At 51.8% G+C, this 141,159-nt stretch overlaps 4 protein-coding genes across 8 annotated transcripts; 2 read left to right on the top strand and 2 right to left on the bottom strand.

Annotated features, from left to right (window-relative positions):
• The first annotated feature begins 3,887 nt into the window (after positions 1 to 3,887).
• Positions 3,888 to 6,637, top strand: PRR29 (proline rich 29). The gene is made up of 3 exons (XM_029058729.2): positions 3,888 to 3,971; positions 5,647 to 5,750; positions 6,337 to 6,637. Exons 1-3 carry the CDS (start codon positions 3,917 to 3,919, stop codon positions 6,619 to 6,621), a joined length of 444 nt encoding a protein of 147 aa, XP_028914562.2. The 5' UTR covers positions 3,888 to 3,916; the 3' UTR covers positions 6,622 to 6,637.
• A 21,954-nt stretch (positions 6,638 to 28,591) lies between these two features.
• EPHB6 (EPH receptor B6) lies at positions 28,592 to 49,119 on the top strand. Of its 3 annotated transcripts, none has more exons than XM_039911266.1 (17): positions 28,592 to 28,679; positions 37,067 to 37,273; positions 38,432 to 38,496; positions 38,854 to 39,637; positions 40,889 to 41,044; positions 41,204 to 41,533; positions 42,656 to 42,780; positions 43,056 to 43,218; positions 45,338 to 45,452; positions 46,010 to 46,065; positions 46,296 to 46,415; positions 46,599 to 46,846; positions 47,017 to 47,235; positions 47,364 to 47,513; positions 47,952 to 48,145; positions 48,381 to 48,536; positions 48,769 to 49,119. In XM_039911266.1, exons 2-17 carry the CDS (start codon positions 37,159 to 37,161, stop codon positions 48,875 to 48,877), a joined length of 3,105 nt encoding a protein of 1,034 aa, XP_039767200.1. In that variant the 5' UTR covers positions 28,592 to 28,679; positions 37,067 to 37,158; the 3' UTR covers positions 48,878 to 49,119. The 3 variants fall into 3 exon arrangements, with proteins under 3 accessions (XP_039767200.1, XP_028913379.1, XP_039767201.1); XM_029057546.1 differs by lacking the exon at positions 28,592 to 28,679 and adding an exon at positions 29,499 to 29,555; XM_039911267.1 differs by lacking the exons at positions 28,592 to 28,679; positions 45,338 to 45,452; positions 46,010 to 46,065 and adding an exon at positions 29,499 to 29,555.
• Positions 49,120 to 49,246: 127 nt separating this feature from the next.
• On the bottom strand, positions 49,247 to 83,150 carry LOC100088427 (transient receptor potential cation channel subfamily V member 6). Of its 3 annotated transcripts, XM_029057548.2 has the most exons (15): positions 82,673 to 83,148; positions 70,050 to 70,147; positions 66,558 to 66,680; positions 65,813 to 65,950; positions 65,247 to 65,345; positions 64,877 to 65,052; positions 64,050 to 64,196; positions 63,597 to 63,809; positions 54,020 to 54,106; positions 53,807 to 53,883; positions 53,418 to 53,583; positions 51,950 to 52,016; positions 51,169 to 51,437; positions 50,818 to 50,924; positions 49,247 to 50,562 (listed from the first exon to the last, which is right to left on the bottom strand). In XM_029057548.2, exons 1-15 carry the CDS (start codon positions 82,801 to 82,803, stop codon positions 50,244 to 50,246), a joined length of 2,217 nt encoding a protein of 738 aa, XP_028913381.1. In that variant the 5' UTR covers positions 82,804 to 83,148; the 3' UTR covers positions 49,247 to 50,243. The 3 variants fall into 3 exon arrangements, with proteins under 3 accessions (XP_028913381.1, XP_028913383.1, XP_028913384.1); XM_029057551.1 differs by lacking the exon at positions 50,818 to 50,924 and having other exon boundaries at positions 50,460 to 50,562; positions 82,673 to 83,150; XM_029057550.2 differs by lacking the exons at positions 53,418 to 53,583; positions 53,807 to 53,883.
• Positions 83,151 to 112,518: 29,368 nt separating this feature from the next.
• On the bottom strand, positions 112,519 to 140,891 carry TRPV5 (transient receptor potential cation channel subfamily V member 5). Its single transcript, XM_029057913.1, has 15 exons — positions 140,764 to 140,891; positions 135,784 to 135,881; positions 134,432 to 134,554; positions 130,246 to 130,383; positions 129,087 to 129,185; positions 128,716 to 128,891; positions 128,168 to 128,314; positions 126,716 to 126,928; positions 125,243 to 125,329; positions 125,010 to 125,086; positions 124,611 to 124,776; positions 124,319 to 124,385; positions 121,392 to 121,660; positions 117,087 to 117,193; positions 112,519 to 112,881 (listed from the first exon to the last, which is right to left on the bottom strand). Exons 1-15 carry the CDS (start codon positions 140,889 to 140,891, stop codon positions 112,578 to 112,580), a joined length of 2,199 nt encoding a protein of 732 aa, XP_028913746.1. The 3' UTR covers positions 112,519 to 112,577.
• Positions 140,892 to 141,159: the final 268 nt, after the last annotated feature.

The following is a 141,159-nucleotide window of genomic DNA, read 5'->3' as shown; positions in this document are numbered from 1 at the left end:
GCACTAAGTACTGGGTTCTGAGGGGTTCTAGACGGGAGAGAGTAAGGTCTCCATGTAGGGTCTCCAAGTCTCATGCTTCTCCAGGAGACAAGCAGCATGATGATGATGATGATGGTATTTGTTAAGCGCTTACTATGTGCTGAGCACTGTTCTAAATGCTGGGGTAGATACAGGGTAATCAGGTTGTCCCATGTAGGGCTCACACTTTTTTAATCCCCATTTTACAGATGAGGTAACTGAGTCACAGAGAAGTCAAGTGACTTGCCCATAGTCACACAGCAGACAAGTGGAGGAGGGGGGATTAGAACCCACATCCTCTGACTCCCAAGCGCAGGCTCATTCCACTGCACCACGCTACTTCTCTAGTCAGCATGGCCTAGTGGCAGGAACATGGGCTTGGGAGTCAGAGGTATTTGTTAAACAATTGGAAGAGCGGTTTTAGAACCCAGGTCCTCTGACTCTCAGGCCTGTTCTCTTTCCACTAAGCCACACATTCATCTCTTTCTTCAATCCACATATTCTCTTCTAATCCCCGCTCTACCACTTGTCTGCTGTGTGACCTTGGGCAACTCACTTAACTTCTCTGGGCCTCAGTTCCCTTATCTGCAAAATGGGGATTAAGACTGTGAGCCCCAAGTGGGACAACCTGCTTACCATGCATCTACCCCTGAGCTTAGAACAGTACTCGGCAAATAGTAAGCGCTTAACAAATACCGTAATAATTATTATTATTATGTGAGAGGTGGGAGAGAGTTGAGGGGCGACCCCTTCCCAGGAGCTTCCCCCGGAGAACAGTGCCGCGCCCCCATCCCTCAATGTCTTAGGGACGGTGGGCGCATCAGGGCGCCAGCCCCAAGTAGGGTCTCTGCCCCATATCTCGAGGGGGAAAGTCCCTGTATGAAGGTAAGGGGGGAAGGGGCCAAACGGCCTTCGGTGGGAGGGAGAGATTCGGAGCTACTGTGAAGAGGGGTCGGGGAGTCTAGGCACTGGGCCGCTCTGCCCCAGACCAGGGAGAGTCAGGGGCGAAGAGGAAAGAGAGGGCGGCAGGGAGACGGTGGAGAACAGGACTTCCCACCTGCTTACTAATCATCTTGGACACAGTCCCTGTCCCCTATGGGGCTCACAGTCGAAGTTGGAGGGAAGATTTAAACCCTATTTCACCGATGAAGGAATTAAGGCACAAGAAGCAAAGAGATTTGCCCAAGTCATACAACAGACAAGTGACAGAGTCGGGATTAGAACACAGGTCCTCTGACTCTCAGTCCCATGCTCCTTCCACCAGGCCACGTTGCTTCTATGAGACCATTTTGCTCAAATTCATTTTGCTAGTGTGGACAGAAGCCGAAGGATGTTATCATGCTTGTTTATAAATAAAACAATAAATCCAATAGGCCCTTATGTTTGTTGTGGGCAGGGAATGTCACGGTTTATTGTTGTACTCTAATTCCCCAACCGCTTAGTATAGTGCTTTGCACATAGAAAGCACTATTGAATGAATGAATAAATTGTGTTAGCCACGATGTCCGGACAACAGGGGCGGGGCCTGGGGCGGGGCGGAGCAGTGAAAGGCGGAAGGAGCCGGATGGGGGCGAAGGAGTGGGATGGGGCTGAGGGTGGTGGAATTGGGGGGGCCAGACGAAGGGGACATAACCTTGACACAGTCCTGAACTCACCTATTATTTAAAAAATGGTATCTGTTAAGCGCTTACTATGTGTCTAATACAGTTCTAAACCCTGGGGCGGGTATAAGTTAATTAAATCGGATACTGTCCCTGTACCGCATGGGTTTCAAAGTCTAAGTAGGAATTTAATCCCCATTTTACAGTTGAAGAAACTAAGGTACAGAGAAGCAAAGTGACTTGGCCAAGGTCACACAACAAGCAATTGGAAGAGCGGTATTAGAATCCAGGTCCTCTGACTCTCAGTCCCATTCTCTTTCCACTAGGCCACACATTCATCTCTCTCGTTCAGTCCACATATTCGGTGTCACCAAATCCTGTCGCTTCAACCTTCACAGCATTGCTAAAATCTGCTCTCTCCTTTCCATCCAAACTGCCACTATGCTGATCTGGGCACTCATCCTATCCTGCCTTGATTCCTACATCAGGCCTCTTGCTGACCTCCCTGCCTCCTGTCTATCCCTAATCCAGTCCATATTTCACCCTGCTGCCTGGAACATTTTTCTACAAAAATGTTCCTCCAGTAGTTCTCCATCCACCTCCACATCAAACAGAAACTCCTTACCTTTGGTTTTAAAGCACTCAATCAGCTCTTTCCCCTTCTTTTATCTCACTGATCTCCTACTGCAGCCCAGCGCACACACTGGTCTCCTCTAGTGCCAGTTTAGTGTGCTCCAATCTCACCCGTCACACTGCCAACCCCTTTCCCATGTCATCCCCTGGTCTGGAAGTCCCTTTTCCTCCATATATTCCAGACCACCACTCTCTCAACCTTCAAATTCTAATTAAGGTCACATCTCCTCCTAGAGGTCTTTCCCCCACTGAGCCCTCTTTTCCCTGGCTTCCTCTCCTTTCTGTGTATCATCTATGGACTTGGATCTGTATCCTTTAAGCACTTGATATTCACTCCTCCCTCAGCCCTGGAGCACTTATATCTGTATCTGTAATTTATCTTAAAGTCTGTCTCCCCCTCTAATAATAATAATTATTATTATTATGGTATTTGTTAAGTGCTTATTATGTGTCAGGTACTGTACTGAGGGCTGGGGTGGATACAAGCAAACCTGGTTGAGCACAGTCCCTGTCCCCTGTGGGGCTCACGGTTTCAATCCCCATTTTACAGATGAGGGAACTGAGACCCACTTCACTGCTGTGAAGTGTCTTGTGCAGGGTCACAGAGCAGGCAAGTGGCAGAGCCAGGATTAGAACCCTGGCTAGGTTAGAGATTAGGAGAAGCAGTGTGGCTCAGTGGAAAGAGCACGGGCTTTGGAGTCAGAGGTCATGAGTTCGAATCCCAGCTCTGCCACTTGTCAGCTGTGTGACTGTGGGCAAGTCACTTCACTTCTCTGTGCCTCAGTTCCCTCATCTGTAAAATGGGGATGAAGAGTGAGCCCCACGTGGGACAACCTGATTCCCCTGTGTCTACCCCAGCGCTTAGAACAGTGCACGGCACATAGTAAGCGCTTAACAAATACCAACATTATTATTATTATTAACCCATGACCTCCTGAGAAGCAGCGTGGCGCAGTGGAAAGAGCACGGGCTTTGGAGTCAGGGCTCATGAGTTCGAATCCCAGCTCTGCCACTTGTCAGCTGTGTGACTGTGGGCAAGTCACTTAACTTCTCTGTGCCTCAGTTCCCTCATCTGTAAAATGGGGATTAAGACTGAGCCCCATGTGGGACAACCTGATTCTCCTGTGTTTACCCCAGCGCTTAGAACAGTGCTCTGCACATAGTAAGCACTTAACAAATACCAACATTATTATTATTATGATGATTCCCAGGCCCATTCTCTTTCCACTATGCCATTCATTCATTCAATCACATTTATTAAGTGCTTACTGTTTGCAGAGCACTGTACTAAACTCTTGGGAAAGTACAACAATAAAGAGTGACAATTTCTGCCCACAGTAAGCTCAGAGTTTGTGTGGGGGAGGGGGGAGACAGACATCAATACAAATAAACAGACATCAATACAAGTAAATAAAATTACAGATATGAACATAAGTTCTGTGGGACTGGGAGTGGTAGGAAGGGAGAAGAGCAAAGGGAGCAAGTCAGGGTGATGCAGAAGGGAGTGGGAGGTAAGGAAAAGTGGGGCTTAATCTGCCATTGATTGATTGATTGATTGAGTGGGCGGAGGGGCGGTCTGGGGCCTGGCAGAGAGTTGATGGATGGAGTTATTAACCCCTCCTTCTCTCTAGCCCTACTCCCTTCTCTCACTCTCCAGGGACGCCATGCAGACTCTGCCCACAGCTGGAACTGACACTGGGTCGCGACCCCTCAAGGAAGGTGAGCCAGGGGAGGAGGGGCAATAGCCCTGGATACCCCACAGCTGTCCCTCCCTGCCTCTCTGGCATCAAGCTCTCCATCCCCTGTGGAGTCTGAGCCCCTCAGGTTACCCCCCATGGGTTAATAATAATGATACTTGTGGCATTTGTTAAGTGCTTACTGTGTGCCAAGCACTGAACTAAGTGCTGGGATGGATATAAGCAAATTGGGTTGGACACAGTTTCTGTCCCACATGGGGCTCAGAGTCTCATTCCCATTTTACAGGTGAGGTAACAGAGGCACATAGAAGTGAAGTGACTTGCCCATGATCCTACAGCAGAAAAAAGAGCTGGGAATATGATAATCATAAGAAGCAGAAGAAGAAAAAATGTGGTATTTGTTGAGAGTTTATGCGCTGCGCATTGTGCTAAACTCTGAGGTGGGTACAAGATAATCAGGGAGAGTCCATGTATTCATTCATTCATTCAATAGTATTTATTGAGCGCTTACTATGTGCAGAACACTGTACTAAGTGCTTGGAATGTACAATTCGGCAAAAGATAGAGACAATCCCTGCCCAATGACGGGCTTACAGTCTAATCGGGTGAGACAGATGGACAAAAACAAGACAACGTAATCACGATAAATAGAATCAAGGGGATGTACACCTCATGAACAAAATAAATAGGGTAATAAAAATATATACAAATAAGCACAGTGCTGAGGGGAGGGGAAGGAAGATGGGGAGGAGCAGAGGGAAAGGGGGCTTAGCTGAGGGGAGGTGAAGGGGGGAAGGGGGACGGAGCAGAGGGCGGAGGGGGAGCAGAGGGAGCAGAGGGAAAAGGGGAAGCGTGTATCTACCCTAGCGCTTAGAACAGTGGTTGACACACAGTAAGCATATAAAAAAGCATGTGTGTGGGTAGTGGGGTTCTGACCCCTTTTCTATCTCCCGAGAGAAAGGGAGTCAGGAGGAAGGAGGGAAGAGTAGGCTGAGAGAATGGAAAGAGACAAAGTGCAGCAGCAGCAAGTGGACAAGTGGTGAAGCTGGGATTAGAATCCACAACCACCGCAGCCCCAGCCTGTTGCCCTCCCCACCGTGGGGTCTGAGCCCTTCAGGTCACCCCCTACCATGGGCTCTGACCACTCTAGCCTGCCGCCCCCTCCACTGTAAGGTCAGAGTCCCTCAGGCCACCCCCAAAGCTCTTTGCCCTCCTAAGGCAGGACGGCTCCTGGAGGAGGGCATGAGGAGAGACAAAAGAATGGGGAGGAAGAGAGAGGAATGTTAGGATTAGGAGCAGCTTGACGTAATGGAAAGATCATAGGCCTGTGAGTCAGAGGGTCTTGAGTTCTAATCCCGGCTCTACCACTTGTCTGCTGTGTGACCTTGGGTAAATCACTTCACTTCTCTGTGCCTCAATTCCCTTATTTGTAAAATGGGGATTGAGATTGGAAGGCCCATGGGAGACAGAGACTGTGTCCAACCTGATTTGCTTGTATCCACCCCAGTGCTTAGGATAGTGCCTGGCACACAGTAAGCGCTTAACAAATATCACAATCATTATTCTAATTAGGAAGGGAAGAGGAAGACTGAAAAGAGTGGGGAAGGAAAGAAAGAGAGGGGCGGTGGGGAGATGCGACTATGGTGGGGGGACCTGAGAGTGGCGCCTTCAGGTGTTCTTTTCCCCCCCTCTGCCAGGTCTCCTGGAGCTGATGGCGATGCTCAACATGCAGGCGAACCAGGTGTTCACAAGCCACCTGGCGGCATGGGCCCTGAGCCCCCCAAACCTCTACCCCTTCCAGGTGGGAACTCCCTGAACCCCCACCCTAGGTCCTTCCATGCCCAGCCCCCACCCCACAGATGTGCATATCCCCTTCACCTCCCCACCAGCCCTGAGGGAGAAGCAACATGGTGTGGTGGAGAGAGCCAGGCCTGGGAATCAGAAGATCATGGGTTCTAATCCCAGTTCTGCCATTTGTCTGCTTGTGGCCTTGGGCAAGTCACTTAACTTCCCCATGTCTCAGTTACCTCATCTGTAAAATGGGCATTAAGATTGTGAGCTTCGTGTGGACATGGACTCTCTCCAATATGATTTGTTTGTATCCTGTCCAGTGCTAAAAAGAGTGCCTGGCACATAGTAAGTGCTTAACTAGTGCCATAATAATAATAATAATAATAATAATAGCAATACCTCATGTGTAAAATGAGGATTGAAACTGTGAGCCCCACATGGGACAGGGACTGTGTCCAACCCGAGTTGCTTGTAACCACCACTGCACTTAGTACAGTGCCTGGCACATAGAAAGTGCTTAACAATGCAATAATTATTAGCAGGGACCCCCACCAGCAGCCATGGCCTGGAACCCACCTCCTTTCTTCTCACCCCAGGTCAGCTCGCTGGTCCTGCTCGAGAGGACTCCGGAAGAGGAGGAGGAAGAGGAGGAGGGGGAGGAGGAGGAGCAGGAGGAGGAATGGGAGGAGGAGGAAGAAGACTATGCAGAAAGGGGGGCTCTGGTATTCCACCACCTGTACCTGGCTTGTCCCTGGCTGGCCCCCGTCTCCTTGCACCTCTGGATGGGCCCCCTGCGGCCTGGGCCACCAGAAACCCCCACCATCCGACATCTCCCCCCAGACTCCCCTCTCCCCTCCCCAACCAGGAGCCCTAACTTGTGAGTGCGGGGTGACTGCTCTGTCTGGGAGGGGGCTGAGGGAAAGGGAAGGCCACCCTGTTGTGGGAGGGGACAGAGGTCAAGACCACCCTGTCTGGGTTGGAGAGGAGGGGGTGGAGGGGAAGTTCAGTTCTGTCTGTCATTCATTCACTCATTCATTCAATCATATTTATTGAGCACTTACTGTGTGCAAAGCACTATACTAAACGCTTGGGAGAGTACAATACAACAACAAACTAGACACAATCCTTGCCCAAGATGAGCTCAATGTCCAAGACTATTCTGTTCCATATCAGGGTGGGGGGCGTTGATCCTATCCTGCGGAATGACTCGGCCCCTCCCCAACTGCATCCCCTCCTCCTCTCCCTGTGCCTCCTGCCAGAAAAGCGGCCATCCTCCCCTTCCCGTGCCCCCCGCCCAGGAAAGCGGTGCCCCCGCCGCCGCCCCCCAGTGCTACTGGGACTGTGGGAGCAGAGGTGCCGCCCGACCCAGGTAGGTGCCCGGCCTCCTGCCCCCTCCCTCTCTTCCCTCACCAGCTACCACCTGGACCCCGGCAGGAATAATAATGATGGTACTTGTTAAGTGCTTACTATGTGCCAAGCACTGTTCTAAGCGCTGGGGTTGATACAAGGTACTCAGGTTGAACACAGTCCCCATCCCACCTGGGGCTCACATTCTTCATCCCCATTTTACAGATGAAGTAACTGAGGCACAGACAATAATAATGATGGTATTTGTTAAGCGCTTACTATGTGCCAAGCACTGTTCGAAGCACTGGAGTGAAGTGATTTGCCCAAGGTCACACAGCAGACATGTGGCAGAGCTGGGATTAGAACCCATGACCTTCTGACTTCCAGGCCATGCTCTAGCCATTAAGCCATGTTGCATCTCAGCAGGAAGGCCGGGGTCCTCTGACCACACTGTGGGGGCAGGGCGTGCTGGGGGAGCTATGGGGGTGGGCGCTCACCATTGCCCCTCTCTACCCCAGAGTACTACACTGCAGCTGAGGCGCAACTGTGAGGAACTCCGAAGAGGTGGCGGCGGGACCGTGGAGGAGATTCGCTCTGGGGCCTACTGGCCACCCCAAACCTTCACAAAGAGTGGGAACGGGGAAAAGAACGGGGTTGGGACAAGAGCCAGCATGAAATAGTTAATACATCATTAGATAGAGAAATAAAATCATACACATATGTTCAACAAGGCCAAGGAGAAGAATAAAGTATATAAAGTAAGTTGGCACTTGTAGGGTGTCATGAATTTCTCTGGAAGGGGTTCCTGTGAGACTCTCAGCTTGAGGATAGAAAACATGTGTCTTGCTACTGCTGATCTTTCCCATATTCATTCATTCATTCAATTGTATTTATTGAGCGCTTACTATGTGCAGAGCACTGTACTAAGTGCTTGGAATGTACAATTTGGCAACAGAGACAGTCCCTGCCCAACAATGGGCTCACAGACAACAAAACAAAACAAGTAGTCTGGCATCACTATCATCAAGATAAGTAGAATCATAGATATATACACATCATTAACAAAGTAGAGAAATAAATAATATATGCAAATATGCACACAAATACGCACAAGTGCTATGGGGAGGGGAAGGGGGAAGAGCAGAAAGAGGGAGAAGGGGGAATGGGGACAGGAGGAGGAGCAAATTCAGTGGTATTTATTGAGCACTTACTGTGTGCACAGTAGGGTACTAAGCACTTGGGAGAGCACCATACAACAGAGTTCACAGACATGTTACCTGACCATGTAGATTGAGGACAGAGAACATGTGTCTTACTACTGCTGATTGCTCCCATATCATTCAATGGTATTTAGTGAGTACTTACTGTGTGCATAGCAGTGTACTAACCACTTGGGTGAGCACAATACAATACAGTTGACAGACATGTTACCTGCCCATGTAGATTGGAAACACTCTCGTCTCTCCATCACCAGCAGCAGCAGCCCAGTTCCATGCCCGCATCCGCCTGGATCTTTGTGGAGTGGAACTTATCTAGGGAGAGGGTACAAGGAAGAAAAACAGGGTGGCCTAGTGGATAAAGCATCAGCCTACGAGCCAGTGGAATCCCGGCTCCACTTCTTGCCCGCTATGTGATCTGGGCAAGTCACTTAACTTCTCTGTGTCTTTCTGCTCCTTTGTAAAATCATCACCTCGATCATGTCTATTTTGCTGCTGACCTCTGGCTTAGGTCCTGTCTCTGGCCTGGAAAGCCCTACCTCCTCATATCCTACAGACAATGAATCTCCTCCACTTCAAAGCCTTATTGAAGGGACATCTCCTCTAAGAAGCCTTCCCTGACGAAGGCCTTCTTTCCTCTTCTCCCACGCCCTTCTGCGTCATCCTGACTTGCTCCCTTTATTCATCCCCCCTCCCAACCCCACAGCATTTATGTACATATCTGTAATCTATTTATTTTTAATAATGTCTGTCTTCCCTTCTAGTCTGTAAGATTGTTGTGAGCAGGGAATGTCTATTTATTGTTATATTGTACTCTCCTAAGAGCTTAGTACAGTGTCCTGCACACAGTACGTGCTCAAAAGATACGATTGAATGCCTGGCATTCATCAACGGTATTTAATAATGATTAATAATTATGGTATTTGTTAAGCGCTTACTATGTGCCAAGCACTGCTCTAAGCGCTAGGGTAGATGGAAGGTAATCAGGTTGTCCCATGTGGGGGTCACAGTCTTAATCCCCATTTTACAGGTGAGGGAACTGAGGCACAGAGAAGTTAAGTGGCTTGCCCAAGGTCACACAGCAGACAAGTGCCGGAGCTAAGATTAGAACCCAAGTCCTCTCACTCCCAAGTCGTGCTCTTTCCACTAAGTCACTCTGAGCGCTTACTCTGTGCAGAACACCGGACTAAGCGCTTGGGAGAGTACAGTACAACAGAGTTGGTAAATGCATTCCCCACCCAGAACAAGTTTACAGTCTAGAGGGGGAGATTGACACTAAGGTAAATCATTTATAATATATAATTTAAAAATAGATACAATAGGGATTCAGTGCCTGTTCTCCCTCCTACTTAGACTGTGAGCCCCGTGTGAAACAAGGACTGTGCCTGACCAGATTACCTTGTATAATAATAATAATGATGATATTTAAGTGCTTACTTTGTGCCAGGCACTGTACTAAATGCTGGGGTGGATACAAGCAAATCGAGGTGGACACAGTCCCTGTCCCATGGAGGGGCTCACAGTCTCAGTCTCCATTTTACTGATGAGGTAACTGAGGCACTGAGAAGTAAAGTGACTTGCCCACAGTCACACAACAGACAAGAGAGCTGGGAATATGATAATGATAACAATAAGAAGAAGAAAAAATGTGGTATTTGCTGAGAGTTTTTGTGCCAAGCATTGAAGAAGGTGCAAGATAATCAGAGTCCCTGTATCTACCCTAGCGCTTAGAACATTGGTTGACACATAGTAAGTGCGTAACAAGTACCATTAGAAACAAGCGTGAGTGGGGGTTCTGACCCCTTTTCTAGCCCCCCGAGAGAAGGGGAGTCAGGAGGAGGAGTGAGGTGAGAGAATGGAAAGAGGCAAAGCGCAGCAGGAGCATCAGCAGGAGCTGGAGCAGCAACAGAAGGTCCCGGCCACCAGGAGCCTGGGACATTTCTGTCTCAACTGTGCACGCCGCAAGTGCTCAGTAAAATAGAGAAGCAACGTGGCTCAGTGGAAAGAGCACGGGCTGGGGAGTCAAAGGTCATGGGTTCAAATCCCGACTCCGCCGCTTCTCAGCTGTGTGACTTTGGGTGAGTCACAGCTTCTCTGTGCCTCAGTTACAATTTACAACGGGCATTAAGACTGTGAGCCCCACGTGGTACAACCTTATCACCTTGTATCCTCCCCAGCGCTCAGAACAGTACTTTGCACATAGTAAGCGCTTAACAAATGCTATTATTATTATTATTATTATTATTATTATTACCACCAATTGATGCTTCAAGTTAAACACAGGGGATAGTCGGCGCATGCGCAGCTAATTTGTGCTCTCCGGGATGCAACAACAGCAGCCGCCAGAAGAGGGAGCCCCTGAATGGCTTTTTTGAATGTGTGGTATTTGTTATTAATAATAATATTATAATAAATATGGTATTTGTTGAGCGCTTACTTTGTGCCAAGCACTGTTCTAAGCGCTGGGGTAGATACAAGATAATCAGGTTGTCCCATGTGGGACTCACAGCCTGGGCTTCGGAGTCAGAGGTCATGAGTTCGACTCCCGACTCTGCCACTTGTCAGCTGTGTGACTGTGGGCAAGTCACTTAACTTCTCTGTGCCTCAGTTCCCTCATCTGTGAAATGAGGATTAACTGTGAGCCTCACGTGGGACAGCCTGATTACCCTGTATCTACCCCAGCGCTTAGAACAGTGCTCTGCACATAGTAAGCGCTTAACAAATACCAACATTATTATCATTATTATTATTATTATTAATTCCCATTTTACAGATGAGGGAACTGAGGCAAAGTGAAGTGGTTTGCCCAAGGTCACACAGAAGACAAGTGGCGGAGCCTCTGACTCCCAAGCCCGTGCTCTTTCCACTGAGCCACGTTTCAAGCTCGTGCTCTTTCCACTGGGCCACACTGCTTAAGTGTGGAACAGCGTGGCTTAGTGGAAAAAGCATAGGCTTGGGAGTCAGAGGTCATGGGTTCGAATCCCAGCTCTGCCACTTCTCAGCTGTGTGACTTTGGGCAAATCACTTAATTTCTCTGTGCCTCAGTTACCTCATCTGTAAAATGGGGATTAAGACTGTGAGCCTCATGTGGAAGAACCTGATCACCCTGCATCTACCCCAGCGCTTAGAACAGTACTCTGCACATAGTAAGCACTTAACAAATATTAACATTATAATAATAATAATAATAATAAGGATTGTGGTATTTGTTAAGCACTTACTATGTGCCAGGCACTGTACTAAGCCCTGGGGTGCATACAAGACAATAGGGTTGGTCACAGTCCCTATCCCACATATAGGGCGGACAGTCTTAATCCCCATTTTGCAGTTGAGGAAACAGAGGCACAAAGAAATTACGTGACTTGTCCAAGGCCACAGAGTAGACAAGTGGGATTAGAACTCAGATTGTCTGATTCCAAGGTCTAGGCTTCTGGGCTCTTTCCACTAGGCCACACGAGTTTACAGTCTACAGGGGAAGACAGACATTAATATAAATTAATAAATGATGGATGGGTACATAAGTGCTGTAGGGCTGAGGGAAGGGTGAATAAAGGATGCATAGCCAAGTGAAAGGGTGATGCAGAAAGGAGTGAAAGAAGAGGAAATGAGGGCCTAGGCAGGGAAGGCCTCTTGGAGGAGTCCCCCAGGGGTTGCTCTTGTCTGAGACTTAGGCAGGGCATTTTCCTCCCTACTGGTTCACCATGCTCTTAATTAGAGAAGCAGCGTGGCTCAGTGGAAAGTGGAAAGTGCACAGGCTTGGGAGTCAGAGGTGATGGGTTCTAATCCCGGTTCCGCCATATATCTGCGGTGTGACCTTGGACAAGTCACTTCACTTCTCTGGGCCTCAGTTACCTCATCTGTAAAAATGGGGATTAAAAAATGTGAGCCCCATGTGGGACAATCTGATTACCCTGTATCTACCCCAGAACTTAGAACAGTGCTCAGCACATAGTAAATGCTTAACAAATACTGTAATTATTATTATTATTATTATCCCACCCCATAAGCACTTAGTTCCTCACCCCACAGCACATTTGTCCATATCCTTACACTCAGTTGCTTCTCTTACCTATATTTTAATATCATTACACTGTAGGCTCCTTGAGGATCATACCTACCAAATAATAATCATAATAATTGTGGTAATTGTTAAGCACTTACTATGTGCCAAGCACTGTACTAAGCACTGGGATAGATACAAAATCATCATGTCCCACATGGGACTCACAGTCTAAGTAGGAGGGAGGACAAGTATTGAATCCCAGTTTTGCAGAAAAGAGAACTGAAGCACAGAGATGTTAAGTGGCTTGCCCAAGGTAGACAAGTGGCAGAGCCAGGATTAGATGTGATTAATTAATCTAATTAATTAGAAATCAGGTTCCCTAACTCCCACCTGGCCTTGCTGCTTCCAAACTGTACTCTTCCCAGGATTTAGTACAGTGTTCTGCACAAAGAAAGCACTCAAATAACATTGATTGGTTGATTTTAATAATATTTTTTAAGCTCTTACTATGTGCCAGGCACTGTACCAAGTGCTGGGGTAGATTCAAGTTAAGCAGGTTGGACACAGTCCCTGTCCCACATGGGGCTCACGGTCCTAACCCCCATTTTACGGATGAGAGAACTGAGGCCTAGAGAATAATAATAATAATAATGATTATTATTATGGTATTTGTTAAGTACTTACTAAGTGGCAGGCACTGTTCCAAGCGCTGGGGTAGATACAAGATAATCAGCTTGGACACAATCCCTGTCCCACATAGGGCTCAGTCTTAATCCCCATTTTACAAATGAGGGAACTAAGACAGGAAGAAGTGAAATGACTTGCCCAAATTCACACAGCAGACAAATGGCAGAGCTGGGACTAGAACCCCTGACCTTCTGACTCCCAGACTCGTGATCTATCCACTAGGTCATACTACTTCTCCCGGAGAAGTGAAGTAACTTGCCCAAGGTCACACAGCAGACATGTGGCAGAGTCAGGATTAGAATCCAAGTCCTTCTATCCGCTAGGCCAGGCTGCTTCTCTTGATTGAGACACGGTTGTCCCCAGGGGCTGCTGGTTCAGGAGTTCATGCATTCATTCATTCAGTGGTATTTACTGAGCACTTACTGTGTGCTGGGCACTGTACTAAGTGCTTGGAAAGTACAATTCAGCAACATTCTCCCGGATCATCAGATGGTTGGTTCAGGTGCCCAGGAGAGAAGCTGACCTGTCCCCATGACCTCAGAAGCTCTGTTCTTCTCACCCCAGCACCCCATTACTCTTCCTACACAAGTAAATAGAGAACCAAATCAAGCAGGCCAGCACATCCTCAGTACTTCTGTCAAATAGAGTGCATTGGCAACGTGATATCAGGCTCCAGACCACACTAAAAGCCTCCAGAGTTGGAGCATTTGATTTGTTTTAAGGGTATTTGTTAAGCACTTAGTATGTGCCAGGCACCATCCTAAGCACTGGGAGTAGACACAAGCTAATCAGATTGGACCCAATCCCTTTCCCACAAGGCGTTCACAGTGTCAATCCCCATTTTACAGAGGAGGTAACTGAGACCTAGAGAAGTTAAGTGACTTGCCCAAGGTCACGCAGCAGACAGGTGTCATACCCGGGATTAGAACTGAGGTCTTTGTGATTCCCAGGCCTGTGCTCTGTTGTCCAACCTTCTCTCCGGCTGGAAGATCGGGACTCCACAGAGACGCCACATCTGGCTGCTTAGAGAAGCAGCGTGGCTCAGTGGAAAGAGCACGGGTTTTGGAGTCAGGGGTCATGGGCTCTAATCCCGGCACAGCCACCTGTCAGCTGTGTGATTTAAGACTAGTCACTTAACTTCTCAGTGCCTCAGTTACCTCATCAGTAAAATGGGGATTAAAACTGTGAGCCTCATGTCGGACAGCCTGATTACTCTGTATCTACCCCAGCGCTTAGAACAGTGCTCGGCACATAGTAAGCACTTAACAAATACCAACATTATTATTATTATTATTATTATCCGGCTCCTCCACCAGTTCAACTGGCGTCAATGAGGGGCCAGACTCAGTGTCAAGTGGCGAGATAAGATCATGGACAATGGAGTCCTGGAATGTCATTAGTCTCCTAGCATCAAAGCTATGATCTCCTTAACACAGCTCCACTGGGTGGGACGTGGGAGGAGAATGAGCCACAGCAGGAAACCCAAACAAATGCCGTGTGGAGAGCTGAGATTGGGCAAGCTTGGCATTACCCGTGTTCTTCTTCCACCCACATATTCAATCAGTCACCAGATCCTGCCATTTCTACCTTTGCAACGTTTCTAGAATCTGCTCCCTTCCTCTTCATCCAAACCACTTCCACGGTGGTCCAAGCACAGGTCATAACTCACCTCGACTACTGGCATCAGCCTCCTGGTTGACTTCCCTGCCCTTAGCCTCTCCTCTCTCCAATCCATATTTCGCTCTGCTGCCAAGATCATTTTTCTAAAAAGTAATTTTGTCCATTCCTCAAAAACCTGCAATGGTTATCCATCCATTGCCACATCAAGGAAAAACTTCTGATTATTAGCTGTAGTACCCCCAACCAGCTTTCTCCCTGTTACCTATGCTCACTCCTCATTCATTCATTCATTCATTCATTCATTCATTCATTCATTCATTCATTCAATCGTATTTATTGTGTGCTTACTGTATGCAGAACATTGTATTAAACGCTTGGAAATTACAATTTAGCAATACAGACAATCCCTGCCCACAAAGGGCTAACAGTACAGAAGGGGGGAGAGCAAAACAAGTAAACAACCATTAATAGCATCAATATAAACAGAATTATAAATATGTACATATATACAGAAGTGCTGTGGGGTGAGGAGAGGGAGTAGAGCAAAGGGAGCGAGTTGGAGACATGGGGAGGGGAGGGAAAGCTGAGGAAAAGGGGGGCTTAGTCTGGGAAGACCTCTTGGCGGAGGTGAGATTTGAAGGGGGCAGGTGTGATTGTTTAGCAGATTTGAGAAGCGAGGGCCTTCCAGGCCAGAAGTAGGACATGGTCCAGGGGTCGACGGTGGGACGGGCAAGAACAAGGCACAGTGTGAAGGTTAGTGGCACCAGAGGAACGGAGTGTACTGGCTGGGTTGTAGAAGGAAATGAAGGGAGGAAAGTAGGAGGGAGAGTACAGTTCACAGAATTAGTGAACACATTCCTTGTCCATAATGATCTTACAGTCTAGAGTTGGAGACAGACATTAATCTAAATAAATGAATGATGGATATGTTAATAAGCACCATAAGCACTTGCATACATATCTTTAAATTATGCATTGTAAATTACTTAGTTATTCATATTAATGCCTGTCTCCCCATCTAGAATATGTCTGCTATATGATTATATTGTACTCTCCCAAGTGTTTAGTACAGTGCCCTGCACATAGTATTTGATAAATACCATTGATTGTTTGATTGATCTAGGGCAGAGGTAATGTCTATTTATTGTACTCTCTGCAGACCTTAATACAGTGTCCCTGCACATAGTAAGTGCTCAATAAATGCCATCGGTTGATTGGAAACCCAACGTAAAGAGGATAGAGAAAACAATTTAAGGAAGACATGGTAACCCAAATCTGAGACATTGCTGCATGCCGTCTGAAAACTGGAAGTTCCTGGCTGAGCGCAGATCAGCAGGTTTCACCACCATCTATAAAGGAGTGGCTCAAAAGCTTTGTAAAGAACAAGAGACAAGGGGGCAAAAGAGAAAGCAGCATGCATCAGGTGTTGCATATATTAAGCATGACAACACAAGTGATGATCTTTGTGTGCACACAGGAGTGGCCAGGACTATGGCTCTCTCGTTGGCCTATTCAGTCACACACACACACACATTCACCCCACGGTCAGTAGTGTCTTGTTTGAATGTGAAGGACGACTATATATACATTGCTCTTATTGTAGCTATCCTGGTCCTTCTCTCTTACATGCCTTTCATGTTTTTATGCTTCCACCCTTCTGTATGTGTCCAGCACTGCCCGACCTCCCCCTTATCCTTAGATTGGGACACCCCTTGGAGCCACAGTGTCTAAAGCCCATCAGGATATTTTTTCCCAGGCTTACAGCAGTGCTCTGTCAATAATGCCAACACTGCCAAGAGACAATCTTCCCTGCCTCAAAGATTTATTAATAATAATAATAGTAAGAAAAACTGTGGTATCTGTTAAATGCTTACTATGTAGCAGGCACTGTACTAAGCACTGGGGTGGATAGTAGCAAATCGGGTTGGACATAGTCCCTGTCCCAGGTAGGAATCACACCCATTTTACAGATGAGGGAACTGAGGCCCAGAGAAGTGAAGTGACTTGCCCAAGGTCGCACAACGGACAGGTAGAGGAGCTTGGATTAGAACCCATGACCGTCTCGCTCCCAGACTCATGCTCTATTCACTAGGCCATGCCACTTCTCCTCCAAGAGGTCTTCCCTAAGCCCCCATTTCCTCTTCTCCCACTCCCTTCTGCATCGCCTTGACTTGTTCCCTTTTTTCATCCCCACTCCCAGCCCCACAGTATTTATGTACATATTTGTCATTTATTTATTTATATTAATTTCTGTCTCCCCCCCACCAGACTGTAAGCTCATTGTGGGCGGGGAATGTGCCTGTTTATTGTTATACTGTACAATCCCTAGCTCTTAGTACAGTGCTCTGCATTCAGTAAACCTTCGATAAATACAATTGAATGAATGAATGAAAACTGGCACTCGATGAGCACTACTGAATGGCTGGATTGTGTCAGACCCTCAGTCAGTACAGGGTTCAGTGAGGTGGGGTGAAGGTGGCACTGGTTCCTGCCAGTCAAATACCTAATTAGAGAAGCAGCATGGCATAGTGGATAGAGCTCAGGCCTGGTAGTCAGGAGGACCTGGCCCCACTATTTGTCTGCTGTGTGACCTTGGACACGTCACTTCACTTCTCTGTCCCTCAGTTATCTCATCTGTAAAATAGTGATGAAGACTGTGAGTACCACGTGGGACATGGACAAAGTCCAGCCTGATTAACTTGTATCTACCTCAACACTTAGTAATAATAATGATGATGGAATTTGTTAAGCACTTACTATAGTAGCTAGCACAGAGTAAGTGCTTAACAAATATTATTTAAAAAATCAGTGGTATTTACTGAGCACTTCATGTCTGCAGAGCACGGTTCTCCTCTCCGTCTGGACAGGTACTACAGAGAAAGTAGTCACGATCCCTGCCCTGAAGGATCTTGCAATCTAGCAGGGAAGACAGGCATTGAAATAAATTACAGGTTGGGGAATTGCATACAGAAGTGCTGTGGGGGACAAGGAGGGGTAAGTACCTAAGTGCTTACTAGGTATATGGACTTAAGTGCATAGATGATGCAGTAGGGAGGGAAAATAGGGTGGAGAAATGAGGTTAGTCAGGGAAAGCTACTCTCTCCACCTTCAAAGCCCTACTAAAATCACATCTCCTCCAATAGGCCTTTCCTGACTAAGCCCTCATTTCCCCTACTCCCGCTCCCTTCTGTGCTACCCTTGCAGTTGGATCTGTACTCCTTTAACATAATAATAATGTTGGTATTTGTTAAGCGCTTACTATGTGCTGAGCACTGCTCTAAGTGCTGGGGTAGATACAGGGTAATCAGATTGTCCCACATGAGGCTCACAGTTAATCCCCATTTTACAGATGAGGTAACTGAGGCACAGAGAAGTGAAGTGACGTGACTTGCCCACAGTCACACAGCTAAGTGGCAGAGCCAGGATTCGAACTCATGACCTCTGACTCCCAAGCCCGGGCTCTTTCCACTGAGCCACACTGTGACATTTACCCCAGCCCCAGCCCCACAGCAGTTACATATATACTCTTGCACTCTCCCATTTCCTGTCACTTATTTTAATGTCTGTCTCCCCATTAGATTGTGAAATCCTTGTGGGCAGGAATTGTGTCTACCAACTCCATTGTACTTTCTCCTGAGCTTAGTACAATGCTCTGCACACAGTAAGCGCTCAGAAAATGCCACTGATTGAGTGACAGTACAGTTTTGAAAGCTGGGGAGTGTAGCAGCCTGTGGGGCATGAAGCGGGAGTGATTTCCAAGCAGGAGGGAGGGCACGAGCACAGGGTTGGGGTCCGAGAGATGAGAATGAGGCACAGTGAATAGGTCGGTGTTAGAGGAGCAAAATCTTTGGGCTCAGGGGTATTGGAAGAAGGGCGAGGATGGTAAGAGGGAGAAAAGCTGATTTAGTACTTGAAATTAATCAAGTAAAGAAACAGTGTGGCCTAATAGATAGGGCATGGGACTGGGATTTAAAAGGACCTGGGTTCTAATCCCAGTTCCGTCACTTCTCTGTTCAATCAATCATAATCATTGAGCACTTACTGTGAGCAGAGCACAGTGTTAAGAGTTTGGGAGGGTACGATACAACAATATAACAGACACATTCCCTGCCCACAACAAGCTTGCAGTCTAGAGGAGGAAACAGACATTAATAAATTACAGATATGCATATGTGCTGGGGGGCTGGGAGGGGGATGAATAAGGGGAGCAAGTCAGGGTGACGCAGAAGGGAGTGGAAGAAAAGGAAAAGAGGGCTTGGTCATGGAAGACTCTTAGAGGAGATGTGCCTTCAATAAGGCTTTGAAGCAGGGGAGAGTAATTGTCTGTCGGATATGAAGAGGGAGGGCATTCCAGGCCATAGGCAGGACGTGGGCGAGAGGTTGGTGGTAAGATAAACGAGATCAAGGTATGGGCAAATCACTTATCTATGCCTCAGTTCCCTCATCTGTAAAATGGGGATTTAAGACTGTGAGTCCCATGTGGGACATGGACTGCATCCAAATGAATTAGCTTGCATCTAGCCCAGTGCTTAACAAATACCATTTTAAAAAATCAGTGGTGTTTACTGAGCACTTACTGTGAGCAGAGCACTGTCCTAAGTGCTTGGGAGAGTACAATGGAGTTGATAGACACTGTCCCTACCCACAATGAGTTTACGGTTTAGAAATAGATGTAAAACTCTTGGGCAAGAGGTTCAGCTTGATGCAGAGAAAGATGGGCAGTCCTTGAAGGTTTCTGAAGAATGAGGAGAAATGCAGAATAATTTTTAGAAAAATGGTCCATGCATCAGAGTGAAGTATGTTCTGGAAAAGGGACAGACAGGAGGCAGAGAGGTCAAGCAGGAGGCTGACGCAGTAATTTAGGCAGGATTTGACATCCTGCCAAAATGGGCCAGAATGGTAGCAGCTTGGATGGGAAGCAAGGGGCAAATTCTTCAGTTGTTGCAAAGGTAGAACTAACAGCATGTGGTGACAAACTGAGTATCTGGTTTGAATCAGAGTGATGATGTCAAGGTTACGGGATTGTGAGCCAGGGAAGATGGTGGTGTTGTCTGCAATGATGCGAAAGTTGGTAGTGTGGGTGGGAAATAATAATAATAATTATAACAATAATAATAAAGATGATGGTATTTGTTATGTGCTTACTATGTGCCAAGCACTGTTCTAATTCATTCATTCGATCATATTTATTAAGCGCTTATTGTGTGCACAGCACTGCACTAGGTGCTTGGAGAGTACAATTCGGCCACAGATAGAGACAATCCCTACCCAAAACGGGCTCAAGGTCTAGAAAGGGGAGACTGACAACAAAATAAAACAAGCAGACAGGCATCAATACCATCAAAATAGATAAATAGAATTATGGATATATACACATCATTAATAAAATAGAGTAATAAATATGTACAAATATACACAAGTGCTATGGGGAGGGGAGGGGAAGGGGGTAAAGCAGCGGGAGGGAATAGGGTCAGTGGGGAGGGGAAGAGGAGCAGAGGAAAAAGGGGGGCTGAGTCTGGGAAGGCCTCCTGGAGGAGGTGAGCTCTCAGTAGGGATTTGAAGAGGGGAAGAGAATTAGTTTGGCAGATGTGAAAAGGGAGGGCATTCCAGGACAGCGGTAGGATGTGGGCCAGGGGTCGACGGCGGGACAGGCGATAATGAGGCCCAGTGAGGTTAGTGGCAGAGGAGCAGAGTGTGCGGGCTGAGATGGAGGAGGAGAGAAGGGAGGTGAGATAGGTGGGGGCAAGGGGATGGACTGCTTTGAAGCCAATAGTGAGGAGTTTTTGCTTCATGCAAAGTTTGATAGGCAACCACTGGAGATCTTTGAAGAGGGGAGTGACATGCCCAGAGTGTTTCTGTAGAAAGATAATCCAGGCAGCAGAGTGAAGTATAGACTGAAGAGGGGAGAGACAGGAGGATGGGAGATGAGAAAGGAGGCTGATGCAGTAATCCGATTGGGATATGATGAGAGAAGTGCTGGGATAGATAAAAGTTTATCAGGTTGTCCCACTTGGGGCTCACAGTCTTGATCCCCATTTTACAGATGAGGTAACTGAGGCACACAGAAGTTAAGTGACATGCCCAAAATCACACGGCTAAGTGGCGGAGTCAGAATTAGCACTCACGACCGCTGACTCCCAAGCCCGAACAGTGTGGTCTAGTGGATAGAGCACAGGCCTGGGAGTCAGAAAGACCTGAGTTGACAGCTGTGTTACACTGGGCAAGTGATCTCATTTCTCTGGGCCTCAGTTACCTCATCCGTAAAATGGGGATTAAGACTGTGCACCCCATGTGGGGCATGGACTGTGCCCAACCTGATTAACTTATATCTTCCCAACATTTAGTAAAGGACCTGGCATACAGTGAGCATTTAACAGACACCCTAAAAAAAGATGAGGAATTCAGTTTTGGACATGTTGCATTTGAGATGTCGATAGGACATCCAAGTAGAGATGTCCTAAAAGCAGGAAGAAATGTGAGATTGCAAAGGAAAGAGTTTGGGGCTGGAGAGGTGGATTTGGGAATCATCTGCATAGAGATGGTAGTTGAAACCATGGGAGTGAATGAGTTCTCTACGGGCATGGGGTTCGATGCAGAATAGAAGGGGAACCAGAACTGAGCCTTGAGGGGTTCCCACAGTTAGGGGGTGGGAGGCAGAGGAGGGGCCGACAAAAGAGACTGAGATTGAGCGGCCACTGAGACAGGAGGAGAATCAGGAGAGGAGAGTGTCAGAAAAAACAGAGTTAGATAGTACTGCCAGGAGTAGTAGTGTTGTGCACACTGTAAGCACTTAATAAATACCACTGATTGATTGACTGAGAAGAGGCTGGTCCATGGAGGCAAAGCCTGCTGAGAAGCCTATGCGGATTAGGTTTGAGAAATAATAATAATTATCATTATTATTCAATCATTCATTCATTGTCAGTCATATTTATTAACAATAATAATAATGGTGGTATTTGTTAAGTGCTTACTATATGCAAAGCACTGTTCTAAGCACTGGGGGGATACAAGGTGGTCAGGTTGTCCCACGGGGGACTCACAGTTTTAATCCCCGTTTTACAGATGAGGTAACTGAGGCACAGAGAAGTTAAGTGACTTGCCCAAAGTCACACAGCTGGCAAGTGGCAAAGCCTGGTTTAGAACCCATGACCTCTTACTCCCAAGCCCGGGCTCTTTTCCACTGAGCCATGCTGCTTCTTAAGCACTTACTGTGTGCAGAGCACTGTACTAACCACTTGGGAAAGTACAACACAACAAAAAAGAGAGACAATCCAGCCCACAGTGAGCTTGCAGTCTAGAAGGGGGGAGACAGACATCAATACAAATAAACAGACATCAATAAAAAGAAATAAAATTATAGATATATAGATAAGTGCTGTGGGGCTGTGGGGGGTGGGGGAGAGCAAAGGGAGCAAGTCAGGGCAATGCAGAAGGGAGCGGGAGATGAGGAAAAGTGGGGCTTAGTCTGGGAAGGCCTCTTGGAGGAGATAGGCCCTCAGAAAGGCTTTGAAGCAGGGGAGAGTAATTGTCTCGAGGATTTGAGGAGGGAGGACATTCCATGCCAGAGGTAGGACTTAGGCCAGGGGTGGGAAGTGGGACAGGCTAGATGGAGGTACAGTGAGAAGGTTAGCACCAGAGGAGCCAAGTACACAGGTTGGATTGTAGTAGGAGAGAAGGGAGGTGGGGTTACTAATAATAATAACAATAACGGTAATGGTAATTTTGGTATTTGTGCCAAGTACTGTACTAAGTGCTGGAGTAGATACAAGATATTCAGATTGGATATCCACAATTTATTCATTTATATTAATGGCCGTCTCCCTCTCTAGACTATAAGCTCGCCATTGGCAGGGAACGTGTCCTTTATATTGTTGTGTTGCGTTGTACTCTCCCAAGTGCTCAGTACTGTGCTCTGCACACAGTAAGTACCTAATAAATATGGTTGATTGAACTGATTCCTGTCCCACACGGGGCTCAGAGTCTAAATAGGACAGAGCTGAGGAAACTGAGGCACAGAGAAATGACTTACCCAAAGGCACACAGCAGATAAGTGGTGGAGCTGGGACACTGTGGGTGCCAGAGGCCTTCCTGGCCCCCATAGCCCCCAACTCTGAGAAAGCCCAGGAGATGGTTCAGTCCTGAGTCCCTCCTGGCTGAAGGGGAAGGGCAGGGAGGTTGAGGGGGTCTGCGATCCCCTTGACCTCCACCAGACCCCAGAGCCCAAGGCCCACTATAGCAGCTGCAGGGCTTTCAGACCCAGCCCATCCCCCAGTCCATCCCGGCCCAGCCCAGCCCAGCCCAACCCCTGCGGCTGGCAGACACGGAGCAGTGGAGGCTGGCTTCCAGGTCTGGGTGCAGACTGGGTTGGGACTGGGGCTGGGCCTGGGAAAGGCCCGGAGCTCTGGGCAGGGAGGATCCAGTCAGAAAATTTCCAGTTTGGCAAGTGGCTGTTCTTCGTGGCAGCTGTGGGAAGAGCAAGGGACAAGGAACTGAAAAACCCTCCAAGCAATGGAGGTTAGAGGATGAGCTATCCAGACATGGGAGATGGCTGGTGGAGGGGAGAAGGGAAGGAGGATTGAGAAGGAACCCACAGTGGGGGTGGGGGGGAGAGACCCTTGGGCAGGGCTATTTTAGGGACTTGAGCACCTGTTTGTGGAGGCGGGGGGAGTGGGTAGCTTTCCAAAAGCTAAAGCTGATAATTTGTTCCCTCACTCTCTCCTCTGCAGGGCTTTGGGGAAGCCAACCAAATCTCCCTCTGCAAACTCGATATCCTGGTCCCTGGTGGGGAGGGAGTGTGCACACGTTCTCGGGAGAATACCGATTTTGAGGCTTGTGTTTGATTGGCTAAATGACCCTAGAAGTTTCCCTGAAACTGGAACCAACTTCTGAACCACAAGAAATTACCGTGCGGGTTTCAGCAAGGCCCACAGCTTTTTTTTAATGGTATTTGTTTAGCGCTTACTATGTTTTTTTTAATGGGATTTGTTAAGCGCTTACTATGTGCCAGGCACTCTTCTAAGCACTGTGGTAGATACAAGGTAATCAGGTTGGACACAATCCGCATCCCACCTGAAGCTCACAGTCTTCATCCCCATTTTACAGATAAAGTAAAATGTTAAGTGATTTGCCCAAGGTCACACAGCAAACAAGTAGCGGAATCAGAAGTAGAGCCCAGGTCCTTCTGAATCCCAAGCCCATTCTCTACCCCATAGGCCACACTACTATTCTTAATTCTGGGGTACATATAAGTTAACTAGATCAGACATAGTTCCTGTCCTGCATGAGGCTCATAATAATAATAATGATGGCATGTGTTAAGCACTTACTATGTGCAAAGCACTGTTCTAAGTGCTGGGGAGGATACAAGGGGGTCAGGTTGTCCCACGTGAGGCTCACAATCTTAATGCCCATTTTACAGATGAGGTAACTGAGGCACAGAGAAGTTAAGTGACTTGCCCAAAGTCACAGAGCTGCCAAGTGGCTGAGTGGGGATTTGAACCCATGACCTCTGACTCCTCAGCCCATGCTCTTTCCACTGAGCCACGCTGCTTCTCGAGACTATGAGACTATGCTTAGGCTCATTGTCTAAGTAGGAGGGAGAACAGGTTTCCTCAATTTGCAGTTGAGAAAACTGAGGCATAGAGACGGGGAGAGACATACCCAAGGTATTTCAGGAAGCATTTGGAAGAAGCTGGAATTAGAACCCCGGTCCTTCTGATTCTCAGGCCTGTGCTCTGTCCACTAAGCCATGCTGCATCCCTGTAGCCCCGCCCCACAACGTCACTGTAGAAGCAGCGTGGCTCAGTGGAAAGAGCCTGGGCTTGGGAGTCAGAGGTCATGGGTTCGAATCCCAGCTCAACCGCTTGTGAGCTCTGTGACTTTGGGCAAGTCACTTAACTTCTCTGTGCCTCAGTTACCTCATCTGTAAAATGGGGATTAACTGTGAGCCTCACATGGGACAACCTGATTACTCTCTATCTACCCCAGCGCTTAGAACAGGGCTCTGCACATAGTAAGCACTTAACAAATACCAACATTATTATTTTTATTGTAGAGGGAAGGGTGGGTCCCCAATCTTGCAAAGCCTCTGACTGGCCTGGAATGGCTCCGTCCTGCTCCTCCTCTTTGGCAGCCTCTGGATCCGAAGACGGGCAGTGGGTGGCCTTGAGGGCCCCTTCCATTGGGTCAGCTACCAGCCAGGCCTGACCCCTTGGTAGAGCATGCCCGGAGTGTGGCGGTGGGCGGGGGCTGGAGAGGGCACGAGGCAAGGAGGAGGACGTGTGGCCTAGTGGAAAGAGCCCAGAACTGGGAGTCAGAAGGCCCTGGGTTCTCATCCCAGCTCTGCCAATTGCTTGCTGTATGACCTTGGGCATGTCACTCCCCTTCTCTATGCCTCAGTTTCCTCAACTGTAAATCGGGGATACCTGTTCTCCCTCCTACTTAGACTGTGAGCCCCATGCGGGACAGGGACTATGTCTGACCTAATTAACTCGTATCTATGCCAGCCCTTAGAACAGTGTTGGATACATACTATATGCTTAAAAACATACCATAAAAAATTGAGGGCCTTGCTGAAACCCACACGGTAATTTCTTGTCATTCAGAAGTTGGATCTAGTTTCAGGCTCTGCCATTTGACTGCTGTGACTTTGGGAAAGTCACCTCACTTCTCTGGGCTTCAGTTTTCTCTCCTACTTAGACTGTGAGCCCCATGCGGGACAGACTTGATTAACTTGTATCTACCCCAATGCTTACAACAGTGCCCATTGTTGGGCAGGGATTGTTTCCATCTGTTGCCGAATTGCACACAGTAAGCACTCAAAAAATACGATTGAATGAATGAAATCTATTTAAAAAAAAAGAACAGGACATGACAAGGAGAGTTGGAAGCCTGACACAAACAGGAGCTCACAGTCTGTGGTCTTGATAGCACCCCGTGGTCTGGGGAAAAGAAGTGAGGGGGGACTATCACCATGGCTCTTAAACCAGCCCCAAATTACCAGTTCCTTCCTGCTCCCTCTCCCACCAACCTTCCTCTCCCCCTACTCCAGGCCCTGGGATGATGGTCATGTCTGTAATTTTATTTATCCCTTTGCTCTTCCTCCCACCCAGTCCCAGAGCACTTATGCACATATCTGTAATTTTGTTTATTTGTATTGATGTCTGCCCCCCCATCCCCCCCCACCCCACTAATAATAATAATAGTAATGTTGGTATTTGTTAAGCGCTTACTATATGCCGAGCACTGTTCTAAGTGCTGGGGTAGACATAGGGGAATCAGGTTGTCCCACGTGGGGCTCACAGTCTTAATCCCCATTTTACAGATGAGGGAACTGAGGCCCAGAGAAGTTAAGTGACTCGCCCACAGTCACACAGCCGACAAGTGGCAGAGCTGGGATTTGAACTCATGAGCCCTGACTCCAAAGCCCGTGCTCTTTCCACTGAGCCACGCTGCTTCACTAGACTGTAAGCTCATCATGGGTAGGGAATGTCACCATTTATTGTTGCATTGTACTCTCCCAAAAGCTTTGTTCAGTGCTCTGCACACAGTAAGCGCTTAATAAATACAATTGAATGGAGGGGAAGCAGCATGGCATATTAATTCAGTCCATTCATTCAAATTTATTGAGCACTTACTGTGTGTAGAGTATTGTATTATGCGCTTGGAAAGTACAATTTGGCAACAGAGACAATCCCTACCCAACAATGGGCTCACAGTCTAGAAGCGGGGAGGCAGACAACAAAACAAAACAAGTAGACAGGCGTCGATAGCATCAATAAAGCACAGTGGCTACAGCCCAGGCCTGAGAGTCAGAAGGTCATGGGTCCTAATCCCAGCTCCCCATCTTGTCTATTGTGTGACCCTGGGCCAGTCATTTCACTTCTCTAGGCCTCAATTCCCTCATCTGTCAAATGGGGATTAAGACTGTGAGTCCCACCTGGGACAAGGACTGTGTCCAACCTGATTACCTTGTATCTATCCTAGTGCTTAGAACAGTGCTTGGCACGTAGTAAGCACTTAATAAATGCCTTTATTATAATTATTGTATCCAGCCCAATGCTTAGTAGAGTGTGTGGCACATAGTAAGCACTTAACAAATACCATAATTATTATTGTTATTGAATGAATGAGTGGTTGAGGGGGGAAGGGGCAGAGTGGCCTCCCAAGGCCCCCACCCTCCGCTATGAGCTCCACTAGTGGCCTGGCTACACAGTGGAATCATCCACAGGCTGGGTAGAATCCAGTTCTGCAATGAAAACACCCCGGGGGTGGCAGGAGGCGAAGAGGAGCCAGGAGAGGAGCAAGGAGAGGAGCGGGAAGGGGTGGGTGGGTAGGGTGGGGTGGGGTGTGTGTATGTATGTGTGTGGGGGGGTTGGTGTGTTTGTGTGTGCACACACATGCATGCGTGGGTGGGCCTGGGCGCATGCACATGTGCAAGAACGTGAGGGTAGGACGGGGTTTGTTTGGAAGGGTGTCGTTATGGGGGTGTGACCAAGCACGTGTACATCATGGCTTCTGGGGCAATTAATAAAAATTAAAAGCCTGGACTGGGTGGGCTCGGGGGCAGGGGAAACAGCTAGGGGGGTAATAACAATGATGGTATTTGTAAGTGCTTACCTTTGTGCCAGACACTATACTAAGCGCTGGAGTGGATACAAGCAAATCGAGATGGACATAGTCTTTGTCCCATAGGGGGCTCACAGTCTTTAATCCCCATTTTACAGATGAGGGAACTGAGGCACAGAGAAGTGAAAAGCCTTCTTCACAATCACATAGACAAGTGGCAGAGCAGGGAATATGATAATAATAATAAGGTGGAACACCAATATTAATAATATAAATAAGAAGAAAAATGAGGTATTTGTTAAGAGCCTATGTGTCGAGCATTGCGCTAAACTCTGAGTTGGGTGCGAGAAGCAGTGTGGCTTAGTGGAAAGAGCCCGGGCTTGGGAGTCAGAGGACGTGTGTTTTCTAATCCCGGCTCTGCCATTTGTCTGCTTTGTGACCTTGGGCAAGCCACTTAGCTTCTCTGTGCCTCAGTTACCTCAGTTAAAATGGGGATTAAAAGTGTGAGCCCCACGTGGGACAACCTGATTACCCTGTATCTACCCCAGTGTTTAGAGCAGTGCTTGGCCCATAGTAAGCGCTTAACAAATGCCATCATTATTTAAGACAATCAGGAAGAGTCCCTATGCCCCAAGTTCCACTCCCACCCCGCCTTGGGGGCCACCTGAGCCCCCGCGGAGAGGAAAGGATCTGGGAGGCTGCTCGGGCCTGGAACCGAGAAACAGAGTGGCTCAGTGGAAAGATCCCGGGCTTGCGAGTCAGAGGTCATGGGTTCTAATCCCAGCTCTGCCATTTGTCAGCTGTGTGACTTGGGCAAGTCAGTTAACTTCTCTGTGCCCCAGTTCCCTCATCTGTAAAATGGGGATGAAGACTGTGAGCCCTATGTGGGGCGACCTGATCACCTTGTATCCCCCCAGGGCTTAGAACAGTGCTTTGCACATAGTAAGCGCTTAACAAATGCGATTATTATTATTCTCTGTGCCCCAGTTCCCTCATCTGTAAAATGGGGATGAAGACTGTGAGCCCCACGTGGGACAACCTGATTGCCTTGTATGCCCCCCCAGCGCTTAGAACAGTGCTTGGCACATTGTAAGCGCTTAAATACCATTATCATTATTTCCTCCTGTCTCATCAGCCCCCAGTTCAGAGCCCAACCCGGCGGGCAGGTCGCCCCCTCCTCCGCTCCTCCTCGTCTCCCCAGCGGCGTCTGGGGGAGGGGCGCCGGCCCCGCAGCCTCGCAGCTGTTCAGAAATGATCGCGGAGAAATTCAAGGCTTAGGAGAAATTACCCTCGCGCTTTCCTCTTCGCCACCTCCCTCCCTTCGTCCCTCCCCCATCCCCTGCTCCTTCCGCCCTTGCCCTCCCCGCGCCGCGCTTCGTGACTCGGTTTCCCCCCCCTCCCCACCCCCGTGCCCGCCCCTGGGCCTGGCTTAGCGCAAGAAGGACCGTCACTGCGCCCAACGCCGGAGGGCCCTGCGGGACACAGGCGGGCCATGGTGGGCAACGGTGGGCAACGGTGGGCAGGGGGAGAGGCGGGAATGGTAGGGAATGGTGGGGAACGGTGGGAAGGGGAATGGTGGGGAATGGAAGGGAATGGTGGGGAGGGGAATGGGGAGGAATGGTGGGGAACGGTGGGAAGGGGAATGGTGAGGAATAGAAGGGAATGGTGGGGAGAGGAATGGGGAGAAATGGTGGGGAACGGTGGGAAGGGGGATGGTGGGGAACAATGAGGAGGGGGAGCGGCAAGGAACGGTGGGGCAAGGGAATGGTGGGGAATGATGAGGAATGGTGGAGAACGATGGGGAGGAGGAGCGGCAGGTAATGGTGGGCCAGAGGAATGGTGGGCAACGGTGGGGAGGGAAATGGTGAGGAATGGTGGAGAACGGTAGGGAGGGGGAATGGTGGGACGGGCCAGGCTGGAGAGCAGAAGAGACGGGGGAGGTGGGGAGGAGGGGCTACAAAGGGGGGGGGGGGAAAGGTGGAGGAGGGGCTAAGGAGGGAAAAACGGGGAGAGGGGAGGAGGAGGAGGAGCCGGGGAAGGAAGGGGAAAAGTGGGGGTCGGGGGGCGGGTCTCGGTGCCACAGCCCCGGACTCGACAGGACCGGCGGCCGCGCCACCTGCGACACAGCTCGGCGGGGGCGAGAGGGGGGGGGGGGGGACACCCCACACTCTCTCACACCCCCCACCCCGGGAGAGACCCCAGCCCCCCGCTCCCCCCACCACGATCGCCCCCTCCCCGGATTCTCATCCAAAGCCCCGCCGCCGGACCCCCAGGAGGAGGACGGGGTTGGGGCGGGGGGGGGGGGGGGAAGACCGCCGGATTTGGGGAGGGGGCTCTGGAGCGAGAGACGCCGGGCCCCGGAGACCCTCAGGTACCGGGCCGGGGGAGGAGGGGGGGCGGGAGAGAAGGACTGGGGGGGGGAGGTCCTCGGAGAGGAAGAGGTTAAGGCTCCTTGGGCGGGGATGGGGGCTTCTCCGGGGTCCTACAGGCCTTTCCAGGGCTTTTCGATTCCATTCTCAATTCCATCGTATTTATTGAGCGTTTACCGTGTGCAGAGCACTGTGCTAAGTGCTTGAGAAAGTCCAATACAACAATAAGAGGGACAAGCAGCTTGGGAAGTAGCGTGGCCTAGTGGAGCCATCTCGGACCTGAGAGTCAGAAGGACCTGGGTTCTGATCCCCGCTCCGCCACTGGTCTGCTGTGCGACTTTGGGCACGGCGCTTTACTTCTCTGGGCTTCCGTTTCCTCATCTGTACAGTGGGAATTGAGTGCGAGCCCGCCATGGGACAGACACTGTGTCCACCTCGATTTGCTTCTATCCACTCCAGCGCTTAGTCCAGTGTCTGGCACATAGTAAGCGCTTAACAAATGCCATAGTTATTATTGTTATTAATAATCCCTGCCCGCAACGAGCTCGGGGAGGCTGGGGTGCAGGCAGGGCAGACGGGTTTGGTGGGAGGCGTTACCACCCACCCTTCTCTCCGAAGATTGCCCCCAGTGTCTCCGCAGCGGGACCCCCGGCCACTCCGGCTCCCCTCCCTCCCCCAACACCAGAATCCTCCCCGGGGGAAAGCAGTCGGATGCCCCTCTCCCCTCACGCTCCGAATGCCTGGGGGCTGAGGGCTGGGGAGGCTGGACCGGGGGCTGGGGCAAAGGGGCTGGGCCTGGGCTAGGGACTGGGAGCTGGGCTGGGCCTGGGCTGGGGACTGGGGGCTGGGCCTGGGCTGGGGACTGGAGTCTGGGCCTGGGCCGGGGTCTGGGGGCTGGGCACTGGGGTCTGGGCCTGGGTCGGGGGCTGGGGGCTGGGCCTGGATTGGGGGCTTGGCCTGTACTGGGGTCTAGGATCTGGGCTTGGGCCGGGGTCTGGGGGCTGGCCCTGGGCTGGAGACTGGGGTCTGGGCCTGGACTGGGGGCTGGGGTCTGGGCCGGGGTCTGAGGGCTGGAGCCTAGGGGCTGGGGGCGGAGTCTGAGATGGTTCGGGGTCTCGCCCGCCCCCCGCCCCTGCCTCCGGTCCGCGCCTTCAGCCCCACCCGCCTCCGGATGGCGGGGAGCCCTCACCGTGCCCCCTTTCTCCCTCTGCTCCCTCTCCGCGCTTTTTCCGCGTTCTCTCCGCGCCCTCACTTCTCCTCCCTCTCCGCGTCCTCCCCCGGGAAGCTGAGAGCCGGACCAGCCCGGCCAGCATGGCACAGTGGAAAGAGTGCGGGCCTGGAAGGCATAAGGTTATGGGTTTTAATCCCGCCTCTGCCACTTGTCTGCTGTGTGACTTTGGGCAAGCCACTTCACTTCTCTGTGCCAGTTACCTCATCTGTAACATGGGAATAAGGTCTGTGAGCCCCACGTGGGACAACCCTATTACCTTGTATCTACCTCAGCGCCTAGAACAGTGTTTGGCACATAGTAAGCATTTAACAAGTACCATCATTATTATTATTATTTTTACTGTTCCCAGGGCCTCCCCGGTGCCAGCAGCGGGAACTGCTCCCTCATCTGCCCAGAGAGGAGAGCCCTGATGACTGGACAGCTCCCAGAGCCCCAACCCAGGCCCCAGGGCCTAACCTGGCCCCAAGGGGGTGGGCGGGGCCCTTCCTCCCTCCCCATGGCAGAGGGACTGGACCCGTCATAGGGAGGGGATAGAGAGGACCTTACCGGTCCAGCTCGGGTCCAGCTCAGGCCGGGGGATCAGGTTCCCATCCCGGGCCGAGCCCGGCAGAGCAGGTGGGGTGGGAGGTCGGGGTCGGACCAGCAGGACCTGGGATCCTGGGCCTTCCACATGCCCATGGCCTCCCCTCCCGCGCCGAGGAGGTGCGGGTGAAGGGAGAATGGACATCCATCCATCTGGCTCCAGGATACTTTGTTCTGCCCATTTTCAGTGGGGACACTGAGGCATAGTGAGAGGAAGGGGGAGGCATAGAGGCCAAGGTACTCCCTGGTCTCCTTGCTCTGGAATTTTTTTTTAATGGTATTTGTTAAGCATTTACTGTGTGCCAGGCACTGTACTAAGCGCTTGGGTAGATACACGCTGATTACTTGTGGCCCAGTTCACGTCCCACATAGGGCTCAATCTTAATCCCCATTTTTCAGATGAGGTAACTGAGGCTCATAGAAATGAAGTGACTTGCCCGAAGTCACAGAGCAAACAAGTGGTGGAGCTGGAATTAGATCCAGGCCCTTCGGTTTCCCAGGCCTGTGCTCTTTCCACTAAGCCAGGCTGCTTTTTAATTGAGCACTCAATCCCTAGGCTCCTTTCCCTCCGCTTCCCACAGATTCTGCCTGGCCCTGGCCCCGGCCCTGGCCCTTTCAGACTGGGTCCACCCCTCTGGGCCTGAGGCCAGACCCCAGAGAGAGGGGCGGGTGGGGGCGGGTGGGGGCGAGCCCTGGAGGAGACGGGGGCTTCGTGCCAGGCTATGTCTCTTCCCTCTTCTTCTTACCAGAGATCCACTGGGATAGATCCTGGCCTGAACCACCACACCCTCAGAGGTACAGATTTAACCAAGCCATGCATGCACACAATCTCAAACACTCACACACACCTGGTTGCATCTGTCACACACACACGCAAGAACCCACAGACATTCAGACACGTAGTCCTGGTCCTACACACTCACATTGGTTCATGCATTCATTCAGTCATATTTATTGTGTGCAGAGCACTGTACTGAGTGCTTGGGAAGTACAATTCAGGAACAGAGAGACAATCCCTGTCCACAATGGGCTCACCATTGAGAAGCAGGGAGACAGACATCAAAACAAGTAAACAGGCATCAGATTCCTACTGCCACTCACAGATATGCACACATTTTGCACACACTTCAAACCCAGGCTTCTTGAGGACAGGGTTATGTTGTTTCTGCTAACTTTATTGTACCCTTCCAAGGGTTTAGTGCAGTGTTCTGCACAGAGTCAGTGCTCAATAAATGCTATGGATTGAGTGCCCGTTCATGCTCTAAAACACACAGACACACATGCAGAGCTACTGATTATGTGTTAGTTCTGCTCCTTGGAGATACCCAGCCTGTGTAGAAACCCATTGTTCTTCCATCCTGTCCCTAATCAATCAATCCATCATATTTTTTGAGCACTTACTGTAAACCGAGCCCTATGCTAAACACTTGGGAGAGTGTAATATATCAGAGTTATACTGTTATATAACAGAGCCGGGCTGTCCCCAGGCACAAGCCAATAGTCTGGCCATACCTCTCATCTCTCTCATTTCTGCTTCCTCATTACACTGTTTCCCCGGCTTGGAACTCCTTCCCTCCCCATATTAGACGGATCCCAACTCTCCCGTCTTTTACAGCCCTCCTCATGTCCCATCTCTTTCAGCAACCTACCCTGATTAATTATTATTATTATTATTATGTTTGTTAAGTGCTTACTATGTCATCCACTGTTCCAAGAACTGGGGATATATACAAGTTAATCAGATCGGACACAGTCTTCGCTCCCATAGAGCTCACAATCTAAGTAGGAAAGAGGGCATGTATTTAATCCCTATTTTACAGATGACACTGAGGCATGGAGAAGTTGAGTGACTTGGCAGAGTTCACCCAGTGGGCAAATGGCAGAACTGAGATTAGAATCCAGGCCCTCTGACTCCCAGGCCCATGCTCTTTCCACTAGACCACACTGCTCATCCTCCAGCACCCTGAGCAATATCTTATCAGCCAACTTTAGCATTTATAATAATAATAATTATGGTGTTTGTTAAGCACTTACTATGTGCCAAGCACTGTTCTAAGCACTGGGGTAGATACAAGGTAATCAGGTTGTCCCACGTGGGGCTCGCAGTCTTAATCCCCATTTTACAGATGAGGGAACTGAGGCACAGAGAAGTGACGTGGCTCACCCAAGGTCACACAGCAGAAAAGTGGCAGAACTGGGATTAGAACCCATGACCTCTGACTCCCAAGACCGTGATCTTTCCACTAAACCACGCTGCTTCCCTTAATTTATTCTCATCTCAGCACTCAAGTGCACATTTACTCAGTTATTTAAAATAAATATCTGTACCAGTAGCTGTACACATTAACTGTAAATGTTTTTATGTTTGTCTCCCTCATTAGAGTATAAGCTCCCTATGCATGGTCCTGTCACTTCATTATTCTCTCCTTCCCAAGCACCTAATACAGTGCATTGCCTCAAGTGGGTGCTCAATAAATACTACTAGGGCCAATATGAACCTCCTCCCTAGCCCGCCCCTTTCCCTGGGAGTCTTCTAGGGAAGCAGCATAGCCTAGAAGCAGCATGGTCTGGGAGCCAGAGGACCTGGGTTCTGTTCCCAGCTGTACCACTCACCCGCTCTGTGACCCTGGGCAAGTCACTTAACCTCTCTGTGGCTCAGCTTCCTCATCTGTAAAATGGGGTATAAATACCTTTTCTCCCTCCCCTTTAGGCTGTGACCCTCAGGTGGAGACAGGGACTCTGTCCAATCTGATTATCTTATATCTGCCCCAGCACTCAGGGCTCTAGACTGTACGCTTATTGTGGACATGGAATGTATCTACCAACTCTGTTATATTGTACTCTCCCAGGCACTTAGTACAGTGCTCTGCACACTGTAAACACTCAGTAAATTCCTTTGATTAATTGACTATAGTGTGAGACATATAGACAGTGGTAACAAATACTAGGGGAAGCAGCATGGATCAGTGGAAAGAGCGGGACTTGGGAGTCAGAGGTCATGGGTTTGAATCCTGGCTCTGCCACTTGTCAGCTGTGTGACTGTGGGCAAGTCACAATTTCTCTATGCCTCAATTACCTCATCTGAAAATGGGGATTAAGACTGTGAGCTCCATGTGGAACAATCTGATTACCCTGTATCTACCCCAGCGCTTAGAACAGTGCTCTGCACATAGTAAGCACGTAACAAATACCACCATTATTATATTATTCGATATGTATTATTATAATATATTATTGTCATTATCATCATCATCATTATTGCCTTTGAGATTGAGTGCTTGGAGGAGAGAGATTGAGGTCACATGTGTGCAGTTACTGCCAGCTGTGCAGGAGCAGGATGAGGTGCCAGGTACTTGCCCAGGCCTGGGGTTCTCAGAGAAGGAGAGACGTTCTGGGCACCCACCCCCTCCCCAACTCTCTTTCCTTCTGGAGCCCCTGCCCTTCCGACTCCCATTCAGGCACCAGCCCCCCACTGCTTCCGTGTTTCTGCAATTGGGATGGATCTGTAGGCCTGCAGGGACGGGGTAAGAGGAGAAACAGCGTGGCTTAGTGGAAAGAGCACAGGCTTGTGAGTCAGAGGACGTGGGTTCTAATCCCTGCTCTGTTGCTTGTCTGCTGTGTGACTTTGGGCAAGCCACTTCACTTCTCTGTGCCTCAGTTCCCTCATCTGTAAAATGGGGATTAGGACTGTGAGCCCCATGTAGGATAACCTGATTACCTTGTATCTACCCCAGCGCTTAGAACAATGCTTGGCACATAGTGCTTAGTACAGTGCTCTGCACATAGTAAGCGCTCAATAAATACTATTGAATGAATGAATGAACATAGCGCTTACAAACACCATAATAATTATTATTATGGAAGGAAGGGAGGAAGGAGATGAAGGGGTCCCCTTCCAGGAGCAGAGAAGGTGTTGTAGGGACAGCTGACCTCTGAGGAGCAGCGTGAGGGTTATGGTGGGGACGATAGACGTGTGTGGGGTGTGGGGGTGTGGAGATGGGGGGACTTCTGTGCCCATCAAGGAATTGGAGGCCGGCTTTGTGGCCCTGCCGAATGAGGGTTACGCGGGGGATGTTGGGGCTTCATTCATTCAATCGCATTTACTGAGCACTTACCGTGTGCAGAGCATTGTATTAAGCTCTTGGGAAAGCACAATACGGCAATAAAGAGAGACAGCCCCTGCCCACAACGAACTCATAGTCTGGGGGGGGGGGGGAGACAGACATCAGTACAAGTAAACAGGCATCAATATAAATAAATAGAATTACAGATATATACATATAGGCATTAGCGGTGTGGGGGCGGGAGAACAAAGGGAGCGAGTCAGGGGGACGTGGAAGGGAGGGGGAGTTGAGGAGAAGTGGGGCTTAGTCTGGGAAGGCCTCTTGGAGGAGGTGCGCCTTCAGTAGGGCTTTGAAGGCGGGGGAGAGTGGTTGTCTGTTTGACATGAGGAGGGAAGGCGTCCCAGGCCAGAGGCAGGACGTGGGCCAGGGGAGAGGGAAAAGCTTACCCTGGGGATGGCGGGGCGGGGGGGGGGGGGGAGGGGGGCACGGGCAGGATCTCGGGGGAGCGGCAACCACTGACCACTCCCCGCCCCCGTCTCTGCTCCTGCTCCCACCGCCGTCTTTCCCGGCAGCCTGGGCCGGGAGGCTTCCCCAGCTCCGGGACCCCTCCCCGGACTGACCCCCGGCCCATCCGGCCCTCGGCCCCCCCCCCCCACCCACACCCGAGGTTTATGCTGCCCCTGCCTCCGAGCACTCCACCCAGCGCCCCCTCCACCGAATCCTCCCTCCAGCCCCTCCTCCCCGCCCCACCGTCCCCTCCCCCTGAAACCTCCACCCCGTCCCCCTAGGGCTCCCTCCCCCTGAATCCTCCCCCCAGCGTTTTCTCTTAATAATGGTGATGTATGTTAAGCGCTTACTATGTGCAAAGCACTGTTCTAAGCGCTGGGGGGGCAATACAAGGTGATCAGGTTGTCCCGCTTGGGGCTCACATTCTTAATCCCCATTTTACAGATAAGGGAACTGATGCCCAGAGAAGTGAAGTGACTTGCCCAAAGTCATGAAGCTGACAAGTAGTGGAGCGGGCATTAGAACCCATGACCTCTGACTCCCAAGCCCGGGCTCTTTCCACTGAACTATGCTGCTTCTCTTCTCCACGGGCTTGGGAGTCAGAGGTCATGGGTTCTAATTCCCGCTCCCTCACGTATCAGCTGTGTGACCTTGGGCAAGTCACTTCACTTCTCTGTGCCTCAGTTCCATCATTTGTAAAATGGGGATTAAGACTGTGACAGCCTGATTACCTTGTGTCTACCCCAGCGCTTAGAACAGTATTTGGCACATAGTAAGCGCTGAACAAATACCATCATTATTAGTAGTAGTAGTAGTGAACACAGTCCCTGTCCACAAAGAGTTCACAGTGTACAGATGGGGGTGTACGGGAGATGAGGTATCCAAGAGCGTGGAATATCCAAGGAAGGGGCGGGGGGGGGGGGAGGGGGCGGGTGTGTGTGTGTGTGTGTGTGTGTGTGTTCGGGTTCCTGGGAGATGGGGTCTTCGAGGAGAGTAGTCCAGAGGGGTGGAGATTCCCAGGGGGAGGGAATTGGGCGAGGGGAGAGGGGGAGGAATCTGGGGAATCCAGTATATAGTGAGGAATAATTGCAGACAGGCCTTTCCCTTTTCTCTTTGTGTGTCCCGCCAGGAGCTGACCTGGGAGTCCGGAAAGAGCATCAGCCCCCACCCTGCCCCACCTTCCACCTACTGGGGAGATGATGAGACCCTCACAGATGCCACATGGATGCTAAGAAGCCCACCAGGGTGGCGGGCAGAGGTCAGGGGATGTGGGCCCCATGCCTGCGCCTATGCCTCTGGGCGCTCGGCCTCCTGCCTCCCACTGCAGCCTTGGAAGGTGAGGAGATCCCCTTCCCATCCCCACCCCCACCCGTACCCTGGGATCTGGGGAATTGGGAAGGCCAGGAGGAGACTGGGCATGGAGGAATGGAATAGGGAATGGAGACATGGGATGGAGGACAGATGAGAAGGAAGAGAGATCTGACTGGGCCAGTGACTTTTCGCCTACCCAGGGTTGGGGGGAACAGGAGGAGCCTGTCGAGGAAGGGGAAGGTGGGGACTGGGCTGTGGAGGCTTGGACCTCCTGAGGCTGGGGTGATGAAATTGGTCCAGGTGTCCAGCTGCGGGGAGTCTGGATGGGGGACAAAAGGGGTGGGGGAGATGGAGGCTGAAGACATGGTGGGGAGAGAGGAATTACCATAATAATAATAATTATTATGGCATTTGTTAAGCACTTACTATGTGCCATACACTGTGCCAAGTGCTGGGATGGATACAAGCAAATAGGGTTGGACCTAATCCCGGTCCCATGTGGGGCTACAGTCGCAACCCCCGAAGTGAAATGGCTTGCCCAAGATCACACAGCAGACAAGTGGTGGTGTGGGGATTAGAACCTGCGACCTTCTTACTCCCAGGCCACTGCTCTATCCACTAGACCATACTCCTCTATATGTTTCTCTATGTGAATCTAGGGGGGAGGGGGAAGAGGTGGAAGGTGGAGGTGGAGAGAAGGCGGGGGGGGGGGGGCGGCATGGAAAGTGCATGGTGGGAAATGGAGAGAGGAGGGGGAAGGAGAAGAAGGTGGGAGTGGAGGGGAGAGAGAGGGGATGGAAGGTCTGTGGAGGGGCATGGAGGGAGGATGAGAAAGGGATGGAGTGGGAGGAATGGAAGGTGCTCTGGGGGATGGAGGAAAGAAGGGAGAGGGATGGGGGGATGGAAGGTAGGAATGGAGGGGAGAGAGGGCAGAGGGAAGGAAGATGGGAGAGGGAGGAAGGGAGAGGGATGGGGAACGGAAGATGGGGATGGAGGGGAGAGAGGAGGGATGGATGATGCATGGAGGGGGATGGAGGGATGGGGAAAGAGGGATGGAGGAGGGGAGAGTTGGAGAAGTGGAGGGAGGGATGATGGAGGGGAGAAGGATGGAGGTGTGAAGGGATGGGAGGAGGGTGGCGGAAGGGGATGGAGCCACACGCCTTCCTGATTTTCTCGTGTTTAGAGATGCTGCTGGACACGACAGGGGTGACTTCCGAGATCGGCTGGTTCACCTATCCTCCAGGCAGCGTGGGTACCTCCGGTTCCGGGTGTCAGCTCAGGGTGCCGCTCCCCCTCCTACCGATCACTGCCTGCTTCCCGGGCTCTGGAGAAGGCAGAGATTCTGGGTCATGACCTCTGGGGGTGGGTAGAGGGAAGGGAGCGGGGTTGGGGGTTGCAGTGGAGCTGAGGGGTCACAGCCCCACGGAGAGAGTAGGCCAGGTACGGGTTGTTAGCCTGGACTTCGACCACAGCTCGCCCAGGGTCCAGTCCCTGCCCCAGGCCCCCTTGCCACAGCCCTGACCCCTGCCCCTTTCCTGACCAGCCCCAGTCCTTCCCCCAGCCCACCAGCAGCCTCCTGACGGCCCCTCTCCCATCTCCGTGCAGTGGGACGAGGTCAGCGTCCTGGATGACCAGCGGCGCCCTGCACGGACGTTCGAGGCGTGCCACGTGGCTGGCCCGGGCGGCGAGCAGGACAACTGGCTGCGGACCCACTTCGTGGAGCGGCGCGGGGCACAGCGGGCCCACGTGCGGCTGCTCTTCTCGGTACGGGCCTGTGCCAGCCTCGGGGCCGGGGGTCGCCCCGCCGGGGGTCCCACCTGCCGCGAGACCTTCACCCTGTACTACCGCCAGGCAGACGGCGACGGCCCCACGGGCCCGGCCTGGCACCGGGGGCCCTGGACCAAGGTGGACACCATCGCAGCGGATGAGAGTTTCCCTGCGCCCCCGCCCTTGGCCACAGGAGCCGTGGGGGCCGTGGGGGCAGGGGGCGGGGCCTGGCGGCGGCCGGGCCTAGGCCTGAACATCAAGGAACGTGGCTTTGGCCCACTGAGCCAGCGCGGCTTCTACCTGGCCTTCCAGGACACGGGCGCCTGCCTGTCGCTCGTGGCCGTCCAGGTGTTCGCCTACAAATGCCCCGCCGTGCTGCACGCCTTCGCGACCTTCCCGGAGACGCGGGCCGGCGGGGAGCAGGCCTCGCTGGTGGAGGCGGCGGGCACGTGCGTGGAGCAGGCGGAGCCCGAAGCGGAAGGTCTGCCCGGAGGGACGGGACCCGGGCCCGGGAGTTCCCCGCGTCTGCACTGTAATGGCGAGGGCGAGTGGATGGTGCCGGTGGGCCGCTGCCGCTGCCGGCCCGGCTTCCAGCCCGCTGCCGAGGAGCAGGCCTGTCTAGGTGAGACACCCCCACCCCTGCAAACTGCCAAGGTAAGCCCCCCTCAATGTCCCCAGTCTGCCGAGCTGAGGCGCCCCCCCCAAATCCCCACTCCACAAACCGCTCAGGTGAGCCCCTCTTTTTTTCTCCTTGACTCTATTGCCATTGTTCTTGTCTGTCCGTCTCCCCCGATTAGACTGTAAGCCCGTCAAACGGCAGGGACTGTCTCTATCTGTTGCCGACTTGTTCATTCCAAGCGCTTAGTACAGTGCTCTTCACATAGTAAGCGCTTAATAAATACTATTGAAGGAATGAATGAAGTGAGATAATAATAATAATCATGGTATTTATTAAGCGCTTACTATGTGCCAAGCACTGTTCTAAACGCTGGGGTAGATACAAGATAATCTGGTTGGACGCAGTCCCTGTCCCACATAAGGCTCACAGTCTTAATCTCCATTATATAGATGAGGGTACCAAGGCACAGAGAAGTGAAGTGACTTTCCCAAGATCACATAGCAGACAAGTGGCAGAGCCGGGTTTAGAACCCATGTCCTCTGACTCCCAAGCCTGTGCTCTTTCCATTAAGCCACTCTGAGATGACCCCTTGCCACCTCCTCAGGGGAGAGTCCCCCCCAACTTCCCTTGGCCTAGTAGATACAGCCCGGGCCGGAATTCAGAAGGTTGTGGGTTCTTTTCCTGACTCTGCCATTTGTCTGCTGTATGATCTTGAGCAAGCCACTTCCCTTCTCTGTTCCTTGGTACCCTCATCTATAAAATGGGTATTAAGACTGAGCCCTATGTGGGACAGGGACTTTGTCCAACCCAATTATCTTGTATCTACCCAGCGCTTAGAACAGTGCCTGGCACGAAGTAAGCATTTAAAAAATACCGTCATTATTAGCAGTAGTATTCCCAGACAGTCGAGGTGAGACCCGCCCCGTCCCCAGAGCCTGTAATCCTCCTGCAGCTTGCCCCTAGTGTTTCCCTTCAACTGCAAACTCCCTGGCCTGATCTCTGATGATCCCCAGACTTTTAGCCCTGAGCTTTGTCCTGTGGCCCAAACCCGTGGCATGAGCTGCCCCTACTTTGTGTATTAGGCGGAGCTGGGGGCGGGGCACAGCGTGGGATGGAGGGAAACTGAGATGCTGCAGCGGGCCGTTGTGGGCCGGGGAGGCCGGACGACTGGGTCCCCTTCCAGGGAGGGGCCTGGCAGGGCTTGGGCGGCTGGGATGCCAGTGGGCTCAGAGCCGCTGCCGTGTATCTCCACAGCGTGTCCTGTGGGCTCATTCAAGGCCGCAGCGGGAGATACCCCGTGCACCCCCTGCCCTCCCCGCAGCCAGGCCCCGGAGCCCGGAACCCCCATCTGCCCCTGTCTGAGTGGCTTCTTCCGGCCCATCTCGGATCCCCCAGACGCCCCCTGTACAGGTGAGGAGCCCATCTGGGGGTGCCGAGGGGAGTGGGAGGGAGGAGAGGGAGAGCTCGAGGGGGGTTTTGCTGATGATGATTCCCCCCCTTCATCCCTTGGGCACTCTATCTTTCCCCTCTGGGCCCGTCACCCCGCTCTTCCCCTCCATGCTTCCCCAGGCCCCCCGTCGGCTCCCCAGGACCTGCGCTTTGAGATCCAGGGCTCCGCGGTTCTGCTACACTGGAGGCTGCCGCTGGATCTTGGGGGGCGAGGCGATGTGGTGTTCAACGTGGTGTGCAAGGAGTGTGAGGGCGCCGCCTGCCGACGCTGTGGGGACGGGGTGCGCTTCGACCCACGCCAGCGGGGCCTGTCGGAGAGCCGCGTGCTCGTGGCCGGCCTGCGGCCGCACGTGCCCTACACGCTAGAAGTGCAGGCGGTCAACGGAGTGTCCGAGCTCAGCCCTGACCCACCCCAGGCTACACCTGTCAACGTCACCACCAGCCACGCCGGTGAGACCCCACCCCCGCCTTCTCCCCCCTCCTCCTCGCTCTGTTCCACCCCTCCCTGAGGCTGGTCCCCTCACTCCGCTCTGTGCCAAGGGGTGACACCAAAACAGAAAGACCTAGTTAGGGACTAGGGACTGAGAGCAAGGCCAAGGCAGAGACCCGAGGAAGAGAGAGACAGAGGCTGAAAGAGAGAGAGAGAGCATGAATGATGGAGACCGAGATAGATGGAGAGAGGCCGCAACAGAGATGAGACAGAGACCAAGACAGAGACGAAAAAGAGAACTAGAGTATTTTAGCTGTTCTTCCAGCACGGCGTAGTGGATAGAGCACAGACCTGGGAGTGAGAAGGTTGTAGGTTCTAATCTCTGCCCCGCCACTTGTCTGCTTTATGATTTTGGGCAAGTCATTTCACTTCTCTGAACCTCAGTTTCCTCATCTGTAAAATGAGGATTAAGACTGTGAGTTCCATGTGGGACAGGGATTGGGTCCAACCCGATTTGCTCGTATCCACGCCAGCGCTTAGTCCAGTGCCTGGCACACAGTGAGCGCTTAACAAATGCCACGGTTATTATTACTATTATCCCTCGGCCCCTCCTCCTCCATCTTACCCCCCAACCCAGGTGGCTTTGAATCTAGGGGTCAGGGACAGCTCCATCTCCAGGCCCCCACTCCGGCTCTCTCCCCTTTCTCCTCCCTCCGCCCTCCCTTCCCCTCCCTCCGCCCCCCTTTTCCCCTCCCTCTGCCCTTCTGCCCTCTCTCCTCGCCTCAGCCCCTGGTTCAGGGGAAGGAGGCAGAGAGCTGGGAGGCAGGGCAGACACACATAATTACACACTCAAGGACACAAGGACACACAGCCACACAAACAAAGACACACTCACGGACCTAAACACACACACACACACACACACACACACACACACACACACACACACAGTCTGTGGCACCTCCCTGTGCTGGACAGACCCCCACGCTGGATGCTGCCCCCACCGGACCAGCTCCTCCCTCTTCCCCTCAGTACCATGTGCCTTCCAGGGGGGTAGGGCGCCCCTGGGCCAGAGCTTACCCCCTTGCCCCACCTTTGGGGGATCCCCCTGGGTGACCAAGCCCCCTCCAACCCCCGCACAGTGCCCTCGGCCGTCCCCGTGGTCCACCAGGTGAGCCGGGCGGCCGATAGCATCACAGTGTCGTGGCCACAGCCCGACCAGCCCAATGGCCTCATCCTGGACTACCAGCTACGCTACTGTGACCAGGTGGGTGCGGAGAGAGGGCGGGGGTCGGGTTTGAGGGGGAGAAGTGGGTCGGGAACTGAAGAGGCAACAATGGGTGGGGGTAGGGGTTGGGGGTTGGAGGTGGGCAGTGGCAGCAGTGGATGGTGGTCCGAGGCGAGCAGGGGGTGGGAGTGGGGAAGCAGGGTTGGTGGAGGGACAGTCGTCCAGAATGGGATTGGGGCGGGGGCAGGGTCAGGGGTCAGGTTTGGGTGGAGACGGGGAGCACGGGGGGTGAGAGTCGCTGTGTGGGTGTGCAGGCAGACGATGAGGCCAGCTCTTCCACACTGACCAGTGAGACCAACGTTGCCACCGTGGCCCAGCTCAGCCCCGGCCACGTCTACGCCTTCCAGGTGAGGGCCCGGAGTGCCGCCGGCCACGGCCCCTACGGAGGAAAGGCCTACTTCCAAACCCTGCCCCGAGGTGAGCGGGCAGAGGCCCCGGGGACAGTTCCCTGCCCCGCCAGGGCCAACCTGCCCGTCCTGGACCCGGGGACAGGGCATGCCATTCTCTGCCGCAGAGAGAGAGTGGTGTGTCCTGGGATGAGGGGAGGTGAGGGAGCGAGGGGGAAAGGTAGGAAAGCAGGAGGTGAAGGAGGATGGGAGAGGTGACAGAGTGGGAGGGAGAGGGAGGAGGAAAGAGGGAAAAGGAGACAGAGGGATGGAGGAGAAGAAGAGAGAGTGAGGAGGAGAAAGTGGGAGAGGAAGAACTTTAAGGACAATGTTAATATGGTCAGCGAGGGCCAGACAGCCCAGAAATTGAAGCAATGTGGCCTAGTAGAAAGAGCACAGGCCTGGGTATTAGAAGACCTGGTCTAATCCCAGCCCTGTCACTTGTCTGCTTTGTGACCTTGGGTGAGTCACTTCACTTCTCTGAGCCTCAGTTTCCTCATCTGTAAAATGGGGATTCAATGCCTGTTCTCCCTCTACTTAAACTGTGAGCCCCATGTGGGACATGGACTGTGTCCAGCCTGATTATTTTGTATCTACTCCTGCGCTCAGTACAGTGCTTGACACTTAGTAAGTGCGTAACAAATCCCACAGTTATTGTTGTTAGGATTATTATTGTTGGTGGTTTTGTTCTGAGAAGAGAGAGGGATAGCCATGCCACAAGAGGGGGCAAAGGAAGGCACCATTCAACTGGCTGGGCAACAGCTAGGGATTTGTGCACAGGGCAGCTATTATGCTCCTGCATGAGAATAATAACCTCTTCACCCCACCCTTGGGTGATACCCAATAAAATAATAATAATAATGATAATAACAATGATGGTAATTATTAAGCGCTTACTATGTGCCAAGCACTGTTCTAAGCGCTGGGGTAGCTAGAAGGTAATCAGGTTATCCCATGCGGGGCTCACAATCTTAATCCCCATTTTACAGATGAGGTAACTGAGGCCCAGAGAAGTTAAATGACTTGCCCAAAGTCATATAGCTGATAAGTGGTGGAGCCAGGATTAGAACCCACGACTTCTGACTCCCAAGCCCGTGCTCTTTCCACCAAGTCACGCTGCTTCTCTCATCACATCTCCTGCTAGGCTGCAGAGCCCCATACGGATACTAGCTGGGGAGGGCACGTTGGACTAAGGGGTGAGGCCGATCTAGGCAGAACCTTGAGAAAACAGGCCTCAGTCTGGACATGTGAGTTACAAACTGTGTGGCCTACCGGATTAAGTCTGGGCCTGCGAGTCAGAAGGACCTGAATTCTAATCCCGCCTCCGCCACTTGCCTGCTGTGTGACCTTGGGCAAATCGCTTCAATTCTCCGTGCCTCAGTTGCCTCATCTATAAAATGGGGATTAAGACTGTGGGCCCCAGTTGGGATGTGGACTGTGTCCAACCTGACCTGCTTTTATCTACCCCAGTACTCAGTACAGGGCCTGGCACATAATAAGCGCTTAATAAGTACCCAAAAAAAGTCTTCACCCTCACCCACCCATTCTCAGGGGTTATGAGAGTCTGGACCTGGGTGAAACTGGGCAGAGAGGAGGAACCCAGATGGGGCAGGCTCAGGTGTGAGTTGGGCATAGGTGTATGATGGGCACAGGTATGTGACAGGGTGATCGTAAGTGTTTGAGAAGCACAGGTGCGTTATGGGGCAGGTACAGCATACATGATGGGCACAGGGTTGACTGTGAGTGTGTGATGGGTACAGGGGGTGTGAGGGGCTGGCTGTGGTTGCATGATGGAGCTGGCCCAGGGTTTGTGATGGGCCCCAGGGTGTGTGATGGCCTGACCGTGGATATGTTACAGGTCCAAGGTGTGTGATGGACAGGTTCTGGGTATGTGATGGGTCCAGGGTGTGTGACGGGCTGGTTGGGGGTGTGTGATGGAGCGGGGCCGGGGTGTGGGACGAGCTCAGGGTGTGTGACGGACTGGCTGTGGATTTGTGACGGGCCCGGGGTGTGTGGCGGGCAGGCTGTGGGTGTGACGGGCCTGAGGTGTGAGATGGGCCCAAGGTGTGTGACTGGCCCAGGATGTAGGACAGGTCCGGGTTATGTGACGGCTCAGTGTGTGTGACGGGTTGGGCGTGGGTGTGTTTCAGGTGAGCTGTCTCACCTGGCTCCAGAGCGGCTCCCCCTCGTGGTCGGCTCCGCCCTGGGGGCCCTGGCGTTCCTCGCTCTGGCCGCCGTCGCCATCCTCACTCTCGTCTTCAAGAGGTGCCGCCTCCAGAGACCCCCACCCGGGCCCCCCTACCTCTTCCACCAACCGTCCAGGCTCCTGGGCTCTCCCTGCTAATTTTCCAGGCCGCCAGGCCCTCCCTTTTAATTTCCCATGCTCCCGGGCCCTCCCTCCCTCCCCTAATTCCCAGATTCCCCTCCGCTGGCATGACCCCGGATGACACCAGCTTTGACCCTTGGCAGCCGCACTCCATGCGGGACAGAAGGAGTGGCCTCGGCCCCCCCTGTCGGCCCCAGGGCCATTAGAGAAACACTGTATGACCCCTGCCCGTCCCCCTACCGAGCCTGGCCCAGGCCATGCCCAGCTCCCCGTAATAGCAGTGGACGTGGCGTAGGCTCGGCGCCCACTGGGTGCAGTGTACTGTACTGAGCCCTCGGAAGAGTACAACAGAAGCACAAGGTTCCCAGTTAACCTTCCCATTCACCCGTGCCTATGGCTGACAAAGGCCACGAGAGGGCTGCCAGGACGGTGGGCACGGGGATGCCAGGACGTCGTGGGGATGGGCGCTCAGAGGCCTAGGTCTGTGTTTCCCCAGGAAACGGCGGCCATCCGTTTACTCTGAGCGACTGCAGCACCGCATCAGCTCCCGCGGTGAGGGGGCGGTGGCCGGGTCAGAGGGGCCTGGGGCTGGGGTCGAGGAGGGAGTGGAACGGGCCAGGGTCGAAGGAGACCGAGCCCGGGGCTGACCGGAGGGCGGAGGAAAGGGTGTGAGGATGCTCCCCGGTGGAGGGGGCAGAGGACGGAGGGAGAAGTCGGGTGGGGTTTGGGGGATCTGCTCCACCCTCACCCCCTCATCAAGCTGCTCCCCATGCCGCGGCCAGGTCTGGGGGTGAAGCATTACATTGACCCGTCCATCTACGAGGACCCCAGCCAGGCCGTCTGCGAATTTGCCCGGGAGGTGGACGCCGCCCAGGTCAAGATCGAGGAGGTCATCGGGACGGGTAGGGGGTGAACGGGGCGGGAGGCGGAGGGGATGGGGGCGGGGACTTCTTCGCTGTAGGCATCCCGGCCCATCTGAATGGACCTGTCGTCGGTCCCCTCCCCGTGACCCAGGACCCCCAGGCTAGACCTCTCCCCGGCCCCACCACCCCCGTGGCCGCCCTTGACCCCTCGCCTGCACACAGGCTCCTTCGGGGAGGTGTGCCGGGGCCGGCTGCAGCCCGTCGGCCGGAGGGAACAGGCGGTGGCCATCCAGACCCTGCGCGCCGGCTGGACGGAGGGGCAACGCCGGGCCTTCCTGGCTCGGGCGTCTCTACTGGCCCAGTTCCAGCACCCCAACATCCTGCGGCTCGAGGCCGTGGTCACCAAGAGCCGGCCGCTCATGGTGCTGACTGAGCTGATGGAGCACGGCCCCCTGGACTCCTTCCTTAGGGTCAGCCAGGGCCTGGCGGGAGGGGACGGGCGGGGCGGGGGGATGGGTCACCCCGGCCGGCCGAGGGAGTGGGCAGTGGGGCTGCCCCATGGTGGGGTGCCCGGTCCCCTGTTAACCTGGCTCCTCCCCCCAGCCCCTGACTCTGCCCCTTGCCTTCGCCCCCTCTACAGCAGCGGGAGGGTCAGTTCAGCGTCCTGCAGCTGGTGTCCATGCAGAGAGGCGTGGCGGCCGCTCTGCTCTACCTCTCGGGGCGAGGCTTTGTGCATCGGGCCCTGGCGGCCCACAGCGTGCTGGTCAACGGCCACCTGGTGTGCAAGGTGGCCAGGCTTGGACACGGCCCCTCCAGCCACAAGGACGGCTCCCCTCCCTCCTCCAGCCCTGCCCCCCGGGTGAGACCCCTGGGAGGGAGAGGCTCGGGTCGGGGAGGGGATCGAGGGGCCTGGGGGTGCCCAGACCGGAGGTGGGGAGGGTGGGGGAAGTTTAGAGCCAAAGGAGGGGACCCCCTTGTGTCCCCCAGGACGGACGTCCCTCTCCACGCTGGGCCGCCCCGGAGGTGGTCTCCCACGGCAAGTTCACATCAGCGAGTGACGTCTGGAGCTTTGGGGTGATCATGTGGGAGGTCATGAGCTACGGTGAGCGGCCCTACTGGGACATGAGTGACCAGGAGGTGAGTGCTGCCCCGCCCCACAAACCTAACCTTCCTAAAATAACCAGAAGCAGCATCATGTAGTGGATACAGCATGGGCCTGGCAGTCAGAAGGTCATGGGCTCTAGCCCCGGTGCCACCACTTGTCTGCTGGGTGACCTTGGGCAAGTCACTTCACTTCTCTGTGCCTCAGTTTCCCTCATCTGTAAAATGGGGTTCGAGACTGGGAGCCCCACAAAGGACAGGGACTGCGTCCAACCTCCTTAGCTTGTATCCACCCCAGCGTTTAGTACAGTGCCTGGCACATAGTAAGCACTTAACATACCATAATTATTATCATTGTTATTATTAACAACCCCACCTTCCTGGACTAACCCCTCCCCGCCTGCCCCCCCCAGTCATGCCAGCCTCTGAAACCAGCCCCCATTTCCTTGGCTCGTGCCTCTCGTCCCCTTGCAGGTGCTGACTGCAGTAGGGCAGGAATTCCGGCTGCCCCCGCCTCCGGGCTGCCCCGCCCCTCTACACCTGCTCATGCTGGACACCTGGCACCGGGAGCGAGTCCAGCGCCCTCGCTTTGACCAGCTGGTGGCCGCCCTGGACAAGATGATCCGCAAACCTGATGGCCTGAAGGCCAGTGTGGACCCCGGCGACAGGTCAGTCCTAGTGACAGGTCAGCTGGGGAGGGGGCGGCGGGGATCCCAGAGGCAGGTCAGACTGGAGGGGAAGCGGGGACCCCAGCAATAATATACTGGGGGTGGAGGGTGAGGGGCAGCGAGGGGCTGGGACGCAGAGGAGAAGGAGGACAAAGGCCGGAGACACCCAGATCCAGGTGGGGTAGAAAAGGGGTTGCTCTGGGGTGTCTGACTGCATCCCCCTCCCTACCACCAGACCCTCTCAGCCCCTGCTGAGCCCCTCGGCACCTGACTTCCCCTCGCTGGAAACCCCCCAAGCCTGGCTCCAGGCGATAGGGATGGAACGTTACCAGGACAACTTCGCCCAGGCTGGGCTCGGACGCTTCGAGGACGTGGCCCGGCTCAAGCTTGAGTGAGTCAGGGTGGGGGGGCAGCTCAAACTGGAGCGAGGCCTGGGCGAACTACAATGGTGGGGACCCGGTTCAAGCTGGACTGGGTGAGGCCCGGCTCAAATTGGAGCGAGTGGGGGGAGTGGACGCCACCTCCCTCAACAGCTGGGGGCAGAGAGATAGGCCAGTTGTGGCGGGGATGGGCCGGGGAAGGAAGAACCGAGTCCCACTTGCCCCCTATCCCCCGTCTCTTAGGGATCTTCAGGCCCTGGGGATCACTCTGGCTGGACACCAGAAGAAACTCCTGCACAGCGTCCACCTGCTACAGCTGTACCTAAGCCGGCCCGGTTCCGTGGAGGTGTGAGCAGGACGGACAGGTGGCCACTGGCTGTGCAGCCATGGACGTGGATACACAGGGGCCCCGGGGCCGATCAGGAGTGGACAGAGGGCCCGGGGCCCTTTGCTCAGGACTGGCTGTGCACAAAGCCAGCTGGAAACACAGGGCTGGATCAGTTAACCTTCTTCAGCCCGGCCTTGTGGTCACCTCCAGCTTAGCCTTCGGACCCACCAAACACATTAAAGGGAAAAAAGGGATTTGGTCAAGAACGGAGGCGTGGTGAGGGCTTGAAGGTGAGAGAGGTGAAGGGGCTGGCGGCCACAACCGCACTGGATGCTAGTTTGGGGGTGAGGGCATGTTAATGGAGGCGCAGCAGAGTGGACACAGAGGTGGGGGGACGGGCCAGGGAGCAGAATTTATTGGAAGGGGTTGTTGGCCGGGAGTGACCACCCCAGGTCCAACTCTCACACACCAACCACGTCTCCAGACGTGCCCGCTCAATGGTCTCAGTCATCCCCCTTGCCGGCCCCTCACACCTCCTTTCTCTCACAGGGGTTGAGGCAGCAGGGGGAGGTGGAGTTCTAGCTGTTGGGTGATTGGGATGGGATCTCAGAGGAGGGGGCGCCTGCGCGTGCCCTTAAAGTGCTTTTGTCTGGCAGTGCAAATAATCGGGGGGGAAGGGGGAGAGCGAGGCTGCTGAGGCTTGAAAAAGGGGCACTGACCAGTCCTCACCCCCCAACCTTCCTCTGAAAAGTACAGCTTCCCTTCTACGCCATCACAGGGAGAAGGGGGCAGAGGGAGGCCGGGTTCTGAGAAGGGGCCTACGGACATATATCATCTGGTCTCGTCCTTCTGTGTCCATGGAGGAGGAGGGGGGAAGAAGTGTCTATCTGTAGAGCACCCTGGGGCCCAGGCCAGAGCAGAGGGGAGCCTGGCGGATGGGGCCTAAGGACATATCATCTGGTCTTATCCTGTGTCCACTGAGACAGAGGTGGGAAGAAGCGTCTATCTGTGGAGCACCCTGGGGCCCAGGCCACAGCAGAGGGGATGGGAACAGTGCTCCTGGGTCTTTTCACTTCCTCTCTGGGGGGGAGACCAGGAAGGCATACGAGGCTGTTCCATTCCTGGAGTGCTTGTGTGTGGCAGCCTGTTCCGTGCCCCACCATGTGTGGGAAAGCAGGTGGGGAGGGGAGAAAACACTGGCCTGTCCCATTCGCACCAAGGTTGGGAGGTTATCAACCCATTCCACTGTGTGTGAGTTGGAAGGGGAACCTGCTCCATTCCCGCCATGGGTGTTGGGGGTTTCCAACCCATCCCATTATGTGTGTGTTCGTGGGGAGGACGACAACCTGTTCCAGTCCCACTGTGGGGAGGCAGTGTTGAGCACGGTCACTCACACCTGGTAAACTCTCTCCTCTTCCTCCTCCTCTTCCCCATCCTGCTCCAGGGCCGGGTTGACCATCCCTTGTAGCTGACCCAATGTGCCCTCACGCAGCCGCTGCCAGTTGGCACTGCTGTGGGAGGTGCTGCGGGACACGGAGGGAGTGGGGATGGACAGGTGTTTCTTGAAGGCGGCTAGGGCCAGGTCCAGCCTGTCCAGTTTGTCCAGTTTGTCCAGGGTGTCCTTGTCATCCTCGTCGAGCCTTGACTCTCGGAAGGCCTGCGCGTAACGCTGAAGGCGCTGGTGATGCCGTTCATGGCGGTCCTCCACCCTGCAGTGGAAGGGGAAGGGGGGGGGGGGCTTCACTCCTTCCGTCTCAGGGTCAGAGCCAGCATCTGCTCCTCTCCCCCCGCCCTAGCCCAGGACCTCCTTTTGGTTCCACTTTACATCCCTGCCCATTCTACTGTCTCCAGCCAGTGGGGTCACACTCCTTCCATGACTCCTGCACCATCTGTTTCACCCCTGGCCCCCAACAACACCACCAAGCAGGACCCAATGTTTCTCAGCCCCCTCCCCGCATAGTCACCTGAGGAACCAGCGGTCACCCAACCCGTAGTCACGCCCGCAGATGCCTGAGCGGGGCCAGAGGCAGCGTGGCATTTTCCTCTCCAGCATCACCGTAGTGGCCACCACCTGGGGATATGGGATACGGCCGCCGACCAGGCAGAGGCTCAGACCTCGCAGCAGGGCAAGACAGAGGGCCCTGAGAGCCAGTGGCCCCCACAGCCCAATTGTGGAAACAGTGCCCTCTCACCAGCTCTGGCCCCATCCCTCACCTGCGCCGTGGACCCACCCCCAGCCAGTCATCTGTGCCAGAGTCCTGCCCCCAGCCCCTTCCCCACATGCCATGGTCCCACCCCTCAGGCAGCTGACATACCTGCGCCCTCCAGAGCTCATCGCGCTCGTGGGCCACACGCCAGTGGGTGTCGCCCATCATGGCAATGAGCAGGTTGAGCATGAGCAGGGCCGCGATGATGGCAAAGGCGGAGTAGACCAGGCAGTACATGAACGGCAGGTCCACGTCGTAGTTGGCCGGCCCGTCGATGATGGTCAGGAACAGCTCGAAGGTGCTGAACAGCGCCATGGAGTAGTCGGAGAAATGGCCCAGGTTTTCTGGATCCTCGGTCTGGAAGATGATGTAGAAGGCTGCCCGGCCCCGGGGAAGGAGAGGGGAGAGGAGGTCACCAGGGCAACAGTTCTTGCCATCCTTTCTGTGCCACCATGCCAAGGGCCATTGGGTGAGGTGAGAGTGAAGGTGTGGGGGTTGGCTGGGGAAATTTCAGGAGCTGAAGCCCCTCCCCCAAGGGTTCTCAGGTTACAGTGGACCAAGGTGGAGGAGGCTGCTGAGCAAGGCTTGAGACTGAGAAGGCCCTGAGGATCAGGTCAGATTGTCTCTGAAGCCTTGGCTCCTGAATGGAGCTGGGGTGACCTCACGCCAGCCTAATCTAGTTCCCGATCAGCAAGGCTGGCGAGGGGGTGAGGGAGACCAGAAGAGTGTCCAGCTCCCTCGCTGGGCTCCCATCCTCTCCCACCTCCAACCAGTGTCAGAGCTGGCCACGAGTGCTGGCGGGGAGCTCCGTCCACCTTGACCTCACCCCCAGGGGGTCCTCCCTCCCCACTCCCTATCTAGCAGGGTCCCCGCCCCCCAGGGGCCTTACCTGAAGCAAATCCCATGAGCACCACAGCCATTAACCAGCAGAACCGCATCAGGTCCCCAAAAATCATCTGGACATGGGGGGGAGGGAGAGGGAAAGCCCATTTAGCCACTGACCCCCTCCCCATTCCCCATGGAGGAAAGGCGGGGAGGAACATGGATGTATCCCAGGTGAACCCCTCCCTGCTTCTGGCTACCTCCACTCACTCCACTTTGAGTTTCTACATGGGACCACCATTCCCCAGATCTTTGATTCCAGCCCTAAGGGTTGGAGGAGAGGGGGCTTGGGCCCTCTGGATCATTTTGGAGAGGCTCACATGGGTGGGGGAAATGGGGGCAGGCCAAGGGTTGAAGAGGAAGAGGAAGCAGAGGGGAGGAGGTAAAGACTCGAGGCCTTCTGGTGAAAGGACTCAGTGCCGAGAAAGGGGGATTTCTGTAGTTGTCAGTCTAAATAGCCCCCACACTCAAGAAGGGGAAGAGGAAAAGTGGAGATGGAGTCCTGGGTGCTGCTCCCTGAGGGAAGATAATTAAGCAGCTTCTAATGCCTCTTGTGGTATCAACTTGTAACCAAGACAATCACAGGGAAGGAGTGGAAGGGTGAAGCAGGGGTAGGTAGCTGGGGGAAGGTGGATCCTCAGCCATTTTGTGGGAAGAGGCTTTTGAGCTGTGACTCCAGGAGGGCAGGAAAGAGGAAGGCTCGGAGCTGTGACACTGGAAGGACACGGCACACAGAGGGATCGGGGATGATCCACAGGGGCAGTGGAGTTTGGATACCCTGAAGGTTCAGGGTCCAAAGACTGGACTCTGGAGGAGCAAGGCTCCTGTTCCTGAGGGAGAGAAAGGATCAGAAAAAGGACAGATGGAACGCGAGCCCTGGAACACCTACAGGAAAGTTCGGAGGGTCCTGGGAGGAGAACGCATTAGATGTAGGGAAAAGTGGTTTGGGATGAAAGTCTGTTTGTGGCCCGATTAATACATTAAAAATACGGGCAAGATGACTAGACAGCAATATTGAGATCTCTGCCCTGGGTGGTCTGCCAGCAGTAGGGCTAGAAAAGGCACTTTGGTGGGGAGACACACGGAGGGTGTGTGTGTGATGGGGGGGGTACTTTCTCTGCAAGGTTCCTGCAGCCAGCCCTGGGGGGGGTATGGGCACTAGGCCCCTGAATGATCCCCTTCTCCTTCTGGGAGATGCCTAGGCTTGAGAAAAGAAATGGCACAGTGATTGGGGTGCAGAGATTTAGATGTGCTGGGCAGGGATCCCCAACTCCTGCCTCCCCAGGAAAGAAAGAACTGGAGGGCTTAAGGACCCAGCAAAGACTGACAGGGGTCCAGGCATCCCTCAGTTACTCCAGGGGCTAGTTTCTTTGGGGTACGGGACATATCACAGACTCAAATCTTCTGGATCATGATGCTGAAGATGGCTGGGGGTGGGAGAGAGCAGGAGAGGGGAAGGGGGGCGGTGCTCACACCTTCTGGATCATGATGGTGAAGGGACCCAGCATCTGGAAGCCACGGGCGAAGTACATGACGTTGCACCAGCCCAGCACCAGGGCGCAGGCCATGGGCACCACCTCGCCGTCCGTGTTGGTCAGACGCATGACCAACGTCCCCAGGATCATGCATGCGTATGTGATGCTGGCAGCGGCAGCCGAGAGAGGAGGAGGAGGAGCAGGGGACACACGACAAACACATATCAGAACCTCTCCATCCACAGGGGGTGGGGACGGGAAGAGGAGGAGGAGGAACAGGATGCAGGGACAAGATGAAGGGCGGGAGGACAAAGAAGATGGGCAGGAAGATAAGGAGGGAGGAGAGGAGGGGGAAGAGGTGGGTGGAGAAGGGAGGGCTGGACACTCACACGATGGCGTGGAAAGGCCCCCCGAGGATGGTCTGTCTGAAGTAGCGGGTCACTCCCACCCTGAATATGTCCGGGATCTACTGGGGACAGATTGGTGTTACTGACCATGGCCGATGAGGCCACATGGAGTCGGAGACCGGCTTGGGATTAGGGGGGCGGGGGGATGTGCTGTCCAAGGAACTGGGGTCTGGGATGACTCCACCTTCCACTTACCTCCAGGAGCAGAATGGCCACAGCCCCGACCACGGTCAGCAGCTCCCCCACCAGCCGGACGGCATCAGAGGGTGTCGTGTATGACTCCTGGTGAGGGGAAGAACAACCGACCAGGAGTTAAAGGTCAGGACCATAGGGAGATGTGGTGCCTGGCTACTGCCAAGAGACACTTGGGACCCACTGATTCTCATCACTGTGTCCAACCTGATCAACTTGTATCTATCCCACTGCTCAAGATAGGGCTTGACACATAGCAAGTGCTTAACAAGTCCCATAAATCTCCTGATCCCTTGCTCCAGACCCTCTGTCGCTTCAACTCTTCTAAAATCACCATGTTACCATAGCATGTTCATGTTTCCCCATTCCTCAAGAACCTCCAATAGTCAGCCACAAACAGAAATGCATCCAACAGAAATTGCCTTGGGCATCGACTTTAAAGCACTCAATCACCTTACCCCTTCCTACCTCACCTCGCTGGCCTCCTACTACAACCCAGCCCACACACTTCACTCCTCTAATGGCAACTTACTCGCTGTACCTTCATCTCGTTTATCTCACTGCTGTTCTCTCCCCGTGTCATTCATTCATTCAATCGCATTTATTGAGCACTTAATACAGTGCAGTGCAGAGCACTGTACTAAGCGCTTGGAAAGTACAGTTTGGCATCAGATAGAGACAATCCCTACCCAATAATGGGCTCATAGACTAGAATGGGGAGACAGACAAAACAAGTAGACAGGCATCACTACCATCCAAATAATTAAAACCAAAATTAAATGCAATCATTAATAGAGCAATAAATATGTACAAATTTAGGGAATGCCCTCCCTCTTCATATCCGACAGACGATCACTCCCTTCAGCTCTAAAGCCTTACTGAAGGCACATCTCCTCCAAGAGGACTTCCCCAACGAAGGTCTCATTTCTTCTTCTCCCACTCCCTTCTATGTCACCCTTGGGTGAGCCTGATGTGAGCAGGTATTGTCTCTATTTGTTGGTGAATTGGACTTTCCAAGCATTTAGTACAGTGCTCTGCACACAGTAAGTGATCAAAAAATATGATTGAATGAATTTGTACTGTCTATTCCCCACTCCCTCAGCCCCACAGCACTTATGTACATATAAATCATTTACCTATTGATATTAATGTCCATCTCCCCCTCTAGACTGTAAGTTCATTGTGGGCAGGGAACATGTCTGTCAGTTTTGTTATATTGTACTCTCTCAAGCGCTTAATATAAGTACTCTGCACACAGTAAGCGCTCAGTAAATATGATTTATTGATTGACTGATTTGTAACATTACTTTTCTCTCTAAACCAAAGCTCCTTGAGGTTAGGGAACATGGCTACCTGAACTAGTGGAAAGAGCATGAGCCTGGGAGTTGGAGGATCTGGGCTCTAATTCTGGCTCCACCAAATACCTACTGTGTGACCGTGGGAAAGTCACTTCACTTCTCTGTGCCTCAGTTTCCTCATCTGTAAAAGGGGGATTCTGTGAGCTCCATGTGTGCCTGATGACCTTGTATTTACCCCAGTACTTAGTACAGTGCTTGGTACCCTTGTGCTTAACAAATGTTATTATTATCATTATGATTATTCATAATAATATCTGTTTCATTACCCAATCCCAAGCACTTAGTTTGGGCTTCTGCCCACATTAGATGGTTAATAGATATAATTGATTGATTAATTGATTAAAAAACATCTTTTAGATGGCCTCATACTGTTCCCCGGCTTGGAATTCCCTTCCTCCCCACATCAAAAAGACCACAGCTCTCCACCTATTCAAATCCCTCCTTAAATCCCTTGTCTTCCAACAGGCCTTCCCTGATTCATTTCCCAACAGCCTGACCCATATCTCCCCTCAATCAACTCCAGCACTTATGACTTACATACACCATCCTCGGCACTTATGCATATATGTGTACTTATTTATTTTGAGTCAGGTTGTAAATATTTTTATATTTGTCTCCTCTGAAAGAGTCGAGAAGCAGCATGGCTCAGTGGAAAGAGCCCGAGCTTGGGAGTCAGAGGTCATGGGTTCGAATCCCAACTCTGTCACTTGTCAGCTGCAAGTCACTTCACTTCTCTGTGCCTGTTACCTCATCTGTAAAATGGGGATTAACTGTGAGCCTCACGTGGGACAACCTGATTACCCCAGTGTTTAGAACAGTGCTCTGCACATAGTAACTGCTTAACAAATACCAACATTATTATTATTATTATGGGTTCTAATCCCAGCTCTGCCACTTATCACCTGTGTGACTTTGGGCAAGTCACTTAACTTCTCGGGGCCTTAGTTACCTCATCTGGAAAATGGGGATTAATTCTTGGGACAACCTGATTACTCTGTATCTACCCCAGCACTTAGAACAGTGCTCTGCACATAGTAAGCACTTAAATACCAACATTATTATTCTTACCTCGCTGCTGACCCCTAGCCTATGCCCTGCCTCTATCCTGGAACGCCCTCATTCCTCAGATCTGAAAGACAACTGCTCTCCCCTCTTCAAAGCCTTACTGAAGGCCCATCTCCTCCGAGAGGCCTTCCTAGACTAAGCCCCTCCTTTCCTCTTCTCCCACTCCTTTCTGCATTACCCTGCCTTGCTCCCGTTGTTCTTCCCCCCTCCCAGCCCCACATCACTTTTGTACATATCTATAACATTTATTTCTATCGCTGTCTGTCTTCCTGCCTCTAGACTGTAAGCTCGTTGTGGCCAGGGAATGTGACTGTTTATTGTTGTACTGTACTCTTCCAAGTGCTTAGTATAGTGCTCTGCACACAGTAAGCAGTCAATAAATACAATTGAATGAGAGCACTTAATGAATGCTACTACTGCTAATAGTCATGCTTGTATGTGTGTGTGCTGTGCACATCAGTTTGTGTGAGTATATCAATAGTTCTAATAATAATACTTGTGGTACTTGTTAAGCGCTTACTATGTGCCAAGAAATATACTAAGCGTGGGATAGATAAAAGATCATCAGGTGCCACATGGGACTCAAAGTCTAAGTTATATTAAGTGCCATCGAGTTGTTTCCAATTCATAGTGACTCCATGGATATACTTTCTTCAGAACGTCCTGTCCTCTGCCATAATCTGCAACCCTTCTCATGGTTCTTCCGTTATGGTCGTTATGGTCTCCATCCATCTAGCTGCTTGTCTGGCTCTTTCACGTTTTCCATGGACTTTTCATAGCATTCGTGTCTTCTCCAGAGAATTAGTCCTCCTGATTATGTGTCCAAAATATGTTAATCTAAGTTGAGTCATTTGGACTTCCAAAGACCACTTTGGTCTAATTTGCTCCAAAATCCATTTGCTTGTTTTTTTTGCAAAAGCCTACTCCACCACATTTCAAAAGAATCGATGTTCTTTCTATCCTGTTTTTTCACTGTCCAGCTTTCAGATCCATACACTGTCACTGGAAATACCATAGAGTTGACAATTTGTATTTTTGTGGTAATTGTTACATCAGCACATTTCATGACTTTTTCCAGGCTCTTCATAGCAAGTTTTCCTAACATTAATCTTCAGTGTATTTCTTGGCTACTAGTTCCTTTACTATTGATAATCGATCTCAGGATAGAAAAATTGTCAAGTATTTCAATCTTCTCTCCATCCGCTACAAACGTGTTAAAACCTACCGTTGTCATGGTCTTTGTCTTTTTGATCTTCAAATATAGGCCCATCTTTATGCTCTGTTTTTTAATTTCTAATAATGAGCCCTTCAAATCTTCTCCATTTTCTACTAGTAGGGTTGTTTCATCAGCATAATGAAGATTGTTTATATTCCTTCTTCCAATCTTTACTCCCCATTCATCTTCAACCAAACCAGCTTTTCTCATTAGGTATTCAGTGTAAAGGATGAACAGAGAAGGCGATTAGATACATCCTTGTCTTACCCCCTTACTAATGGGAAACCAATCTGTTACTCCATATTATATTATTGTAGCCTCCTGTTTCTCATACAGGTTCTATATTTATGCAATTAAATGGTCCAGCATGCCCATTTTCCTTAATGTGCTCCAGAGTTTCTCATGATCCAAAGGCCTTACTATAATCAATACAGTACATGCTGATGTCCTTTTGACATTCTCTTGTCCTTTCAATTATCCAATGGACATCACCAATGATATCTCGAGTCCCTCGTCCTTGTCGGAATCCCACTTAAACATCGGGCAATTTGCGTTCCATGTAGGCCTCCGTTCGACGCTGTATAACTTATAACAGTGCTTTGCTGGCATGTGAGGTGAAGGAAACTGTATGGTAATTGTTGCATTTAATTGTATCTCCTTTCTTCAGTATTGGAACATAAACTGATCTCTTCCAATGAGATGGCCATTGAGTGGTTAGCCATATCTGTTGACATAATTTGGTAAGGACTTAAACCGATTCTTCTTCAGCTGCCTGAAACACCTTAAGAGGAAGCCTGTCAAAGCCAGGTGCCTTATTTTTGGCGAGGCAGTGTAAAACTGATCTAACTTCACTTTCCATGATGAGTGGCTCTAATTCAAAAGGAGCTTCTTCAAATACTTTTTATATATTGCTATCTTTCTGGTACAGTTCCTGTGTGTATTCTTTCCATCTCTGTTTGATTTCACTGGTATCATTTATTGTCAGTCCATCTTTGCTTTTGACAAAGCCAATCCGAGAATGAAATGTTCCCTTAATTTCCTTAATCTTCTGAAATACTGATCTTGTCTTCCCACATTTGTTACTGACTTCCATTTCTTAACATATGCTGTTACAATATTCCTGTTTGTCCTTTCTGGCAGAGTGCTGGATTTCTGGGCTCAGTTCTTAAACCATGTTCTTTTGTTCTCTGATTTTTGCTTCCTTTTTATTTTTTTGGCTACTTCTAGAGTTATGTTCAACATCCATTTTGGCTTTTTCTTCTTCCTGGCCTTTTTCAATACCATGTCACTTTCTTCCTTGATGACATTTTTAATCTTTGTTCACATTTTCTCTGGTTCCTTGTCTATGAGATTAAGTGCCTCAAATCTATTTTTTACATGATCCTTAAATTTAGAGGGAATATTCATCAGGTCAAATCCGCCGCCTTTTAAGCACTTAGTACAGTGCTCTGCTCTGCTCAATAAATACGATTGAATGAATGAATTTGGGCAGCTATAAGGCATGATTGATCTTTCTAGGTTTTAGCCTGAGTTTACATATTAACAGCTCATGATCTGATCCACAATCAGCTCCAGGCTGTGATTTTGCTGCCAGATAGAACTCCTCCATCTCTTTCGACAAATAATATAGTCCGCTTGATTTCTATATAGTCCATTTGGTAAAGTCCACATGCACGGTTGTTCTTTAGACTGGGTAAAGAAGGTGTTGGCAATAAAAATGTCTATATATCTATTTTGATGATATTGATACCTGTCTACTTATTTTGTTTTGTTGTCTGTCTCCCCCTTCTAGAATGTGAGACCGTTGTTGGATAGGGATTGTCTTTATCTGTTGCCGAACTGTACTTTCCAAACACTTAGTACAGTGCTCTGCAAGCAGTAAGCACTCAATAAATATGATTGAATGAATGAATAAACATGTCATTTGATTCACAGAAATCAATAAGTCGGTCCCCAGCTTGATTCCTATTTCCAAGGCCATCTTTTCCAATAGTCTAAGTAGGAAGGAGGCTAGGACTGAATGCCCATTTTGCAGATGAAGTAACTGAGTCATAAAGATTTGTCCAAGGTCACACAGCAGACAAGTGGTGGAGCTAGAAATAGAACTCAGGTCCTCTGAATCCCAGACGCATGCTCTTTCCACTAGGCCAGGCTGCATCCCTACTGTGCATAGGACCACTGAGGGTATGACCACCAATCACCAACCACAACCACCAACATCACCATCTTCTTCCCTTTAGATTGTAAGTTTGCTGTAGGCCAAGAACGTTTCTACCAACACTGTTGCATTGCACTCTCCCAAGCACTTAGAACAGTGCTCTGCACACAGTAAGTGCATAATAATAATATTTGTTAAGTACTTACTATGTGCTAGGCACTCTATACCCAGACTGAGCTCCCCCCCCTTTTTTCCCTCTGCTCCCTCTACCCCCCCCGACCTCTCGGCAGCTAAACCCTCTTCTCCCCCCTTTCCCTCTCCTCCTCCCCCTCTGCCGTCCCACCCCCTTAGCACTGTACTCGTCAGCTCAACTGTATATATCTTCATCACCCTATTTATTTTGTTTAATGAGATGTACATCACCCTGATTCTATTTATTTGCCATTGTTTTTATATGTTCTTCCCCTTGACTCTATTTATTGCCATTGTTCTTGTCTGCCTGTCTCCCCCGATTAGACTGTAAGCCCATTAAAGGGCAGGGACTGTCTCTCTCTGTTGCTGATTTGTACATTACAAGCGCTTAGTACAGTGCTCTGCACATAGTAAGTGCTCAATAAATACTATTGAATGAATACTAAACTGTGGGTGGATATAAACAAATTGAGTTGGACACAGTCCCTGTCCCTTACAGGGCTCACAGTCTTCATCCCCATTTTACAAATGAGGCAACTAAGGCACAGAGAAATGAAGTGACTTGCCCAAGGCCACACAGCAGACAAGTGGCGGAGCCAGAATGAGAACCCATGACCCTTGACTCCCAGGAGTGCTCTATCCACTATGCCATAATAAATACCATTGATGATAATGATGAAGAAAGGCTTAAGATCAGATCCTATCTATGGTCCTGCTGGATTGGCTCGTAAGGAATATTATTAACCAGACCCTAACTGACTCCCGGTGTGCATGGCATCCATCATCCATCAGTGTTGTTTATTAAGTGCTTACTCAATGCAAGGCTCTGTACAGAACGCTTGGGAGTACAACAGAGTAAGTAGAGACAGTACCTGCCCTCAAGGAACTTACAATCTAGCAGACAAGACGGACATTAAAATGAATTGAGGGCAGGGTAAGCAACCAAGTATAAAGATAATGCACAATAGAAGTGAGGGTGGAGTGAATAATAATAATAATAATAATGTTGGTATTTGTTAAGCGCTTACTATGTGCCGAGCACTGTTCTAAGCACTGGGGTAGACATAGGGGAATCAGGTCGTCCCACGTGGGGCTCACAGTCTTAATCCCCATTTTACAGATGAGGGAACTGAGGCACAGAGAAGTTAAGTGACTTGCCCACAGTCACACAGCCGACAAGTGGCAGAGCTGGGATTTGTGCTTAGGGAGTAGAGACTCAAGAATCCACTTGGTTCCTCTCATGCCCACTGACATCCTCCCCACCTTACCCCAGCACCCCTGTTGGATTTACATCTGTAGCTTTACCATCAGCGTTTAGAACAGTGCTTGACACATAGTATGCACTTAACAAATACCATCATTATTATTTGTTGCATCCCCTACTCTAATGTATTTTAGTGTGTTGTCTCTCTAGAGAGTAAGCCCCTTGTGGTCTGAGATTATAGTGATAATGATGATGATGATGATGATGATGACGATGATGATAATAATTGTGGCATTTGTTAAGAGCTTACTATGTGGCAGGCTCTGTACTAACTGCTAAGGTGATACAAGCAAATCAGATTATATCTACTAACTCTACTGTATTCTCCCAAGTGCTCAGCACAGTGCCCTGCATAGATTTGGCATACTTCTGATTGGTGTAGGGGTAAGAATACACTTTCACACTGCTGGGAAACTCTCCCAATTCAATAGACTTCAAGCATCACCCAAAATCTTAGAAATAGTTATTCAGGAGTTACTGGGTGCAGATGACTGTGAGCTACAGGCACACACCCAAAAAAAACCAGAATTACCATGGCCTAGTGGATAAAGCTGGGACCTGGGAGTCAGATGAGCACGGTTCTAATCCTAGCTCTGCCATTTGCCTGCTGTGTGACCTAAGGCAAGTCACTTAAATTCTCTGTGCCTCGATCCCCTCAACTGCAAAAAGGGGATTCAGCACCTGTCCTCCTTTCAACTTTGACTTGAGACCCATTTGGGATAGGGACTATTCCTGGCCTGATTTACTTGCATCTACCCCAGTGTTTAGAACAGTGCTTGACACATAGGAAGCATCTAACAGATACCATAAAATATACTGAACTCCACTGAATCAGCCAAGTGCTATGGGTCGATGATGACTCTAAAGAAGATGGATCAAGCCTGCACCAGGGAACCCTTACATACACAACCTAAAATGCATACAGAGTTAACCACCACCATAGAATTCTGTTACCTAGGCAGCACAATGACCAGTGATGCAATGAGACAAGGAAATAAAAATTGGAATCAAGAAGGCCAGCACATCTTCGGGAACACTGTCAGAAGAATGTGGCGGCAGCAGGACCAATGAGGCTCCAGACCAGACTAAATGTCTCCAGAACTGGAGTACTTTGAGACCTTCTATCCGGTTGGGAGACCTGGACCCCACTCTGATGCCACATAACCATCAGTGATGGTGAGCCCATTGTGGGAAGGGATTGTCTCTATTTGTTGCTGAATTGTACCTTCAAGTGCTTAGTACTGTGCTCTGCACACAGTAAATGCTCAGTAAATACGACTGAATGAATCTGCCTCCTCAACCAGTTCCACAGGCCTCAATGAGGGGCCAGACTCAACTTTAATCAGGAAGATAAGATAACGGACAATGGAGTTCTGAAATAACATCAGTCCCCTATTCACTCAATCGTATTTATTCAATCTTATTTATTAAGTGCTTACTGGGTGCAGAGCAATGTACTAAGTGCATGTACTAAGTCTCCTAGCATCAAAGCCGTGATTACGTTAAAACAGCTGCCCTGGGTGCTGGGTGAGGAGAATAGGTGACAGCAGAAGACTGAAACAGCTTCTGCCCGGAGAGGTGAGATTAAGACACCGAAAGCAGGGAGGGCAGAGGAAGTTTTTTAAGGACCCAGAAAAACAAAACTGCCTCCCAGCTGAAAACTGGGAGCCACTGGTTGAGAACAGAACAGCATGGTGCCCTACTGGCAAGAAGGGAGTGACTCTCTTTGAGCCAAAGCGGCATGAGGAATGAGAGACAAGGAAGAAAAAGAAAAATCAGCAACAAGAGCTGCAAAAATTAAACATGATAACCCAACAAGGGGTAGCCTTTCTGTGTATTTAATGTCTCTGGGACAGTGGAACCCATGCTAGCCTTTTCAGCCACTCATGCACTCAATCAATAACATTCACTGAGTGCTTACTGTGTACAGAACACTGTCCTAAGTGCTTGGGAGAGTACATTACAACAGATTTGGTAGACATATTCCCTGCTTACAGCCTAGAAGAATTCCGTGGGTGAATTTTTCATAGGTACAGGTGTGTATAAATAAAAATCTTTATCAATGTCTATCTCACCCTCTAGACTGAAAGCTCATTGTGGGTGTGGAACTGTTATATTATATTCTCCCAAGTGCTTATTACAGTACTTTGCACGCAGAAAGCACTCAGTGAATACAACTGACTGATGAATTGTGTATGTGTGTGTGTATGTGTGTGGGTGTGTATATCTGTCCCCAGAGAGGCCCCATCCTCCTGGCCATCTGCCTTCCTCCCCCGACCTCCTGCCCCTCAGTCGCCCCCTGGCCTCCCTCCCCCCGGTTGCAGCACCTGTAGCAGCTTCTGCACAGCAACGGTGGTGTCGCGGCTCCCGGTGCGGTTGCCAGGCTTTGGTTTCAGCGGGCGGTAGATGCAGCACATGGTGAAGCAGACCATGTAGAGGACGTAGATGGCTCCGAGCAGGCAGAAGTAAGGGCGGCCGAACCTCGTCCACTTGAGGCTCACCAACTCCTTCACCGGAGTATGGTCCAGGATCTGGCGGGCCTGGCGGGTAGTGGGGGAAGACTGAGGTTCCGGGGCAGGAGGGGCCAGCTCCCGGCCTATGGGATCACAGGGCTGAGCCACACAGGGAGGGAACAAGTTGCTGGGAATGATAGGGGTGCAGAGAATAGCAACAGGTTGGCCCCTTCACCACTAAGCTCAGCTCAACTTCAGCCACTCCCCCTATGAATGTCACCCCTCATGCATCAGAACCACAGCCCCATGACCCCTCCACCCCCGAACCTCACGCTTCTTGGTGGTGACGATGAGTTCAAGCAGAGATTGTTCTTCGCCCCAGGAGTCGATCTCGGTCAAGTCATAAAATGTGGAGGTCAGTGGCCCAAACGACCACTGGACGTGCTTCCGCTTCTGCATCAGGTGCTGGAACATCTGATGGACAGGGTCAGCAGGAAGGGTGGGGGTTTCTCACCATCCCCACTGACTAGGACGGGGTCACCAGAAAGGAGTGGGGTACCTGAGGATTTCCCCAAGGATTTCCACTGGCCGTGATAGGGTCAGCAGGAAGGGGTAGGAAAATCCACATTAGCTCGGCAGAGGATGGGGCAGTCAAAAGGAAGGGATGGGTCCCTGAGCGTTCATTCATTCAATAGTATTTATTGAGCGCTTACTATGTGCAGAGCACTGTACTAAGCACTTGGAATGTACAATTCGGCGACAGATAGAGACAATCCCATTCCCATTGGCAGACCCCAACCTGGAAGAGAGGGAGGTTCAGCAGGAAGGATTGTGGTCTCCAAGGATCTGGTGGGGGAAGGGTCAATCAATCAATTATATTCACTGAGTTCTTATTCTGTGAGCAGAGCACTGTACTGGGAGAGTACAATATACCACGTGTTGGTACACACATTCCCTGTCTACAAAGAGCTTACATTCTAGAGGCAGGAAGGGGTGCAGGGTCAGTAGAAAGGAGTGGGGTCCCCCAGCATCCCCACTGGCTGGGGTTGGATAGCAGGAAGGAGTGTGGTCCCCAAGACTCCCCGCTGATGAGAACCCATTCTAGATGTGAGAAGAGAAAGGACGAATGAAGTAGTGTTGGGTAGGGGGCTCACCACGGTGTTGCCCTCGACGCCCGCCAGTTTGAAGGGTGTGAGGCCCTCGTGGTTGGGGATGAGTTCGAGGGGCTGCAGGCCACCCCCCTGTTTCTCGCAGGACAGCAGCAGGTTGTACATCTGGCAGGCAAAAGTCTTGTTGGGCTGCAGAACCAGGATATGGAGCACGGTGTTTCCTGGAGGGCAAGGGGGAAACTGAGGCTATGTTTGCCCATACACACCCAGCCCCTCTTCCCCAGGCCACCCTCTACCCCCACAGACCTCTAGCTGTTCCCATTCCCTGGGCTCTGGCGTTTATCCATCTTCCCCGTTCCCAGACCCTCAGACCCTCAAGTCCCCAGTGCCCTCGGACCCTGGTGTGGCTGCTCACCCAGGGAGTCCTGGGCCCTGATGTCAGCTCCATGCTCAAGGATCAGCCGCACGATCTCCTCACTGCCCACGCAGGCCGCGAAGGACAGAGGATGCTCCCCTGGGGGGGTGGGGATGGGTGGTCAGCCCCGGGGAGGGGGCATGGCCCGGGGGGGGGCACCAAGGAGGAGGGCGGGAAGGACGGTGGAGGAGGTGAGAAGGAGGAGCAGGTGAGTGGACAGAGGTTCTGAGCAGGGAGAGAGAAGAGGGAGGAGAAGGAAGAGATGAGTGGAGGAGGAGGAGGAGGGAGGGTCTGAGCAGGGAAAGGCCTGGCCAGGTGGGGAGGATGGCGAGGAGGTCAGTGTGGAGAGTGGTGGGTAGGATGGTGGGGAGGATGGCAGGTTGGACTGTGGGGAGGGCGGGAAGGATGGCGGGGAGGACCGTGTGGAGGGCAGAGTGGAGGGCAGTGGAGAAGATGGTGCGGAGAGTGGTGGGGAGGATGGTGTGAAGAGTGGCAGGAAGGATGACGGGAAGGGCGGCGGTGTGGAGCATTATGGTGGGGCGGAGGCCGGGGCGGAGGGCCCTCACCGAAGTAGATGAGGTTGTGTGGGCTCCGGTGGAAGGCGTAACCGGTGGCTCGGGCACAGACTTGGGCCCCGCGGGCCAGCAGGGCACGCACCAGGGGCACGTTCTGATTCACAGCGGCCACGTGCAGAGCCGTCTGACCTGTGGCCCCCCCATGGACAGATTGACAGAGGGGCCTCAGGGCACTGGTCTCAGCCCCGAGGATGGAGAAAGGGGGTGCAAAGGCACAACCAGGGCTCCTCACCCATCCCCAGCCAGGCCTTCCAGACTGAGTCACCCAGAGGAAGGCCTGAGGAAGAATAGGAAGGTCTGGTGGAGGGGCTGGGGGAATGACAATAAACAACTCTGACTCAGAGAGTCCGGGGAGGGGCCAGACCTGAGCTGGATGCCTTGGGTGGGGGGCAGAGGGGCTGAAGTTCTCTTAGGATCCCTCTGCCCTCCCTAACTAGGGCCCAACAGGCACAAGGAAGTTGGTAGCCCATGGTGATCCTAGAGACAACCGGACACCTTGGCTCACCAGGCCGGACAGGGGTCCTACTGAAAATTGGCAAAATGCCCCTCCTAGAGAAGACTACTGCCCTTCAATGATCCCACCATGAGGGAGGGAATAAGACTGGGCCCGGTCCTGTCTCCCATCCCTGGAAGGGGCTCCACTCCTCACCCACCTGGGAGCGGCCCCTCTACATATCCCCGCTCCCTCTGTAACACCCTCACACGCATAGACACGTGAACATTTGGGCACCCTCACCTGCGTACAGATCAGAGGTCATGGGTTCCGTGACCAGGTCCGGGGCGGCATCCATGATGACCTTGGCGGCCTCCAGGTTGTCATAGAGCGCCGCCACGTGCAGGGCCGTCTCCCCCAGAGCCCCTGAGGCGGGAGGGTAGTGGGGAGGGGAGGGACACTCAGAGTTTTGTGGGGGCCTGCGGTGGGTCAGGATGGGGGTCAGGGCAGTGGAGATCCTTGCCCTCAGCTACAGCCAGCCCTCTCCTAGGGCCAACACCCCACTGAATGGGGGAGACAGGCCTGGAAAGGAAAGGCCTGTCTCTATTTGCTGCTTGTCTCTATCTGTTGCCGAATTGTACCTTCCAAGCTCTCTGTACAAAGTAAGTGCTCAATAAATATGATTGAATGAATGAATGAATGAATGAATGGAGATATTGACTTGGGTGGGGGTAGGGGACTTCCTGAAGGAGCACAGTTGAGGGTGGACATGCCCACTGCGAGTCCAGGGCAGGGATCCCAGGCCCCCCTGGAATCTCTGCCCCCTCCCAAGCCCCAGCCCCACTAAGTCCCTGCCCGGTGTTCACAAGGTGATGGGAAAGGCTTTAAAGGGTGACCAGGTCCGAGAACTGCCGATTTGGGACTTTTCAGTGCTGACAGAAATTCAAATGTGGTCAGAGAGCCGAGGTGAGCAAAATTGGGGGTTCACTTCAGACTGTTGTGGGGGCCATTGTCACTATGATTTACTCCACCATTGCTCTCTGCCCCCAAGGAAGGGGCATGTCTCCCCTTGGGCCACCCTTCTCCTGGAAACATCTAACCTCGGCTTCACGGTTCATGTCCTCTCCTGTTTCTCCTCCTATCTCTCTGGCCACTCATTATCAATCTTAATAATTATAATAATGATGGTATTTGTTAAGCGCTTACTATTTGCCAGGCACTGTACTAAGCATGGATCATATTTATTGGGCACTTACTATAGGCAGAGCACTTTACTAAGCACTTGGGAAAGAACAGTAAAACAATATAACAGACATATTCCCTGCCCACAGAGAGTTTACGGTCTAGAGGGGGAGATACAGTCTAGCTCATTCTCAGTCTTTTTCACAGGCTCCTCCACCTCCTGTACAGTGGGAGTTCCTCAAGGTTCACTTCTGGGTTGTCTTCAGTTGTTCATCTACATCCACTCTCTTGGAGAACACATTTGCTCCCATGGCTCAATTACCATCTCTACGCATATGATTCCCAAATCTATACCTCCAGCCCTGATTTCTCTCTTTCTCTGTAATCTAGCATTTCTTCCTGTCTTCAGAAGGGACATCTCTAATTATTAATTATGGTATTTTTTTAAGCACTTACTATGTGCCAGGCACTATACTAAGCACTGGGGTGGATACAAGCAAATCAGGTAGGATGCAGACCCTGTCCTCGTGGGGTTCACAGTCTCAATTCCCATTTTACAGATGAGGTCACTGAGGCACAGAGAAGTGAAGTGATTTGCCCAAGGTCACACAACAGATAAATGGCGGAGCTGGGATTAGAACCCAGGACTTCCTGACTCCCAGCCCATGCTCTATTCACTATGTCATGCTGCTTCTCTAAGCAGCTCTCTATTCTGTGTCCTTTCCTTAGCCCCACAGTACATCTCTGTAATTTATTTGTTCATATTAATGTCTGTCTCCCCCTCTAGACTGTAAGCTCTTTGTGGGCAGGAAATGTGTCTACCAACTCTGTTGTATTGTATTCTCCTACGTTCTTAGTATAGTACTCCGCACCCAGTAAGCGCTCAATAAATATGATTAATTAATATCCTACCGACATCTCAAACTTAACATGTCCAAAACAAACCTCCTCATCTTCATCTAGACAATGTGACCTAGTGCAAATAACATAGGCCTGGTAGTCAGAGGACCTGGGTTCTAATCCCAGCTCCACCACTCAACTCGTGTGTGACTTTGGACAAGTCACTCAACTTCTCTGGGTCTCAATTCCCTCATCTGCAAAATGGGGATTCAATATCTATTCTCCCTCCTTCTTAGTTTGTGAGCCCCAAATAGGACAGAGACAGTAGCTGATATGTTGATTTTACCTCAGTTTCCTCATCTTTAAAATGGAGATTAAATCCTACTCCTTCCTACTTAGACTGTGAGACCCAGGTGGGGCATGGACTGTGTCCAGCCTGATTATCTTTTATCTACCCCAGTGCATAGTACAGAGCTTGGCACATAGTAAGTACTTAACATATACCATAATTTTCATTATTATTATTGTTATTATTAAATTTCTTACTTCTCAGACCATCTCCTGACCCTGACCTTCCCATCACTGTAGAGAACTCCACTATCCTCCCTATTTTACAGGCCCAAAATCTTGGCGCTATTCTCAACTCCTCTCTCATTTGACCTGTATACTCAGTCTGCCACTAAATACTGTCAGTTCTACCTACCCAGCACCTCTAGGATCCATCCAAACAGCTACTATGCTGATCCAAACACTTATTTCCCACCTTGACTGCTGCATCAGCCTCCTCACTGACATCCCTGCCTCCCTGTCTCTCCCCACTCCAGTGCATACTTCACTCTGCTGCCCAGATCATTTTTTCTAAAAAAAAGTTCAATCTACATGTCCCCACTCCTCAAGAATCTCCAGTGGTTGCCCATCCACCTCTGCATCCAAGAGAAATTCCTCACCTCTGGCTTTAAGGCTCTCAGCTCACCCCCTCCTACCTATCCTAGAGAAGCAGCGTGGCTCAGTAGAAAGAGCACAGGTTTGGGAGTCAGAGGTCACGGGTTCTAATACTGGCTCCGCCGCTAGTCAGCTGTGTGACCTTGGGCAAGTCACTTAACTTCTCTGTGCCTCAGTTACCTCATCTGTCAAATGGGGATTAAAACTGCGAGCCCCACGTGGGACAACCTGATCACCCTGTATCCCCCAGCACTTAGAACAGTGCTTTGCACATAGTCAGCACTTAACAAATACCACTATTTATTTATTTATTTTTATTTATCCTCATTTCTCTTCCTCTACTGCTTAGCCAGCACACTTAGTTCCTCCAGTGCCAACCTACTCACTGTACCTTAATCTCATCAGTCCTGCCATCGACCCCTCATCCACTTCCTTCCGCTGATCTAGAGCTCCCTCCCTCTTCACATCTGACAAACCACCGCTATCCCCATTTTCAAAGCCCTCTTAAAATCACATGTCCTCCAAGAAGCCTTCCCTAACTGCTTATCTCCTCACCCTAGTCACCTAATCACTCGGGTCTGTACCCCTTAGCACTTTGATTTTCACCCCACCCCCAATCTCACAGTATTTATATATATACTTACATACATACCTTATACTCTGCCACTTCCCCTATCTGTAATGTATTTTAATGACTGTAAGCTCCTATGGGCAGGAATCATGCCTCCTAACTCTGTTGCACTGTACTTTTCTAAGCACTCAGTACAGTGCTCTGCACTCAGTAAGCACTCAATAAATACCATTGATTGATTGGACTGATTGATTGATCACCTCTCTGACGGACATCGCAGGAGCCAAATTTGAGCAGTTTGTTTAGAGCTTGCACATTGTTCTCCTTCGCTGCCAGGAGCAGTGGCGACTCCGAAATCCTGAGGAGATCAAAGGCAGCGGTCAGTGGAGGTCATTCCTGGGAGGGGGGTGGGGGCTGAAGGTCCCGGGTCTCCCGCTTCCTAGCTGGCCCACCTGGAGTTTGGGACAGGCCTGGTCTTCAGCTCCATACTGCCCCGGCCCAGTCCCCGCCCAAGCAAAGCCGCGATCCCTGGCTTCCCACCCTCCCTGGTCCTCGCCTGCAGAGCATGGGCTTGGAAGTCAGAAGTCATGGGTTCTAATCCCGGCTCTGCCACCTGTCTGCTGTGTGACCTTGAGCAAGTCACTTCACTTCTCTGGGACTCGGTTACCTCATGTAAAATGGGGATTAAGACCGTGAGCCCCACTTGGGACATCCCGATTTCCTTGTAGCTACACCAGCACTTAGAACAGTGCTTGGCACATAATAAGTGCTTCACAAATACCATCATCATCATCATCATCTGTCACCCAGCCAGCTACCCACCCCCGCAGTCAGGATGCACATAATGCCCAGTGTTAACATAGACACACTCCCCCCATGCCCAGGGCTTCTCAGACGGGACTCATGCTCAAAGAATGCCACTCCCATAAGTGCCCCTGGTGGGGAGGAGCGGGGGGAAGGGCCTGGGGTTCCCCTTCCTCACTCCCACTCCACTGACATTGGCAACCCAGCCCTTCTCTTTCCCACTTTGCCCCCGCCATTTGGGAGGGGAAGAGGTAGGGAAGCTGAAGCATGGGGAGCTTTCTAAAGGAGTTCTTCATCCCAGCTTTCAAGGAGAGTTGGGGTTCAGAACCGAGCACATTCCAAGGGGTTCCTGACTCTCAGACTGATGGGACTCTTCAACTATCCAATGGTCGACTCATCCATGCTCCTGCTCCTAGGTAGACAGATGGGCTCCATGCAAGAAGAGAGGCCCCCAACCGTTCTCTCAGCCTCTGGCTTCAGGCTCAACTCTTACGACCACCAGCAGCACCAGTGTCACCATTCATTCATTCAATCGTGTTTATTGAGCGCTTAATGTGTGCAGAGCACTGTTCTAAGCACTTGCAAAGTACAATTTGGCAACAGATAGAGACAATCCCTACCCAACAATGGGCTCACAGTCTAGAAGGGGGACACAGACAACAAAACAAAACAAGTAGACAGGCATCAATACCATCAAAAAAGATAAATAGAATCATAGATATATAGACATCATTACCACCATCAGCGGCATCCACCATCATCACTGCCATCAGCAGCACCAGCATTACCATCACCACCCGCAGCCCCAAACTACCACCTCCACCACAATTAAAAATGGTGGCATTTGTTAAGTGCTTACTATGTGCAAAGCACAGTTCTAAGCACTGGGGGGATACAAGGTGACCAGGTTGTCCCACCTGGAACTCACAGTTTTAATCCCCGTTTTACAGATGAGGTAACCGAGGCAGAGAGAAGTGAAGTGACTTGCCCAAAGTCACACAGCTGGCAAGCGGAGGAGCCGAGATTGGAACCCACGACCTCTGACTCCCCAGCTTGTGCTCTTTCCACTGAGCCACACTGCTTCTCACCATTACCATCACCACCACGACCATCACCATTACCCATCACCATCATCACCATCACCTCCACCACCATCACCATTATCATCACCACCACCATTACCACCACTGCCAGCCTCATCACCATCATCATCACCAAACACAGAGGCACTTGGGTGGGAACAGAGATGGTGCAACCAGAGTGCTGGGGTTGGAGCTGAGGAATGTACATACAAAAGAAGAAAGGCTAGCCCTCTACCCCCAAGGACTTTATTGTTTAACTCAACTCCATCCTGCTGCTCCCTTTCCTTGGGTCCTGTCTGTGGCAGAGATGGAGAGCCAGTTAACTCCACACCCTCTCTCCAATAAATCAATTAATGTTTTATAAGCAGTATGGCCTAATGGATAGAACATGGGCCGGGGAATCAAAAGGACCTGGGTTCTAATCCCAGCTCTGTCACCTGTCTGCTCTGTGACCTCTGCTCTGTGACCTTGGGCAAGTCACTTCACCTCTCTGTGCCTCAATTACCTCATCTGTAAAATGGGGACTAAGACTGTGAGCCCCATGTGGGTCAGGGACTGTGTCCAGCCCAGTTCCCTTTAATCTACCCCAGATCTTAGTACAGTGCCTGGTACATAGTAAGTGCTTAGCAAAAACCACAATCATTATTATTATTATTAACTCATATTGTACTCTCCTAATAATAATGATATTATTATTATTATTATTATTAAGACTGAGCCTCATATGGGACATGGACTGTGTCCAACCTGATTACTTTGTATCTACTCCAAGCATTTAGTACAATGCTCTGTACATAGTACGCACTCAATAAATACACTGAATGACTGACTGATTCACTCTGCTGCCTGGATCATTTCATTCCATGCATAGATCCCCACTCCTCAGAAACCCCCAGTCTTTTCTAGGGGAAGCAGCGTGGCTCAGTGGAAAGAGCACGGGCTTGGGAGTCAGAGGTCATGGGTTCTAATCCCTGCTCTGCCACCTATCAGCTGTGTGACTTTGGGCAAGTCACTTAACTTCTCTGTGCCTCAGTTCCCTCATCTGTAAAATGGAGATTAAGACTGTGAGCCCCATGTGGGACAACCTGATCACCTTGTATCTACCCCAGCGCTTAGAACAGTGTTTGAAACATAGTAAGCACTTAACAAATTCCATCATTATTATTATTATTATTACCTCCACATCAAGTAGAGAATCCTGACCATCAGCTAAAAGACTCTCCATCAGCTCTCTCCCCACTGCATAGCCTCACTTCTCTCCAACTTCATCCCAGCCTTCACGTTTCACTCATCACACCAAATCTACTCATTTCCCCTCATTCTCTTCTCTTCCACTTTTAAGACCTCCCATCCTCATTGTCCACAACTCCCTCCCACTACCCACCTGGTAGCTCTTCCCACCTTTTAAGCATCCCCCAAATCCCACCTCTTCCAGGCCGTCTTCCCTGATTCATTTTTCTCCTACCAGGGGCACATTTTCCCAACTCTCATCTCTGCAGTCTGGCACTACAACCTCCGATAGTGTGTATGTCTACATCAATTTAAAGGCCTTCCCAGACTGAGCTCCTCTTCTCCCTCTACTCCCTCTACCACCCCCCCTTCACCTCTCCGTAGCTTAACCCTCTTTTCCCCCCATTTCCCTCTGCTCCTCCCCCTCTCCCTTCCCATCCCCTCAGCACTGTACTCGTCCGCTCAACTGTATATATTTTCATTACCCTATTTATTTTGTTAATGAAATGTACATCGCCTCGATTCTATTTAGTTGCCATTGTTTTTACGAGATGTTCTTCCCCTCGAATCTATTTATTGCCATTGTTCTTGTCTGTCCGTCTCCCCCAATTAGACCGTAAGCCCGTCAAATGTCAGGGACTGTCTCTAACTGTTGCCGACTTGTTCATTCCAAGCGCTTAGTACAGTGCTCTGCACATAGTAAGTGCTCAATAAATACTATTGAATGAATGAATCAATCAATTTACCTGCTATATTATTAAGTACTAATTCCAGCTACCCGCCAATTTTGGGGGGGAGGGTGGGGGAAGTGTCTGTCATCCAAGTTGCATTGTAGACCCTTAAGGGCAAGGATTACATCTTCCACCTCTAAGGTGCTGTCCCAAGTGCCTATTTTTTTATGGTATTTTTTAAGAGTTTACTATGTGCCAGGCACTATTCTAAGCGCTAGGGTAGTACGATATAAGGTAATCAGGTTGGACACAATCTGTGTCCCACATGGGGTTCACGGTCTTAATCCCTATTTTACAGATGAGGTAAATGCGGTATAGGAAAGTGAAGTGAGTTGCCCAAAGTCTCACAATTGGTGGAGCCAGGGCTAGACCCAGGTACTTCTGACTCCCTGGCCTGTGCCCTGTCTAATAGGCCACACTGCTTCCCTATTACAGTGCACAGCCCACCGTAGGTACTCAGCTAATAGCACAGGTCTGAGTCAGAAGGTCATGGGTTCTAGTCCCAGCTCTGCCATTTGTCTGCTGTATGGCCTTGGGGAAGTCACTTCATTTCTCTGGGCCTCAGTTACTTCATCTTCAAAATGGGGACTGAGACTGTGAGCCTCACGTGGGAGATGAACTGTGTCCAACCTGATTTGCTTGTATTCACCCCAGCGGTTAGTACAGTGCCTGGAACATACTAAGTGCTTAACAAATACCACAATTATTATTATTATTACTGACTGATAGCTAGCTGTAAACTCATTGTGGGCAGGGGACAGGTCTACCACTCTATTGTACTCACCCAAGTGCTTGGCACAGTGCTCTGCACATAGTAAGCGCTCAAAAATGCAATTAATTGATTTTGGGGTTACTGGAGGCCGGTTTGCTCGCTCACCAAAGGTAGCTCCTTATAGTGTCTCTTCCCTAGGTTACCACACGAGGGCAGCAGAAGGCAGGAGGCATGCTGATCATTGTTAATAATAGTAATAATAATAATAATAATAATTTTGGTATTTGTTAAGCGCTTACTATATGCCAAGCACTGTTCTAAGCGCCAGGTAGATACAAGGTAATTAGGTTGTCCCACGTGGGCATTAATTCCCATTTCCCAGATGAGGTAACTGAGGCACAGAGTAATAATCAATATATATATATATTATAGAATTATATAATTCTGATATTTGTTAAGCACTTACTATGTGCCAGGCACTGTACTAAGTGCTGGGGTGGAGACAAGCAGATCGGACTGGACACAGTCCCTGTCTGACATGGAACTCACAGTCAACTTCCCCATCTTACAAATGAGGGAACTGAGGCACAGAGAAATGAGGTGACTTGCCCACGGTCACAAAGCAGACAAGTGGCGGGACTGGGATTAGAATCCATAACCTTCTGACTCCTAGACTCATGCTGCATCCACAATGCCACGCTGCTTCTTCATGGCGCTTGTTCAGTGTTCACTACGAGCCATGTACTGTACGAAGCACTGGGGTAGACAGAAGATGACCAGGTTGGACACAGTCCTTGTCTCACATGGGGCCTACAGCATAAGGGGAGGGAGAACGGGTATTGAATCCCCAATTTTTTATCGCTGACTCCTTGCCCACATCCTGACTCTGGCCTGGAACTCCCTCTACAACAATAATAAAAATTGTGGTATTTGTTAAGTGCTTATTAAGTACCAAGCACTGAACTAAGCGCTGGGGTGGATACAAGCAAATCAGATTAGACATACTCCCCATGCCACATGGGGTTTATAGTCTTAATCCCCATTTTACAGATGAAGGAACAGAGCAGAGAAGTAAAGTGATTTGCCGAAGGTCACATAGCAGACAATGGCGGAGTCAAGATCAGAATCCAGAACCATCTAATTCTCAAGCCTGTGTTCTATCCACTGGGCCACCCTGCTTCTCAACTTCCTCCCCCTTCAAATCCAACAGACGATCATTATTCCTACCTTCAAAGCCTTATTAAAAGCACATCTCCTCCAATAGGCCTTCCCAAACTAAGCCCTTATTTACGCTATTCCCTCTCCCTTCTACATTATCCCTGCCCTTGGATTTGTATCCTTTACTTATTCTCGGCCACATAGCACTTAGGTCCATGTCTGTAATTTATTTTAGTGTCTGCCTCTCCCTCTAGATGGTAAACCCCTTGTGGGCAGGGAACATGTCTACCAACTCGGTTATATTCATAATGCCTGTGGTATTTGTTAAGCAATTACTATGTGCCAAGTACTGTACTAAGCCCCAAGTTATATACAAGATAATCAAGTCCCACAAGGAGCTCACATTGTAATTAAGAGAGAGCATGGGTACTGAATACCTAATTTGAAGATGAGGACTGGTGCATAGAAAAGTTAAGGGAGTGCCCAAGGTCACAGAGCAGATGTGGTGGAGCAAGAAATTAGGACCTGGGGGTCCTTTGACTCCCAGGCCTGCGCTCTTTCCACTAGGCCACACTGCGTCTCGTACTCTCCAAAACACTACAGTGCTCTGCACACAGTGTTCAATAAATACGATTGTTTGACTTTACAGATGAGAAAATTGAGGCCGAGATAAATTAGGTGAATTTCCTAAGGTCACGCAGTGGGCAAGAAGCAAAGTCAGGATGAGAACCTAGGTCCCCTAATAATAATAATGATAGTATTTGTTAAGCAGTTACTATATGTCAAGCACTGTTCTAAACATTGGGGTAGATACAAGCAAATCAGGTTGGACACAGTCGCTGTCCCACATGGGGCTCATAGTCTTAATCCCCATTTTAAAGATGAAGTAACCGAGGCACAGAGAAGTGAAGTGACTTGACCGTGGTCACACAGGAGACAGGTGGAGGATCAGAATTAGAACCCAGGGTCTTCTGACTCCCAGGCCCAAGCTGCCCTTGGTCCCTTCCCTCATTTGCAAAGGGACCCCCGCATTTTCTTTCCTAGTGACACCCACTGCCCAGAGAAGCCATGTTGATTGTGTTTCTGTCCCACTGCCACCAGATGCCTTCTCACCCTTCCACTGTCTGATCAGTGGAGGGCCTTATTTCCGGGAGAGCAAGTTTTATCAGCCGGATCTTTGTAGTGGAGGGACTATTAATAATAATAATGTTGGTATTTGTTAAGCGCTTACTATGTGCCAAGCACTGTTCTAAGAGCTAGGATAGATACAAGGTAATTAGGTTGTCCCACATAGGGCTCACAGTCTTAATCCCCATTTTACAGATGAGGTAACAGACACAGAGTAGTTAAGTGACTTGCCTATGGTCACAGAGCAGACAAGCGGCAGAGCTGGGATTAGAACCCATGACATTCTAACTCTCAGGCCCGGGTTCTATCCACTGCGCCATGGTTCCCGCCCCCACATATCAAGCCCTGGATCAAACCAATTTTGAAAGAAAGTCACTGAGGACTTGCAGACTACAGGAGCCACTGAAAAGCTGGGTTCCTTTCTAACTCTCTCCAAGCTGGATTTCTTTCTAGTTTTCACCAAGCTGAGTTTCTTTCTAGGTCCCTCTGAGCCGGGTTTCCTTCTTAGGTCTCTCTGAGCTGGGTTTCCTTCTGGCTCTGGCGACGAGCTGGGTTCCTTTCTAACTCTCTCCAAGCTGGGTTTCTTTCTAGTTCTCGCCAAGCTGAGTTTCTTTCTAGGTCCCTCTGAGCTGGGTTCCTTTTTAGTTCTCTCTGAGCTGGGTTTCCTTCTTAGCTCGCTCTGAGCTGGGTTTCCTTCTGGCTCCAGTGAAAAGCTCTCCCGGGCAGAACCTCAGAGAGAAGCAACTGAGATCCCCAACCACCTTTCACTGTGACCTGTGGGAGCCCCGGTCCCGACCCACTCCGGCGACACTGAGCTGCAGGGAGATTTCACAGAGGCAGCCTTAGGCTTTCACAGATGCTAGAGCCTTGGAAACCTTTGGATGCCACTGGACTCTGGCTGACCTGGGTGACGGCACCTTGAATGCACCCACGGGCTCTGGACCACCGGGCCGGGTGGACTCTGAGCAATTTACATTGGATTAAATTTGTATTATGTCATCTTGACTACTGTGAGTGTCGCCAAACCCTGCCCTACATTATTCTTAAATTCTGAGCCCCTGGAAAGCCAGGGATCACATCTAACTCTCATCCATGAACTCTTTCCCAGAATTCAGTACAGTGCTCAGCACACTGTAAGCACTTCATAAGCACTATGCTCCTAAAAACATGAGATGCATTCCCTGCCCACAGGGAGCTTACACACTGGGGTGGGGAGAGGAGAAAAGGGGGTGGAAATCAGATATAAGAATACTTACAAAAGGGGTAGTCAAAATAAACCGCACAATACCTATGTTTATAAGTGCTGAGGGAGGATATCAATATATAAATCAGAAGCAGCGTGGCTCAGTGGAAAGAGCACGGGCCTTGGAGTCAGAGGTCATGGGTTCGAATTCCGGCTAGGCCACTTGTCAGCTGTGTGACTGTGGGCAAGTCACTTCAGTTCTCTGCGCCTCAGTTCCCTCATCTGTAAAATGGGGATGAAGACTGTGAGCCCCACGTGGGACAACCTGATTCCCCTGTGTCTACCTCAGCGCTTAGAACAGTGCTTGGCACATAGTAAGCGCTTAACAAATACCAACATTATTAGAGGTGGCTGATGGGTTGAGTGACAGGTTTGGGGAACTCGATCAGGGAAGACTTGATAGTGGAGAAAGGATTTCAGGAAGGGTTTGAAAACAGGGAGCATTATGGTTGTTTGGATTGGTGGGGGAAGGGTGGAGGGAGTACCAAAATGGGGAAATAAGGTGACCAAGACTCTTGGGGAGGGAAGAGGGAGGGGAAACTGAGGCCTGGCAGGGGGAAAAGGCCTCTTTGGCACTACGCCCATGGCTGGGGCAGAGCCAGGTGTCCTGGCTTGCCGCCCGGTGCACTCCCAGCTTCCTCCCCCGACCTGCAGGAGAGAGGGGCATGTGAGAGGGCGGTGAATGTAAAGCATGTGTGCTCTGTGTGGGAATGGGTTCAGGGGACTCTGTGTGTGTTTGTGTGTGCGCGTGCGTGCACGAGGGTATGTGTTGGTTTTGTTGCTAGGAGTTGGAGTTGTTGGTGGGGAGGGGGTGTGCAATGCCCCCAAGCCTGTGTGGGCACACTGTGCCTGGGACCGGAGAGCACGACACGGGAGCATTGTGTGTGTGTGTGTGTGCGCGTCTACAATAAGGGCCTCTAAGTGTGGGCCCTCCCTAGTCCCCTACGGCCTCACGGCCTTGTATGGCTCCCAACAGGGCCCATCTCCGGAGAGAGAGGGAGAGACCGCAGAGAAGGCTGAGGGGCGAGATGGGCGAGGGGAGCTGTGGCTGGGGTGGGGATAGTGGGGAAGGCACAGGGCCGATCTTCTGTCCATCTGGCTGTCTGGGCTGCTGCCCGCTCGGATTCCGGTTTTGTAACTTTTCCTGCGGCTCTCAGAGCTGAGCGATGCGGGGAGGGGGGTCGGCCAGGATCCCGAGTCACCCAGCCAGGCCCAAGTAACTGCTGGAGGGCACGGGGGCCTTGGGGGCCAGGGAGGCCCTGGAGTGAATTGCTGCAGAGAGAGACAGTGTGGAGAGAGCAATTCCCACTCCACATAGACCCAAGTCTCCATGTGTGTAATGTTTCAGGCCTGGGCAAGCCTGGGGATCGGGTCTGGAGATGGCAATACCGTGGTGCTCCCCAGACAACAAAAGGCATGTGCAGTCACCATGCAGGCCGGGAGACACACAGACTGGGATGTGGGGATACATGGATAGGGAGCCCCATTCCCCTTGAGGAGGAGGACACAGTGGGGGTAGGACGAGGAGCGGCTTGAGCCCCTCACTCGCACACCCAGGGCCCAGGTGCTGCCCCTCCCCAGAGTCACCCGTACCTACTGCTGACGGAGCTCCCCAGGGTGAGGGTCTCCCTTCCCCCTGCCACTGACAGGCTCGGGCAATCCCTGTTACCCCACATCGATGCAGGACCCCTAGTTTGATGGGCCCATATCCACTCAAGCTGCCCAGCCCCGTGTCCTTCCATCCCGTCACCAGGGACACACCCTGGGCCGGGACCCAATCTGCCCCACGGCCCTCCTGGCAAATACCAGGTGCCATCACCCCCCACGGCAAGAGGAAGAGTCAGACAGAGAGTTGGGCACCATCTAGCCCCTGAGCACCGCTGCCCACTTCCCCATCTCAAGCCTCAGCCCTACCCCCACCTGCTCGAGGACAGCAGGCCACTCCTGCAGTGAAATCGAGGCTCGGGGCCAGCTAGAATGAGACCACGCAGGAGCGGGACAGAAACTGGGAGACCAATGGGCTCAAGTCTCCCAGCCCCTGCAATGGGGTATTGCTCTCCCCTCAGAGAGCTTGGTCAGCCGACTCCAGCAGGAGAGTCCACCCTGCTGGTCCCCACTAGGGCAGTCCACCCTGCTTACCTCTACCTACCGGGGAAGCCCATCCCGCCCGCTGGCTCAGTCCCTCAGGCCTCTGTGCTTCCCACTTCCTCCAAACCCTGGGCCCCTGCCTGTTCTTTCCGCAACAACGGTCCTCTGTCACCCCACAACCGGCAACTACGACGTCGCCACTCAGACATGCTCTCTCTGCCCTGGGGGGCTGCAGCGGCTGGGGCCCCACAAACCCCAAATCCTTCAGCCCAGGGCACACCCCACCTGCAGAGTGTCCTAAAATCCCTCCTTCTCCATCTGGTCTTATGGCAATAATAACACTGATGGTATTTTTTAAGTGCTTACTATGTGCCAGCACTATTCTAAGTGCTAGGGTAGATACAAGGTAATCAGATTGTTCCACAGAGTACTCACAGTCTTAATCCCCATTTTACAGATGAGGCACAGAAAAGTGAAGTGGCTTGCCCAAGGGCACACAGCAGACAAGTGGGAGAGCAGGATTAGAACTCATGACCTTCTGACTCCCAGGCCTGGGCTCTTTACACTAAGCCATGCTTCTTTTCCAGTCCTCTCCCAGGGCTTTTAACCCTATCATTCCCTCACCCAACCACTCACCCACTTACCTGCACCCTACTTGGCTCTCAAGTATCTGTGTGCCTGCTTTATTTATTTAGACCTCTGGAGTAGTAAATAGTTCATCTTCTCCATTAGAACAGAAGTTTCTTGTAGGCAGGGGATGTATGACTTCTTTATTCTGTACTTCCCAAGTGCCCAGGTTAGTACACCGCCCCAAGCAGATGCTCAATAAATGCTATTTACTACTATCACCAATAAATAAATGGTATTTATTGAAGATGAACTGGAAGTGGAGCACTGTACTGAGCACTTGGGAGAGTGCAATAGACTTATTAGATGCATCGCTGACCTCAAGGAGCTTACTAGGGAGCTGGGCTGAGCCTCAGCCCAGGCTCCCACCTCCGGGATCCCAGCCTCTGCCAGGACTCAGTCAATCCATCATATTTATGGAGAGTGTACTGTGCGCAGAGCACCGTACTAAGCGCTAGAGAGAATCCAACATAACATAACAGACACATTTCCTGTCCACAACGAGCTTACAGTCTAGTTTCCACCTCAAGGATCTCCCCAGTTTCTTATGGGGCCTGGGCTTCCACCTCAGGGATCTTCCCAGCCTCTGATGGGGCTTGGGGTTACATCTCAGGAATGCCCCCAAGACTCTGATGGGTCCTGGACACTGGCCTCAGAGATCCCTGCTTCCAACAGGGCCCGGGCTCCTGCCTCAGGAATCTCCCAGCCTCTAACGGGGCCTGGGCCTCCACCTCAGCGATCCCCCCAGCCTCTGACAGGGTCCGGGCTCCCGTCTCAGAAATCTCCCCAACCTCTGACAGGGCCTGGGTTCTATCTCAAGGATTCCCCCCCAGTCTCTGTTTGGGCCCAGGCTCCTGCCTCAGAGACCCCTGCCTCTGATACGGCCCAGGCGACCTCAGAGATCCCCCAGTCTCTGCCGGGGCCCAGGTTTCCACCTCAACGATCCCCGCAGCCTCTCACAGTGCTCGGGCCCAGACCAGACCATTCATTCATTCGTTCAGTCAGTCGTATTTATTGAGCGCTTAGTGTGTGCAGAGCACTGTACTAAGCGCTTGGAAAGTACAATTTGGCAACAAATTGAGAAAATCTCTATCCATCGACGGGCTCACGGTCTAGAAGGGGGAGACAGACAACAAAACAAAACAAGTAGACAGGTATCAATAGCAGACCAGGGTTGGGTGAGCCAGAAAGGAGCCCCAGGAGGGGTTGTGCCAGGAATTTCCACATAAAAATGTCCACATCACTCCAGCAGCTTCAGGGAAGGTCCTCACTGGCTGGCTGAGCCCAGCCTGACCAAGCTCAGCCCCACCCGGCCTGGCCAACTACCCGCTGGCCATCCGATGGCCTCGTCTAGCTCCACCGACGTAGCCCAGGGCTCCCTCACCCGTGCCTGGCGTCACCGAAGGGGACCCCAAGGTCTCCTCCCACGTCTGTGTCTGGCCTCCAGTGACCCTTTGGCACCCACACAGAGGGTTCTGAGCCTGGTGGGGCGAGGGGAGGTAGGCAGACCCCTGTTTCTCTGGCTAACAGTCCTCTAGACTGTAAGCTCACTGCGGGCGGGGAACACGTCTACCCACTGTGTTACACTGTGCTCTCCCAAGCGCTTAATACGGCACTGTGCACACGGAAAGCACTCAATAAATACACTTGATTGATTAACAGCTCTGCCCTTCCCCAGGCTCTCCCCACGCTGGTCCAGACTGTGGGGAAGGATTCCGAAGGTGCCGCAGAGCTTTCGGACGGACAGCGCCCGGTCGCTGGGCCCCTGCCCCGACTGCCGTCCACCTGAGGAGTCTGACCGATGCCCCTTGCCCTCCCCGCAACTCCCCACCTCCTGGATGCCCCTCCAAGTCGAGGGACCAGCCCCAGACGCTCTCCCCAAGGGGTGACCCCCTCCGGGCTGGGATCAGGGCTGGCCTGAGCGGTGCGGGGGTGTAGGGTCTGGGCCTGGAAGGGGAATGCGGGGGCAGCCCTTGCGAGGAGACCCGGGGATTGCGCGACCGGGTCGGGATTGCGCTGGGGGGGGGGGGGAACTTGGGGTTTTGCGGGGCGGGGGGCGAAGGCGAGGGTCCTTCCCTACCTCTTGTGCTGCAGCAGGTTGAGTTCGTCCAGGACCTGGGCCCAGGACTGGCGACGCTGGAAGAAGCGGCAGAGCCAGGACCCCAGGCTGGACCCCTGCCGCCCCCCGCCCTTGGGGAAGCTCAGCCCCATGCGAGGGCGGGGGAGGCGCAGCGGGGGTCTCAGCTGGGGGGTCCCATGGGTCCCCGTCCCCCCGGGGCTCTGCTGGCTGCCGAGCGGCCCCGTGTCCTCGCCCCCCGACGCGTCTGGGCTCAGCGCGGCGGGTCTCGGTTGAGCGCGGCTGGTCTTGGTTTAGCGCGGCTGGGCGGGACTGTCCGGACGGTCTTCTCCCGTCGGGAGTCGGTTGTAAACCCTGCGAAGACCGAGCAGCCGCCGCCGCCGCCGCCGCCGCCGCCGGGCAGGTCCTTCTCAGGGCGAAGGCCGGCTGGGACACTCGGGAGGGCGGAGGGCGTGGAGCTGCGGGCTGCGGGTTGCGGGCTGCGGGCCCGGGAGGCGGGCCAACACTAGCTTCCTCCGCCCCGCTGACCTCCACATTTAAAGAGGTAGCGCCGCCCCGGACCTGGACCTTCTCTCTCCCTCCTCCTCCTTTCTCCTCCTCCCTCTCCTCCTCTTCTTCTTCCTCCTCCTCCCCCTCCTCCTCCCTCTCCTCCTCTCTCCTCCTCCTCTCCCCCTCCATCTTTTCTTCCTCCTCCTCCCCCTCCATCTCTTCTTCCTCCTCCTCCCTCTCCCCCTCCTCCTCCCTCTCCTCCCTCTCCTCCCTCTCCTCCTCCTCCTCCTCCTCCCTCTCCTCCTCCTCCTCCTCCTCCTCCTCCTCCTCCTCCTCCTCCTCCTCCTCTCTCCTCCTCCTCTCCTCCTCCTCCATCTCTTCTTCCTCCTCCCTCTCCTCCTCCTCCCTCTCCTCCTTTCCCTCCTCCTCCTCATTCATTCTTTCATTTAAACGTATTTATTGAGCGCTTACTGTGTGCAGAGCAGTGGACTAAGAATGTACAATTCGGCAACAGATGAGAGACAATCCCTGACCAACAACGGTCTCACAGTCTAAAAGGGGGAGACAGCAAAACAAAACAAGTAGATAGACATCAATACCATCAAAATAGATAAATAGAATCATAGATATATACACATCATTAATAAAGTAGAGTAATAAATAATATGTACAAATCTGCACAAATGCTGTGGGGCGGGGAAAGGGGTAGAGCAGAGGGAGGGAGTAGGGGGAATGGGGAGGGGAGAAGGAACTTAGGGAAAGAAAAAAAGAGGTCTCAGTCTGGGAAGGCCTCCTGGAGGACGTGAGTCTCAGTAGGGCTTTGAAGAAGGGAAGAGAGTTAGTTTGGCGGATGTGAGGTGGGAGGGCATTCCAGGTCAGAGGTAGGACGTGGGCCAGGGGTCGACGGCGGGACAGGCGGGAACGAGGGACCGTGAGGAGGTTAGCGGCAGAGGATTGGAGTGTACGGGGTGGGCTGTAGAATATTATTGAGTGCTTACTGTGCTCAGAGCACTGAACTAAGCACTTGGGAAAGTACATACAGTAATAGAGACAATCCCTGTCCATTACAAGCTCACAGTCTAGGAGCAGGGGGATGTGGATATCAATACAAGTAAACAGACATCCTCCTCCTTTTCCTCCTCCTTCTCCTCCTCTCCTCCTTTTCCTCCTCGCTCTTCCTCCTCCTCCTCCTTTTCTTTCTCCTCCTGCCCATCCTCCTCTTCCCTCCCTGCCCCCGGCAGGTTCTCCCAGGAGGGTCTTGCGGGGAGGTGGAGACCCCCCACCCTCCCGCCCTGCCCCGCAAGGGGCCGGAGGCCTTAAATCTAAAGGCAGGGCTGAGGAGAGAGAGAGCCGGGCCCATCCCCTGCAGGATATGTGAGTTTTCTCCCGCTTTTCCCCCTGCTTCTTTGGCTCTCCCTCCCACCTCCAGTACTTAGTGCTTAGTACTCTGTGCCTGGCACAGAGTAATCACTTAATAAATACCATATTAATAATTATTATTACCTCCTCTCTTTCTTCCATGACTCTGTCCAACCCGATTTGTTTGTATCTATCCCAGCGCTTAGTACAGTACCTGGAACATAGTAAGTGCTTAATAATTACCACAATTATTATTATCTCTGTCATCTCAATGGCTGTGTTGAGGCCATGGCCCTCTCAGAGTTCCCCAGCCCAGCCTCCAACCTCTGTGGGCCCCTTCAGCTCCCCTCTTATCCACCCACCCAATCAATAATAATAATAATTATGGTATTTGTTAAGTGCTTACTATGTGCCTGGCACTGTACTAAGCTCTGGGGTACATTTAAGCAAATCGGGTTGGACACAGTCCCTATCCTACGTGGGGCTCACAGTCTCTATCCCCATTTAACAGATGAGGTAACTGAGGTACAGAGGAGTGAAGTGTCTTGCCCAAGGTCACCCAGTAGACAAGTGACGGAGCTGGGATTAGAACCCATGACTTTCTGACTTCAAGTCCCGTGCTTAATGAGAGCTTTCTTTGCAGAGCAATGTACTAAGCATCAGGGAGAGTAAAGTACAGTGTAGTTGGTAGACATCATCCCTGCCCTTAAAGAGTTTACAGTCTAGGGGAAGACAGACGTTAAAATAGATTATAGATGTGAAAGCAACCCAGTGTAAAGATTGTACATAAGTGCTGTGGCGCTATGGGTGGATTAAGTATCTAAGTGTCTGCCTCCCTTCACATGGCTTTCTGTCTGGCTCTTACCCAATCAGTCAGGCAACCAATCAAATTTATTGACCACTTACTGTGTGCAGAAAACTGTACTAAGATCTTGGGAGAGTACAATGTGTAATAAACACATTCCCTGCCCACAGTGAGTTTACAGTTTGAAAGGAGAGACAGACGTTAATAAAATAAACAAATGACAGATATGGACATAAGTGCTATGGGGCTGGGAGGGGGGATAAATAAAGGAGCAAGTCAGGGTGATGAAGAAGGGAGTGGAAATAAAGGAACAGAGGGCTGAGTCAGGGAAGTCCTTTTGGAGAAGATGTGCCTTAAATAAGGCTTTGAAGAGGGCGAGAGTAATTGTCTGTCGGATATGAGAAGGGAGGGTGTTTCAGGCCAGAGGCAGAACGTGGGTGAGAGGTCAGTGGTGAGATAGAGGAGATCGAGGAACAGTGAGAAGGTTAGCATTAGGGGAGCGAAGAGTGTGGGCTGGATTGTAGAAGGAGAGAAGTGAGGTGAGGTAGGCGGGGGCAAGATGATTGAGTGCTTTAAAGCCAATGGTAAGAAGTTTCTGTTTGATGCATAGGTGGATTGGCAACACTGGAGGTTCTTGAGGAATGGGGAAACATGTCCTGAACATTTTTGTAGAAAAATGATCCAACAGCAAAGTGAAGGAACCCTGGTAGGGGTTCCTCAAGGGTCAGTTCTTGGTCCCCTTCTGTTCTCCATCTATACTCACTCCCTTTGGTATACTCATTCAGTCCCACGGCTTCAACTACCATCTCTACAGGGATGATACCCACATCTAGATCTCTTCCCCTGTTCTCTCTCCCTCCCTCCAGGTTTGTATCTCCTCCTGCCTTCAGGACATCTCCTCTTGGATGTCCTCCTGCCACCTAAAAGCCAACATGTCCAAGACTGAACTCCTTATCTCCTTCCCAACCCTGTCCTCTCCCTGACTTTCCTGTCACTGTGGACGGCTCTACCATCCTTCCCGTCTCACAAACCCACAATCTTGGTGTCATCCTTGACTTCGCTCTCTCATTCACTCCACATATACACTCTCATTCACTCCACATATATAGTCACCAAAACCTGCCGGTCTCACCTTTATAAGATTGCCAATATCCGCCCTTTCCTCTTTATCCAAACCACTACCACATTAATAATTAGTACAGTCACTCATCCTATCCTGGCTGGATTACTGCATCAGCCTCCTTTCTGATCTCCCAACCTCCTGTCTGTCCCCACTCCAGTCTATTCTTCACTCTGCTGCCCAGATTATCTTTCTATAGTGACGTTCTGGGCATGTCACTCCCCTCCTCAAAAACCTCCAGTGGTTGCCTATCAACCTTTGCATGAAGCAAAAACTCCTCACTATTGGCTTCAAAACTCTTCTTCCCCTTGCCCCCTCCAACCTCACATCTCTTTTTTCCTTCTCCATCCCATCCCGCACACTCTGCTCTCCTGGTGCCGCTCACCTTCTCTCTGTGCCTCGTCCTCGCCTGTCCTGCCGTCAACCCCTGGCCCATGTCCTACCTCTGGCCCGGAATGCCCTCCCTCCTCAAATCTGCCAAACAATCACACTTGCCCCCTTCAAAGCCCTACTGAAGGCTCACCTCCTCCAGGAGGCCTTCCCAGACTAAGCCCCCCTTTTCCTCAGCTCCCCCCCCATCACCCCAACTTGCTCCCTTTGCTCTATCCCACTCCCCACCCCACAGCACTTGTGTATATATTTATTCTGTTGCCGAATAGTACATTCCAAGCCCTTAATACAGTGCTCTGCACATAGTAAGCGCTCAATAAATACTATTGAATGAATGAACATATCTATAATTCTATTTATTTATATTAATACCTGTTTTACTTGTTCTTATATGTATATGTATCTATAATTCCATTTATTTGCGTTGATGCTCTTGATACCTGTTTACTTGTTTTGATGTCTGTTTCCCCCCTTCTAGACTGTGAGCCTACTGTGGACAGGGATCATCTCACTTTGTTGCTGATTTGTACTTTCCAAGCGCTTAGAAAAGTGCTCTACACACAGTAAATGCTCAATAAATATGATTGAATGAATGAATGAATGAATGAATGAATGAATGAAAGAAATATGGACTGGAGTGGGGAGAGACAGGAGGAGGAAGGTCAGCAAGGAGGCTGATGCAGTAATCTAGGTGGGATAGGATAAGTGCTTGGAATAAAGGGGCCATAGTTTGGATGGAGAGGAAATGGGGGATTTTTACGATGTTGTGAGGTCCAACTGACAGGATTTAGTGATGGACTGAATATGTGGGTTGAATGAGAGAGAAGAGTCAAGGATAACTAACGCCAAGGTTACAGATTTGTAAGACTTAGTACAGTGCCCGGCACATAATATGCGCTTAGCAACAACCACAATCACTATTAAGACAGGAAGGATGGTGGTGCCGTCTACAGTGATGGGAAAGTCAGGGAAAGGACAGGGCTTGAGTGGGAAGACAAGGAATTGTTTTAGACATATTAGGTTTGAAGTGACCGAGTGACCTCATGGGAGCGAATGAGTTCTCCAAGTGAGTGTAGATGAGAACAGAAGGGGACCCACAATTGAACCTTGAGGGAAACCCACAGTTAGGGTGATTTGGTTGGGTAGCCAACTCAATCAAATCTATTTAATAAGTGCTTACTCTGTGCAGAACACTGTGCAGAACATCTAGATAACTGGATCAGATGGGCTTAGTGAATTTGGCCATATCTCTTCCTCAGGGTTCCCACTGTCTACCTGTGTCTGTCTGTGCTTCTGTGTGTACCTGCCTGTGTGTCTATGTCTTTCTTTCTATGTGTGTGCTTGTATTTCTATGTGTCTGTCAGTCTGTGTTTCAATGTGTGTCTGTGTGTCCGTCCATGTTTCTGTGAGTGTGTGTGCTTATCTGTGTGTCTGTTTCTGTGTTTGTGTCTGTATTTCTGTCTATACATTTGTCAGTCTGTGTTTCTGTACCTCTGTTGATGTGTCTCTCTGTATTTCTGTGTATGCTTGTTATGGGCAGGGAACTCATCTGCTTAGATTGTTGTATTCTCCCACGCACTTAGTACAGTGTTCTGCATCTAGTGAGCGCTCAGTAAATACCATCGATTGATTGTATGCCTGTGTCTGTGTGCTTGTCAGTTTATGTGTCAGTTTGTGTGTGTGTCTGTGTTTGTCAGTGTGTCTCTGTTTGCCCCTTGCAGAGGGCTGGAGGGGAGGGGAGGGGAGGTGGCGGAAAGGAACCCTAGGCCGGATCCGAGGGGCCACCGGGCCCCGGTGGACTGAGAGTCTGTTTTGTTACTGCCGGCCAGCGGGCTGAGCAAACACCACGGTCAGATAGGAGGGGAGCGGCGAGGCTGGGGTTATGGGGTTACTGGGGAGGGGTGGTGGAGGAGGGTGGGGGTGGCTGGGGGAGAGGGAGGAGGTTGGAGGGCCGCCAACGAACCCTACCCGGGGCTTCTGGAGAAGCAGCGTGGCTCAGTGAAAAGAGCCCGGACTTGGGAGTCAGAGGTCATGGGTTCTAATCTTGGCTCCGCCACTTGTCATCTGTGTGTCCATGAGCAAGTCACTTAACTTCTTTGTGCCTCAGTTACCTCATCTGTAAAATGGGGATGAAGACTGTGAGCCCTACTTGGGACAACCTGATGACCTTGTATTTACCCCAACGCTTAGAACAGTGCTTGGCACATAGTAAGCGCTTAACAAATACCAACATTATTATTATTATTACTAAGGCCAGCTCCGGGGTGAGCCAGGGGAGAAGGTATAATAATGATGGTATTTGTTAATCACTGATTATGTGCCAGGCAGTGTACTAAGCACTGGGGTGGATACAAGCAAATCGGGTTGGATACAGTCCCTTGTCCCTCGTGGGGTTCACAGTCTCCATCCCCATTTTACAAATGAGGGAACTGAGGCCCAGAGAAGTGAAGGGACTCATCCAAGGTCACACAGCAGACAAGTGGCCAAGCTGGGAATAGAACCCATGACCTTCTGACTCCTGGGCCGGTGCTCTATCCACTACGCCATGCTGCTTCTCATGAGGGACGAAAGAGGGTCAGGGTCATTCCCAGAACCCCTGGGGGTCTCTCCCTGCTTAGGAAGTCAGCTGGCTCACAGCCCTGGGGGAGAGTCTCCTCTCTGGGCTTGGGGAGGGGGAAGCAAAATCACACTAAATGAGCGGAAACCCTGCTCCCCAGGTCCCCACTGCCCCAAGCACCCCTGGGCAGCCACAGAAAACCCGGGTTCCCCCACCCCAGCTCCTGACTGGAAGCTGCAGAAAGGAGGGGGAGGGGAGGCGGCTTGTCACTCTCATTAGAGGGGCTAATTGCCAGGTGACCACAATGTCAGTCAGTCTATCTGATCTGGCTCCACCTTCTTACTTCAGAAAAACCCCTCCCCGACCTGGAAAAGGCCTCGAGGGCTCCTCAAGGCCACCCCCCTGCCTCTGATCCAGAACTCAAGTGCCCAAAGAAGGCGGCTTCTCCTCCGACCTCCATCAACCTCCCAGCCTTGAGCTGCCATCGCCTCCAGACGTGGCAGAAACTGAGGCAGGGGGAGTCAGAACCCCCCTCCCCATCCAACCCCGAGAGTCCGAGGCCAGGAAAGCAGAAGCAGCATGGACTAGTGGCTAGAGCCTGGACCTGGGAGTCAGAAGGTCATGCGTTCTAATCCCAGTTCTGCCACTTGTCCGCTGTGTGACCTTGGGCAAGCCACTTAACTTCTCTATGCCTCAGTTCCCTCATCTGTAAAATGGGGATTAAGACTGTGAACCTCACATGGGACAACCTGATAACCATGTATCTACCCCAGTGCTTAGAATAGTGCTTGGCATATAGTAAGCTCTTAATAAATACCATTATTATTATTATTGTAATTCTCTGGCCCTCAATTCCCTCACCTGTAAAATGGGGATGGAGACTGTGAGCCCCATGTGGGACAGGGAATGTGTCCAACCCAATTTGCTTGTATCCACTCCAGCGCTTAGTACAGGGCCTGGCACAGAGTAAGTGCTTAACAAACACCAGAATTATTATTATTACTCTTATTAAGAGAGGGGTGGAGGGGGTTGGGGAGGGAGCAGACAGGGCACCCAGGGGAAGGACAGGCTGTGTGTGCCTAGACCCGAGGGTCGCCCAGGGGCTGGGGCTGGGGCTGGTCAGAGTTAGCCAGAACCAGTTCTTCCAGCCCCATCCACCAGGTCAGACCCTAAATGGGCCCCCGGGGCCGCAAGCTTCCCCTCCCCCAGATGAAGGGACCAGAAATGGAGGTGTTGGGGGACAGCTGGTGGGGAGGAGAAGGGCAGGAGGTGTCCCTGTCCCCAGCCAGGAGCTCAGAACTGGCCCCTCTGCCACTCACAGGGGCTGGGGGCGTCGGGAGGGGCAGAGATCCAGCGTGGGCCACATGGACTCCGGTTTATAATACTAATAATCATTTTGCTATTTGTTAAGCATTTACTATATGCCAAACACTGTTCTAAGCGCTGGGGTAGATACAAGGTAATCAGGTTGTCCCAGGTGGGGCTCACAGTCTTAACCCCTATTTTACGGATGAGGGAATTGAGTCACAGAGAGGTTAAGTGGCTTGCCCAATGTCACACAGCAATTGTATTTATTGAGTGCTTACTGTGCGCAGAGCACTGTCCTGAGTGCTCAGGAGAGTATAATAGAACAATAAACAGGCACATTCCCTGTCCTGTGGGGGTCTGTGGAGGAGAGGCTCTGAGAATATTGGTTTGCGCCCATTCCAGCCCAGTAACCAGTGATTTGCCCAAGGTCACCTAGTAGACAAGGGACGGAGGTGGGATTGGAACCCACGTCCTTCTGACTCCCAAACCCAGGCTCTATCTACTAGGCCATGCCCCACTCTAGACTTTGAACTCATGTGAGCAGGGATTGTCACCGTTTATTGTTGTGTTGTATGGGGGTCCGTGGAGGAGAGGTTCTGAGAATATTGGTTTGTGCCCATCCCAGCCCAGCAACCAGTGACTTACCCAAGGTCATCCAGTAGACAAGGGGCGGAGGTGGGATTGGAACCCAGGTCCTTCTGACTCCCAGGCCCTTCTGACTCCCAGGCCCAGGCTCTATCTACTAGGTCATGCCCCCCTCTAGATTTTGAACTCGTGTGAGCAGGGGTTGTCACCGTTTATTGTTGTGTTGTTCTTTCCCAAGTGTTTAGTACAGTTCTCTGCACACAGTAAGAGCTTACCAAATACGATTGAATGAACGAATGAATGAATGACCACCCGCGACCCTGCAGCTGCCCATCCATCCGACGTGCCGCCCGAGCCAACGGTTGCAGGCCCGCCGGGGCGGAAGTGGGCGCTGGGCCGCCGGGAGATGATGCCTCCGCCCAGTTCTCGCCCTGGAGTTCGCTCCGGTCAGCGGGTTCATCCCCGCAGTGCCCTCAGTGCCCCGCCGCAGCCGGCAGGAGCAACGAGGGTGAGGTCAGCGGGTTCTCCTTCCACACCATGTAAACTCGGTCACCCCGACACCAGGCGGGGCATCCACACCCAAAACAAGAGTTGTTGCCCCCACCTTCGGCCCAGCCACGTCCGTCTCGCAGCCCCTTGCCCCCTCAGTCCCACATCCCCACCCTTTCCCAGCCCCGGATGCCCCCAGACCTGAAATAATAATAATAATAATTAAAATAACACTGGCATTTGTTAAGTGCTTACCATGTGCCAGGCACTGTAGTAAGCGCTGGGGTAGATCCAAACAAATAGAGTTGGACATAGTCCCTGTCCCGTACAGGGCTCAAAGTCTTCATCTCCAATTTACAGATAAGGTAACTGAGGCCCAGAGAAGTGAAGTGCCTTGCTTAAGACCATACAGCAAACAAGTGGTAGAGTCAGGATTGTACCCCATGACCTTCTGACGCCCAGGCCTGTGGTCTATCCACTATGCCATGCTGTTCCTCTGTAACCCCATCCTCTCCCAGCCCCGTGCTCCCCTAGCCTTGATTCCCCATCCTGTCCCAGCTACCCCTAGCTCCACTTCATTCAATAGTATTTATTGAGCACTTACTATGTGCAGAGCACTGTACTAAGCGCTTGGGATGAACAAGTCAGCAACAGATAGAGACAGTCCCTGCCGTTTGACGGGCTTACAGTCTAATCGGGGGAGACGGACAGACGAGAATGATGGCAATAAACAGAGTCAAGGGGAAGAACATCTCATAAAAACAATGGCAACTAAATAGAATCAAGGCGATGTACAATTCATTAACAAAATAAATAGGGTAACGAAAATATATACTGTTGAGCGGACAAGTACAGTGCTGTGGGGAGAGGTGGAAGAGCAGAGGGAAAAGGGGAAAATGAGGGTTTAGCTGCGGAGAGGTAAAGGGGGGATGGCAGAGGGAGTAGAGGAAGAAGAGGAGCTCAGTCTGGGAATGCCTCTTGGAGGAGGTGAGTTTTAAGTAGGGTTTTGAAGAGGGAAAGAGAATCAGTTTGGCGGAGGTGAGGAGGGAGGGCGTTCCGGGACCGCGGGAGGACGTGACCCGGGGGTCGACGGCGGGATGGGCGAGACCGAGGGACGGTGAGGAGGTGGGCGGCGGAGGAGCGGAGCGTGCGGGGTGGGCGGTAGAAAGAGAGAAGGGAGGAGAGGTAGGAAGGGGCAAGGTGACGGAGAGCCTCGAAGCCTAGAGTGAGGAGTTTTTGTTTGGAGCAGAGGTTGATAGGCAACCACTGGAGTTGTTTAAGAAGGGGAGTGACACGCCCAGATCGTTTCTGCAGGAAGATGAGCTGGGCAGCGGAGTGAAGAACAGACCGGAGCGGGGCGAGAGAGGAGGAAGGGAGGTCAGAGAGAAGGCTGACACAGTAGTCTAGCCGGGATATAACGAGAGCCCGTAACAGTAAGGTAGCCGTTTGGGTGGAGAGGAAAGGGCGGATCTTGGCGATATCGTAGAGGTGAAACCGGCAGGTCTCGGTAACGGATAAGATGCGTGGGGTGAACGAGAGAGATGAGACAAGGATGACACCGAGATCGCGGGCCCGAGAGACGGGAAGGATGGTCGTGCCATCCACGGTGATAGAGAAGTCTGGGAGAGGACCGGGTTTGGGAGGGAAGATGAGGAGCTCGGTCTCGCTCATGTTGAGTTTTAGGTGGCGGGCCGACATCCAGGTGGAGACGTCCCAGAGGCGGGAGGAGATGCGAGCACGAAGGGAGGGGGAGAGGACAGGGGCGGAGATGTAGATCTGCGTGTCATCTGCGTAGAGATGGTAGTCAAAGCCGTGAGAGCGAATGAGTTCACCGAGGGAGTGAGTGTAAATGGAGAACAGAAGAGGGCCAAGAACTGACCCTTGAGGAACTCCAACAGTTAAAGGATGGGAGGGGGAGGAGGCTCCAGCGAAGGAGACCGAGAATGACCGGCCAGAGAGGTGAGAGGAGAACCGGGAGAGGACAGAGTCCGTGAAGCCAAGGTGAGATAAGGTATGGAGGAGGAGGGGATGGTCGACAGTGTCAAAGGCAGCAGAGAGGTCAAGGAGGATTAGAATGGAGTAGGAGCCATTGGATCTGGCAAGAAGGAGGTCACGGGTGACCTTAGAGAGAGCAGTCTCGGTAGAGTGGAGGGGACGGAAGCCAGATCGGAGGGGGTCTAGGAGAGAATGGGAGTTAAGGAATTCTAAGCATCGATTGTAGACGACTCGTTCTAGGATTTTGGAAAGGAAGGGTAGTAGGGAGATAGGGCGATAACTGGAGTGGGAAGTGGGGTCAAGAGCTGAGCCCATTTTGTCCAGCAAAGAGACTATTGCTGGGAAACTGAGGTCATTATTATTATTAATAATAATAGTATTTGTTAAGAACTTACTATGTGCCAAGCACTGTTCTAATAATAATAATGTTGGTATTTGTTAAGCGCTTACTATGTGCAGAGCACTGTTCTAAGCGCTGGGGTAGACACAAGGGAATCAGGTTGTCCCACGTGGGGCTCACAGTCTTAATCCCCATTTTACAGATGAGGTAAGTGAGGCACAGAGAAGTTAAGTGACTTGCCCACAGTCACACAGCTGACAAGTGGCAGAGCCGGGATTCGAACCCAGGACCTCTGACTCCAAAGCCCGTGCTCTTTCCACTGAGCCATGCTGCTTCTAAGCACTGGGGTAGATACAAGGTAATCAGGTTGTCCCACATGGGGGTCACAAGCTTAATCTCCATTTTACAGATGAGGGAACTGAGGCCCAGAGAAGTGAAGTGGCTTTCCCAAGGTCACACAGCAGACAAGTGGCAGAGCTGGGATTGGAAGGAGGAGTGGCGTGTTGGGACCGAGGGGAGGCACAAGTACAAGGCTATGAGTAGGGAACTGTGTCCCACTTGACTCACTTGTATCCTCATGAGCGCTTAGTACAGTGTCTGACACTTAGTAAGCACTTAAAATATACCATCATTATTAATAACTTATGAATGACTAAGCGCTAGAGTGGCTACAAGCAAATTGGTACTGTGAGTCCTGTGCCACATGGGGCTCACAATCTCAATCCCCATTTTCCAGATGAGATAAAAGAGACCTATAGAAGTGAAGTGATTTGCCCAAGGTCACACGGCAGACAAGTGGTGGAGCTGGGATTAGAACCCAGGTCCTTCTGACTCCTAGGACCTGGGTCTATCCACTACGCCGTGCTGCTTCTTTGTTCTGGCCTCCACCCCGGCCCCCGGCCCGGCCTCTACCCTGGTCTCCGTCCTGGCCCCCGGCCCGGCCCCCAAGCAGAGCAGGTGGGGTGGTGTCCAGCAGGTACCAGTTTTGGAGGGCTGCACCCCACCAGCCCTGCCAGGGAAAGCCCGAAGCTTCATTATCGCCAGGAAACTGGGCGAGCCTCTCCCAAGATTCGGGGGTTTCTTCCTGGTTCACGGGTTCAGGGTGGGGATTGCCCGCCGCTTCGGGCCCTGCACAGTGAACGGGTGAGCCTCGGGGAAGCCACAGGTCAGCGGTGCTCCTGGGCTGTAGGGCCCAGCCTCCGGCCGCCCACCGCCCGCCCAGCCGCCCGGTGGCCGGCCACACCCCAAGCTCGGGCCTTTCTTGCTCCTCCAGCGGCAGAGTGGACCCGTGCGGCTGGACTTCGGCCCCACGTGAGCGTGATTCCTGACATTCTAGTGGCTCATCGTGGGGGGCAAAGTTTCCCCGGCCCGGGAGGGCGGGGGCCTCCCTCTGCTGGGGGGGGTGACGTCTGTGGATCTCTTTGGACTCTTAGAGAGTCCAGTCGAGTGCTCTGCTCCCAGGAGCCCAGTCCAGTGCTCTGCTCCAGGGAGGAGTCAAGTTCAGGGCACTGCTGCCAGGAGGAGCCCAGTCTAATGCTTTGCTCCCAGGAGTCCAGCCTAATGCTTTGCTCCTAGGAGCCCAGTTTAGAGCTCTGTTCCCAGGAGAAGCCCAGTCCAGTGCTCTGTTTCCAGAAAGAGCCAGTGCAGCTCTGCTTTTCCTGCAGGATTTAGAGGCTTCTACAATTCATTTTGCAGCCTCTGGTTGATTCATCTCCATTCACTCCTCACCTCCCCCTGCCCTCCCCTTACCTTCTCCTCTCTACCCCCTCTTCACCCCTCTCAGTCCGTCATTTGTATTGATTGAGCATTTACTATGTGCAGAGCATTGTACTAGGGCGCTTGGGAAAGTACAACAATCAATAGACACATGTCCCCCCCCCCCCGCTCTCTTTCATCCCCAGCCTTTCTCCCTTCTCTCCCCATCCTACTCCTAATCTCTGAACCTCTCCAGGACCACAGGTCCCCCCAAACCATGGACCACCCCCAAGATTTCCCTCACTACAATTCTCCCCTCTCTCCTCCCACTAGACTGCAAGCTCCTTGAGGGCAGGAATCATCTCTTTCAACTCTATTGTACTCTCCCAAGTGCCTAGTAGAGTGCTAGGAAGTGATCAATAAAGATCCCTGATTGAATAATTCATTCATTCATTTAATCGTATTTAATGAACACTTACTGTGTGCAGAGCACTGTACTAAGCGCTTGGAGAGTATAATCCGGCAACAGATAGAAACAGTCCCTACCCACAACGGCCTCAGAGTCTAGAAGCAGCATGGGAAGCAGCGTGGCTCAGTGGAAAGAGCCTGGGCTTCGGAGTGAGGGGTCATGAGTTCGACTCCCGGCTCTGCCACTTGTCGGCTGTGTGACTGTGGGCAAGACACTTCACTTCTCTGAGCTTCAGTTACCTCATCTGTAAAATGGGGATTAACTGTGAGCCTCACGTGGGACAACCTGATTACCTTGTATCTACCCCAGCGCTTAGAACAGTGCTCTGCACATAGTAAGCGCTTAACAAATACCAACATTATTAGAAGGAGGATACAGACAACAAAACAAAACAAGTAGACTGGCATCAATAAAATCAAAATAGATAAATAGCAGCATGGCTCAGGGGAAAGAGCCTGGGCTTTGGAGTCAGAGGTCATGGGTTCTTATCCCAGCTCTGCCACTTGTCAGCTGTGTGACTGTGGGCAAGTCACTTCAATTCTCTGTGCCTCCGTTCCCTCATCTGTAAAAGGGGGTGAAGACTGTGAGCCCCACGTGGGACAACCTGATTACTCTGTATCTACCCCAGTGCTTAGAACAGTGCTCTGCACATAGTAAGCGCTTAACAAATACCAACATTATTATTATAAATAGAATTAAAGATATATTGACATGGAGGCCAGGAGGGCTTTCTTCCTCTCTGGGACATGACTACCTGTCCATGTCTTTTCTGGGACCCCAGCTGGATATCTGGTAGGGGCTGGACGTCTGGTAGGGGTCAAGGCTGGTGGAGTAGGGGAGAAGGGGAGGTGCCCAGGTAAGGTAGATGGAGGTGGAGGCCTCCCGTGACTTCCCTGTCTTAAGCCCTTCCCTGATTTAGAGAAGCAGCATGACTTAGTGGAAAGAGCACGGGCTTGGGAATCAGAGGTCATGGGTTCTAATTCCGGCTCCGCCACTTATCAGCTTTGTTACTTTGGGCAAATCACTTAACTTCTTTGTGCCTCAGTTATGTCATCTGTAAAATGGGGATTAAAATAATAATAATAATAATAATGTTGGTATTTGTTAAGCGCTTACTATGTGCCGAGCACTGTTCTAAGCGCTGGGGTAGACACAGGGGAATCAGGTTGTCCCATGTGGGGCTCACAGTCTTCATCCCCATTTTACAGATGAGGTAACTGAGGCGCCGAGAAGTTAAGTGACTTGCCCAAAGTCACACAGCTGACAAATGGCCGAGCCGGGATTTGAACCCATGACCTCTGACTCCAAAGCCCGTGCTCTTTCCACTGAGCCACGCTGCTTCTCAAAACTGTTTGATTCCCATGTGGGTCATCCTGATAACCTTATATCTACCCCAGTGCTTAGAACAGTGCTTGGCACATAGTAAGCAATGTATACCAATATACCATAAATACCAATTATTATTATTATTATTATTATTAAGCCCCTTGTTTCTTCTTTTCCTGCTCCCTTCTCTGTCGCCCTGACTTTCTCCCTTTATTCATCCCCCCTTCCTAGCCCCGCAGCCCTTATGTCCATATCTGTCATTTATTTTTATTCATATTTGTCTCCCCCTCTGAACTCTAAACTCACTGTTGGCAGGGAAGGTGTCTGTTTATTGTTATATTGTCCTCTCGCAAGCACTTTGTACAGTGCTTTATACACAGTGAGCACTCAATAAATATGATTGAATAAATGGAGACCCTCACCCCTCAACTGGCTGTGACCTTGTTAAATTAATATTATTATTATTATTACCAGGGTGGGTTTCCAGGGTGACCTGGAGCCTAGAACTTCCCAGCGGCAGTGAGGAGGGTTGCTAGGGAGGTGGGGCTGCAGCCCTTTCCCCTGGACTTGTCTCCAGCCATCCCTGGTGGGGCTGGGGGTGGTGAGGGGGCTAGAATGGGGTCACCAGGAGAGGAATCAGTGTCTGGACAGCTTAGCCAGGTTTGGGGCACAGCTTATGATAATAATAAGAATAATAATAATGATAATGGTATTTGTTTGGCACCTGCTATGTGCCAAGCACAGCTCTAAGTGTTGGGGTAGATACAAGGTAATCGGGTTGTCCCACGTGGGGCTCACAGTCTTAATCCCCAATTTACAGATGAGGGAACTGAGGCACAGAAAAGGCGAGTGACTTGCCCAAAGTCACACAGCAGACAAGTGGCACTTAGAGCATCCATCTCCGGTGGTCTGGTTTGCCTGCCCCTCCTCACCCTGCTATGCGCCTGGCTCTGGGGTGAGGTGGGAGAGGGTGGGGAAAGGGAGGGGGCACAGTGTCAGCTCCCTTGTTCAGAGGTCAAGGAAGTGACATCGAATAAATATCTCCCCCTTCCCTGGTGAAACTCTCCTGGGGATGGTGTAGGGAGCAGACAGAAGATGTCACTAGAAAGGGGTGGGGACTGATCGCAGTTAGACACTGCCAGCCTGAGCCCTGGCAGGGATTGGTAGAGATGGTCCCAGCAAAGCGTGAGAAGCAGCAAACCCAGCAGTGGGAGTGGAGGAGGCTCAGACCCCAGGCAAGGGTCTGGCCAGCGGTCCTGGCAGCAGAGAGCAGGGGCAGCTCTGACCCTGGGTGAGGGTACGGTCAGCAGACGAGGTAGCTGGGGATGGTGAGGAAACTCAGACCCCAGCTGGAGGTCTGGGTAGCAGGAGACAGTGGTCTAGGCAGCAGAGGACAAGTGGTGTTCAGACTCCAGGCGAGGGCTTGCAGTTGTCCGGGCAGTGGGGAGTGAGAGGCTCAGACCCCAGGCAAGTGTCCAGCCAGTGGGCTGGGCAGTAGGGGGAAAATGGAGCTCAGAATCTGGGCAAGGATGTGGTTGGTGGCCCGGGCAGGGGAACCTAAACCCTAGGGATGGTCCGGGCAGTGGCCTAGGCGGTGGGGGATGGGGAGACTCAGGTTCCAGGGAGGGTCCGGTCAGTGGTCCGGCAGCAGACAATGTGAAAAGGCTGTAATCCGAGGCGGGCGTTCAGGTCAGCAACTCTGGCAGTTCAGCACTGTTAGGGTCATTGACACAAGGGCCTCACTGGAGTGGGCACTGCCCCCACCCCTCGCCTTCCTGCCCCTGGTCCTCTGCCCCTTGCTCCCTGTCCCTCACACCCTACTAGAAACCATCTGGGAGGAAGGTTTTGATCCAAAAGGGTGCAAAGTCCCAAGAGTTCTCTCAATTTCCACCTCCTCCACTCCATTAGCCACTCTAATTCAGGCCCAGCTCTGAATTGCAGTCCACTCCCAGCCCAAGGGGCCCTAGGCCCACTCCCAAGGGTCCAGAACCACCCCTGAGGGTCCAGACCCTCTCCCCGGAATCTCCAGGGGACCATTCTTTCCCGGGACTACAATTCAACAGAGTCTGGAGGTATGCTCTCTGTCAACAAGGAACCTACAGTCTAGATGGCACTTTCTGTCACTTCCCATGCCAGTTATACATTCATTCATTCATTCAATCATATTTATTGAGAGCTTGCTATGTGTGGAGCACTGTACTAAGCACTTGGAAAAGTACAACAATGAACAGACACATTCTCCGGCCCACAACAAGCTTACATCTACAGGTGGGAGACAGGCATCAGTTCAGATAAACAAATGACAGATATGGACATAAATGCTATGGGACTGGGAGAGGGGAAGGACAAAGGGAGCAAGACAGGGCAGTGCAGAATATTCCCCTATGTCTACCCCAGCGCTTAGAACAGTGCTCGGCACGTAGTAAGCGCTTAACAAATACCAACATTATTATTATTATTAAGGAAGTGGGAGAAGAGGAAAGGAGGGGCCTAGTCTGAGAAAGACCTCTTGGAGGAGATGTGCCTTCATTAAAGCTTTGAAGTTCGGGAGAGTCACTGTCTACCGGATTTGAGAAGGGAGGGCTTGCCAGCTCAGAGGCAAGACATGGTTCAGGTGTCGGTGGTGAGATAGGCGAGACCGAGGCCCAGTGAGAAGGTTAGTGGCACTAGAGGAACGAAGTGTGCAGGCTGGGTTGTAGAAGGAAATCAGCGAGGTGAGGTAGGAGGGGGCAAGGTGGTGGAGTTTTTTAAAGTCAACAGTGAGGAGGCTTTGTTTGATCTGGAGGTGGATGGGCAACACTGGAGTTTTTTGAGAAGCGGGGTGACCTGTTCTGAATTTTTCTGTAGAAAAATGACCCGTGCAGCAGAGTGAAGTGTGGACGGGAGTGGGGAGAGGCAGGAGACTGGGAGATCAGCAAGGAGACTGATGCAGTAATCCAGTAATGCAGTGATAGGATGACTGACTGTATTAACTTGGTAGCAGTTTGGATGGAAAGGAAAGGGTGGATTTTAGCAATGTTGTGAAGGTGGGGGTGACAGGATTTAGTGATGGATTGAATATGTGGGTTGAATGAGAGAGAGAGAGGAGTCAAGAATACTGCCAAGTTTTCATGCTTAATAATGTTGGTATTTGTTAAGTGCCTACGTGCAGAGCACTGTTCTAAGCGCTGGGGTAGATACAGGGGAATGAGGTTGTCCCACGTGAGGCTCACAGTCTTCACCCCCATTTTACAGATGAGGGAACTGAGGCACAGAGAAGTGAAGTGACTTACCCACAGTCACACAGCTGACAAGGGGCAGAGTCGGGCTTATGAGATGGAATGGTCGTGCCGTCTACAGTGATGGGAAAGACAGAAGGAAGACAGGGTTTGGGTGAGTGGATAAGGAGGTTACTCTGCTGCTTGGATCATTTTTCTTCAAAAATGTTCAGTCTGTGTTCCCCCATTCTTCAAGAACCTCCACTGGTTGCCATCCACCTCTGCATCCAACTCCTTATCACTGGCTTTAAAGCACTCAATCACCTTGCCACCTCCTACCTTACCTAACTGCTTTCCTTCTACCACCCAACCTGCACACTCTACTGTTACCCTCTCACTGTACATGGATCTCATCTATCTCGCTGCTGAGTCTCCCCCACAACCTACCTCTGTCCTAGAAAGCCCTCCCTTTTCATACCTGTCAGATGATTACTCTCCCCACCTTAAAAACCTTATTAAAAGCACAGCTCTTCTGAAAGGTCATTCCCAACTAAGTCCTCATTTTTTCTTCTCCCTTCCCCTTCATTCAGTCAAATTTATTTAGTGCTCACTGTGTGCAGAGCACTGTACTAAGCATTTGGGAAAGTACAACAACAATATAACCCTTGCATTGGTTTGGAACCCTTTATTCACACTTCCCTCGGCCCCAACAAACTTATGTACAAGTATGTAGTTGATTTATTTATGTTAATCTCTGCCTCCCCTCAAGACTGTAAGCTTTTTGTAGGCAGGGAACAAGTCTACCACCTCTGTAATTCTATACTCTTCCAAGTGCTTAGTACAGTACACATTAAGCATTCAATTAATACCACTGATTAATTGATCTATTGCTGTGTTTAAGGGAAACTCCTACACATTCTGTCCTTGACAATAATAATGATAATAATGTTGGTATTTGTTAAGCGCTTACTATATGCTGAGCACTGTTCTAAGCACTGGGGTAGATACAGGGTAATCAGGTTGTCCCACGTGAGGCTCACAGTCTTAATTCCCATTTTACAGATGAGGTAACTGAGGCACCAAGAAGTTAAGTGACTTGCCCAAAGTCACACAGCTGACAGGTGGTGGAGCTGGCATTAGAACCCATGACCTCTGAATCCTAAGGCCATGCTCTTTCCACTGAGCCAAGCTGCTTCAGTGCAGTTGGGCACACTCTCAATCACCTTGCCATGTAGGTGTATCCTCCCAAGCGCTTAATACAGTGCTTTGCTTAGAGTAAACTCTCAACAAATACTATTGATTGATTGTTCTTGATTAATGCAGTCCACTAGCACAGAGTGCACCTTGATTAGTGCATCAGCCTCCTCGCTAACCTCCCTGCCTCCCGTCTCTCCTCACATCGGTCCATTCTTCATTTTGCCCTCCAGATCATTTTTCTACAAAACCACTCGGTCCACATCTTCCCACTCCTCAAGCCTCTCCAGTGGTTGCCCATCCACTTTTACATCAAACAGAAACCTCCTACCATCAGTTTTAAATCGCTCAATCATCTCGGCCCCCTCTTAACTCACCTCACTGATTTCCCAGCTATAGCCCAGCCCGCACACTTCGGTCCTCTGAAGCCAACCTACTCCCCGTACCTCCGTCTCATCTATCTCACTCCTAACCCCTCACCCGCATCCTTCCTCTGGCCTGGAACTTCTTCCTTCTTTGTATCCAACAAGATGCAAACACTCTTCCCACCTTCAATTTAATTTAATTTAAATTAATTTTATTCAAATTTAATATTTGCTTATTAAAAGCAAATATCCTTCAACAGGCCTTTCCCGACTAAGCCCTCATTTCCTCTTCCCCACTCCCTTCTCTGTCGCCTTGCACTTGGATTTACACTCTTTAGTCACTCAACCCTCAGCCTCACAGCACTAGTGGACATAGCCATAACTGATTCATATTGATGTCCATCTTCCCCTTCAAACTGTAAGCTCCTTATGGGCTGGCTATGTGTCTACCAACTGTGTTGTAGTGTATTCTCTCAAGTGCTTAGTACAGCGCTCTGAACACAGTAAGTACTCAATAAAATACCATCGATTGACTGCCTGATTTAAGCACCTCCCAAGCATTTAGTACAATGCTCAGCACAGTTTACGCCAGTGAAGACCATTGATCGATTGACCTCCATCCTATGCCTCTTTCTAGTAGCTCCTCATTCACATCTAAGCACCCCTCCCCATATGTTTCAAACAGAAAAATGCCTGAAGCAGGTCCCTTTTGGAGGAGAGCATTTTATACCCTCACATACACACACAGAGTGTGTTCTTTCTCTCATTATTTGAGGACACCACTGATGATGAAATTCACAAATAATAATAATAATGATGGTATTTGTTAAGCATTTACTATGTGCCAAGCATTCTTCTAAGTGCTGGGGTATATACAAGGTAATCAGGTTGTTCCACCTGGGGCTCACAGTCTTAATCCTCATTTTACAGATGAAGTAATTGAGGGCAAGTAGAGTGAAGTGACTTGCCCAAAGTCACAAAGCTGATAAGTGGCTGAGCCAGGACAAATGGGAGAATAATAAAAGCATTTGTTAAGTGCTTACTATATGTCAGACACTGTACTAAGCGCTGGGGTTAGTACAAGAAAATTGGATTGGATTTAGTTGCCATCCCACATAGGGCTCACAGTCTTAATCCCCATTTTACAGATGAGGTATCTGAGGCCCAGAGAAGGGAAGTGACTTGCCCAAGCCCACACAGCAGACAAGTGGCAGAGCCAGGATTAGAACTCATGACCTTTTCCTCTGTTCCTCCTCCCCTCCTCATTGCTCCCACTCATTCCCTCTGCTCTACACCCCCCACCCCACAGCACTTGTGTGTATATTTGTACATATTTATAATTCTATAAATATTTTATTTTATTAATGATGTGTATATATCTATAATTCTATTTATACTGATGCTATTGATGCCTGTTTACTTGTTTTGATGCCTGTCTCCCTCCTTCTAGATCACGAGCCCATTTTGGGCAGGGATTGTCTCTATTTGTTTCTGAATTGTACTTTCCAAGTGCTTAGTGCAGTGTTCTGCACACAGTAAGCGCTCAATAAACATGATTAAATGAATTAATGACCTTCTGACTTCCAGGCCCATGCTTTATCCACTATGCCATGCTGTGTGGGAGCCTGGTATGGCCAATGGGGAATACACAGTCCCAACCTCATTGTGCACACAAAAAGTCTGCCACCCGCCCTCCTTCCCTCCTTCCCTCCTTTCCTTCCTTTCCTTCCTTTCCTTCCTTTCCTTCCTTTCCTTCCTTTCCTTCCTTCCTTCCTTTTTATTGAACACTTACTGTGTGCAGAGCACTGTACTAAGCGCTTGAAAAGTACAGTTCGGCAACAGATAGAGATATTTCCTACCAAACAATGGGCTCAGAGTCTAGAAGATGGAGACAGACAACAAAACAAAACATTGCTGTTGTTTTTGTCTGTCTCCCTCGATTAGACTGTAAGCCCGTCAAAGGGCAGGGACTGTCTCTGTCTGTTACCGATTTGTACATTCCAAGTGCTTAGTACAGTGCTCTGCACATAGTAAGCGCTCAATAAATACTATTGAATGAATGAATGAATAAATAAATAAAACAAGTAGACCGGCATCAATACCATCAAAATAGATAAAAAGAATTATAGATATATACACATCATTAATAAAATAGAGTAATAAATATGTACAAATATACACAAGTGCCGTGGGGAGGGGAAGCCATTGTTCTTGTCTGTCCGTCTCCCCCGATTAGACTGTAAGCCCATCAAACGGCAGGGACTGTCTCTATCTGTTGCCGACTTGTTCATCCCAAGCGCTTAGTACAGTGCTCTGCACATAGTAAGCGCTCAATAAATACTATTGAATGAATGAAAAGGGGGTAGAGCACAGGGAGGGAGTAGGGGGGATGGGGAGGGGAGGAGGAACATAGGAAAAGGGGGGGCTCAGTCTGGGGAAGGAGGGAGGGCTCAGTGTGGGGTGTCCTTGGTTTCGGTTCTCTGCACAGCAGCTATTTGGGTCTCCTTCTGTCACTCATTCTCCTCACACATCCCACCCTGGGATCGGTTAACGTGAGGATGAATCTGATGCTAAGAGATTGAGGGTTCTCCAGAACTTCGTTGTCCGTGATCTTGCCTTGCCGTTTGTCATTGAGTGACTGCTGAGTGACACCTGTCAGTGATCCTAGTGGCACTGGTAGAGAAGGCAGATGTTGGGGTCTGGGTTCAGCCGGGGAGAAGGTCAGACAACCCTTCAGCTCTGGACACCTTTAGTCTGGTCTGGAGTCTGATATTCATTCATTCAATCAATCACATTTCTTGAATGCTTACTGTGTGCAAAGCACCGTTCTAAGCACTTGGGAGAGAACAATATAACAACAGTCACATTCCCTGCACACAATGAGCTCAAGGTCTAGAGGGAATGATACCGTGCTGCTGCCAACTGTTAGACCTTCTTTCTGAGAATGTGCTGACCGTCTAGATTCTGTTTTCTATTTCCCTCTTCTATCACTAGATCATTGGTCAATGTGCTACCTAGAGATTTTAGCTCTGTGGCCAACACACATGCTTGCAGGGTCTTATATTGCCCACAGAAAAAAACGTGGTTTAATGTCGCCCATGACATGTTCGTGGGATCTACCTCACCACACATGCATGTATGCAGGGTCTGAAGTTGCACATGCTCATCTAGTGGGGTCTGCCTTGGCATGCACAAAGGTACACTGAGTCTGAAATGTACACACGGTCTGAAGTCCACACACTGACGTCGGTGGGATTTGTCTAGGCGTGCACACACATAAATGCGGTCTGAACTGGCTCCCTGCTCAGCTTTAAAAACAGCCACTGGGATTCCACCTCGGTCTCCACCTTCTGCACTGAGTTTCACTGGGGGTCAGATGGACAACGCAACCCTCCTCCCTGACTTCACCTGGACACCAGGTCACATGGCTCCCTTCCCTCACCTTTACCCTCCTCACTGACCCCACCTCAACACCAGGTCACATGCCTCCCTGCCCCCACCTTACCCTTCCCGTTGACCCCAGCTGGACAGCCCATCACATGCCTCCCCGCCTCCACCTTGCCCTCCCCTTTGGCCCCGCCCAGAGACCAGATCACCTCAGCTCTCTGAGGCCCCCCCACTCAGCCCCAGCCCCAACACCCCTTTTCCCCTCCGTCACCCAACATTTCCCCACTTTCCCTTAGAGCTGCAGCCCCCAATTCTTCATCCTCATTCCCAGAAGTGTCCTCTTGTGGTCCCTTGTTTTTTGAACCGAATTTTACCGTACATCTAGCCCTGGTGGTGGGACAGGGTGGGACCGCCTGGGGAGGTTGGGGGATGGTTGGGACGGGGTGGGGGGGAGGGCTGCTTGCCAGGTGGCTTTGCCAGGAAGCACAGACGTGCCTATTTGACTACTGATTAAGTAAATGTCAGCTACTCCAGCCAGGACCCTCTCTGACTCACTCCGAACACCAAAGGGAGCTACGTGTCCCCTGACTGACTGGGATGTTGTTACAAACATTTTCAAAAAGGTCCATCCGCAGTACTTACTGAGCACTTATGCTGTGCAGAGCACTGTTCTGAGCATTTGGGAGAGTACAACAGAACTAGTAGACAAAATCTCACCCCTCAAGGATCCTACAATTCCCTGGGAGAGTTAGGCACTAATTACAGAGAGGGAGAAGCAACGGAGTTGAAAGGTAGGGACATAAGTGCTATGGGAGTGGGGTATTTTAGGTGCTTAGGAATGAAGAGCTCAAGTGCCTGGTAATACGATTATGGATATATACAGATCTATAAATTATATCATATACATTATTTACTTACATGAATGTCTGTCTTCCCCTCTAGACTCAATGTGGGCAGGCGTTTACCAACTCTGTTGTATTCTCTCAAGCGCTTAGTATAGTGCTCTGCACACAGTGTTAAAGAAATGGCACTGATCAATCAATCAATCAGTACAGTACAGGAGGAAATAGGAGAGGAAAATCGTTAGTCAGGGAAGGCTACCTGGAAGAGGTATGATTTTAGTGGAGCTTTGAAGATGAGGAGAGAGGTGGTCTGTCAGATATTAAGGGGGAAGGATTTCTAGGCCAGAGGGAGGGCAAGAGCAGGGGTTGATGGTGAGAGAGATGAGACTGAGGCATAGTAAGTATGTTGGTGTTAGAAGAACAAAGCGGGCAGGCTGAATGATGAGCCAGGATCTGAAGAGAGGGAAAGCTGCTTGAGTGCCTTACAGCCGAAGGTAAAGAATTTATGTTTCCCTCGCCCACTAGGTTGTAAGTTCCTTGTAAGCAGGATCATGTCTACCAACTCTATTGTATTGTATTCTTCCAAGTGCTCAATACAGTGCTCTGCACAGAGTAAATGCTCAATAAATAACAACAACAATAATAATAATTATAGTATTTGGTAAGCACTTACTATGTGCCAGTCACTACACTAAGTGCTGGGGTAGATACAAAAAAATCGGGTTGGACACAGTCCACGTGGGGCTTACGGTCTCAATTCCCAGTTTATAGATGAGGTAACTGAGGCACAGAGAAGTAAAGTGACTTGCTCAAAGTCATACAGCAGACAAGTGAGCCATTTAGACTGTGAGCCCTTCATTGGGCAGGGATTGTTTCTATCTGTTGCCGAATTGTACATTCCAAGCACTTAGTACAGTGCTCTGCGCATAGTAAGAGCTCAATGAATACTATTGAATGAAAGTGGAGGAGCAGGGATTAGAACTCATGACCTTCTGACTCCCAGGCCAATGTTAATAATAATAATAATTGGTATTTTTTAAGCACTTACTATGTCCCAAGCACTGTTCTAAGCACTGGGGTAGATACAAGGTTATCAGGTTGTCCCATGTGGGGCTCATATTTTTAAACCCCATTTTACAGATGAGGTGATTAAGGCACAGAGAAGATAAGTGACATGCCCAAAATCACACAGCTAAGTGGTGGAGCTGGGATTTGAACCCATGACCTCTGACACCCGAGCCCGAGCTCTTTCCACTAAGCCATGCTGCTTTTATAATCATTGACTGATTGATGCAGAGATGGATAGGCAACCATTGAAGGCTTTTGAGGCTTGGAGAAACAGGCACAGAACAATTTTTTAGAAAAATTATCGGGGCAGCTAAGGGAAATATGGACTGGAGATGGAAGAAGTTGGAGTCAGGGAGGACAGCAAGGAGGCTGATGAAGTAGTCAAGATGGGATATGACAAGTGTTTGGCCCAGCGGGATGAAAGTTCTCCCAAGCACTTAGTACAGAGCTCTGCACGTAGAAAGTGCCCAATAAATACCATTTATTGATTGATTGAGAGGAAGAGTGAGCCCATTGTTGGGCAGGAATTGTTCCTATCTGTTGCCAAATTATACTTTCCAAGTGCTTACTACAGTGTTCTGCATACAGTAATTGCTCAATAAATACAATTGAATGAAGGAAGAGGCAGATTCTGGAAATGTCTGGCCTTTGCTCCGGAACCAAACCCATAGTCACAGACTCATTTGATACCCCCCAAAAAATCGAAAAATCAATTCCAATGTAAGATGCTTTAATTTACATGAGCTTCTGAGACGTTTCGGGTAGGTCAATCGGGCTGGGCTGGATTGTCTCCCTTAGGATCGCACAGGAGGGCTCCCTTGCAGGACTGAAAAGTGCCTCAACTAGAGGGATTGCATCTTCTCACTTTATGTTCCCAACCCCTCATTACAGTGCTCTGCACAGAACGGACCATAAGCTCTCTGAGGGCAGAGATTACGTCTCCCTGCTCTCCAGCACTCTCTCAATCCCTCAGTACAGGGCCCTGCCCAGGGTAGACTGTCAGCTAATAATAATAATAATGTGGGTATTTGTTAAGCGCTTACTATGTGCCGAGCACTGTTCTAAGCGCTGGGGGAGACAGAGGGGAATCAGGTTGTCCCACGTGGGGCTCACAGTCTTAATCCCCATTTTACAGATGAGGTAACTGAGGCACTGAGAAGTGAAGTGACTTGCCCAAAGTCACACAGCTGACAAGTGGCCGAGCCAGGATTCGAACCCATGACCTCTGACTCCAAAGCCCGTGCTCTTTCCACTGAGCCACGCAGATCTTTGAGGGAAAGGAAGGATTGTGTCTACTAGCTCTATTTTCCTTTCCCCAGTGCTCAGTTAAGGGTTCTACACACAGTGGGTGCATGGATGACCTGCAAATTGGCTGGAGATCTTCCAGCTCTCTACTCCCTCTAACCATGATTCCTCTTTCCACAGCCTGTCTGCCATCCTGGGAAGTCCCCTGTAGCCATTCAGGTGGAATAGGCTAAACCCTGTGAAGTTACATCCCTCAGAGGGGTGACTATCACACTAGCAATCAGGACTCTTGCTCCCCCAACTGCAAGTGGAGGCCAGAGTCCCCCGGAGAGGGAAGGCAGAGACCAGACACCTCCGTGGCTCCTCAGCCCCAAGCACTAGTGGGAAGGGCCCTCTGCTCCCTCTGGAGCAGGACTAGAGAGAGAAGGAGAAAGTGTCCGTTTGATGGTGGAAGGGGTGGCAGTGAGCGAGGACACAGATGAAGGCCGGCTCGGTCCATGACTACCGGTCAAGGCCCCCTAGGCTGCTACAACGGTGGGTCTCGGGACCACGAGGACCCCAAAGCTCCCCTCCCCTAGCCTCAACACCTACCTGCTTTGGCTTTCATTTCGGGTATTGGGCCTTGCTTTCAGAGTATTTTTATTGTTTAATTTAGCCATTATGTTTGACATCAGAACCCCTCAAACCTTTACTTTGGGACCCCTTCATCTAATTCTCCCCCTGGGCATTCTTTCCCAGGGCTTAGTCCAATGCTTGCACACAGTAGGCGGTATGAATACTACGACACCCAATCCCATGGCGGGGCAGGGAGCAAAGGAGGTTGGACCCTACTTCAGTGAACCAAATTTACCCCCGGAGTTGTCATCAGGGCCCTCCCGCCCCAGGCTCTGCCGACCAGCCCCTCTAGCCAGGAAGGAGCCGGGGGCGGCAGGACCCGCCCAGCTGGAGGGTGAGGTCTGTCTCGGCGGCCCCAGCACCTGTGCCCCTAGAGGCCCCTACCGCCCCCGCCCACCTGGCCAGGGCTCAATGCATTCAGCCAGCCATTCCACGCCCCGCTGCCCGGCTCTGGTGCCTGGCACCGTGCCCTGGGCACCGCGCCCTGCAGCAGGGGGGTGAGTGTGGATAGGGAGACAGTCTGCAGGGTCACTACCGGGCTAAGGGGGCAGGGGGGAAGAGGCCAGCCAACCCCAGGGTGCAGGAGAGCTGGTTCCAGGCTCAACATCAGGAATGTCCCGCAGGCTAGGCCCTTTCTCCCCGTGCCTCAGTTTCCCTCACTGTGACAAGCTGCTGGTTGGGTCAGCCCAGGATCGGACCTGTTTGTGTGTGTGTTGGGCTGGGGCTGGGGGGTAGCCACCACAACAAAGGTCAAAGCCTGGGGCAAACCCAGGGTCAGAGGTCGGAGGCGGGCAGGTTATCTGCTCCACATCAGGTCAAGAGGTGGGTCTTGGCCCGGGGCAGGGAAGGGGCAGGAGAAAGCTAGGCTGCCACCGAGGTGCTGGGGATGGAGAGAACTAGGCCTGGCTGGGAACAGGGGTCTGGCCCACATGGCCTCCATAGGTCAAACCAGCCCAGCCAACTTTTCCTCAGCTTCCCCAGGGGCAGAGTGAGGTCAAGGTTTCCAACTGGGGGTGAGAGGGCCCAGGATTGTCTCTCTCTACATATATGCCCATCTCAAAATTCAAAAATAGCCTTGTGAAAGGGACATGGTGGCTGGGTTTGGAGCAGCAAATAAAATCTTTTGTTGCAAGCCACAGCATTAGGATTTTTGGCCTTCCCTGAGGGGGCTGGCTTCCTGGCCTTCCCCTGTTCTCGCCACCTCCCATCGCACCCTGGCCAGCTGCACTGGACTCCTTTGCAATCTCCTCCTGCCCCCCAAATTGGCCTAATTGCAACCCACTTCCTCCTCCACCCTCAGGGTGGGGGTGTCCTCCCCCGCAGGGAGAGGCATTTTGAGTCTCACCACTGAACCGCCCAGTCCGAGCCAGCGGGCCAAGGCCGTGGATTCCGAGGAGGACAGGCGCCCTCTTCCAACCTGAACCGGGCTGACCTCCAGGTCTCAGCTGCTGAAGGCCTTGGGGAGGGGTGAAGCAGCGGCTTAAGGCTGGGTGACGGAAGCTGGGGGACAGGGGCACAAGGACACAGCTACGCAGCAAAATGTGACGATTCCGGTCCGGGTCAAGGAGGTAAGGGCCTGGGCACAGACACAAAGCCCACGGGCTGTCTTTATGCACATCGACCTGTACACAAGCCACGTCAGGTGCAAATCTACAGAGCCTATATGCTCCCTGGCTGAGCCTGGGGCAGGCACCAGTAGTCAACACTTTAAGGGCAGAGACTATGGAGCCCCATGCTCAGCTCCTCCTGGCCCCCCCTGCTTTGCCTAGTAATAATAATGATAATTCTGGTACTGGTTATACACTTACTATGTTCTAAGCACTGTTTTAAGAACAGGGGTAGATACAAGTTAGCCAGGTTGGACACAGTCTCAGTCCCACATAGGGCTCACACAATCTTAATCCCCATTTTACAGATGAGGTCACTTAGGCCCAGAGAAGTGAAGTGACTTGCCCAAAATCACACAGCTGAGAAGCGGCAGAGCCGGATTTTGAACCCATGACCCGTGACTCCCGTCATTGGGCAGGGATTGTCACTATCTGCTGCCGAATTGTACATTCCAAGTGCTTAATACAGTGCTCAGCACATAGTAAGCGCTCAATAAATACAATTGAATGAATGACTCTCCAGCCTGTGCTCTTTCCACTGAGCCGTGCTGCTTCTGTTCTGCTTCTCTTATTATAATAGTCATAAAGATGGTATTTATTCAACACTTACTATGTGCCAAGCACTGTTCTAAGCACTGGGGTAGATACAAGGTCAATCAGGCTGTCCCATGTAGGGCTCACAGTCTTCATCTCCATTTCCAGCTTCATCGTTTAGACCGTGAGCCCGTCGTGGGGCAGGGTTGGTCTCTCTCTGCTGCCGAATTGTACATCCCAAGTGCTTACTCCAGTGCTCTGCGCATAGTAAGCGCTCGATGAATACGACTAAATCTTCCAGATGAGGAAACGGAGGCCCAGAGAAGTGAAGCGACTTGCCCAAGGTCACATAGCAGACAAGCGGCAGAGCTGAAATTAGAACCCAGGTCCTCGGACTCCCAAGAACAATAATAAGAATAATGATAGGATTGGTTCAGTGCTTACTATGTGCCAAGCACTGTTCTAAGTGCCGGAGGGCCCCAAGGATGTCCAGACACAAGGCTCCCAGTCTTCGTCCCCATTCTCCGGATGAGGGACCCAAGGCCCAGAGAAGTGAAGTGACCGGCCCAAGGTCATGCAGCAGGCCCGAGGTGGGATTGGAACCCAGGTCCTCAGACTCCCAAGAATAATAAGAATAATGATAGGATTGGTTCAGCGCTTACTATGTGCCAAGCACTGTTCTAAGCACCGGAGACCTCCGAGGTTGTCCCACACGGGGCTCCCATTCTCTGGATGAGGGACCCGAGGCCCAGAGAAGCGAAGTGACCGGCCCAAGGTCCCACAGCAGGCCGGAGGAGGGATTGGAACCCAGGTCCTCGGACTCCTCATTCATTCATTCATTCATTCATTCATTCAATTCCTCAGCCACTGGGCCCAACCCAGGTGCCGGGGTGGAGGGGGAGGTCTGGAGTCGGGGGTCAGAGGTCATCACACATGGTAGACTCTTTCCCCGTCCCCCTCCCCCTCACCCAGGTCCAGGCCCTGGTTCACACGGCCCATCATGCTGCGGCGGAGAAGGGCCCAGCCGCTGCTGCTGCGGGACGTCGTGCGGGACAGGGATGGGGACAGGGACAGGGATAGCTGGGCTGGGGACAATGATGAGGAGGAGGAGGAGTGGGGCAGGTCCGACAAGGGCTGCGGCTGCGGCTGCGGGTCCTCGCGGTCCGGACACTTGAAGGCCTCGGCGTAGCGGCGCATGCGTAGTGGGTTCTGGTCGTGCCGGTCTTCCACCCTGCATAGAGGGGACGGGACGGGAAGGTCCAGGTGCGGGTGGTCACACAGCAGATAAGTGCCAGAGCCAGGACTAGAATCCAAGTCCTCTGACTCCCAAGCCCGTGCTCTTGCCACTAAGCCATGTTGCTTCTTAGAGACAAGCTAGTCAGGTTGAACACATTCCCTGTCTCATTTGGGCCTCACAGTCTTAATCCCGATTTTAATAATAATAATAATAATGTTGGTATTTGTTAAGCGCTTACTATGTGCAGAGCACTGTTCTAAGCGCTGGGGTAGACACAGGGGAATCAGGCTGTCCCACGTGGGGCTCACAGTCTTAATCCCCATTTTACAGATGAGGGAACTGAGGCCCAGAGAAGTTAAGTGACTTGCCCACAGTCACACAGCTGACAAGTGGCAGAGCCGGGATTCGAACTCATGACCTCTGACTCCAAAGCCCATGCTCTTTCCACTGAGCCACGCTGATCTGTAAAATGGGGTAAAACTGTGAGCCTCACGTGGGCCAACCTGATGCCCCTGTCTCTCTCCCAGCGCTTAGCACAGTGCTCTGCACATAGTAAGCACTTAACAAATACCAACATTATGATTATTAATCATATTTACCGAGCACTGCAGCGCACTGGAGTAAGCACTTGGAAATGGACAATTCAGCAACAGATAGAGACCTTCCCTGCCCAATGACGGGCTCACAGTCTAATCGGTGGAGAAATAATGTAATTGAGGCACAGAAAAATTAAGTAATAATAAAAATAATAATAATAATGGTATTTGTTAAGTGCTAACTATGTGCCAGGCACTGTATTAAACGCTGGGGTGGATGCAAGCAAATTGGGTTGGACCCAGTCCCTGTCCCACATGGGGCTCACAGTCTCAATCCCCATTTTACAGATGAGGTCACTGAGGCCCAGAGAAGTGAAGTGACTTGGCCAAGCAGACGAGTGGCTGAGCAGAGATTAGAATCCATGACCTTCTGACTCCCAGCTGTGCTCTATCCACTAGGCTACACTGCTTCTGTCTATATACTCTGGGACTGTTCCTTTAAAATCCCCTGCCTCAGCTTTCTCCCCATTTTTCTCAGGCAGGTGGGGGGAGGTGGGTGTGTGAGGAAGGGGGAGAGCATGCAGGGGAGGGTAGTATCGGGGGGCTGAGGGGGGTTAGGGGTGTATCCCTAGGGTGGGTGGTGTAGAGGTCAGGATGGAAGTCAGACAGACACCGAGTGAAGAAGAAGAAGAAGGTGAGGGTGGGGAGGTTGTGCCGGACAGGGAGGAGGGGAAGAAGCGGGCAGGCTCAGCGAGGGCGCACCATCCTCCCTTTACTTGAGCACCCCTCCATCCCTGATCCCTGGTCCCTCACCCTAAGGCCCCCTTGACTCTGTCCCCATCCAGTTTTCTAGCTCACCAAAACCCCTTCCCCACTTTCCTGCAACACACCATTATCACCTTCTCCTCTCCCAGGCCCTCCCTGTCCACCTGCTCCTCCTCCTGCCCAAAGCCAGAGCCTCACAAACATCACAAATACACACTCCCACAAAATATAGTCAAGATGCATATGTGGGAAGACCCACATAATGCCCCCCTACACACACACACACACACACACACACACACACACTCTCTCTCTCTCTCTCTCTCTCTCTCTCTCTCTCTCTCTCCAGCCCTGATCTCTTTCCCCCTCTGCATTTCCTCCTGCCTTCAAGACATCTCTACTTGGATGCCCTCCCCTCACCTCAAATTTAACATGTTTAAAACGGAACCTCTTATCTTCTCACCCAAACCCTGTCCTCCTACTGCCTTTCCCATCACTGTACACGACCCCACCATCCTTCCTGCCTCACAAGTTTGTAACTTTGGCATTATCTTTGACTCCTCTCATTCAATCTATCACAAAATCCAGTCAGTTCAACCTTCACAACACAGCTAAAATCCACACTTTCCTCTCCATCCAAACTGCTACTACGGTGATCCAATCCCTATCCTTCCCTGCCATGCTTACTATATCCACCTCCTTGCTGACCTCCCAGTCTCTTGTCTCTCCCCACTCCAGTCCATACTTCGCTCTGCTGTCCGGATCATTTTTCTATGAAGTCGTTCAGGCCATGTTTCCTTACTCCTCAAGAAAGTCCAGTGGTTGCCCATCCACCTCCACATCAAACAGAAACTCCTCGGCATTGGCTTTAAAGCAACCCCCTTATCACCTCCTCCCTACTTCACCTGGCTACTCTCCTATTTCATTTCAGCCCGTGCACTTCGCTCCTCTAATGCTAACATTCTCACGATTCCTCGATCTCGTCTATCTCGCCCACTTCCTGCCTATGGCCTGGACCGCCCTCCTTCCTCATATCCAACAGCCAGTTGCTCTCCCCACCTTCAAAGCCTTACTAATAATGATAATATTGATGGTATTTGTTAAGTGCTTACTATGGGCCAAGCACTGTTCTAAGCACTGGAGGAGATTCAAGCTACAAGATACAAGGAGATATAATCAGGTTGCTCCACTTGGGGTGCATACTCTTAATTCCCATTTACAGGTGAGGTAACTGAGGCACAGATAAATTAAGTAGCTTGCTCAAGGACACAGCATACAAGTGGCGGTGCCAGATTAGAACCATCATCCTCTGGTTGCTAAGCCCGTGATCTTGCCACTAAGCCACACTGCTTCATTATTATTGAAGGCACATCTCCTCCAAGAGGCCTTCTCAGACTAAGCCCTCTTTCTTCTCCCACTCCCTTCTGGTCACACAGACTTGCTCCCTTTATTCATCCTGCCCGGCTCTCAGCCCCACAGCACGTATGCCTGTATCTATACCTTATTTAGTTATATTGTTGTCTGTCTCCACCTTGACACTGTAAGCTCATTGTGGACAGGAAATGTGTCTGTTATTGTTATATTCTACTTTCCTAAGCACTTAGTACAGTGCTCTGCACACAGTAAGTGCTCAGTAAATACGATTGACTGGCTGACACAGGGAGGGAGGAGAGAGAAAGAGAAAGACAGAGAGCCCCAGCCTCTATAGGGGTCACCCCTTCATTCATCATTCCTCTACACACACCAGACAAGATCTCCATATCAAGCAAAAAATTCTCACTCTTGGCTTCAAAGCTGTCCATCCCCTTGCCCCCTCCTACCTCCCCTCCCTTCTCTCTTTCTCCATCCCAGCCCGCACACTCCGCTCCTCTGCTGACACTAACCTTCTCCCTGGGCCTCCAGCTCACTTGTCTCACGCTGACACTAACCTTCTCCCTGGGCCTCCAGCTCACTTGTCTCGACACCGACCCCTGGCCCATATCCTACCTCTGGCCTGGAATGCCCTCCCTCCTCACATCAGCCAAACTAGCACACTTCCCCCCTTCAAAGCCCTACTGAGAGCTCACCTCCTCCAGGAGGCCTTCCCAGACTGAGCTCCTTTGTCCTCCGCTCCTCCTCCCCATCATCCCAACTCCCTCCCTCTGCTTTCCCCACTGCAAAGCACCTGTGTATATATGTACATATTCTTCTATTTATTTTATTAGTGATGCGTATATATCTCTAATTCTATATATTTATACTGATGCTATTGATGCCTGTTTACTTGTTTTAATGTCTGTCTTCCCCCTTCTAGACTGTAAGCCCATTGTTGGGCAGGGATTGTCTCTATTTGTTGCTGAATTGTGCTTGCCAAACGCTTAGGTACAGTGCTCTTCACACAGTAAACGCTCAATAAATATGGTGGAATTGAATTTGAAGACACTGAGGAACACGATCTCCCCCTAGTGGGCCTGGGGATGGTCTCAGGGAGGGCAGAAATTGGGGGAAGGGGTCGGGGACGGGGGGGTAAAGCGAGTGGGGAAGGGGTGGAGGGGGTAGAGGGGTGGAGGGGGGTTGAGAGGTGGAGGGGGGTATAGAGGTGGAAGGGAGTGGGAGTGCGGAGGAGAGTGAAGGGAAATGGAGGGGGGTAAGGGAGGGTGGAGGGGGGTGGGGGGTAAAGGGGAATGAAGGGGTTGGGGTGGGTGGGGGGTGTGGAGGGGGATGGAGGGGATGGGAGAGTGGAGGGGATGGGAGAGTGGAGGGGGTGGGAGCAGGGAAGTCGTCTTCCCGGGGAGGGGGCAGGAGGTGCAGACTCCCCTTCCCCTCCCCGCAGGCCCCAGTGGTCCTCAGCCCTCCACCCCATCCCGCCCCCTCCCCACAGGACCCAGTGGTGCTCCGCCCCGTCCCCCGCACACTCACCGCAGGAACCAGCGGTCCCCCAGGCCATAGTGGCGGCCGCAGATGCCCGAGCGGGGCCAGAGGCAGCGTGGCATCTTCCGCTCCAGCATCACCGTGGTGGCCACCACCTGCGGGACAAGGCCGCAGACCAGGGCGAGGCACAGGCCCAAAGCATGGGGGCTTTTAGCAACAGAAACGTTCAGCCCAGGTCTCCCCGCTCCCCAAGAACCTCCGGGGGTTGCCCATCCACCTCCACACCAAACAGAAACTCCTCACCAGTGGCTTTAAAGCCGTCCATCAGGTCGCCCCCTCTTACCTCAACTCACTGATCTCCTACTCCAGCCCCACCCACACATCCCGCTCAATTAGCATCAGCTTATTTACTGAGCTCCCATCTTGTCGTCTATCTCACCGCCGACCCCTTTCCCACATTCTCCCCCGTTTAGACTGTGAGCCCGTTATTGGGCAGGGATTGTCTCTATCTGTGGCAGAATTGTACATTCTAAGTGCTTAGTAAAGTGCTCTGCACATAGTAAGCGCTCAATAAATACTATTGAATGAATGAATCCTCCCCCTGCCTGGAACTCCCGCCCCCTCCATAGACGTCAGGCCACCACTCTCCCCACCTTCAAAGCATTACTAAGTTACATCTCCTCCAAGAGGCCTTCCCTGATTAAGCCCTCTATTCCCCTGCTCTCATTCATTCATTCAATCGTTTTATTGAGCGCTTATTATGTGCAGAACACTTCAGTAAGCACTTGGCAAAGTACAACAATAAACAGTGACAATACCTGCCACAACGAACTCACAGTTTGGCGGGGTGGAGGGGAGGACAGACACCAATACAAATAAATAAAAAGACAGATATGTACAGAAGTGCTGTGGGGATGGGAAGGTGGGAGGAAGAACAAAGGGAGCAAGTCAGGGCTGCGCAGAAAGGAGGGGGAGATGAGGGAAAAGAGGCTAAGGCTGGGAAGGACTCCTGGAAGAGATGGGCCTTCAGTAAGGCTTTGAAGGGGACGGGGAGAGTCACTGTCTGTCGGATTTGAAGAAGGAGAGCGTTCAAGGCCAGAGGTAGGACGTGGGCCAGGGGTCAGCGGTGAGACAGGCGAGATGCAGGCCCAGTGAGAAGGTTAGCGGCACTAGTGGAGCTGAGTGTGCGGACTGGGTTGTAGAGGAGAGAAGGGAGGTGAGGTAGGAGGTGATAAGGTGATGGAGAGCTTTAAAGTCAATGGAGAAGAGTTTTTGTTTGATACGGAGGTGGATAGGCAACCACTGGAGATTTTTGAGGAGCAGAGTGACATGTCCTGAAAGTCTCTGTAGAAAGATTTTCTGGGAAGCGGAGTGAAGTATGGACTGGAGTGGGGAGAGACAGGAGGTTGGGAGGTCAGCAAGGAGGCTGATTGCAGTAATCTAGGTGGGAAATGATGAGTTCTTATATTAATGTGGTAACAGTTTGGATGGTGAGGAAGGGGTGGATTTGAGCGATGTTGTGAAAGTGGGACTGACAGGATTTGGTGATGGAGTAGATATGTGGGTTGAATGAGAGAAAGGATAACACCAAGGTTATGGCCTTGTGAGACGTGCGTAATCTATGCACCTCAATCTGTGACCTTTGGACACTTGATATTCTTCCTACCCCCAACCTCACAGCACTTGTGTACATATCTTTAACTTACATATTATAAATTACTCATTTATTTACATTAATATCTATCTCGCCCTCTAGACTGTAAACTCATTATGGGCGGGGAACATCTCTGCTAATTCTGTTCATTCATTCAGTTGTATTTATTGAGAGCTTTCTATGTGCAGAACACTGTACTAAGCGTTTGGGAAAGTACCATACAACAATAAATGGACACTTTCCCTGCCCACAGCCAGCTTACGGTCTAGAGGGGGGAGACAGACATTAATATTAATAAATCAATTACAGATATGTTCATAAATATCCAGCTGTGGGGCTGGATCGGGGGAATAAACAAAGGGAACAAGTCAGACCATCACAAAAGGGAGTGGAAGAAGAGGAAAGGAGGGCTTAGTCAGGGAAGGCCTCTTGGAGGAGATAGGCCTTCTATAGGGTTTTGAAGGAGGGGAGAGTTATTATCTGTGGGATTTGAGGAGGGAGGACATTCTGGACCAGAGAAAGGACTTGTCGGCGGTGAGTTAGACAAGATGGAGGAACAGTGAGAAGGTTAATGCTAATTACAAGAGGGAAGTGTGTGGGTTGGGTTGTAGTAGGAGAGAAGCGAGGTGAGGTAGGAGGGGGCAAGGGGATGGATGGCTTTAAAGCCAGTGGTGAGGAATCTTTGTTTGATGCAGAGGTGGATGGGCAACCGTTGGATTTTTTTGAGGAGGGGGGAGACATGTCCTGAATGTTTCTGTAGAAAAATGATCCGGGCAGCAGTGTGAAGTAGGGATTGGACTGGGGAGAGACAGGAGTTTGGGAGGTCAGCAAAGGGGGCTGATACAGTAATTAAGGTGGGAGAGGATGGGTTGTAGGGTACTCTCCCAAGTGTTTGGTACAGTTCTCTGCACATAGTAAGCGCTCAAGAAATACGATTGATTGATGGACTGATCTGAAGGGTGGGTCGGAGCCCTTATTAGGGCAAGACAGAGGGGAGGGACACAGAGACAGAGCCTCGGGGGGTGGAAGGGCAGGGACCCCGGGGTGGGGAAGGGGGGGAAGGGGAGAAGCAGCAGCACTGGGGTGAGGGGAGAGGGGAGGGGAGTCGGCTCACCCTCCCGGGCCCTGACCCCCGCCTCCAACTCCCACTGGCGTTCCGACCACAACCCCTCACCTGCACCATAATAATAATAATGATGGTATTTGTTAAGCACTTCTTAAGCACTGTTCTAAGCTCTGTCAAACAGAAACTCCTCACCACTGACTTTAAAACTCTCCATCACCTCGTCCCCTCCTACCTCACTTCCCTTCTCTCCTTCTCCAACCCAGCCAGCACACTCCTTTCCTCTGATGCCGCTAACCTTCTCCCTGGGCCTCGTTCTCGCCTGTTCCGCGGTCGACCCCTGGTTCACGTCCTACCTCTGGCCTGGAACGCCCTTCCTCCTCAAATCCTCGATTAGACTGTAAGCCCGTCAAACGGCAGGGACTGTCTCTATCTGTTGCCGACTTGTTCATTCCAAGCGCTTAGTACAGTGCTCTGCACATAGTAAGCGCTCAATAAATACTATTGAATGAATGAATTGAATGAAATCCCACAGACAATGACTCTTCCCCCCATTCAAAGCCCTATTGAAGGAACATCTCCTCCAAGAGGCCTTCCCAGACTAAGCCCCACTGTTCCTCTGCTCCTCCTCCCCGTCCCATTGCCCCCTCTCGCTCCCTCTGCTGTACCCCCCACAGCACTTGTGGGTATATATGTACATATTTATAATTCTATTTATTTTATTAATGATGTATATATATATCTATACTTCTATTTATTTATATTGATGCAATTGATGCCTGTTTACTTGTTTTGATGTCTGTCTCCCCCCTTATACACTGTGAGCCCTTTGTAAGCAGGGATTGTCTCTATTTGTTATTGAATTGTACTTTCCAAGGGCTTAGTACAGTGCTCTGCACACAGTAAGCGCTCATTAAATACAATTCAATGAATGAATGATGAAGTTCTGGGAGTGGATACAAGCAAATTAGGTTGTCACAGTCCCTGACCCACGTGGGGCTCACAGTCTTCATTTTCATTTTACAGATGAGGGAACTGAGCCCTAGAGAAGGCAAGTGACTTGGCCGAGGCCTCACTGCGGACAGGCAGCGGAGCCAGGATTAGCACCGTGGCGCAGTGGGAAGAGCGCGGGCCTGGGAGTCAGAGGTCATGGGTTCAAATCCCAGCTCTGACACTTGCCAGCTGTGTGACTTGGGACAAGTCACTTCACTTCTCTGTGCCTCAGTTCCCTCATCTGTAAAATGGGGATTAAGACTGTAAGCCCCATGTGGGACAACCTGATCACCTTATATCTAACCCAGCACTTGAACAGTGCTTGGCATATAGTGAGCACTTAACCAATATCATCATCATTATTCTATGATTCTATTTATCTATTTTGATGGTATTGATGCCTGACTTCTTGTTTTGTTTTGTCGTCTATCTCCCCCGATTAGACTGTGAGCCCGTTGTTGGGCAGGGATTGTCTATCTGTTGCCCAATTGTACATTCCAAGCATTTAGTCCAGTGCAAGCACTAAGTAAATACGATTGAATGAATGAATGCTTTGTACATAGTAAGCACTTAACAAATGCCATCATCATTATTATTATTATTATTGATTGACCACCCCTGCCCCCCCCAGCGGCTGACCTACCTGCGCCCTCCAGAGCTCATCGCGCTCGTGGGCCACGCGCCAATGGGTGTCACCCATCATGGCGATGAGCAGGTTGAGCATGAGCAGGGCGGCGATGACGGCGAAGGCGGAGTAGACCAGGTAGTACATGAACGGCAGGTCCACGTCATAGTTGGCCGGCCCATCGATGATGGTCAGGAAGAGCTCGAAGGTGCTGAACAGCGCCATGGAGTAGTTGGAGAAATGGCCCAGTTTACTGGGATTCTCTGTCTGGAAGATGACGTAGAAGGCTGCCCGGACCGGGGGGGAAAGGAGGGGGAGAGGGCAGCTATGGAAATCCAGTGTGACCTCAGACGTCCCGTAGGGGTGGGGCTTTGGCAAGGAGGAGCGGGTGGGCAGCCTGTGAACGCTAAGCTCACTGTGGGCAGGGGACACATCCGTTTCCTATTGTATTCGTCTCTCCCAAACTCTTAGTCCAGTACTTTCCACCCGGCAGGCACTCAAGAAATGCAATCGGATGCCTTGATTGAACGACTGCGGGATCCGCTCCTGCGGTGGTCAGAGTTCTAGTTCTCTGTTGCCAAATTGTAACAGTAATAATAATAATAATGTTGGTATTTGTTAAGCGCTTACTAAGTGCAGAGCACTGTTCTAAGTGCTGGGGTAGATACAGGGTAATAAGGTTGTCCCACGTGAAGCTCACAATCTTAATCCCCATTTTACAGATGAGGGAACTGAGGCACCGAGAAGTTAAGTGACCTGCACAAAGTCACACAGTTGACAGGTGGTGGATCCAGGATTAGAACCCATGACCTCTGTCTCCTAAGCCCATGCTCTTTCCACTGAGCCACGCTGCTTCAAGGGTGCTGCTTCAAGTGCTTGTACATTCCAAGCGATTAGCACAGTGCTCTGCACATAGTAAGCACTCAATAAATACTACTGAATGAATGAGTTCTGGTTTATGAGGCTCCTTGGGCCCCGGAACAAGTGGAAAGAAACACACACACACACAAAACACACACACACAACACACACACACACATGTGTACTGTGCCATGTCTGCTGGGTGACCTTGGGCAAGTCATTTAATTTCTCTGGGCCTCTGTTACCACATCTGTAAAATAGGGATTAAGATTGTGAGCCCCATGTGGGACAGGGACTGTGTCCAACCTGATTAGCTTGAATCTACCCCGGTGCTTAGAATAGTGCCTGACACATAGTAAGCGCTTAGCAAATACCGTCATCATCGTTGTCGGGTGGTAGACAGAGCACCCATGGTCTCCTAAAAGCCAGGGCTCACTGGGGTAGCCCCAGGAAAGTCTATTGGCCATCAGAGAATCCTCAAATCTTCAAAGAGGCTGGTACTGGGATAACCCAAGGCCTTCTCCCCCCCCCCCCCGACACCCTTGCAGTATCTCAATCTCGTCTATCTTGCTGCCAAAACCTTGCCACTTCCTCCCCCAGGCCTGGAACTCCCTCTCCGTTCATACCTGACAGTCCACCACTCTTCTCTCCTTCAAAACCTTCAAAACCCTCCTAAAATCGTTTCTCATGGCCTAGTGGATAGAACACGGGCTTGGGAGGCAGGAAGTCATGGGTTCTAGTCCCAGCTCCAACACTTATCTGCTGTGTGACCTCAGGCAAGTCACTTCACTTCTCTGGGCCTCAGTTCCCTCATCTGCAAAATGGGGATTGAGACTGTGAGCCCCACATGAGATAGATGAGAGATTCTCCACCCAATTTGCTTGTCTCCACCCCAGTGCTTAGTAGAGTATCTGGCACATAGTAAGCGCTTAAGAAATATTCAATCAAATCCAATACCATAATAATAATTATTATTATTATGTCTAAGAGGCTTTCTATGACAGCCTTCATTTCCCCTATCCATACTTCCCTCTATTATCTATGGACTTGGCTATGTACCCTTTAATCAATCAATCAGTGGAATTTATGGAATGCTTAATGTTTGCAGAGCACTGTACTAAGCATTTGGGAGAGTACAATACAAATCACGTTCCACAGCATACAGTCTACAGGGAGCACTTTGATACTGGCCCGGCCATACGGCACTCAAGTACACATATTTATACTTTACTATTTCCCCTATCTGTAATTTTAATGTCTGTCTATACAATGTAAGTTTCTTGTGGGCAGGGATCATGTCTACCACTTCTACTGTACTATACTTTCCCAAACACTAAGTGCAGTAAATACACGCAGTAAATGTTCCATAAATTCCACTGGTTGATTGTTGGATGGAGGGCTGGAGCTGAGCTGGATTTGGGCAGGGAGTGTAAGCTGTCTTTGGACAGGCCGTGTTTCTCAAGCACTCAGTGGCAGTGACCCAATAAAGAACTCTGTATTGATTGACTGACTGAGTGGTGGTTTAATTGGCATAAGCCTGAGGGGCAGAAATCAGCGGTGCAGATTCAGTCATTCATTCAATCATTCAATCATATTGACGGAGCGCTTACTACGTGCAGAGCACTGTACTAAGTGCTTGGGAGAGTTCAATATAACAATAAATAAACACATTCCCTGCCCACAACGAGCTAAAAGTCTAGAGTACCAAATTGGGTAACGTGAGGCCCTTCAACACGCTCATCCGATTTTAGATGACGTGCAGGAGGGAGGATGGGCTGAGGGGAACAATCGATGGACTCTGACCCTCCCCTCTCACCCCGTCCCACTCCCCAAACTCTGCCCCAATCATGACTGGGGGGTAACTGCAAAACCTGGGCTCTACCCTTCTGGTGCGACCAGTGCCTGGCCTGCCCCTCGTCTGGGGAGAATGAAAGTCCGGGAGGGGACAACACCCTCTGAGTAATCTGTCAGAACACCGTGGACTGAGCTGAGTTAACATGTGGGGTCGGGAAGGCTGGCACTGTCCTGGGCACTGCCAGGCTGGCCCAGCCTCTCTGCTCTCCTCCCCTCGGGGGCCCTCTTACCCGAGGCGAAGCCCAGGATCACCACAGCCATCAGCCAACAGAACCGCATCAGATCCCCAAAGATGATCTGAGGGGGCAGGGAAAGGGGGCACAAGAAGGATGAGAGAGTCAGTGCCCACAGCCCAGGGCCTTCATCCCTCCCCCGACCGTGGGACAGGGGAGTGTGGACTATCATTTCTAAGGTCCTGTAGCCACCTCCTTTCCCCGCTTTTTCCCCTTTAGTCTCCCTTACTCCACCCCTGGGGACTCTTTCCCCACACTGGCTGGCGGGGTGAGGGGAGGGGGCTCATACCTTCTGGATCATGATGGTGAAGGGGCCCAGCATCTGGGAGCCGCGGGCAAAGTACATGACGTTGCACCAGCCCAGCACCAGGGCACAGGCCAAGGGCACCACCTCGCCGTCCATGTTGGTCAGACGCATGACCAGTGTCCCCAGGATCATGCATGCGAATGTGATGCTGGCAGTGGTGGCCGAGGGAGGAAGAGGAGAAGGAGCCAAGGACACATGGCAAACACAGTTCAGAACCTCTCCAGCCACAGGGGATGGGGAGAAGAGGAAAAAGAGGAGGAGGAGGAGGATGCAGGAAGAAGAGGAGGGGAGGGGAGGCTGGGAAGATGGGCAGGAAGATGAGGATAAAGGAGGAAAGGATGGGGAAGACGCGGGGAGAAGGAAGGAGGGGAAGACACTCACATGATGGCGTGGAAAGGCCCCCCAAGAATGGTCTGTCCAAAGTAGCGGGTCACTCCCACCCTAAAGATGTCCGGGATCTGCTGGGGACAGACTGATGTTACTGACCATGGCCAACGAGGCCACGTGGATTCGGAGTCCGGCCTGGGATTAAGGGAGTGGGAGGGTGCTGTTCAAAGAAACAGGTTCCCAGATGACTCCACCTCTCTTCCCCGGTACCCTCCTTCCACCCTCACCTCCAGTAGCAGAATGGCCACGGCCCCGACCACGGTCAGCAGCTCCCCCACCAGCCGGACGGCATCTGAGGGCGTCTCGTACGACTCCTGGCGAGGAACATCCAAGTCATGGAGAGAGTAGGGGGTGACAGGCTCTCAGCTGGGGGACCCAGAGTGACAGGGCTGGGGGCGGGGGGGGGGTGCTCTCCTTCCTCCTCTCCACCACCTCCCATAGCTCCTCCTGACCCTAATGTAGGACAGCTTTGGACAGTGGGAGAAATATTGGCCTAGACATTTGGATGGTTCCCAAATCTCCCTCTCCAGCCCAGACCTCTCTCCTGCTCTGCAGTCTCGATTTCTTCTTCAGGACATTTCTACTTGGATGCCCCACGACACCTCACCCTTAACATGTCCAAAACCGAACCTCTCATCGTCCCACCGAAACTCTGTCCTCCCCCATGGCTTTCCCATAGCTGTAGGCAGCACTACCTTCCTCTTTGCCTCACAAGCCTATCAACTTGGTGTTATCCTCTGTTCAGCTCTCTCATTCAATCCAGATATTCAATCTGTCACCAAATCCTGTCAGTTCAAGCTTTGCAATGTCACTAAAATCCACCCCTTTTTCTTCAAACTGCTACCTTGTTAGTCCAACACTTATTCTATCCCAGCTTGATGACTGCATCAGCCTCCTCACTGACCTCCCTCTCGCCCATATTTCCCCACTCCTCAAGAACCTCCAGTGGCTGTCCATCCACCTCTGCATCAGGAGAAACTCCTCCCCATCCACTTTAAAGCCCTCAATCCCCTTGCCCCCTCCTACCTTACCTCACTGCTCTCCTACTCCAATCCAGCCCTTACGCTTTGCTCTCTAGTGCCAACCTACTCACTGTACTTCCATCTCATTTTTCTTGTAGCTGACCTCTCGCCTACGTCCTGCCTCTGTCCCGGAACGCCTTCCCTCTTCATATCTGACGAAGCTCACTTTCCCCACCTTCAAAGCTTTATTGAAGGCCCATCTCCTCCAAGAGGCCTTCCCTGACTAAGCCCTCATTTCCTCTTCTCCCACTCCCTACTGCAAGGCCCTGGAACTTGGGTTTGCTCCCTCTATTCATCACCCGCTGAGCCCTACAGCACTTACATACATATCTGCTATTTATTTATTTATAATAATGTTTGTCTCCCTCTCTAGGCTGCAAGCTTGTTGTGGGAAGGGAACGTATGTACCAACTCAATTGTACTGCACTCTCCCTGTAAATACAGTGCTTTGCACACAGTAAGCGCTCAATAAATATGATTGATTGATTGATTGATTGTGTGTGTGGGTATATCTGTCCCCAGGGCTACATGGCTCCCTCTTCAGCTCCTCCGCCCCTCTGGGCTCTGTGTCCACCCCCTGGCCTCCTTCCACCCCCGGCCATCTACCCAGCAAGCTCCCACGCCCTGACCTCCCTCCTCCTGGCCTCCCTCCCACCACCCCCTGCCGGGTTGCAGCACCTGCAGCAGCTTCTGCACGGCGACGGTGGTGTCGCGGTCCCCGGTGCAGTTGCCGGACCTCGGTTTCAGCGGGCGGTAGATGCAGCACATGGTGAAGCAGATCATGTAGAGGACGTAGATGGCACCAAGCAGGTAGAAGTAAGGGCGGCCGAACCTCTTCCACTTGAGACTCACCAGTTCCTTCACCGGGGTCTGGTCCAGGATCTGGCGGGCCTGGCCAGGGAGGGACGGCGAGGGGACACATGGGTCACTTACTGGTGGGGATCAGCTGGGACTTGTCAGAAAGCCAGAAGGGACGGCGGTCAGTCAGTTAATCTGTCAATCGTGTTTATTGAGCACTTACTGTGTGCAGAACACTGTAGTTCGATTAGACTGTAAGCCCCTCAGTGGGCAGGGACTGTCTCTGTTGCCGATTTGTACATTCCAAGCGCTTAGTACAGTGCTCTGCACATAGTAAGCGCTCAATAAATACTATTGAATGAATGAATGAATGTAGTAAGCCCTTAGGAGAGGGTTCTAATTCCAGCTCCGCCATTTGTCTGCTGTGTGACCTTGGGCAATTCACTTAATTTCACTATGTCTCAATTCACTATGTCTCAATTACCTAAAATAGGGATTATTACTGTGAGCCCCATGGGGGACATGAACTGTGTCCAACCCGAATTGCTTGTATAATAATGCTGGCATTTGTTATGCACTTACTATGCGCAAAGCACTGTTCTAAGTGCTGGGGAGATACAAGGTAATCAGGTTGTCCCACGTGGGGGGTCACAGTCTTAATCCTCATTTTACAGATGAGAGAACTGAGGCACAGAGAAGTTAAATGACTTGCCCAAAGTCACACAGCTGACAAGTGGTGGAGCGGGGATTAGAACCCATGACCATATCCAGCCCAGCACTTAGTTCAATGCTTGGCACATTGTAAGCGCTTAACAAATACCATAAGTATTACAATACAACAATTAACAGACATATTCGCTGCCCACATGAGCTTACAGTCCAGAGGGGGAAACAGGCATTAATATAAATAAATTACAGATGCAGACATTAAAATAAATGTCAGATATAAGTGCTGGGGTTGAGGGTGGGGTGACTATCAAGATCTTAAAGGGTACAGATCCAGGGGTGGCTCAAGACACCGGGACTGGGATGGAGGGTAGGGGAGGAAGCCTAGGGCACCACAGGGGGAGAATCCAGGGCACCCAGGGGCAGTCCGGGGCACTTTGGTGGTAGAGTCCGGGGGGACCAGAGGAGGCCCAGGACACCGGGTTCGGGGGGAGAGTCCAGGAAGGATGACCCAAGATGACCCTGGACACTGTTGGGGGAGAGTTCAGGACCCCACTCTTGGGAGGGGAGGAAGCCATTCCCATCCCACTCCACTCCTGTTCTCTCCCGCTCTCTGGTTGCGGTGGGTGCCTTCCCTGTCGTCCCCCCCAACCCCACAAAACGAACCTCTCGCTTCTTCGTGGAAACCACCAGCTCCAGGAAAGGCAGCTCCTCCCCCCATGAGTCGATCTCGGTCAGGTCGTAGAGGGTGGAGGTCAGTGGGCCGAACGACCACTGGACATGCTTCCTCTTCTGCATCAGGTGCTGGAACATCTGATGGGGGGGTCAGCAGGAAGGAAGGGGTCTCTAACCATCCCCAAGGCTGGGAAGTGGTCAGCAAGGATGGGTGGGGACCCCAAGGGCCCCCTTTGAAAATAATAATAGTATTTGTTAAGTGCTTACTATGTGCCAGGCACTGTACTAAGTGCTGAGTTTGATACAAGCAAATGGGGCTGGACAAAGACCCTGTCTCAAATGAGGCTCACACTCTTAATCCCCATTTTCCAGGTGAGGTAACTGAGGCTCAGAGAAGTGAAGGGACTTGCCCAAAGTCATACAGCAGATAAGTAGCAGAGCCAGGATTAGAACCTATGACCTTCTGACTCTCAGGCCTGTGCTCAATCCACTACACCATGTGCGAGGATGTGAGAGGCGGGGTTGGGTGGATGGCTCACCACGGTGTTGCCCTCGACACCCGCCAGTTTGAAGGGGGTGAGGCCCTGGTGGTTGGGGATGAGTTCGAGGGGCTGCAGGCCAACCCCCTGTTTCTCGTAGGACAGCAGCAGGTTGTACATCTGGCAGGCAAAAGTCTTGTTGGGCTGCAGAACTAGGATATGGAGCACGGTGTTTCCTGGGGGACAAGGGAAAAACTGAGCTCATTTTGCCCACACACACCCAGCCCCTCTTCCCCGGCCCATCCCCCACCCCAACAGACCTCTAGCTGTTCCCATTCCCTGGGCTCTGGTGGTTCCCCCTCCTCCCCCTGTCCCCCAGACCCTCAGACCCTCAGTCCCCAGTGCCCTCGGACCCTGGTGTGGCTGCTCACCCAGGGAGTCCTGGGCCCGGATGTCAGCTCCACGTTCGAGGATCAGCCGCACGATCTCCTCACTGCCCACGCAAGCTGCGAAGGACAGAGGATGCTCCCCTGGGGGGCCAGGGATGGGTGGTCAGCCCCGGGGAGGGGGCATGACCAGGGGGAGGGGAGGGCACTGAGGAGGAGGGCAGGGAGGACGATGGGAGGAGGAGCAGGTGAGTGGAGGGAGGAGGGAGGAGGAGGTGAGTAAAGGAGTCGGGAGGAAGTGTGGGAGGGGGAGTGGATGGCAAGGAGGACGGTGCAGTGAACAGTGTGAGGATGGTGTGGAGAGTGGCAGGGAGGATGGTGGGGAGGAGGGAGATGGGGGAGAAAGAGTGGGAGGGGGAGTGGGCGGGAGAGAGAATGGTGCGGAGAATGGTGTGAGGATGGTGGGGAGGATGGTGTGGAAATTGCCAGGAAGGATAGTGCAAAGAGTGGCAGGGAGGTTGGTGGGGACGATGGTGAGAGGAGGTGAGGAGGAGGAGCAGCTGAGTGGAGGGAGGGTCTGAGCAGGGGAGAAGGAGGAGGGAGGATGAGGAGCAGGTGAGCAAAGTGGTGGGGGGGCGGGAGATGGGGAGAAAAAGAGGGAGGGGGAGTGGACCGAAGGGAGGATGGTGAGGAGAATGGCGTGGAGGCCGGTGGGGAGGAGGACAGCGGCGGGGAGGATGGTGGAGGGGAGGATGGAGGGGAGGAGGATGTTGGGAAGGAGGCCGGCGGTGGGGAGGATGGTGCAGAGAGTGGCAGGGAGGACGGAGGCAGGGAGGATGGTGGAGGGGAGGATGGAGGGGAGGAGGACATTGGGAAGGAGGCTGGCGGTGGGGAGGATGGTGTAGAGAGTGCCAGGGAGGACGGCGATGGGGAGGATGGAGGGGAGGAGGACATTAGGGAGGAGGCCAGTGGTGGGAAGGATGGTACGGAGACTGGTAGGGAGGATGGAGGCGGGAAGGATGGCGGTGGGGAGGATGGATGGGACGAGGACATTAGGGACCAGCAGTGGGAAGGATGGTACCGAGAGTGACAGGGTGGCCAGTGGGGAGGATGGTGAGGAGAGTGGCAGGTGGAGGCTGGTGGGGAGGATTGTGCGGAGAGTAGTCAAGGGAGGCCAGGGCGGGGCGGGGTGGAGGACCCTCACCGAAATAGATGAGGTTGTGCGGGCTCCGGCGGAAGGCGTAGCCGGTGGCTCGGGCAGAGACGTGGGCCCCGCGGGCCAGCAGGGCACGCACCAGGGGCCCATTCTGGTTCACGGCAGCCACGTGCAGAGCCGTCTGACCTGTGACCCCCCCACAGACAGACCGACTGACCAGATGGACAGGCGGGCCTCAGGGAAGACCGTGGGTTTTCCAGGCCGCGCCCAGCCCCAAGGCAGCCCTGAGTAACTCCCACCACCCAGCCTCCTCCAGACCTACTGCCAACCCACCTCTCCAGCATAACATTAGTAATAATAACAATAATAATAATTGTGGTATTTGTTAAGCGCTTACTAGGTGCCAGGCACTTTACTAAGCACTGGAGTGGACACAAGCAAATCATGTTGGACACAGTCCCTGTCTCATTCATTCATTCATTCAATAGTATTTATTGAGCGCTTACTATGTGCAGAGCACTGTACTAAGCGCTTGGGATGAACAAGTCGGCAACAGATAGAGACAGTCCTTGCCGTTTGATGGGCTTACAGTCTAATCGGGGGAGACGGACAGACAAGAACAATGGCAATAAATAGAGTCAAGGGAAGAACATCTTGTAAAAACAATGGCAACTAAATAGAATCAAGGCAATGTACAATTCATTAACAAAATAAATAGGGTAACGAAAATATATACAGTTGAGCGGACGAGTACAGTGCTGTGGGGATGGGAAGGGAGAGGTGGAGGAGCGGAGGGAAAAGCGGAAAAAGAGGGTTTAGCTGCGGAGAGGTAAAGGGGGGATGGCAGAGGGAGTAGAGGGAGAAGAGGAGCTCAGTCTGGGAAGGCCTCTTGGAGGAGGTGAGTTTTAAGTAGGGTTTTGAAGAGGGAAAGAGAATCAGTTTAGCAGAGGTGAGGAGGGAGGGCGTTCCGGGACCACAGGAGGACGTGACCCGGGGTCGACGGCGGGATAGGTGAGACCGAGGGACGGTGAGGAGGTGGGCGGCAGAGGAGCGGAGTGTGCGGGGTGGGTGGTAGAAAGAGAGAAGGGAGGAGAGGTAGGAAGGGGCAAGGTGATGGAGAGCCTCGAAGCCTAGAGTGAGGGGTTTTTGTTTGGAGTGGAGGTCGACAGGCAACCACTGGAGTTGTTTAAGAAGGGGAGTGACATGCCCAGATCGTTTCTGCAGGAAGATGAGCCGGGCAGCGGAGTGAAGAATAGACCGGAGCGGGGCGAGAGAGGAGGAAGGGAGGTCAGAGAGAAGGCTGACACAGTAGTCTAGCCGGGATATAACGAGAGCCCGTAACAGTAAGGTAGCCGTTTGGGTGGAGAGGAAAGGGCGGATCTTGGCGATATTGTAGAGGTGAAACCGGCCCGTCTTGGTAACGGATAGGACGTGTGGGGTGAACGAGAGAGACGAGTCAAGGATGACACCGAGATTGCGGGCCTGCGGGACGGGAAGGATGGTCGTGGCATCCACGGTGATGGAGAAGTCTGGGAGAGGACCGGGTTTGGGAGGGAAGATGAGGAGCTCGGTCTCGCTCATGTTGAGTTTTAGGTGGCGGGCCATCATCCAGGTGGAGACGTCCCAGAGGCGGGAGGAGATGCGAGCCCGAAGGGAGGGGGAGAGGACGGGGCGGAGATGTAGATCTGCATGTCATCTGCGTAGAGATGGTAGTCGAAGCCGTGAGAGCGAATGAGTTCACCAAGGGAGTGAGTGTAAATGGAGAACAGAAGAGGGCCAAGAACTGACCCTTGAAGAACTCCAACAGTTAAAGGATGGGAGGGGCAGGAGGCTCCAGCGAAGGAGACCGAGAATGACCGGCCAGAGAGGTGAGAGGAGAACCGGGAGAGGACGGAGTCCGTGAAGCCAAGGTGAGATAAGGTATGGAGGAGGAGGGGATGGTCGACAGGGTCAAAGGCAGCAGAGAGGTCAAGGAGGATTAGAATGGAGTAGGAGCCATTGGATCTGGCAAGAAGGAGGTCACGGGTGACCTTAGAGAGAGCAGTCTCGGTAGAGTGGAGGGGACGGAAGCCAGATTGGAGGGGGTCTAGGAGAGAATGGGAGTTAAGGAATTCTAGGCATCGATTGTAGACGCTCGTTCTAAGATTTTGGAAAGGAAGGGTAGTAGGGAGATAGGACGATAACTGGAGGGGGAAGTGGGGTCAAGAGCGGGTTTTTTTAGGATGGGGGAGACATGGGCATGTTTGAAGGCAGAGGGAAGGAGCCCTTGGAGATTGAGTGGTTAAAAATAGAAGTTAAGGAAGGGAGGAGGGCAGGGGCGATGGTTTTAAGAAGGTGAGAGGGAATGGGGTCCGAGGCGCAGGTGGAGGGGGTGGCACTTGCGAGGAGGGAGGAGATCTCCTCTGAGGATACTGCAGGGAAGGATGGAAAGTAGGGGAAGGGGTTGGTAGGGGGAGGGGAGAGGTGGAGGGGTGACTTTGGGGAGCTCAGACCTGATCGTGTTGATTTTCGTGAGGAAATAGGTGGCCAGATCATTGGGGGTGAGAGATGGGGGAGGGGGAGGAACAGGGGGCCTAAGGAGAGAGTTAAAGGTCCGGAACAGTGGGCGGGGGTGACGGGCATGGGTGTCGATGAGGGAGGAGAAGAAGCTTTGCCTGGCGGAGGAGAGGCCAGAGTTAAGGCAGGAAAGGATAAATTTGAAGCTCATATGGGGCTCACAGTCTCAATCCCCATTTTACAGATGAGGGAAGTGAGGCAAAGAGAAGTGAAGTGACTTGCCCAAGTTCTCACAGCAGACATATGGTAGAGCTGGAATTAGAACCCAGGTCCTTCTGATTCCCAGGCCCGGGCTCTACTCACAGTGCCATGTGGCTTTTCACTAAGGGAAGCAGCGTGGCTCAGTGGAAAGAGCTCGGTCTTGGGAGTCAGAGGTCATGGGTTCTAAACCCGGCTCTGCCGCTTGTTATCCGTGTGACTTTGGGCAAGTCACTTAGCTTCTCTGTGCCTCAGTTACCTCATCTATAAAAATGGGGATGAAGACTGCGAGCCCTACGTGGGACAACCTGATTACCTTGAGTCTATCCCAGCGCTTAGAACAGTGCTTGGCACATAATAATAATAATGTTGGCATTTGTTAAGTGCTTACTATGTGCAGAGCACTGTTCTAAGCGCTGGGGTAGATACAGGGTCATCAGGTTGTCCCACGTGAGGCTCACAGTCTTAATCCCCATTTTCCAGATGAGGGAACTGAGGCACAGAGAAGTGAAGTGACTCACCCACAGTCACACAGCTGACAAGTGGCAGAGTCAGGATTCGAACCCATGACCTCTGATTTCCAAGTCTGTGTTCTTTCCACTGAGCCACGCTAACAAATACCAACATTATTATTATTATTACTAACAGTGGCATTTGTTTAGCCGTTACTGTGTGCCCAAGTACTGTGCTAAATGCTACTGCAAGTACAAGATAGACCCAGCAGGTTCACTCCTTGTCCCACACAGTATTCACCTTCAGAGGGGGCTGGAGAACAGGTTTTTAATCCCCATTTTATAAATGTAGAAACTGAGACCCAGAGAAGTGAAGTGACTTGCCCCAGGTGGAACAGCAAGCAAGTGGCACCGAACCTAGGTCTCCTGATTCCTCAGCCCATGCTCTTTCCATTAGGCCACCCTACTTCTCAGTCTACTCCAGCACACAGGATTTACATGTTCTTGACTCCTTTCCCTGTCCCTTCTACCCCAAGTCTGTTAAACCCATCTGGCATTTATCCATTGATTTACACCCATGCTCAGAAGTGAACTTGTACACCTGCAAACACACACATAATCAGGCTGGTCTAGTGGGTAGATCATGGGCCTGGGAATCAGGAGGACCTGGGTTCTAAACCCAGCTCTGCCATTTGTCTGCTATGTGACCTGGAACAAGTCACTTCACTACTCTGTGCCTCAGTTACCTCATCTGGAAATGGGGATTGAGACTGAGCCCCGTGGGGGACAGGGACTGTGTTCAACCCGATTTGCTTGTATCCACTAGTAATATTTGCTTGTAAGCTTGCATTTGCTGAGTACAGTGCCTGGGCACATAGAAAGTACTTAACAAATACCATTATTATTATTTTTATGATTCATGTTTGCACATACACACATACTCTCACCTAAGTGCAAACACATAATCAGTACTGCAAACACATGTTCACTAAGATACGCACATACTTTGCCCATGCGGGCACCCTCACCTGCATACAGGTCAGAGGTCATGGGCTCCGTGACCAGGTCCGGGGCGGCGTCCATGATGACCTTGGCAGCCTCCAGGTTGTCATAGAGCGCCGCCACGTGCAGGGCCGTCTCCCCCAGAGCCCCTGTGGCAGGAGGGTGGGGGCAGAGGAGGGAGGCTCAGGGTTTGGCGGGGGGGCCAGTGGTGGGCCACAATGGGGGGAGGGGTAGGAGGGTCCCTGAAACTTTCATGCCATATTTCCCCACTCCTCAAGACCCTCTAATGGCTGTCCATCCCCCTCAGCAAATAGAAACTCCTCACCATTGACTTTAAAGCCGTTCATCCCTTTGCCCCCTCCTACCTCACCTCGCTACTCTCCTACTCCAACCCAGCCCGCACACTTTCTCCTCAAATGCCAACCTGATCACTTTGCCTTGATCTCGTCTATCTTTCTGCCAACCTCGCGCCCATGTCCTACCTTTGGCCTGGAACGTCCTCCCTTCTCCAAACCGACAGACAATTACTCTCTCCCCCTTCAAAGTCTTACTGAAAGTGCATCTAATAATAATCATTATTATGGTATTTGCCCAATGCTGACTGTGTGCCAGGCACTATACTAAGTGCTGGGGTGGATATAAGCGAATTGGGTTGGATACAGTTTCTGTCCCATGTGGGGCTCAGTCTCAATCCTCATTTTACAGATGAGGTAACTAAGGCACAGAGAAGTCAGGTGACTTCCCCAAGGTCACACAGCAGACAAGGGCAGAGTCAGGATTAGAACCCATGATCTTCTGACTCCCAGGTCCGTGCTCTATCCACTATGCCAGACCTTCCCTGACTAAGCCCTCCTTTCCTCCTCCTCTCCCTTCTGCGTTGTCCTGACCTGCTTCTTTCATTCATCCCCGCCTTCCAGCCCCACAGCACTTACGTCCATATCCATCATTTATTTATTTCTATTAAATGTCTGCCTCCTACTCTAGATTGTGAGCTCGCTGTGGGCAGGGAATGTGTCTGTTTACTGTTATATTGTACTCTCCCAAATGCTCAGTACAGTGCTCTGCATAAAATAAGATCTCAATAAATACAATTGAATGAATGCATGGGTGAGGATAGGAGGGTCCCTGTGGCGGGAAGGGTGAGAGGAGTGTTAGGAGGTGGTGCACGGTACGGGGAGAGGTCAGAGCTGAGCCCAGATCTCCCCATCTCCATCCTCAGGTCCAGACTCCATCTCAGAGCAGAGGGCAGAAGACCAGCTGGGTGGGGAGGCCACCCAAGGGCCCAGGCCTCGGGCACGGCTGGCCGGAGTTGAGCCAGTGGGCTCCATGGCCCAGGGGCAGCCCCCTCCCCCAGGGCCCTGCCCAAGAATGCGCTCACCTCTCTGGCGCAGGTCACAAGTGCTGTCCAGCAGCAGCTTCCTGAGGGCGGGCAGACTGTTCTCCTTGGCAGCCTGCAGCAGCGGAGACTCCCAAATCCTGCAGCCAGAGGGATAAGTACGCACACTTGCATGCCATGGCCCCTCAGCCCCACACCTCCCGTGCTCCCAGCCCATCGCCCCCCCAGCTCGGTGTCCCACCCACTCCCGAGATGCCCTGCTCCAGGCCCCTGGCCCTCATCCTCTTTCCTCCCTGGTCCTCTGTGCCAATTTAGTCCTTGTGCCCCACAGCCCCATGACCTTCCAGCCCCTAACCTCCCGGGCCCTTCATCCAGTGCCCCTCAGCTCCATGCCCCATCCAAGCCCCCCACCCCCAGGGCCCTTGACCCTCGTTTCCCCCGGCACCACCCAGCCCCTGTGACCCCCATCCAAGTCCACCTTGCCCCTCTTTCCAGGTCTCCTGAAGTAGCCCCCCAGCCCTCAGGAGAGGATCAGTCAATAGTATTTATTGAATGTTTTCTGGGTGCAGAGCACTGTACTAAGCACTTGGAGAATACAATATAATAGTTGTAAAAGGTTAAATGAGGGTTGAGACTGTAAGCCCCACGTGGGACAAGGACTGTGGCCAACCTGATTTGCTTGTATCCACCCAGAGCTCAGGAGACTGCCTGGCACACATTAAGTGCTTAACAAAACCACAATTATTATTATTAACAATATAAAAGACAGATTCCCTACCCACAGCAAGCTTATAGTATAAAGGGGAGGCAGACATTAATAGAAATAAATACATGACAGATGTGGGCATAAGTTCTGCGGGGCTGGAAGGGGGAAAGGATAAAGGGAGCAAGTCAGGGTGACCAAAAGGGAGTTGAAGAAAAGGAAACGAGGGTAGAGAATGTGTGTAAGGTGGAGGGTAGGGAGAATTCAAATTCTTCCTCCAGCTCAGATGGGGAGACTGAGGCCCATGCTCCGGTCAGTGGCAACCTGACTGGGGTCCCGGACTTCTGGCACCTTCTACCCCAGCCAGGATGAACAGGGAGTCAGAGTCAATGAGACCCACCAGAGCACCCCACCCTGGGGTCCTCCTCCCGGAGAGCTGTGGGCCAGGAGGAGGAAGAGGAGGATGGGCAGGAGGAGGACTGATGGGAAGACAGATGGGAAGATGGGCAGGGGAGGATCCAGGGGAGAAGGGAGGAGGGGGGAACGGGAAGGAGCGGGAAACGGGAGGGGAGAAGGGAGGAAGATGAGGAGAAGTCTGAGGAGAAGGAATGTTCCTCTCTGATCCTGGATAGTTTCTCCACCCCCGGCGGCTTCAAGCAAAACAAGCCTGTGCCAGGCTGAGACACGTAATTACAGGGGCTCTGCCGGGCGGCTCTGATGGCAGACACATCTTTCTTCCCCCCCATTCATTCATTCAATAGCATTTATTGAGCGCTTACTATATGCAGAACACTGTACTAAGTGCTTGGAATGTACAATTCGGCAACAGATAGACACAATCTCTGCCCAATAATGGGCTCACAGTCTAAATGGGGAGAGACAGACAACAAAGCAAAACAGAACAAAACAAAACGGAACAAAACAAAACAAAAAGAACAGCATCAAGATAAATAGAATCACGGAGATATACACCTCATTAACAAAATAAATAGGGTAATAATATATACAAATATGCACAGTACTGAGGGGAGGGGAAGGAGGAAGAGCGGAGGATGGGGCGGTGTGGGGGGGAGAGGAGGAGCAGAGGGAAAGGGGGGACTCAGTCTGGGAAGGCTTCCTGGAGGAGGTGAGCTCTCAGTAGGGCTTTGAAGGGGTATGAGAGTTAGTTTGGTGGAGGTGAGAAGGGAGGGCATTCCAGGACAGCGGTACGACGTGGGCCAGGGGTCGACGGTGGGACAGGCGCGATCGGGGGATGGTGAGGTGGTGAGCGGCAGAGGAGCGGAGCGTATGGGGTGGGCAGTAGAAAGAGAGAAGGGAGGTGAGGTAGGAGGGGGCAAGGGGATGGAGAGCTTTGAAGCCAAGAGTGAGGAGTTTTTGTTTCGTGAGGAGGTCGATGGACAACCACTGGAGGTTTTTGAGGAGGGGAGTGACATGCCCAGAGCGTTTCTATAGGAAGATGATCCTGGCAGTGGAGTGAAGAATAGACTGGAGTGGGGAGAGACGGGAGGAAGGGAGATCAGAGAGGAGGCTGACACAATAATCCAGCTGGGATATTATGAGAGCTTGTACCAGCACGGTAGCCGTTTGGATGGAAAGGAAAGGGCGGATCTTGGCGATGTTGTGAAGGTGAGACCGGCAGGTGTTGGTGATGGATTGGATGTGTGGGGTGAATGAGAAAGCAGAGTTGAGGCCCACAACACCCCTACTTCCACGTCCCCCCTCAAAATCATTCGATGGTATATGAGTGCATACTGTAATAATAATAGAATAGAACAATAATAATAAAAATAGAAGCAGCCTGGCTTAGTGGAAAGAACACAGGCTTGGGAGGCAGAGGACATGGGTTCTAATCCTGACTCCACCATTTGTCTTTTGTGTGACCTTGGGCAAGCCATTTAACTTCTCTGTGCCTCAGTGACCTCATCTGTAAAATGGGGATGAAGATTGTGACCCCCACGTGGGACAACCTGATTACCTTGTATCTACCCCAGCGCTTAGAACGGTGCTTGGCACATAGTAAGTGCTTAACAAATACCATCAGTATTAATACTGTATGCAGAAAACTCAGCACCCCTCCTTCCCACGTCCCCCTTCCCCATCACCTCCCCTTGCCCCCCAGCCCCCTGGGGGTATGAGCTGGTCAAGGAGGGCAGGGGAAAGTTGAGGGGAGCTGGGGGATGGGGATTCGCTGTCATCAGACAGGGAGCGGGGGCCCCCCTGCCCTTTCTCCCCTTTCATGAGAAGGGCAGAGAAACACTGTGGTCTCAGGTGCCTGGGTTCCTGCCCTCCGACCCCCCGCCCCTTCCTCCAGTTGGCCTTCTGGGAGCACCTCTTGTTTCAGGGATGGAGAAACTGAGGCACAGGATTGCAAGTGGTGTTCTCTCCTTCCTGGGCAGGATTAGAGGTTTAGGGGAGACTCCAGTTCCTGCCCTCGGTTCCTCCACCCATGCTCCAGACTCTGTAGTGGCAAGAGTTGGGGTGAAACTTCTGTCCGTCCTGGGCCTCTCATGTACCCCCCAATCCCTGTTCCTGGGCCCCTCCCTCCCGTGGGCCTCCTGGTCCTCCCCAAAGCCTCAACAAACACTGCTTGGCTGAGGTCAACCCCACAGGGCAGGGGTCAGCTCGGCCCAACCCCCACCCTCCCAGCTCCCCAGACGACTGTCTCTAGCTGCCCCCAAATCAGGTGTTTTGCACTCGAGGGCGGGGATCCCACCCCTCCCCAGCTGGATCCTCTCCAGCTCAGAAATTACGGCTGGAAACCAGCTTCACTGGGTAGCCGGGCCCCAGAGCAGAGGCTCTCCCGGGCACAGGCAGAAATGCTGGACTCCCCACATCCCAAGGGCAGCAGCCAAGACCCTCCAAAAGAAATCCCCAGGGGTGAAGCCAAGGCCCCCTCGTCTCCTCCACCATTCTCCTGAGAAGCAAAGGCCCTGACCTCCTTCCCCTTCCAGAAGGGTGGAGTTAAGACCCTCCCGCTCTCGACCCTGCCAGCATCCTGAAGCTTAGACCAGTATTCCTCCTTCATCAGCTCGGTCCAGTATCAGAGCACAGTCCCGTCTCAGCCAGAAACCCTGAATATCACTGCATATCACTGCACACCACTGCATTCCATGATATGCTTCTGCATGCCACTGAGCACCAGTGCATGCCACTAAACACTACTGGACACTCTGCATTTCACATTTCAATGCGTGCCACTCAGTGCCATTGTGTATGTCGGTGCCGCTGCACGTTGCTGTGTGCCACTGCATGTCACTGTACACCCACTACTGCACAGCACTGCATGCCACTGAATGCCTCTGCATTCCATTGTGTCACTACATGCCACTGCATGCTGTTGCATGCCACTTTCTTCCCACCCGCTTTTTGACCTCCACACTTGTTAGATATGACTAACCTCTCCTCCCCCAACCCCTGCTCCTCCTTCTCCCCGTTTTCCTCCTCTCTTCCTCCTCCTTCTCCTCTTCCTCTCTCCTCCTTCTTCTCCTCCTCCTCCTCCCCCTTCTTCTCCTCCTCCTCCTCCCCCTTCTTCTCCTCCTCTCTCCCTAGTCTCCCACCATGAAGCAGAGAGTAGAACTACCCTCCAGACAAAGCCCCCCGCACCCAAGGACTCCAAGGACCTCCCCAAAGCCTCAACAAACACTGCTTGGATGAGGTCAATCCCATGGGGCAGGGAGCAGCTCCGCCCAACCCCCACCCTCCCAGCTCCCAGGGACAAGGAGCAGATGGGAGGGGTAGGTAGAAGGAGGAAAGAAAGGAAGGAAGGAAGGGAAGGAGGAAGGAAAAGCTCATCTGTGGTTCATTAATTCGTCTTTCTAGTATTTGGAGAGGATTCTCTAGGTGCTGAGGGGGGTGGGGGCTGATCTGGGTGAGAAGGCATGGCGTAGTGGATAGAAATATGAGCCTGGAAATCAGAAGGTCATGGGTTCTAATCCTCCACTTGTCTGCTGTGTGAGCTTGGGCAAGTCACTTCATTGCTCTGGGGCTTCGGTTCCCTCATCTGTAAAATGGGGATTAAGACCGTAAACCCCACGTGGGACAACCTGACAACCCTGGATGTACCCCAGCACTTAGAACAGTGCTTGGCACATAGTAAGCGCTTGACAAATACCATCATCATTATTATTATTGTTGTTAGAGGGGGAAGGAAGAGAGGAGGACAGAGAGAGTCCCTGGAAGCCAAGGGAGGCGGAAGAGACAGTAGGGAGAGGGAAGCAGGGTGAAGGGAGGGAGAGAGGAGAGGAAGAGGAGAGAGAGGAGATGAGAGGGAAGAGGAGAGAGAGGAGAGGAGAGGAGATGAAAGGAGAGGAGAGACCTACTTTTTGTGCTGCAGCAGGCTGGCCTCCTCCACATGCTGGGCCCAGGTCTTCTGACCCTGCAGCCAGGAGCCGACCAGCCCCCACAGCATGGCCCAGGGACCCTTCCCCTCCCGCAGAGAGCCCCCCATCCCTGCCTGGGCCCCAGACCCGGCAGCACTCCAGTCCTCAGTGGCTGCCTGAGGTGTGGTCAGTGGAGAGGAGCCTGGAAGAGGGGAAATCCGGCTCCCTGGCACTCTTCCGCTCCCCTCCAGACCTCCACCCGAAGCCCCCCACTCTCTGCTCTCTGAGCAAGCCCGTCTTCCCACCCCTCTGTAGCCGGACTGCAGCCGGGCACTCTGCGGGCTGGGAGGGAGTTTACCTGTCCGGCTCAGGAGGGAAGGAGGAGCCAGAAGCCTT

Source organism: Ornithorhynchus anatinus, chromosome 2, assembly GCF_004115215.2.
Source record: "Ornithorhynchus anatinus isolate Pmale09 chromosome 2, mOrnAna1.pri.v4, whole genome shotgun sequence".
Classification (NCBI taxonomy): domain Eukaryota; kingdom Metazoa; phylum Chordata; class Mammalia; order Monotremata; family Ornithorhynchidae; genus Ornithorhynchus; species Ornithorhynchus anatinus.
The sequence above is the reverse complement of the archived record's forward strand: the minus strand, read 5'-3'. Positions and strand labels throughout refer to the sequence as shown.

Coding starts and splice junctions, on each gene's coding strand:
- PRR29 (XM_029058729.2), top strand. CDS start 3,917: ATGCAGACTCTGCCCACAGCTGGAACTGACACTGGGTCGCGACCCCTC. Junction 3,972..5,646: donor GTCGCGACCCCTCAAGGAAG/GTGAGCCAGGGG, acceptor CCCCTCTGCCAG/GTCTCCTGGAGCTGATGGCG. Junction 5,751..6,336: donor CAAACCTCTACCCCTTCCAG/GTGGGAACTCCC, acceptor TTCTCACCCCAG/GTCAGCTCGCTGGTCCTGCT.
- LOC100088427 (XM_029057548.2), bottom strand. CDS start 82,803: ATGGGGCTGAGCTTCCCCAAGGGCGGGGGGCGGCAGGGGTCCAGCCTG. Junction 63,810..64,049: donor TCACCACCAAGAAGCGTGAG/GTTCGGGGGTGG, acceptor ACTACCCGCCAG/GCCCGCCAGATCCTGGACCA. Junction 53,584..53,806: donor GGGCCTTTCCACGCCATCGT/GTGAGTGTCCAG, acceptor TGCCGCTGCCAG/CATCACATACGCATGCATGA.
- EPHB6 (XM_039911266.1), top strand. CDS start 37,159: ATGGATGCTAAGAAGCCCACCAGGGTGGCGGGCAGAGGTCAGGGGATG. Junction 41,045..41,203: donor CCCAGACGCCCCCTGTACAG/GTGAGGAGCCCA, acceptor ATGCTTCCCCAG/GCCCCCCGTCGGCTCCCCAG. Junction 43,219..45,337: donor CTTCCAAACCCTGCCCCGAG/GTGAGCGGGCAG, acceptor GGTGTGTTTCAG/GTGAGCTGTCTCACCTGGCT.
- TRPV5 (XM_029057913.1), bottom strand. CDS start 140,891: ATGGGGGGCTCTCTGCGGGAGGGGAAGGGTCCCTGGGCCATGCTGTGG. Junction 128,892..129,086: donor CCGGGCCCAGGACTCCCTGG/GTGAGCAGCCAC, acceptor CTTGTCCCCCAG/GAAACACCGTGCTCCATATC. Junction 125,087..125,242: donor TGGCCATTCTGCTACTGGAG/GTGAGGGTGGAA, acceptor TGTCCCCAGCAG/ATCCCGGACATCTTTAGGGT.